The sequence below is a fragment of the Schistocerca gregaria genome, chromosome 10 (assembly GCF_023897955.1).
Source record: "Schistocerca gregaria isolate iqSchGreg1 chromosome 10, iqSchGreg1.2, whole genome shotgun sequence".
NCBI classification, from domain to species: domain Eukaryota; kingdom Metazoa; phylum Arthropoda; class Insecta; order Orthoptera; family Acrididae; genus Schistocerca; species Schistocerca gregaria.
This window is the reverse complement of record NC_064929.1, coordinates 11,896,473-12,040,651: the sequence shown is the minus strand read 5'-3', so window position 1 is coordinate 12,040,651 and position 144,179 is coordinate 11,896,473.

The following is a 144,179-nucleotide window of genomic DNA, read 5'->3' as shown; positions in this document are numbered from 1 at the left end:
TCTGTGTTACATCAACACTCTGATAGTCCAAAGATTACATATTGTCTCCAGATGAGCATCGGAAACTACTACTGGTTTCCCTGGGAACGATCAAAGCGTTGACTGTTTGAGACGTTACTCAGATGGAGGAAAGTGCACATGGTGACTGTTGTATTCAATACAGATGCAATTTCTGTGTTTCATGAACAGTCTGATAGTCCACAGATTACAGAATGCCTCCAGATGTGCATCGGAAACTACTACTGGACTTCTAGGGAACGATCAAAGCGTAGAGTGTTTGAGAAATTACTCCCATGGAGGAAAGTGCGCATGGTGCCTGTTGTATTCCATCCCGATGCAATTTCTGTGTTTCATCAACAGTCTGATGGTCCACAGTTTACAGAATGCCTCCAGATGTGCATCGGAAACTACTACTGGTCTTCCATTGAACGATCAAAGCGAGGACTGTTTGAGACATTACTGCCATGGAGACAAGTGCGCATGGTGATTGATGTATTCAATGCCGATGCAATTTCTGTGTTTCATCAACAGTCTGATAGTCCAGAGATAACAGAATGCCTCCAGCCGTGCATCGGGAACTACCACTGGTCTTCAAGCGAACGATCAAAGCGTATACTGTTAGAGACATTACTCCCATGGAGGAAAGTGCGCATGGTGACTGTTGTATTCAGTCCCGATGCAATTTCTGTGTTTCATCAACACTCTGATAGTCCACAGATTACATATTGTCTCCAGATGTGCATCGGAAACTACTACTGGTTTTCCTGGGAACGATCAAAGCGTTGACTGTTTGAGACATTACTCAGATGGAGGAAAGTGCGCATGGTGACTGTTGTATTCAATAACGATGCAATTTCTGTGTTTCATCAACAGTCTGATAGTCCACAGATTACAGAATGCCTCCAGATGTGCATCGGATACTACTACTGGTCTTCCAGGGAACGATCAAAGCGTAGAGTGTTCGAGAATTACTCCCATGGAGGAAAGTGCGCATGGTGACTGTTGTATTCATTCCCGATGCAATTTCTGTGTTTCATCTACGCTCTCATAGTCCACAGATTACAGATTGTCTCCAGATGTGCATCGGAAAATACTACTGGTCTTCCTGGGAAATATCAAAGCGTGACCGTTTGAGACATTACTCCCATGGAGGAAAGTGCGGATGGTGACTGTTGTATTCAATCCCGATGCATTTTCTGGTTTTCATCAACACTCTGGTAGTCCACAGATTACAGAATGCCTCCAGATGTGAATCGGAAACTACTACTTGTCTTCCAGGAAACGATCAAAGCGTAAACTGTTTGAGACATTACTCCCATTAAGAAAAGTGCGCATGGTGACTGTTGTATTCAATTCCAATGCAATTTCTATGTTTCATCAACACTCTGATAGTCCACAGATTACAGAATGCCTCCAGATGTGCATCGGAAACTACTACTGGACCTCTAGGGAACGATCAAAGCGTAGACGGTTTGAGACATTACTCCCATGGAGGAAAGTGCGCATGGTGCCTGTTGTATTCAATCCCGATGCAATTTCTGTGTTTCATCAACAGTCTGATAGTCCACAGATTACAGAATGCCTCCAGATGTGCATCGGAAACTACCACTGGTCTTCAAGGGAGCGATCAAAGCATAGACTGTTTGAGACATTACTCCCATGGAGGAAAGTGCGCATGGTGACTGTTGTATTCAGTCCCGATGCAACTTCTGTGTTTCATCAACCCTCTGATAGTCCACAGATTACATATTGTCTCCAGATGTGCATCGGAAACTACTACTGGTTTTCCTGGGAACGATCAAAGCGTTTACTGTTTGAGACATTACTCAGATGGAGGAAAGTGCGCATGGTGACTGTTGCATTCAATACCGATGCAATTTCTGTGTTTCATCAACAGTCTGATAGTCCACAGATTACAGAATGCCTCCAGATGTGCATCGAAAACTACTACTGGTCTTCCAGGGAACGATCAAAGCGTAGAGTGTTTGAGAATTACTCCCATGGAGGAAAGTGCGCATAGTGACTGTTGTATTCATTCCCGATGCAGTTTCTGTGTTTCATCTACGCTCTCATAGTCCACAGATTACAGAATGCCTCCAGAATTGCATCGGAAGCTACTACTGGTCTTCCAGGGAACGATCAAAACGTAAACTCTTTGAGGCTTTACTCCCATGGAGGAAAGTGCCCATGGAGACTGTTGTATTCAATCCCGATGCATTTTTTACGTTTCATCAACACTGTGATAGTCCACAAATTGCAGAATACCTCCAGATGTGCATCGGAAACTACTTCTGGTCTTCCTGCGAACGATCAAAGCGTTGACTGTTTGAGACATTACTCAGATGGAGGAAAGTGCGCATGGTGACTGTTGTATTCAATACCGATGCAATTTCTGTGTTTCATCAACAGTCTGATAGTCCACAGATTACAGAATGCCTGCAGATGTGCATCGGAAACTACTACTGGTCTTCCAGGGAACGATCAAAGCGTAGAGTGTTTGAGAATTACTCCCATGGAGGAAAGTGCGCATGGTGTCTGTTGTATTCATTCCCGATGCAATTTCTGTGTTTCATCTACGCTCTCATAGTCCACAGATTACAGAATGCCTCCAGAATTGCATCGGAAGCTACTACTGGTCTTCCAGGGAACGATCAAAACGTAAACTCTTTGAGGCATTACTCCCATGGAGGAAAGTGCGCATGGTGACTGTTGTATTCAATCCCGATGCAATTTATGTGTTTCATCAACACTCTGATAGTCCACAGATTACAGATTGTCTCCAGATGTGCATCGGAAAATACTACTGGTCTTCCTGGGAAATATCAAAGCGTGACCGTTTGAGACATTACTCCCATGGAGGAAAGTGCGGATGGTGACTGTTGTATTCAATCCCGATGCATTTTCTGGTTTTCATCAACACTCTGGTAGTAAACAGATTACAGAATGCCTCCAGATGTGAATCGGAAACTACTACTTGTCTTCCAGGGAACGATCAAAGCGTAAACTGTTTGAGACATTACTCCCATTAAGAAAAGTGCGCATGGTGACTGTTGTATTCAATTCCAATGCAATTTCTATGTTTCATCAACAGTCTGATAGTCCACAGATTACAGAATGCCTCCAGATGTGCATCGGAAACTACTACTGGACCTCTAGGGAACGATCAAAGCGTAGACGGTTTGAGACATTACTCCCATGGAGGAAAGTGCGCATGGTGCCTGTTGTATTCAATCCCGATGCAATTTCTGTGTTTCATCAACAGTCTGATAGTCCACAGATTACAGAATGCCTCCAGATGTGCATCGGAAACTACTACTGGTCTTCCAGGGAAAGATCAAAGCGAGGACTGTTTGAGACATTACTTCCATGGAGAAAAGTGCGCATGGTGACTGCTGTATTCAATTCCGATGCAATTTCTGTGTTTCATCAACACTCTGATAGTCCACAGATTACATATTGTCTCCAGATGTGCATCGGAAACTACCACTGGTCTTCAAGGGAGCGATCAAAGCATAGACTGTTTGAGACATTACTCCCATGGAGGAAAGTGCGCATGGTGACTGTTGTATTCAGTCCCGATGCAACTTCTGTGTTTCATCAACCCTCTGATAGTCCACAGATTACATATTGTCTCCAGATGTGCATCGGAAACTACTACTGGTTTTCCTGGGAACGATCAAAGCGTTTACTGTTTGAGACATTACTCAGATGGAGGAAAGTGCGCATGGTGACTGTTGCATTCAATACCGATGCAATTTCTGTGTTTCATCAACAGTCTGATAGTCCACAGATTACAGAATGCCTCCAGATGTGCATCGAAAACTACTACTGGTCTTCCAGGGAACGATCAAAGCGTAGAGTGTTTGAGAATTACTCCCATGGAGGAAAGTGCGCATAGTGACTGTTGTATTCATTCCCGATGCAGTTTCTGTGTTTCATCTACGCTCTCATAGTCCACAGATTACAGAATGCCTCCAGAATTGCATCGGAAGCTACTACTGGTCTTCCAGGGAACGATCAAAACGTAAACTCTTTGAGGCTTTACTCCCATGGAGGAAAGTGCCCATGGAGACTGTTGTATTCAATCCCGATGCATTTTTTACGTTTCATCAACACTGTGATAGTCCACAAATTGCAGAATACCTCCAGATGTGCATCGGAAACTACTTCTGGTCTTCCTGCGAACGATCAAAGCGTTGACTGTTTGAGACATTACTCAGATGGAGGAAAGTGCGCATGGTGACTGTTGTATTCAATACCGATGCAATTTCTGTGTTTCATCAACAGTCTGATAGTCCACAGATTACAGAATGCCTGCAGATGTGCATCGGAAACTACTACTGGTCTTCCAGGGAACGATCAAAGCGTAGAGTGTTTGAGAATTACTCCCATGGAGGAAAGTGCGCATGGTGTCTGTTGTATTCATTCCCGATGCAATTTCTGTGTTTCATCTACGCTCTCATAGTCCACAGATTACAGAATGCCTCCAGAATTGCATCGGAAGCTACTACTGGTCTTCCAGGGAACGATCAAAACGTAAACTCTTTGAGGCATTACTCCCATGGAGGAAAGTGCGCATGGTGACTGTTGTATTCAATCCCGATGCAATTTATGTGTTTCATCAACACTCTGATAGTCCACAGATTACAGATTGTCTCCAGATGTGCATCGGAAAATACTACTGGTCTTCCTGGGAAATATCAAAGCGTGACCGTTTGAGACATTACTCCCATGGAGGAAAGTGCGGATGGTGACTGTTGTATTCAATCCCGATGCATTTTCTGGTTTTCATCAACACTCTGGTAGTAAACAGATTACAGAATGCCTCCAGATGTGAATCGGAAACTACTACTTGTCTTCCAGGGAACGATCAAAGCGTAAACTGTTTGAGACATTACTCCCATTAAGAAAAGTGCGCATGGTGACTGTTGTATTCAATTCCAATGCAATTTCTATGTTTCATCAACAGTCTGATAGTCCACAGATTACAGAATGCCTCCAGATGTGCATCGGAAACTACTACTGGACCTCTAGGGAACGATCAAAGCGTAGACGGTTTGAGACATTACTCCCATGGAGGAAAGTGCGCATGGTGCCTGTTGTATTCAATCCCGATGCAATTTCTGTGTTTCATCAACAGTCTGATAGTCCACAGATTACAGAATGCCTCCAGATGTGCATCGGAAACTACTACTGGTCTTCCAGGGAAAGATCAAAGCGAGGACTGTTTGAGACATTACTTCCATGGAGAAAAGTGCGCATGGTGACTGCTGTATTCAATTCCGATGCAATTTCTGTGTTTCATCAACACTCTGATAGTCCACAGATTACATATTGTCTCCAGATGTGCATCGGAAACTACCACTGGTCTTCAAGGGAGCGATCAAAGCGTAGACTGTTTGAGACATTACTCCCATGGAGGAAAGTGCGCATGGTGACTGTTGTATTCAGTCCCGATGCAACTTCTGTGTTTCATCAACACTCTGATAGTCCACAGATTACATATTGTCTCCAGATGTGCATCGGAAAATACTACTGGTTTTCCTGGGAACGATCAAAGCGTTGACTGTTTGAGACATTACTCAGATGGAGGAAAGTGCGCATGGTGATTGCTGTATTCAATTCGGATGCAATTTCTGTGTCTCATCAACAGTCTGATAGTCCACAGATTACAGAATGCCTCCAGATGTGCATCGGAAACTACTACTGGACCTCTAGGGAACGATCAAATCGTAGACGGTTTGAGACATTACTCCCATGGAGGAAAGTGCGCATGGTGCCTGTTGTATTCAATCCCGATGCAATTTCTGTGTTTCATCAACAGTCTGATAGTCCACAGATTACAGAATGCCTCCAGCCGTGCTTCGGAAACTACCACTGGTCTTCAAGCGAACGATCAAAGCGTATACTGTTAGAGACATTACTCCCATAGAGGAAAGTGCGCATGGTGACTGCTGTATTCAATCCCGATGCAATTTCTGTGTTTCATCAACACTCTGATAGTCCACAGATTAAGAATGCCTCAAGATGTGCATCGGAAACTACAACTGGTCTTCAAGGGAGCGATCAAAGCGTAGACTGTTTCAGACATTACTCCCATGGGGGAAAGTGCGCATGGTGACTGTTGTATTCAGCCCCGATGCAACTTCTGTGTTTCATCAACACTCTGATAGTCCACAGATTACATATTGTCTCCAGATGTGCATCGGAAACTACTACTGGTATTCCTGGGAACTATCAAATTGTAGACTGTTTGAGACGTTACTCAGATGGAGGAAAGTGCACATGGTGACTGTTGTATTCAATACCGATGCAATTTCGCTGTTTCATCAACAGTCTGATAGTCCACAGCTTACAGAATGCCTCCAGATGTGCATCGGAAACTACTACTGGACTTCTAGGGAAAAATCAAAGCGTAGACTGTTTGAGACATTACTCCCATGGAGGAAAGTGCGCATGGTGCCTGTTGTATTCAATCCCGATGCAATTTCTGTGTTTCATCAACAGTATGATAGTCCACAGATTACAGAATGCCTCCAGATGTGCATCGGAAACTACTACTGGTCTTCCATTGAACGATCAAAGCGAGGACTGTTTGAGACATTACTGCCATGGAGAAAAGTGCGCATGGTGATTGTTGTATTCAATTCCGATGCAATTTCTGTGTTTCATCAATAGTCTGATAGTCCACAGATTACAGAATGCCTCCAGCCGTGCATCGGAAACCACCACTGGTCTTCAAGCGAACGATCAAAGCGTATACTGTTAGAGACATTACTCCCATAGAAGAAAGTGCGCATGGTGACTGCTGTATTCAATCCCGATGCAATTTCTGTGTTTCATCAACACTCTGATAGTCCACAGGTTACAGAATGCCTCCAGATGTGCATCGGAAACTACCACTGGCCTTCAAGGGAACGATCAAAGCGTAGACTGTTTGAGACATTACTCCCATGGAGGAAAGTGCGCATGGTGACTGTTGTATTCAGTCCCGATGCAATTTCTGTGTTTCATCAACACTCTGATAGTCCACAGATTACATATTGTCTCCAGATGTGCATCGGAAACTACTACTGGTTTACCTGGGAACGATCAAAGCGTTGACTGTTTGAGACGTTACTCAGATGGAGGAAAGTGCGCATGGTGACTGTTGTAGTCAATACCGATACAATTTCTGTGTTTCATCAACAGTCATATAGTCCACAGATTACAGAATGCCTCCAGATGTGCATCGGTAAGTACTACTGGTCTTCAAGGGAACGATCAAAGCGTAGAGTGTTTGAGAATTACTCCCATGGAGGAAAGTGCGGATGGTGACTGTTGTATTCAATCCCGATGCAATTTCTGTGTTTCATCAACACTTTGAAGGTCCACAGATTACAGAATGCCTCCGGATGTGCATCGGATACTACTACTGGTCTTCCAGCGAACGATCGAAGCGTAGACTGGTTGAGACATTACACCCATGGAGGAAAGTGCGCATGGTGATTGTTGTATACAATCCCGATGCAATTTCTGTGTTTCATCAACACTCTGACAGTCCACAGATTACAGATTGTCTCCAGATGTGCATCGGAAACTACTACTGGTCTTCCAGGGAACGATCATAGCGTAGACTGTTTCAGACATTACTCCCATGGAATAAAGTGCGCATGGTGATTGTTGTATTCAATTCCGATGCAATTTCAGTGTTTCATCAACAGTGTGATAGTCCACAGATTGCAGAATGCCTCCAGCCGTGCATCGGAAACTACCACTGGTCTTCAAGGGAACGATCAAATCGTTGACTGTTAGAGACATTACTCCCATGGCGGAAAGTGCGCATGGTGACTGTTGTATTCAATCCCGATGCAATTTCTGTGTTTCATCAACAGTCTGATAGTCCACAGATTACAGAATGCCTCCAGATGTGCATCGGAATCTACTAGTCGTCTTCCAGGGAACGATCAAAGCGTAGCCTGTTTGAGATTTACTCACATGGAGGAAAGTGCCGATGGTGACTGTTGTATTCACTCCCGATGCAATTTCTGTGTTTCATCAGCACTTTGAGGGTCCACAGATTGCAGTATGCCTCCAGATGTGCATCTAAAACTACAACTGGTATTTCTGGGAACAATCAAATCGTAGACTGTTTCAGACATTACTCCCATGGAGGAAAGTGCGCATGGTGCTGTTGTATTCTATCCCGATGCAATTTCTGTGTTTCATCAACACTCTTATGGTCCACAGATTACAGATTGTCTCCAGATGTGCTTCGGAATCTACTACTGGTCTTCCTGGGTACGATCAAAGCGTAAACTCTTTGGGACATTACTCCCATGGAGGAAAGCGCCCATGGAGACTGTTGTATTCAATCCCGATGCATTTTCTGTGTTTCATCAACACTCTGACAGTCCACAGATTACAGAATACCTCCAGATGTGCATCGGAAACTAGTTCTGGTCTTACTGCCAACGATCAAAGCGTAGACTGTTTGAGACATTACTCCCATGGAGGAAAGTGCGGATGGTGCCTGTTGTATTCAATCCCAATGCAATTTCTGTGTTTAATCAACAGTCTGATAGTCCACAGATTACAGAATGCCTCCAGATGTGCATCGGAAACTACTACTGGTTTTCCAGGGAACGATCAAAGCGTAGACTGTTTGAGACATTACTCCCATGGAGAAAAGTGCGCATGGGGATTGTTGTATTCAGTTCCGATGCAATTTCTGTGTTTCATCAACAGTCTGATAGTCCACAGATTACAGAATGAATCCAGCCGTGTATGGGAAACTGCCACTTTTCTTCAAGCGAACGATCAAAGCGTATACTGTTAGAGACATTACTCCCATGGAGGAGAGTGCGCATGGTGACTGTTGTATTCAATCCCGATGCAATTTCTGTGTTTAATCAACACTCTGATAGTCCACAGATTACAAAATGCCTCCAGATATGCATCGGAAACTACCACTGGTCTTCAAGGGAACGATCAAAGCGTAGACTGTTTGAGACATTACTCCCATGAAGGAAAGTGCGCATGGTGACTGTTGTATTCAGTCCGGATGCCATTTCTGTGTATCATCAACACTCTGATAGTCCACAGATTACATATTGTCTCCAGATGTGCATCGGAAACTACTACTGGTTTTCCTGGGAACGATCAAAGCGTCGACTGTTTGAGACGTTACTCCCATGGAGGAAAGTGCGCATGGTGACTGTTGTATTCAATACCGATGCAATTTCTGTGTTTCATCAACAGTCTGATAGTCCACATATTACAGAATGCCTCCAGATGTGCATCGGAAACTACTACTGGTCTTCCAGGGAACGATCATAGCGTAGACTGTTTCAGACATTACTCCCATGGAGGAAAGTGCGCATGGTGACTGTTGTATTCATTCCCGATGCAATTTCTGTGTTTCATCTACGCTCTGATAGTCCACAGATTACAGAATGCCTCCAGAATTGCATCGGAAGCTACTACTGGTCTTCCAGGGAACGATCAAAGCGTAAACGCTTTGAGACATAGCTCCCATGGAGGAAAGTGCCCATGGAGACTGTTGTATTCAATCCCGATGAATTTTCTATATTTCATCAACACTCTGATAGTCCACAGATTACAGAATACCTGCAGATGGGCATCGGAAACTACTACTGGTTATCCGGGAAACGATCAAAGAGTCGACTGTTTGAGACGTTACTCCCATGGAGGAAAGTGCGCATGGTGACTGTTGTATTCATTCCCGATGCAATTTCTGTGTTTCATCTACGCTCTGATAGTCCACAGATTACAGAATGCCTCCAGAATTGCATCGAAAACTACAACTGGTCTTTCAGGGAACAATCAAATCGTAGACTGTTTCAGACATTACTCCCATGGAGGAAAGTGCGCATGGTGACTGTTGTATTCAATCCCGATACAATTTCTGTAATTCATCAACACTTTGAAGGTCCGCAGATTACAGAATGCCTCCAGATGTGCATCGGAATCTACTACTGGTGTTCCAGGGAACGATCAAAACGTAGCCTGTTTGAGATATACTGCCATGGAGGAAAGTGCCGATGGTGACTGTTGTATTCACTCCCGATGCAATTTCTGTGTTTCATCAACACTTTGAGGGTCCACAGATTACAGTATGCCTCCAGATGTGCATCGAAAACTACAACTGGTATTTCAGGGAACAATCAAATCGTAGACTGTTTCAGACATTACTCCCATGGAAGAAAGTGCGCATGGTGACTGTTGTATTCAATACCGACGCAATTTCTGTGTTTCATCAACACTTTGAAGGTCCACAGATTACAGAATGCCTCAAGATGTGCATCGGAAACTACTACTGGTCTTCCTGCCAACGATCAAAGCGTAGACTGTTAGTGACATTACTCCCATGGTGGAAAGTGCGCATGATGACAGTTGTATTCAATCCCGATGCAATTTCTGTGTTTCATCAACACTTTGAAGGTACACAGATATCAGAATGCCTCCATATGTGCATCGGAAACTACTAAAGGTCTTCCAGGGAACGATCAAAACGTAGACTGTTTGAGAATTACTCCCATGGAGGAAAGTGCGCATGGTGACAGTTGTATTCAATCCCAATGCAATTTATGTATTTAATCAACAGTCTGATAGTCCGCAGATTACAGAATGCCTCCAGATGTGCATCGGAAACTACTACTGGTCTTCCAGGGAACGATCAAAGCGCAGACTGTTTGAGACATTACTCCCATGGAGAAAAGTGCGCATGGGGATTGTTGTATTCAGTTCCGATGCAATTTCTGTGTTTCATCAACAGGCTGGTAGTCCACAGAGTACAGAATGCCTCCAGATGTGAATCGGAAACTACTACTGGTCTTCCAGGGAACGATCATATCGTAGACTGTTTCAGACATTACTCCCATGGAGGAAAGTGCGCATGGTGACTGTTTTATTCAGTCCCGATGCCATTTCTGTGTATCATCAACACTCTGATAGTCCACAGATTACAGATTGTCTCCAGATGTGCTTCGGAATCTACTACTGGTCTTCCTTGGAACGATCAAAGCGTAGAATGTTTGAGACATTACTCCCATGGAGAAAAGTGCGCATGGTGACTGTTGTATTCAATCCCGATGCAATTTCTGTGTTTCATCAACAGTCTGATAGTCCACAGATTACAGAATGCCTCCAGATGTGCATCGGAATCTACAAGTGGTCTTCCAGGGAACGATCAAAGCGTAGCCTGTCTGAGATTTACTCCCATGGAGGAAAGTGCGGATAGTGACTGTTTTATTCACTCCCGATGCAATTTCTGTGTTTCATCAACACTTTGAAGGTCCACAGATTACAGTATACCTCCAGATGTGCATCGAAAACTACCACTGGTCTTTCAGGGAACAATCAAATCGTAGACTGTTTCTGACATTACTCCCATGGAGGAAAGTGCGCAAGGTGACTGTTGTATTCAATACCGAGGCAATTTCTGTGTTTCATCAACACTCTGATAGTCCACAGATTACAGATTGTCTCCAGATGTGCTTCGGAATCTACTACTGGTCTTCCTTGGAACGATCAAAGCGTAGACTGTTCGAGACATCACTCCCATGGAGGAAAGTGCGCGTGGTGATTGTTGTATTCAATCCCGATGCAATTTCTGTGTTTAATCAACAGTCTGATAGTCCACAGATTACAGAATGCCTCCAGATGTGCATCGGAATCTACTAGTGGTCTTCCAGGGAACGATCAAAGCGTAGACTGTTTGAGACATTACTCCCATGGAGAAAAGTGCGCATGGTGACTGTTGTATTCAGTCCCGATTCCATTTCTGTGTATCATCAACACTCTGATAGTCCACAGATTACATATTGTTTCCAGATGTGCATCGGAAACTACTACTGGTTATCCTGGAAACGATCAAAGAGTCGACTGTTTGAGACGTTACTCCCATGGAGGAAAGTGCGCATGGTGACTGTTATATTCAATACCGATGCAATTTCTGTGTTTCATCAACAGTCTGATAGTCCACAGATTACAGAATGCCTCCAGATGTGCATCGGAGACTTCTACTGGTCTTCCAGGGAAAGATCATAGCGTAGACTGTTTCAGACATTACTCCCATGGAGGAAAGTGCGCATGGTGACTGTTGTATTCATTCCCGATGCAATTTCTGTGTTTCATCTACGCTCTGATAGTCCACAGATTACAGAATGCCTCCAGAATTGCATCGAAAACTACAACTGGTCTTTCAGGGAACAATCAAATCGTAGACTGTTTCAGACATTACTCCCATGGAGGAAAGTGCGCATGGTGACTGTTGTATACAATCCCGATACAATTTCTGTGTTTCATCAACACTTTGAAGGTCCGCAGATTACAGAATGCCTCCAGATGTGCATCGGAATCTACTACTGGTCTTCCAGGGAACGATCAAAGCGTAGCCTGTTTGAGATATACTGCCATGGAGGAAAGTGCCGATGGTGACTGTTGTATTCACTCCCGATGCAATTTCTGTGTTTCATCAACACTTTGAGGGTCCACAGATTACAGTATGTCTCCAGATGTGCATCGAAAACTACAACTGGTATTTCAGGGAACAATCAAATCGTAGACTGTTTCAGACATTACTCCCATGGAAGAAATTGCGCATGGTGACTGTTGTATTCAGTACCGACGCAATTTCTGTGTTTCATCAACACTTTGAAGGTCCACAGATTACAGAATGCCTCAAGATGTGCACCGGAAACTACTACTGGTCTTCCTGCCAACGATCAAAGCGTAGACTGTTAGTGACATTACTCCCATGGAGGAAAGTGCGCATGATGACAGTTGTATTCAATCCCGATGCAATTTCTGTGTTTCATCAACACTTTGAAGGTACACAGATATCAGAATGCCTCCATATGTGCATCGGAAACTTCTAAAGGTCTTCCAGGGAACGATCAAAACGTAGACTGTTTGAGAATTACTCCCATGGAGGAAAGTGCGCATGGTGACAGTTGTATTCAATCCCAATGCAATTTCTGTGTTTAATCAACAGTCTGATAGTCCGCAGATTACAGAATGCCTCCAGATGTGCATCGGAAACTACTACTGGTCTTCCAGGGAACGATCATAGCGCAGACTGTTTGAGACATTACTCCCATGGAGAAAAGTGCGCGTGGTGACTGTTGTATTCAATCCCGATGCAATTTCTGTGTTTCATCAACACTCTGATAGTCCACAGATTACAAAATGCCTCCAGATGTGCATCGGAAACTACCACTGGTCTTCAAGGGAACGATCAAAGCGTAGACTGTTTGAGACATTACTCCCATGGAGGAAAGTGCGCATGGTGACTGTTGTATTCAATCCCGATGCAATTTCTGTGTTTCATCAACACTCTGATAGTCCACAGATTACAAAATGCCTCCAGATGTGCATCGGAAACTACCACTGGTCTTCAAGGGAACGATCAAAGCGTAGACTGTTTGAGACATTACTCCCATGGAGGAAAGTGCGCATGGTGACTGTTGTATTCAGTCCCGATGCCATTTCTGTGTATCATCAACACTCTGACAGTCCACAGATTACATATTGTCTCCAGATGTGCATCGGAAACTACTACTGGTTTTCCTGGGAACGATCAAAGCATCGACTGTTTGAGACGTTACTCCCATGGAGGAAAGTGCGCATGGTGACTGTTGTATTCAATACCGATGCAATTTCTGTGTTTCATCAACAGTCTCATAGTCCACAGAGTACAGAATGCCTCCAGATGTGAATCGGAAACTACTACTGGTCTTCCAGGGAACGATCATAGCGTAGACTGTTTCAGACATTACTCCCATGGAGGAAAGTGCGCATGGTGACTGTTGTATTCAGTCCCGATGCCATTTCTGTATATCATCAACACTCTGATAGTCCACAGATTACAGATTGTCTCCAGATGTGCTTCGGAATCTACTACTGGTCTTCCTTGGAACGATCAAAGCGTAGGCTGTTTAAGACATTACTCCCATGGAGAAAAGTGCGCATGGTGACTGTTGTATTCAATCCCGATGCAATTTCTGTGTTTCATCAACAGTCTGATAGTCCACAGATTACAGAATGCCTCCAGATGTGCATCAGAATCTACAAGTGGTCTTCCAGGGAACGATCAAAGCGTAGCCTGTTTGAGATTTACTCCCATGGAGGAAAGTGCGGATGGTGACTGTTGTATTCACTCCCGATGCAATTTCTGTGTTTCATCAACACTTTGAAGGTCCACAGATTACAGTATACCTCCAGATGTGCATCGAAAACTACAACTGGTCTTTCAGGGAACAATCAAATCATAGACTGTTTCAGACATTACTCCCATGGAGGAAAGTGCGCAAGGTGACTGTTGTATTCAATTCCGAGGCAATTTCTGTGTTTCATCAACACTCTGATAGTCCACAGATTACAGATTGTCTCCAGATGTGCTTCGGAATCTACTACTGGTCTTCCTTGGAACGATCAAAGCGTAGACTGCTCGAGACATCACTCCCATGGAGGAAAGTGCGCGTGGTGATTGTTGTATTCAATCCCGATGCAATTTCTGTGTTTCTTCAACAGTCTGATAGTCCACAGATATCAGAATGCCTCCATATGTGCATCGGAAATTACTACTTGTCTTCCAGGGAACGACCAAAGCATAGTCTGTTTGAGACATTACTAACATGGAGGAAAGTTCGGATGGTGACTGTTGTATTCAATCCTGATGCAATTTCTGTGTTTCATCAACACTCTGATAATCCACAGAATACGAAATGCCTCCAGATGTGCATCGGAAGCTACTACTGGTCTTCCAGGGAACGATCAAAGCGTAAACTCTTTGAGACATTACTCATATGGAGGAAAGTGCACATGGAGACTGTTGTATTCAATCCCGATGCATTTTCTGTGTTTCATCAACACTCTGATAGTCCACAGATTATAGAATACCTCCAGATGTGCATCGGAAACTACCACTGGTTTTCCAGGGAACGATCAAAGCGTAGACTGTTTGAGACATTACTCCCATGGAGGAAAGTGCGCATGGTGCCTGTTGTATTCAATCCCAATTCAATTTCTGTGTTTAATCAACAGTCTGATAGTCCACAGATTACAGAATGTATCCAGCCGTGTATGGGAAACTACCACTTTTCTTCAAGCGAACGATCAAAGCGTATACTGTTAGAGACATTACTCCCATAGAGGAAAGTGCGCATGGTGACTGTTGTATTCAATCCCGATACAATTTCTGTGTTTCATCAACACACTGATAGTCCACAGATTACATATTGTCTCCAGATGTGCATCGGAAACTACTACTGGTTTTCCTGGGAACGATCAAAGCGTCAACTGTTTGAGACATTACTCCCATGGAGGAAAGTGCACATGGTGACTGTTGTATTCAGTCCCGATGCCATTTCTGTGTATCATCAACACTCTGATAGTCCACAGATTACATATTGTCTCCAGATGTGCATCGGAAACTACTACTGGTTTTCCTGGGAACGATCAAAGCGTCGACTGTTTGAGACGTTACTCCCATGGAGGAAAGTGCGCATGATGACTGTTGTATTCAATACCGATGCAATTTCTGTGTTTCAGCAACAGTCTGATAGTCCACAGATTACAGAATGCCTCCAGATGTGCATCTGAAACTACTACTGGTCTTCCAGGGAAAGATCATAGCGTAGACTGTTTCAGACATTACTCCCATGGAGGAAAGTGCGCATGGTGACTGTTGTATTCATTCCCGATGCAATTTCTGTGTTTCATCTACGTTCTGCTAGTCCACAGATTACAGAATGCCTCCAGAATTGCATCGAAAACTTCAACTGGTCTTTCAGGGAACAATCAAATCGTAGACTGTTTCAGACATTACTCCTATGGAGGAAAGTGCGCATGGTGACTGTTGTATTCAATCCCGATACAATTTCTGTGTTTCATCAACACTTTGAAGGTCCACAGATTACAGAATGCCTCCAGATGTGCATCGGAATCTACTACTGGTCTTCCAGGGAACGATCAAAGCGTAGCTGTTTGAGATTTACTCCCATGGAGGAAAGTGCCGATGGTGACTGTTGTATTCACTCCCAATGCAATTTCTGTGTTTCATCAACACTTTGAGGGTCCACAGATTACAGTATGTCTCCAGATGTGCATCGAAAACTACAACTGGTATTTCAGGGAACAATCAAGTCGTAGACTGTTTCAGACATTACCCCCATGGAGGAAAGTGCGCATGGTGACTGTTGTATTCAATACCGACGCAATTTCTTTGTTTCATCAACACTTTGAAGGTCCACAGATTACAGAATGCCTCCAGATGTGCATCGGAAACTACTACTGGTCTTCCTGCCAACGATCAAAGCGTAGACGGTTGGAGACATTACTCCCATGGAGGAAAGTTCGCATGATGACTGTTGTATTCAATCCCGAAGCAATTTCTGAGTTTCATCAAAACACTGATAGTCCACAGATTACAGAATGCCTCCAGATGTGCATTGGAAACTACCACTGGTCTTAAAGGGAAGGATCAAAGCGTAGACTGTTTGAGATATTACGCCCATGGAGGAAAGTGCGCATCGTAACTGTTGTATTCAATCCCGATGCAATTTCTGTGTTTCATCAACACTCTGATGGTCCACGGATTATAGATTGTCTCCAGATGTGCTTCGGAATCTACTACTGGCCTTCCTGGGTACCATATAAATGAAGACTGTTTGAGACATTACTCCCATGGAGGAAAGTGCGCATGGTGACTGTCGTAGTCAATCCAGATGCAATTTCTGTGTTTCATCAACAGTCTGATAGTCCACAGATTACAGAATGCCTCCAGATGTGCATCGGAAACTTTTACTGGTCTTCCAGGGAACGATCAAATCGTCGCCTGTTTGAGATTTACTCCCATGGAGGAAAGTGCGTATGGTGACTGTAGTATTCACTCCTGATGCAATTTCTTTGTTTCATCAACACTTTGATGGCCCTCAGATTACAGAATGCCTCCAGATGTGCATCGAAAACCACTACTGGTTTTCCAGGGAACGATCAAAGCGCAGACTGTTTCAGACATTTCTCCCATGGAGGAAAGTGCGCATGGTGACTGTTGTATTCAATACCGAGGCAATTTCTGTGTTTCATCAACACTTTGAAGGTACACAGATATCAGAATGCCTCCATATGTGCATCGGAAACTACTAAAGGCCTTCCAGGGAACGATCAAAACGTCGACTGTTTGAGAATTACTCCCATGGAGGAAAGTGCGCATGGTGACTGTTGAATTCAATCCCGATGTAATTTCTGTGTTTCATCAACACTCTGATAATCCACAGTATACAGAATGCCTCCAGATGTGCATCGGAAGCTACTACTGGTCTTCCAGGGAACGATCAAAGCGTAAACTCTTTGAGACATTACTCATATGGAGGAAAGTGCCCATGGAGACTGTTGTATTCAATCCCGATGCATTTTCTGTGTTTCATCAACACTCTGATAGTCCACAGATTATAGAATACCTCCAGATGTGCATCGGAAACTACTACTGGTCTTCCTGCGAACGATCAAAGCGTAGACTCTTTGAGACATTACTCCCATGGAGGGAAGTGCGCATGGTGACTGTTGTATTCACTCCCGATGCAATTTCTGTGTTTCATCAACACTCTGATATTCCACAGATTACAGAATGACTCCAGATGTGAATCGGAAACTACTACTGGTCTTCCGGGGAACGATCAAATCGTAGACTGTTTGAGACTTCACACCCATGGAGAAAAGTGTGCATGGTGAATGTTGTATTCAATTCCGATGCAATTTCTGTGTTTCATCAACAGTCTGATAGTCCACAGATTACAGAATGCCTCGAGATGTGCATCGGAAACTACTACTGGTCTTACTGGGAACGATCAAAGCGTTGACTGTTTCAGACATTTCTCCCATGGAGGAAAGTGCGCATGGTGACTGTTGTATTCAATACCGAGGCAATTTCTGTGTTTCATCAACACTTTGAAGGTACACAGATATCAGAATTCCTCGATATGTGCATCGGAAACTACTACTTGTCTTCCAGGTAACGATCAAAACGTAGACTGTTTGAGAATTACTCCCATGGAGGAAAGTGCGCATGCCGACTGTTGTATCCAATCCCGATGAATTTCTGTGTTTCATCAACACTCTGATAATCCACAGAATACAGAATGCCTCCAGATGTGCATCGGAAGCTACTACCTTTTCATCAACAGTCTGATAGTCCACAGATATCAGAATGCCTCCGTATGTGCATCGGAAATTACTACTTGTCTTCCAGGGAACGACCAAAGCATAGTCTGTTTGAGACAATACTAACATGGAGGAAAGTTCGGATGGTGACTGTTGTATCCAATCCCGATGCAATTTTTGTGTTTCATCAACACTCTGATAGTCCACAGATTACAGAATGTCTCCAGATGTGCATCGGAAACTACTACTGGTCTTCCACGGAACGATCAAAGGGTAAACTGTTAGAGACATTACTCCCATGGAGGAATGTGCGCATTTTGGCTATTGTATTCAATCCCGATGCACGTTCTGTGTTTCATCAACACTTTGAAGGTCCACAGATTACAGAATGCCTCCAGATGTGCATCGGAAACTTTTTGTGGTCTTCTAGGGTACGATCAAATAATAGACTGTTTGAGACATTACTCCCATGGTGGAAAGTGCGCATGGTGACTGCTGTATTCAATCCCGATGCCATTTCTGTGTTTCAACAACACTCTGATAGTCCACAGATTACAGAATGCCTCCAGATGTGCATCGGAAACAACCACTTGTCTTGAGCGGAACGATCAAAGCGTAGACTGTTTCAGACATTACTCCCATGGAGGAAAGTGCGCATGGTGACAATTGTATTCAGTCCCGAAGCAATTTCTGTGTTTCATCAACACTCTGATAGTCCACAGATTACATATTGTCTCCAGATGTGCATCGGAAACTACTACTGGTCTTCCTGGGAACGATCAAAGCGTAGACTGTTTGAGACATTACTCCCATGGAGGAAAGTGCGCATGGTGACTGTTGTATTCAATCCCGATGCAATTTCTGTGTTTCATCAACAGTCTGATAGTCCACAGATTACAGAATGCCTCCAGATGTGCATCGGAAACTACTACTGGTCTTCCAGGGAACGATCAAAGCGTAGCCTGTTTGAGATTTACTCCCATGGAAGAAAGTCCGGATGGTGACTGTTGTATTCACTCCCGATGCAATTTCTGTGTTCATCAACACTTTGAAGGTCCACAGATTACAGAATGCCTCCAGATGTGCATCGGAAACTACTACTGGTCTTCCAGGGAACGATCAAAGCGTAGACTGTTTGAGAATTACTCCCATAGAGGAAAGTGCGCATGGTGACTGTTGTATTCAATACCGAGGCAATTTCTGTGTTTCATCAACACTCTGATAGTCCACAGATTATAGAATACCTCCAGATGTGCATCGGAAACTACTACTGGTCTTCCTGCGAACGATCAAAGCGTAGACTCTTTGAGACATTACTCCCATGGAGGGAAGTGCGCATGGTGACTGTTGTATTCACTCCCGATGCAATTTCTGTGTTTCATCAACACTCTGATAGTCCACAGATTACAGAATGACTCCAGATGTGAAACGGAAACTACTACTGGTCTTCCAGGGAACTATCAAAGCGTAGAGTGTTTGAGACACTACTCCCATGGAGAAAAGTGCGCATGGTGAATGTTGTATTCAATTCCGATGCAATTTCTGTGTTTCATCAACAGTGTGATAGTCCACAGATTACAGAATGCCTTCAGATGTACATCGGAAACTAACAATGGTCTTCCGGGGAACGATCAAAGCGTAGACTGTTTGGGACATTACTAACATGGAGGAAAGTGCGGATGGAGACTGTTGTATTCAACCCCGATGCACTTTCTGTGTTTCATCAACACTATATGGTCCACAGATTACAGAATGCCTCCAGATGTGCATCGGAAACTTTTTGCGGTCTTCCAGGGTACGATCAAAGAATAGACTGTTTGAGACATTACTCCCATGGAGGAAAGTGCGCATGGTGTCTGCTGTATTCAATCCCGATGCCATTTCTGTGTTTCATCAACACTCTGATAGTCCACAGATAACAGAATGCCTCCAGATGTGCATCGGAAACAACCACTGGTCTTGAAAGGAACGATCAAAGCGTAGAGTGTTTCAGACATTACTCCCATGGAGGAAAGTGCGCATGGTGACAATTGTATTCAGTCCCGAAGCAATTTCTGTGTTTCGTCAACACTATGAAGGTCCACAGATTACAGTATGCCTCCAGATGTGCATCGAAAACTACAACTGGTCTTTCAGGGAACAATCAAATCGTAGACTGTTTCAGACATTACTCCCATGGAGGAAAGTGCGCATGGTGACTGTTGTATTCAATACCGAGGCAATTTCTGTGTTTCATCAACACTCTGATAGTCACAGATTACAGATTGTCTCCAGATGTGCTTCGGAATCTACTACTGGTCTTCCTTGGAACGATCAAAGCGTAGACTGTTTGAGACATCACTCCCATGGAGGAAAGTGCGCGTGGTGACTGTTGTATTCAATCCCGATGCAATTTTTGTGTTTCATCAACAGTCTGATAGTCCACAGATTACAGAATTCCTCCAGATGTGCATCGGAAACTTTTACTCGTCTTCCAGGGAACGATCAAAGCGTCGCCTGTTTGAGATTTACTCCCGTGGAGGAAAGTGCGTATGGTGACTGTTGTATTCACTCCCGATGCAATTTCTGTGTTTCATCAACACTTTGAAGGCGCACAGATTACAGAATGCCTCCAGATGTGCATTCGAAACCACTACTGGTCGTCCAGGAAACGATCAAAGCGTTGACTATTGCAGACATTTCTCCCATGGAGGAGAGTGCGCATGGTGACTGTTGTATTCTATACCGAGGCAATTTCTGTGTTTCATCAACACTTTGAAGGTACACAGATATCAGAATGCCTCGATATGTGCATCGGAAACTACTACTGGTCTTCCAGGGAACGATCAAAGCGTCGCCTGTTTGAGATTTACTCCCATGGAGGAAGTGCGGATGGTGACTGTTGGATTCACTCCCGATGCAATTTCTGTGTTTCATCAATCCTTTGAAGGTCCACAGATTACAGTATGCCTCCAGATGTGCATCGAAAACTACAACTGGTCTTTCAGGGAACAATCAAATCGTAGACTGTTTCAGACATTACTCCCAAGGAGGAAAGTGCGCAAGGTGACTGTTATATTAAATACCGAGGCAATTTCTGTGTTTCATCAACACTTTGAAGGTCCACAGATTACAGAATGCCTCCAGATGTGCATCGGAAACTACTACTGGTCTTCCAGGGAACGATCAAAGCGTAGACTGTTTCAGACAATACTCCCATGGAGGAAAGTGCTCATGGTGACTGTTGTATTCATTCCCGATGCAATTTCTGTGTTTCATCAACACTCTGATAGTCCACAGATTACAGAATGCCTCGAGAATTGCATCGGAAGCTACTACTGGTCTTCCAGGGAACGATCGAAACGTAAACTCTTTGAGACATTACTCCCATTTAGGAAAGTGCCCATGGAGACTGTTGTATTCAATCCCGATGAATTTTCTGTGTTTCATCTACCCTCTGATAGTCCACAGATTACAGAATACCTCCAGATGTGAATCGGAAACTGCTACTGGTCTTCCAGGAAACGATCAAAGCCTAGACTGTTTGTGTCATTACTCCCATGGAGAAATGTGCGCATGGTGATTGTTGTTTTCAATACCGATGCAAATTCTGTGTTTCATCAACAGTCTGATATTCCACAGATTACAGTATGCCTCCAGCCGTGCATCGGAAACTACCACTGGTCTTCAAGGGAACGATCAAAGCATAGACTGTTAGAGACAAAAATCCCATGGGGAAATGCGGATGGTGACTGTTGTATTCAATCCCGATGCAATTTATGTGTTTCATCAACACTCTGATAGTCCACAGATTACAGATTGTCTCCAGGTGAGCATCGGAAACTACTACTGGTCTTCCTGGGAAATATCAAAGCGTAGACTGTTTGAGACATTGCTCCCATGCTGGAAAGTGCGCATGGTGACTGTTGTATTCAATCCCGATGCAATTTCTGTGTTTCATCAACAGTCTGATAGTCCACAGATTACAGAATGCCTCCAGATGTGCATCGGAATCTACTAGTGGTCTTCCAGGGAACGATCAAAGCGTGGACTCTTTGAGACATTACCCCCATGGAGGAAACTGCGCATGGTGACTGAGGCAATTTCTGTTTTTCATCAACACTTTGAAGGTCCATAGATTACAGATTGTCTCCAGATGTGCATCGGAAACTACCACTGGTCTTCCTGGGAACGATCAAAACGTAGACTGTTTGAGAATTACTCCCATGGAGGAAAGTGCGCATGGTAACTGTTGTATTCAATCCCGATGCAATTTCTGTGTTTCATCAACACTCTGACAGTCCACAGATTGCAGAATGCCTCCAGATGTGCATCAGAAACTACTACTGGTCTTCCAGGTAACGATCAAAGCAGAAACTCTTTGAGACGTTACTCCCATGGAGGAATGTGCGTATGGTACCTGTTGTATTCAATCCCGAGGCAATTTCTGTGTTTCATCAACACGTTGAAGGTCCACAGATTACAGAATGCCTCCAGATGTGCATCGGAATCTACTACTGGTCTTCCAGCGAACGATCAAAGCGTAGCCTGTTTGGGAATTACTCCCATGGAGAAAAGTGCGGATGGTGACTGTTGTATTCGCTCCCGAAGCAATTTCTGTCTTTCATCAACAGTCTGATAATCCGCAGATTACAGAATGCCTCCAGATGTGCATCGGAAACTACTACTGGACTTCTACGGAACGATCAAAGCGTAGACTGTTTGAGACATTACTAACATGGAGGAAAGTGCGGATGGTGACCGTTGCATTCAATCCCGATGCAATTTCTGTGTTTCATCGACACTTTGAAGGTCCACAGATTACAGAATGCCTACAGATGTGCATCGGAAACTACTGCTGGTCTTCCAGGGAAGGATCAAAGCGTAGACTGTTTGAGACATTACTCCCATGGAGGAAAGTGCGCATGGTGACTGTTGTATTCAATCAGGAGGCAATTTCTGTGTTTCATCAACACTTTGAAGGTCCACAGATTACAGATTGTCTCCAGATGTGCATCGGAAACTATTACTGGTCTTCCTGGGAACGATCAAAACGTAGACTGTTTGAGAAATACTCCAATGTAGGAAAGTACGCATGGTAACTGTTGTATTCAATCCCGATGCAATTTCTGGGTTTCATCAACACTCTGATAGTCTACAGATTACAGAATGCCTCCAAGTGTGCATCGGAAACTACTACTGGTCTTCCAGGGAACGATCAAAGCGTAGACTGTGTGAGACATTACTCCCATAGAGGAAAGTGCACATGGTGACTGTTGTATTCAATCCCGATGCAATTTCTGTGTTTCATCAACACTCTGATAGTCCACAGATTACAGAATGCCTCCAGATGTGCATCGGAAACTACTACTGGTCTTCCAGGGAATGATCAAAGCGTAGACTGTTAGAGACATTACTCCCATGGAGGAAAGTGCGCATGGCGGCTGTTGTAGTCAATCCCGATGCAATTTCTGTGTTTCATCAACACTCTGATAGTCCACAGATTACAGAATGCCTCCAGATGTGCATCGGAATCTACTAGTGGTCTTCCAGGGAACGATCAAAGCGTGGACTCTTTGAGACATTACCCCCATGGAGGAAACTGCGCATGGTGACTGTTGTATTCAATCCTGAGGCAATTTCTGTTTTTCATCAACACTTTGAAGGTCCATAGATTACAGATTGTCTCCAGATGTGCATCGGAAACTACCACTGGTCTTCCTGGGAACGATCAAAACGTAGACTGTTTGAGAATTACTCCCATGGAGGAAAGTGCGCATGGTAACTGTTGTATTCAATCCCGATGCAATTTCTGTGTTTCATCAACACTCTGACAGTCCAGAGATTGCAGAATGCCTCCAGATGTGCATCAGAAACTACTACTGGTCTTCCAGGTAACGATCAAAGCAGAAACTCTTTGAGACGTTACTCCCATGGAGGAATGTGCGTATGGTACCTGTTGTATTCAATCCCGAGGCAATTTCTGTGTTTCATCAACACTCTGATAGTCCACAGATTATAGAATACCTCCAGATGTGCATCGGAAACTACTACTGGTCTTCCTGCGAACGATCAAAGCGTAGACTCTTTGAGACATTACTCCCATGGAGGGAAGTGCGCATGGTGACTGTTGTATTCACTCCCGATGCAATTTCTGTGTTTCATCAACACTCTGATATTCCACAGATTACAGAATGACTCCAGATGTGAATCGGAAACTACTACTGGTCTTCCGGGGAACGATCAAATCGTAGACTGTTTGAGACTTCACACCCATGGAGAAAAGTGTGCATGGTGAATGTTGTATTCAATTCCGATGCAATTTCTGTGTTTCATCAACAGTCTGATAGTCCACAGATTACAGAATGCCTCGAGATGTGCATCGGAAACTACTACTGGTCTTACTGGGAACGATCAAAGCGTTGACTGTTTCAGACATTTCTCCCATGGAGGAAAGTGCGCATGGTGACTGTTGTATTCAATACCGAGGCAATTTCTGTGTTTCATCAACACTTTGAAGGTACACAGATATCAGAATTCCTCGATATGTGCATCGGAAACTACTACTTGTCTTCCAGGTAACGATCAAAACGTAGACTGTTTGAGAATTACTCCCATGGAGGAAAGTGCGCATGCCGACTGTTGTATCCAATCCCGATGAATTTCTGTGTTTCATCAACACTCTGATAATCCACAGAATACAGAATGCCTCCAGATGTGCATCGGAAGCTACTACCTTTTCATCAACAGTCTGATAGTCCACAGATATCAGAATGCCTCCATATGTGCATCGGAAATTACTACTTGTCTTCCAGGGAACGACCAAAGCATAGTCTGTTTGAGACAATACTAACATGGAGGAAAGTTCGGATGGTGACTGTTGTATCCAATCCCGATGCAATTTTTGTGTTTCATCAACACTGTGATAGTCCACAGATTACAGAATGTCTCCAGATGTGCATCGGAAACTACTACTGGTCTTCCACGGAACGATCAAAGGGTAAACTGTTAGAGACATTACTCCCATGGAGGAATGTGCGCATTTTGGCTATTGTATTCAATCCCGATGCACTTTCTGTGTTTCATCAACACTTTGAAGGTCCACAGATTACAGAATGCCTCCAGATGTGCATCGGAAACTTTTTGTGGTCTTCTAGGGTACGATCAAATAATAGACTGTTTGAGACATTACTCCCATGGTGGAAAGTGCGCATGGTGACTGCTGTATTCAATCCCGATGCCATTTCTGTGTTTCAACAACACTCTGATAGTCCACAGATTACAGAATGCCTCCAGATGTGCATCGGAAACAACCACTTGTCTTGAGCGGAACGATCAAAGCGTAGACTGTTTCAGACATTACTCCCATGGAGGAAAGTGCGCATGGTGACAATTGTATTCAGTCCCGAAGCAATTTCTGTGTTTCATCAACACTCTGATAGTCCACAGATTACATATTGTCTCCAGATGTGCATCGGAAACTACTACTGGTCTTCCTGGGAACGATCAAAGCGTAGACTGTTTGAGACATTACTCCCATGGAGGAAAGTGCGCATGGTGACTGTTGTATTCAATCCCGATGCAATTTCTGTGTTTCATCAACAGTCTGATAGTCCACAGATTACAGAATGCCTCCAGATGTGCATCGGAAACTACTACTGGTCTTCCAGGGAACGATCAAAGCGTAGCCTGTTTGAGATTTACTCCCATGGAAGAAAGTCCGGATGGTGACTGTTGTATTCACTCCCGATGCAATTTCTGTGTTCATCAACACTTTGAAGGTCCACAGATTACAGAATGCCTCCAGATGTGCATCGGAAACTACTACTGGTCTTCCAGGGAACGATCAAAGCGTAGACTGTTTGAGAATTACTCCCATAGAGGAAAGTGCGCATGGTGACTGTTGTATTCAATACCGAGGCAATTTCTGTGTTTCATCAACACTCTGATAGTCCACAGATTATAGAATACCTCCAGATGTGCATCGGAAACTACTACTGGTCTTCCTGCGAACGATCAAAGCGTAGACTCTTTGAGACATTACTCCCATGGAGGGAAGTGCGCATGGTGACTGTTGTATTCACTCCCGATGCAATTTCTGTGTTTCATCAACACTCTGATAGTCCACAGATTACAGAATGACTCCAGATGTGAAACGGAAACTACTACTGGTCTTCCAGGGAACTATCAAAGCGTAGAGTGTTTGAGACATTACTCCCATGGAGAAAAGTGCGCATGGTGAATGTTGTATTCAATTCCGATGCAATTTCTGTGTTTCATCAACAGTGTGATAGTCCACAGATTACAGAATGCCTTCAGATGTACATCGGAAACTAACAATGGTCTTCCGGGGAACGATCAAAGCGTAGACTGTTTGGGACATTACTAACATGGAGGAAAGTGCGGATGGAGACTGTTGTATTCAACCCCGATGCACTTTCTGTGTTTCATCAACACTATATGGTCCACAGATTACAGAATGCCTCCAGATGTGCATCGGAAACTTTTTGCGGTCTTCCAGTGTACGATCAAAGAATAGACTGTTTGAGACATTACTCCCATGGAGGAAAGTGCGCATGGTGTCTGCTGTATTCAATCCCGATGCCATTTCTGTGTTTCATCAACACTCTGATAGTCCACAGATAACAGAATGCCTCCAGATGTGCATCGGAAACAACCACTGGTCTTGAAAGGAACGATCAAAGCGTAGAGTGTTTCAGACATTACTCCCATGGAGGAAAGTGCGCATGGTGACAATTGTATTCAGTCCCGAAGCAATTTCTGTGTTTCGTCAACACTATGAAGGTCCACAGATTACAGTATGCCTCCAGATGTGCATCGAAAACTACAACTGGTCTTTCAGGGAACAATCAAATCGTAGACTGTTTCAGACATTACTCCCATGGAGGAAAGTGCGCATGGTGACTGTTGTATTCAATACCGAGGCAATTTCTGTGTTTCATCAACACTCTGATAGTCACAGATTACAGATTGTCTCCAGATGTGCTTCGGAATCTACTACTGGTCTTCCTTGGAACGATCAAAGCGTAGACTGTTTGAGACATCACTCCCATGGAGGAAAGTGCGCGTGGTGACTGTTGTATTCAATCCCGATGCAATTTTTGTGTTTCATCAACAGTCTGATAGTCCACAGATTACAGAATTCCTCCAGATGTGCATCGGAAACTTTTACTCGTCTTCCAGGGAACGATCAAAGCGTCGCCTGTTTGAGATTTACTCCCGTGGAGGAAAGTGCGTATGGTGACTGTTGTATTCACTCCCGATGCAATTTCTGTGTTTCATCAACACTTTGAAGGCGCACAGATTACAGAATGCCTCCAGATGTGCATTCGAAACCACTACTGGTCGTCCAGGAAACGATCAAAGCGTTGACTATTGCAGACATTTCTCCCATGGAGGAGAGTGCGCATGGTGACTGTTGTATTCTATACCGAGGCAATTTCTGTGTTTCATCAACACTTTGAAGGTACACAGATATCAGAATGCCTCGATATGTGCATCGGAAACTACTACTGGTCTTCCAGGGAACGATCAAAGCGTCGCCTGTTTGAGATTTACTCCCATGGAGGAAGTGCGGATGGTGACTGTTGGATTCACTCCCGATGCAATTTCTGTGTTTCATCAACCCTTTGAAGGTCCACAGATTACAGTATGCCTCCAGATGTGCATCGAAAACTACAACTGGTCTTTCAGGGAACAATCAAATCGTAGACTGTTTCAGACATTACTCCCAAGGAGGAAAGTGCGCAAGGTGACTGTTGTATTAAATACCGAGGCAATTTCTGTGTTTCATCAACACTTTGAAGGTCCACAGATTACAGAATGCCTCCAGATGTGCATCGGAAACTACTACTGGTCTTCCAGGGAACGATCAAAGCGTAGACTGTTTCAGACAATACTCCCATGGAGGAAAGTGCTCATGGTGACTGTTGTATTCATTCCCGATGCAATTTCTGTGTTTCATCAACACTCTGATAGTCCACAGATTACAGAATGCCTCGAGAATTGCATCGGAAGCTACTACTGGTCTTCCAGGGAACGATCGAAACGTAAACTCTTTGAGACATTACTCCCATTTAGGAAAGTGCCCATGGAGACTGTTGTATTCAATCCCGATGAATTTTCTGTGTTTCATCTACCCTCTGATAGTCCACAGATTACAGAATACCTCCAGATGTGAATCGGAAACTGCTACTGGTCTTCCAGGAAACGATCAAAGCCTAGACTGTTTGTGTCATTACTCCCATGGAGAAATGTGCGCATGGTGATTGTTGTTTTCAATACCGATGCAAATTCTGTGTTTCATCAACAGTCTGATATTCCACAGATTACAGTATGCCTCCAGCCGTGCATCGGAAACTACCACTGGTCTTCAAGGGAACGATCAAAGCATAGACTGTTAGAGACAAAAATCCCATGGGGAAATGCGGATGGTGACTGTTGTATTCAATCCCGATGCAATTTATGTGTTTCATCAACACTCTGATAGTCCACAGATTACAGATTGTCTCCAGGTGAGCATCGGAAACTACTACTGGTCTTCCTGGGAAATATCAAAGCGTAGACTGTTTGAGACATTGCTCCCATGCTGGAAAGTGCGCATGGTGACTGTTGTATTCAATCCCGATGCAATTTCTGTGTTTCATCAACAGTCTGATAGTCCACAGATTACAGAATGCCTCCAGATGTGCATCGGAATCTACTAGTGGTCTTCCAGGGAACGATCAAAGCGTGGACTCTTTGAGACATTACCCCCATGGAGGAAACTGCGCATGGTGACTGAGGCAATTTCTGTTTTTCATCAACACTTTGAAGGTCCATAGATTACAGATTGTCTCCAGATGTGCATCGGAAACTACCACTGGTCTTCCTGGGAACGATCAAAACGTAGACTGTTTGAGAATTACTCCCATGGAGGAAAGTGCGCATGGTAACTGTTGTATTCAATCCCGATGCAATTTCTGTGTTTCATCAACACTCTGACAGTCCACAGATTGCAGAATGCCTCCAGATGTGCATCAGAAACTACTACTGGTCTTCCAGGTAACGATCAAAGCAGAAACTCTTTGAGACGTTACTCCCATGGAGGAATGTGCGTATGGTACCTGTTGTATTCAATCCCGAGGCAATTTCTGTGTTTCATCAACACGTTGAAGGTCCACAGATTACAGAATGCCTCCAGATGTGCATCGGAATCTACTACTGGTCTTCCAGCGAACGATCAAAGCGTAGCCTGTTTGGGAATTACTCCCATGGAGAAAAGTGCGGATGGTGACTGTTGTATTCGCTCCCGAAGCAATTTCTGTCTTTCATCAACAGTCTGATAATCCGCAGATTACAGAATGCCTCCAGATGTGCATCGGAAACTACTACTGGACTTCTACGGAACGATCAAAGCGTAGACTGTTTGAGACATTACTAACATGGAGGAAAGTGCGGATGGTGACCGTTGCATTCAATCCCGATGCAATTTCTGTGTTTCATCGACACTTTGAAGGTCCACAGATTACAGAATGCCTACAGATGTGCATCGGAAACTACTGCTGGTCTTCCAGGGAAGGATCAAAGCGTAGACTGTTTGAGACATTACTCCCATGGAGGAAAGTGCGCATGGTGACTGTTGTATTCAATCAGGATGCAATTTCTGTGTTTCATCAACACTTTGAAGGTCCACAGATTACAGATTGTCTCCAGATGTGCATCGGAAACTATTACTGGTCTTCCTGGGAACGATCAAAACGTAGACTGTTTGAGAAATACTCCAATGTAGGAAAGTACGCATGGTAACTGTTGTATTCAATCCCGATGCAATTTCTGGGTTTCATCAACACTCTGATAGTCTACAGATTACAGAATGCCTCCAAGTGTGCATCGGAAACTACTACTGGTCTTCCAGGGAACGATCAAAGCGTAGACTGTGTGAGACATTACTCCCATAGAGGAAAGTGCACATGGTGACTGTTGTATTCAATCCCGATGCAATTTCTGTGTTTCATCAACACTCTGATAGTCCACAGATTACAGAATGCCTCCAGATGTGCATCGGAAACTACTACTGGTCTTCCAGGGAATGATCAAAGCGTAGACTGTTAGAGACATTACTCCCATGGAGGAAAGTGCGCATGGCGGCTGTTGTAGTCAATCCCGATGCAATTTCTGTGTTTCATCAACACTCTGATAGTCCACAGATTACAGAATGCCTCCAGATGTGCATCGGAATCTACTAGTGGTCTTCCAGGGAACGATCAAAGCGTGGACTCTTTGAGACATTACCCCCATGGAGGAAACTGCGCATGGTGACTGTTGTATTCAATCCTGAGGCAATTTCTGTTTTTCATCAACACTTTGAAGGTCCATAGATTACAGATTGTCTCCAGATGTGCATCGGAAACTACCACTGGTCTTCCTGGGAACGATCAAAACGTAGACTGTTTGAGAATTACTCCCATGGAGGAAAGTGCGCATGGTAACTGTTGTATTCAATCCCGATGCAATTTCTGTGTTTCATCAACACTCTGACAGTCCAGAGATTGCAGAATGCCTCCAGATGTGCATCAGAAACTACTACTGGTCTTCCAGGTAACGATCAAAGCAGAAACTCTTTGAGACGTTACTCCCATGGAGGAATGTGCGTATGGTACCTGTTGTATTCAATCCCGAGGCAATTTCTGTGTTTCATCAACACGTTGAAGGTCCACAGATTACAGAATGCCTCCAGATGTGCATCGGAATCTACTACTGGTCTTCCAGCGAACGATCAAAGCGTAGCCTGTTTGGGAATTACTCCCATGGAGAAAAGTGCGGATGGTGACTGTTGTATTCGCTCCCGAAGCAATTTCTGTCTTTCATCAACAGTCTGATAATCCGCAGATTACAGAATGCCTCCAGATGTGCATCGGAAACTACTACAGGACTTCTACGGAACGATCAAAGCGTAGACTGTTTGAGACATTACTAACATGGAGGAAAGTGCGGATGGTGACCGTTGCATTCAATCCCGATGCAATTTCTGTGTTTCATCGACACTTTGAAGGTCCACAGATTACAGAATGCCTACAGATGTGCATCGGAAACTTCTGCTGGTCTTCCAGGGAAGGATCAAAGCGTAGACTGTTTGAGACATTACTCCCATGGAGGAAAGTGCGCATGGTGACTGTTGTATTCAATCAGGAGGCAATTTCTGTGTTTCATCAACACTTTGAAGGTCCACAGATTACAGATTGTCTCCAGATGTGCATCGGAAACTATTACTGGTCTTCCTGGGAACGATCAAAACGTAGACTGTTTGAGAAATACTCCAATGTAGGAAAGTACGCATGGTAACTGTTGTATTCAATCCCGATGCAATTTCTGGGTTTCATCAACACTCTGATAGTCTACAGATTACAGAATGCCTCCAAGTGTGCATCGGAAACTACTACTGGTCTTCCAGGGAACGATCAAAGCGTAGACTGTGTGAGACATTACTCCCATAGAGGAAAGTGCACATGGTGACTGTTGTATTCAATCCCGATGCAATTTCTGTGTTTCATCAACACTCTGATAGTCCACAGATTACAGAATGCCTCCAGATGTGCATCGGAAACTACTACTGGTCTTCCAGGGAATGATCAAAGCGTAGACTGTTAGAGACATTACTCCCTTGGAGGAAAGTGCGCATGGCGGCTGTTGTAGTCAATCCCGATGCAATTTCTGTGTTTCATCAACACTCTGATAGTCCACAGATTACAGAATTCTTCCATATGTGCATCGGAAACTACTACTGGTCTTCGAGGGAACGATCAACGCGTAGACTGTTTGAGACATTACTCCCATGGAGGAAAGTGCGCATGATGACTGTTGTATTCAATCCCGATGCAACTTATGTGTTTCATCAACACTCTGATAGCCCACAGATTACAGAATGCCTCCAGATGTGCATCGAAAACTACTACTGGTCTTCCAGGGAACGATCAAAGCTTAGACTGTTAGAGACATTATTCGCATGGAATAAATTGCGCATGGTGACTGTTGTATTCAATCCCGATGCAATTTCTGTGTTTCATCAACACTCTGATAGTCCATAGATTACAGAATGCCTCCAGATGTGCAACAGAAAGTACCACTGGTCTTCCAGGGAACGATCAAAGCGTAGACTGTTAGAGACATTACTCCCATGGAGGAAAGTGCGCATGGTGACTTTTTTTATTCAAGCCCGATGCAATTACTGTGTTTCATCAACACTCTGATAGCCCACAGATTACAGAATGCCTCCAGATGTGCATCGGTAACTACTACTGGTCTTCCAGGGAACAATCAAAGCGTGGACTTTTTGAGACATTACCCCCATGGAGGAAACTGCGCATGGTGACTGTTGTATTCAATCCTGAGGCAATTTCTGTTTTTCATCAACACTTTGAAGGTCCACAGATTACAGATTGTCTCCAGATGAGCATCGGAAACTACTACTGGTCTTCCTGGGAACGATCAAAACGCAGACTGTTTGAGAATTACTCCCATGGAGGAAAGTGCGCATGGTAACTGTTGTATTCAATCCCGATGCAATTTCTGTGTTTCATCAACACTGTGACAGGCCACAGATTACAGAATGCCTCCAGATGTGCATCGGAAACTACTACTGGACTTCTACGGAACAATCAAAGCGTAGACTGTTTCAGACATTACTAACATGGAGGAAAGTGCGGATGACGACTGTTGTATTCAATCCCGATGCAATTTCTGTGTTTCATCAACACTTTGAAGGTCCACAGATTACAGATTGTCTCCAGATGTGCATCGAAAACTACTACTGGTCTTCCTGGGAACGATCAAAACGTAGACTGCTTCAGACATTACTCCAATGGAGGAAAGTACGCATGGTGACTGCTGTTTTCAATCCCGAGGCAATTTCTGCGTTTCATTAGCAATTTGAAAGTCCACGGATTACAGAATTCCTCCATATGTGCATCGGAAACTACTACTGGTCTTCGAGGGAACGATCAAAGCGTAGACTGTTTGAGACATTCCTCCCATGGAGGAAAGTGCCAATTGTGACTGTTGTATTCAATGCCGATGCAATTTCTGTGTTTCATCACCACTTTGAAGGTCCACAGATTACAGATTGTCTCCAGATGTGCATCGGAATCTACTACTGGTCTTCCTGGGAACGATCAAAACGTAAGACTGTTTGAGACATTTCTCGCATGGAGGAAAGTGCGCTTGGTGAATGTAGTATTAAATCCCGATGCAATTTCTGTATTTCATCAACACTCTGATAGTCTACAGATTACAGAATGCCTCCAGATGTGTATCGGTAACTACTAATGGTCTTCCAGGGAACGATCAAAGCGTAGACTCTTTGAGACATTACTCCCATGAAAGAAACTGCGCATGGTGACTGTTTTATTCAATCCCGAGGCAATTTCTGTGTTTCATCAACACTTTGAAGGTCCGCAGATTACAGATTGTCTCCAGATGTGTATCGTAAACTACTACTGTTCTTCCTGGGAACGATCAAAGCGTAGACTATTTGAGAATGGCTCCCATGGAGGATAGTTCGCATTGTAACTGTTGTATTCAATCCCGATGCAATTTCTGTGTTTCATCAACACTCAGATAGTCCACAGATTACAGAATGCCTCCAGATGTGCATCGGAAATTAGTACTGATCTTACAGTGAACGACGAAAGCGTAGACTGTTTGAGACATTACTCCCATGGAGGAAAGTGCGCATGGTGACTGTTGTATTCAATCCCGATGCAATTTCTGTGTTTCATCAACACTCTGATAGTCCACAGATTACAGAATGCCTCCAGATGTGCATCGGAAACTACTACTGGTCTTCCAGGTAACGATCAAAGCGAAAACTCTTTGAGACATTACTCCCATGGAGGAAAATGCGTATGGTGACTGTTGTATTCATTCTCGATGCATTTTCTGTGTTTCACCAACACTCTGATAGTCCACAGATTACAGATTGTCTCCAGATGTGCATCAGAAACTACTACTGGTCTTCCTGGGAACGATCAAAGCGTAGACTGTTTCAGACATTACTCCCATGGAGGAAAGTGCGCTTAATGACTGTTGTATTCAATCCCGAGGCGATTTCTGTGTTTCATCAACACCTTGAAGGTCCACAGATTACAGATTGTCTCCAAATGTGCATCGCAAACTACTACTGGTCTTCCTGGGAACGATCAAAGCGTAGACTGTTTCAGACATTACTCCCAAGGAGGAAAGTGCGCATGGTGACTGTTGGATTCGCTCCCGATGCAATTTCTGTGTTTCATCAACAGTCTGATAATCCGCAGATTACAGAATGCCTCCAGATGTGCATCGGAAACTACTACTGGACTTCTACGGAACAATCAAAGCGTAGACTGTTTGAGACATTACTAACATGGAGGAAAGTGAAGATGGTGACTGTTGTATTCAATCCCGATGCAATTTCTGTGTTTCATCAACACTTTGAAGGTCCAAAGATTACAGAATGCCTCCAGATGTGCATCGGAAACTACTGCTGGTCTTCCAGGGAAGGATCAAAGCGTAGACTGTTTGAGACATTGCTCCCATGGAGGAAAGTGCGCTTGGTGACTGTTGTATTCAATCCCGAGGCGATTTCTGTGTTTCATCAACACTTTGAAGTTCCACAGATTACAGATTGTCTCCAGATGTGCATCGGAAACAATTACTGGTCTTCCTGGGAACGATCAAAACGTAGACTGTATGAGAAATACTCCAATGTAGGAAAGTACGCATGGTAACTGTTGTATTCAATCCCGATGCTATTTCTGGGTTTCATCAACACTCTGACAGTCTACAGATTACAGAATGCCTCCAAGTGTGCATCGGAAACTACTACTGGTCTTCCAGGGAACGATCAAAGCGTAGACTGTTTGAGACATTACTCCCATAGAGGAAAGTGCACATGGTGACTGTTGTATTCAATCCAGACGCAATTTCTGTGTTTCATCAAAACTCTGATAGTCCACAGATTACAGATTGTCTCCAGATGTGCATCGAAAACTACTACTGGTCTTCCTGGGAACGATCAAAGCGTAGACTGCTTCAGACGTTACTCCAATGGAGGAAAGTACGCATGGTGACTGCTGTTTTCAATCCCGAGGCAATTTCTGCGTTTCATTAGCAATTTGAAAGTCCACGGATTACAGAATTCCTCCATATGTGCATCGGAAACTACTACTGGTCTTCGAGGGAACGATCAAAGCGTAGACTGTTTGAGACATTACTCCCATGGAGGAAAGTGCGCATGGTTACTGTTGTATTCAATCCCGATGCAACCTTTGTGTTTCATCAACATTCTGATAGTACACAGATTACAGAATGCCTCCAGATGTGCATCGGAAACTACTACTTGTCTTCCAGGGAACGATCAAAGCGTAGACTGTTTGAGACATTCCTCCCATGGTGGAAAGTGCCTATTGTGACTGTTGTATTCAATGCCGATGCAATTTCTGTGTTTTATCACCACTTTGAAGGTCCACAGATTACAGATTGTCTCCAGATGTGCATCGGAATCTACTACTGGTCTTCCTGGGAACGATCAAAACGTAGACTGTTTGAGACATTTCTCGCATGGAGGAAAGTGCGCATGGTGAATGTAGTATTAAATTCCGATGCAATTTCTGTATTTCATCAACACTCTGATAGTCCACAGATTACAGAATGCCTCCAGATGTGTATCGGTAACTACTAATGGTCTTCCAGGGAACGATCAAAGCGTAGACTCTTTGAGACATTACTCCCATGGAAGAAACTGCGCATGGTGACTGTTTTATTCAATCCCGATGCAATTTCTGTGTTTCATCAACACTCAGATAGTCCACAGATTACAGAATGCCTCCAGATGTGCATCGGAAATTAGTACTGATCTTACAGTGAACGACCAAAGCGAAGACTGTTTGAGACATTACTCCCATGGAGGAAAGTGCGCATGGTGACTGTTGTATTCAATCCCGATGCAATTTCTGTGTTTCATCAACACTCTGATAGTCCACAGATTACAGAATGCCTCCAGATGTGCATCGGAAACTACTACTGGTCTTCCTGGGAACGATCAAAGCGTAGACTGTTTTAGACATTACTCCCATGGAGGAAAGTGCGCTTGGTGACTGTTGTATTCAATCCCGAGATAATTTTTGTGTTTCATCAACACTTTGATGGTCCTCAGGTTACAGAATGCCTCCAGATGTCCATTGGAAACTACTACTGGTCTTCCAGGGAACCATCAAAGTGTAGCCTGTTTGAGAATTACTCCCATGGAGGAAAGTGCGGATGGTGACTGTTGTATACACTCCCGATGCAATTTCTGTGTTTCGTCAACAGTCCAACAGTCCACAGATTACAGTATGCCTCCAGATGTGCATCGGAAACTAATACTGGACTTCTAGGGAACGATCAAAGCGTAGACTGTTTGAGACATAACTAACATGGAGGAAAGTGCGCATGATGACTGCTGTTTTCATTCCCGAGGCAATTCCTGCGTTTCATCAACAATTTGAAGGTCCACAGACTACAGAATTCCTCCATATATGCATCGGAAACTACTACTGGTCTTCGAGGGACCGATCAAAGCGTAGACTGTTTCAGACATTACTCCCATGGAGGAAAGTGCGTTTGGTGACTGTTGTATTCACTCCCGAGCAATTTCTGTGTTTCATCACCACTTTGAAGGTCCGCAGATTACAGATTATCTCCAGATGTGGATCGGAATCTACTACTGGTCTTCTTGGGAACGATCAAAACGTAGACTGTTTGAGAATTACTCCCATGGAGGAAAGTACGCATGGTAACTGTTGTATTCAATCCCGATGGAATTTCTGTGTTTCATCAACACTCTGATAGTCCACAGATTTCAGAATGCCGCCAGATGTGCATCGGACACCTTTACTGGTCTTCCTGGGAACGATCAAAGCGTAGACTGTTTCAGACATTACTCCCATAGATCAAAGTGCACATGGTGACTGTTGTATTCAATCCCGATTCAATTTCTGTGTTTCATCAACACTCTGATAGTCCACAGATTACAGAATGCCTCCAGATGTGCATCGGATACTACTTATGGCCTTCCAGGGAACAATCAAAGCGTAGACTGTTTCAGACATTACTCCCATTCAGGAAAGTGCGCATGATGACTGTTGTTTTCAATCCCGATGCAAATTCTGTGTTTCATCAACACTCTGATAGTCCACAGATTACAGAATGCCTCCAGATGTGCATCGGAAACAACTGCTAGTCTTCCAGGGAACGATCAAATCGTAGACTCTTTGAGACATTACTCCCATGGAGGAAAGTGCGCATGGTGACTGTTGTATTCAATCCCGATGAAATTTCTGTGTTTCATCAACACTCTGATAGTCCACAGATTACAGAATGCCTCCAGATATGCATCGGAAACTACTACTGGTCTTCCAGGTAAGGACCAAAGCGAAAACTCTTTGAGACATTACTCCCATGGAGAAAAAGTGAGCATGGTGACTGTTGTATTCAATCCCGATGCAATTTCTGTGTTTCATCAACACTTTGAAGGTCCACAGATTACAGAATGCCTCCAGATGTGCATCGGTAACTACTACTGGTCTTCCAGGTAACGATCAAAGCGAAAACTCTTTGAGACATTACTCCAATGGAGGAATGTGCGCATGGTGACTGTTGTATTCAATCCCGAGATAATTTCTATGTTTCATCAACACTTTGAAGGTCCACAGATTACAGAATGCCTCCAGATGTCCATCGGAAACTACTGCTGGTCTTCCAGGGAACGATCAAGGCATAGCCTGTTTGAGAATTTCTCCCATGGAGGAAAGTGCGGATGGTGACTGTTGTATTCACTCCCGATGCAATTTCTGTGTTTCGTCAAAAGCCTGATAGTCCACAGATTACAGAATGCCTCCAGATGTGCATCGGAAACTACTACTGGACTTCTAGGGAACGATCAAAGCGTAGACGGTTTGAGACATTACTAACATGGAGGAAAGTGCGGATGGTGACTGTTGTATTCAATCCCGATGCAATTTCTGTGTTTCATCAACACTTTGAAGGTCCACAGATTACAGAATGCCTCCAGATGTGCATCGGAAACTACTACTGGTCTTCCAGGAAACGAGTATGTCGTAGACTGTTTGAGACATTGCTCAAATGGAGTAAAGTGCGCATTGTGACTGTTGTATTCAATCCCGATGCAATTTCTTTGTTTCATCAACACTGTGATAGTCCACAGATTACAGAATGCCTCCAGATGTGCATCGGTAACTACTACTGGTCTTCAAGGGCACGATCAAGGCGTAGACTGTTTGAGACATTGCTCAAATGGAGGAAAGTGCCCATGATGACCGTTGTATTCAATCCCGATGCAATTTATGTGTTTCATTAACACTGTGATAGTCCACAGATTACAGAATGCCTCCAGACTTGCATCGGTAACTACTACTGGTCTTCAAGACTACGATCAAACCGTAGACTGCTTGAGACATTCCTCCCATGGAGGAAAGTGCGGATGGTGACTCTTGTAGCCAATCCCGATGCAATTTCTGTGTTTCATCAACACTTTGAAGGTCCACTGATTACAGAATGCCTCCAGATGTCCATCGGAAACTACTACTGGTCTTCCAGGGAACGATCAATGCGTAGCCTGTTTGAGAATTACTCCCATGGAGGAAAGTGCGGATGGCGACTGTTGTATTCACTCCCGATGCAATTTCTGTGTTTCGTCAAAAGTCTTATAGACCACAGATTACAGAATGCCTCCAGATGTGCATCGGAAACTACTACTGGACTTCTAGGGAACGATCAAAGCGTAGACTGTTTGAGACATTACTAACATGGAGGAAAGTGCGGATGGTGACTGTTGTATTTAATCCCGATGCAATTTCTGTATTTCATCAACACTTTGAAGGTCACCAGATTACAGAATGCCTCCAGAAGTGCATCGGAAACTACCACTGGTCTTCCAGGAAACGATCAAGGCGTAGACAGTTTGAGACATTGCTCAAATGGAGGAAAGTGCGCATGATGACCGTTGTATTCAATCCCGATGCAATTTATGTGTTTTATTAACACTGTGATAGTCCACAGATTACAGAATGCCTCCAGACGTCCATCGGTAACTACTACTGGTCTTCAAGACAACGATCAAACCGTAGACTGCTTGAGACATTCCTCCCATGGAGGAAAGTGCGGATGGTGACTCTTGTAGCCAATCCCGATGCAATTTCTGTGTTTCATCAACACTCAGATAGTCCACAGATTACAGAATCCCTCCAGATGAGCATCGGAAACTACTACTGGTCCTCCAGGGAATGATCAAAGCGTGGACTGTTAGAGACATTACTTCCATGGAGGAAAGTGTGCATGGTGACTGTTGTATTCAAACCCGATGCAATTTCTGTGTTTCATCAACACTCTGATAGTCCACTGATTACAGATTGTCTCCAGATGTGCATCGGAATCTACTACTGGTCTTCCTGGGAACGATCAAAGTGTAGACTGTTTGAGAATTACTCTCATGGAGGAAAGTACGCACGGTAACTGTTGTATTCAATCCCGATGCAATATCTGCGTTTTATCAACAATCTGATAGTCCTCAGATTACAGAATGCTTCCAGATGTGCATCGGAAACTACTACTGGTCTTCCTGGGAACGATCAAAGCTTAGACTGTTTCAGACATTACTCCCATGGAGGAAAGTGCGCTTGCTGACTCTTGTATTCAATCCCGATGCAATTTCTGTGTTTCATCAACACTGTGATAGACCACAGATTACAGAATGCCTCCAGATGTGGATCGGTAACTACTACTGGTCTGCAAGGGAACGATCAAATCGTAGACTGTTTGAGACTTTCCTCCCATGGAGGAAAGTGCGCATGGTGACTGTTGTATTCAATCCCGATGCAATTTCTGTGTTTCATCAACACTCTGATAGTCCACAGATTACAGAATGCCTCCAGATGTGCATCGGAAACTACGACTGGTCTTTCAGGTGACGATCAAAGCGAAAACTCTTTGAGACATTACTCCCATGGAGGAATGTGCGCATGGTGACTGTTGTATTCAATCCCGAGATAATTTCTAAGTTTCATCAACACTTTGAAGGTCCACAGATTACAGAATGCCTCCAGATGTCCATCGGAAACTACTGCTGGTCTTCCAGGAAACGAGTATGTCGTAGACTGTTTGAGACATTGCTCAAATGGAGTAAAGTGCGCATTGTGACTGTTGTATTCAATCCCGATGCAATTCCTGTGTATCATCAACACTGTGATAGTCCACAGATTACAGAATGCCTCCAGATGTGCATCGGTAACTACTACTGGTCTTCAAGGGCACGATCAAACCGTAGACTGTTTGAGACATTCCTCCCATGGAGGAAAGTACGCATGGTGACTCTTGTAGTCAATCCCGATGCAATTTCTGTGTTTCATCAACAATCAGATAGTCCACAGATTACAAAATGCCTCCAGATGTGCATCGGAAACTACTACTGGTCTTCCAGGGAATGATCAAAGCGTAGACTGTTAGAGACATTACTCCAATGGAGGAAAGTGCACATGTTGACTGTTGTATTCAAACCCGATGCAATTTTATGTGTTTCATCAACACTCTGATAGTCCACAGATTACAGAATGCCTCCAGATGTGCATCGGTAACTACTGCTGGTCTTACCAGGGAACGATCAAAGCGTCGACTGTTTGAGACATTACTCTCATAGGGGAAAGTGTGCATGCTGACTGTTGTATTCAATCCCGAGTAATTTCTGTGTTTCATCAACACTTTGAAGGTCCACAGATTACAGATTGTCTCCAGATGTGCATCGGAATCTACTATTGGTCTTCCTGGGAAAAATAAAAGCGTAGACTGTTTGAGAATTAGTCCCACGGAGGAAAGTAAGCATGGTAAGTGTTGTATTCAATCCCGATGCAATCTCTGTGTTTCATCAACACTCTGATAGTCCACAGATTACAGAATGCCTCCAGATGTGCATCGGAAACTACTACTGGTCTTCCAGGGAACGAAAAATGCGTAGACTGTTGAGACATTACTCCCATGGAGGAAAGTGCGGATGGTGGCTGTGGTATTCAATCCCGATGCAATTTTTGTGTTTCATCAACACTTTGAAGGTCCACAGATTACAGAATGCTTCCAGATGTTAGCGGAAACTACTACTGGTCTTCCAGGAAACGATCAAGTCGTAGACTGTTTGAGACATTGCTCCCATGGAGGAAAGTGAAGATGGTGACTGTTGTATTCAATACCGAGGCAATTTCTGTGTTTCATCAACACTTTGAAGGTCCACAGATTACAGATTGTCTCCAGATGTGCATCGGAATCTACTACTGGTCTTCCTGGGAACGATCAAAGTGTAGACTGTTTGAGAATTACTCTCATGGAGGAAAGTACGCACGGTAACTGTTGTATTCAATCCCGATGCAATATCTGTGTTTCATCAACACTCTGATAGTCCTCAGATTACAGAATGCCTACAGATGTGCATCGGAAACTACTACTGGTCTTCCTGGGAACGATCAAAGCGTAGACTGTTTCAGACATTACTCCCATGGAGGAAAGTGCGCTTGCTGACTCTTGTATTCAATCGCGATGCAATTTCTGTGTTTCATCAACACTCAAATAGTCCACAGATTACAGTATGCCGCCAGATGTGCATCGGAAACTACTACTGGTCTTCCAGGGAATGATCAAAAACGTAGACGTTACTCCCATGGAGGAAAGTGCGCATGGTGACTGTTGTATTCAATCCAGATGCAATTTCTGTGTTTCATCAACACTCTGATAGTCCACAGATTACAGAATGCCTCCAGATGTGCATCGGAAACTACTACTGGCCTTTTAGGGAAAGATCAAAGCGTAGACTGTTTGAGACATTTCTCCAATGGTGGAAAGTGCGCATGGTGATTGTTGTATTCAATCCCGATGCAATTTCTGTGTTTCATCAACACTCTGATAGTCCACAGATTACATAACGCCTCCAGATGTGCATCGGAAACTACTACTAGTCTTCCAGGTAACGATCAAATCGAAAACTCTTTGTGACATTACTCCCATGGAGAAAATGCGCATGGTGACTTTTGTATTCATTCCCGATGCATTTTCTGTGTTTCATCAACACTCTGATAGCCCACAGATTACAGATTGTCTCCAGATGTGCATCGGAAACTACTACTGGTCTTCCAGGGAACGATCAAAATGTCGACTGTTTGAGACATTACTCCCATAGAGGAAAGTGTGCATGCTGACTGTTGTATTCAATCCCGAGCAATTTCTGTGTTTCATCAACACTTTGAAGGTCCACAGATTACAGATTGTCTCCAGATGTGCATCGGAATCTACTACTGGTTTTCCTGGGAACGATCAAAGCGTAGACTGTTTGAGAATTACTCCCATGGAGGAAAGTACGCATGGTAACTGTTGTATTCAATCCCGATGCAATCTCTGTGTTTCATCAACACTCTGATAGTCCACAGATTGCAGAATGCCTCCACATGTGCATCGGAAACTACTACTTGTCTTCCTGGGATCGATCAAAGCGTAGACTGTTTCAGACATTACTCCCATGGGGGAAAGTGCGCTTGGTGACTGTTGTATTCAATCCCGAGATTATTTCTGTGTTTCATCAACACTTTGAAGGTCCACAGGTTACAGAATGCCACCAGACGTCCATCGGAAACTACTACTGGTCTTCCAGGGAACCATCAAAGCGTAGCCTGTTTGAGAATTACTCCCATGGAGGAAAGTGCGGATGGTGACTGTTGTATTCAATCCCAATGCAATTTTTGTGTTTCATCAACACTTTGAAGGTCCACAGATTACAGAATGCCTCCACATGTGCATCGGAAACTACTACTGGCCTTCCAGGAAACGATCAAGTCGTAGACTGTTTGAGACATTGCTCAAATGTAGTAAAGTGAGCATGGTGACTGTTGTATTCCATCCCGATGCAATTTCTGTGTTTCATCAACACTGTGATAGTCCACAGATTACAGAATGCCTCCAGATGTGCATCGGTAACTACTACTGGTCTTCAAGGGAACGATCAAAGCGTAGACTATTTCAGACATTCCTCCCATGGAGGAAAGTGCGCATGGTGACTCTTGTAGTCAATCCCGATGCAATCTCTGTGTTTCATCAACACTCAGATAGTCCACAGATTACAGAATGCCTCCAGATGTGCATCGGAAACTACTACTGGTCTTCCAGGGAAAGATCAAAGCGTAGACTGTTAGAGACATTACTCCCATGGAGGAAAGTTCGCATGTTGACTGTTGTGTTCAAACCCGATGCAATTTCTGTGTTTCATCAACACTCTGATAGTCCACAGATTACAGAATGCCTCCAGATGTGCATCGGAAACTACTACTGGTCTTCCAGGTAACGATCAAAGCGAAAACTCTTCGAGACATTTCTCCCATGGAGGAAAGTGCGCATGGTGACACTTGTATTCATTCCCGATGCACTTTCTGTGTTTCATCAACACTCTGATAGTCCACAGATTACAGAATGCATCCAGATGTGCATCGGAAACTACTACTGGTCTTCCAGGTAACGATCAAAGCGAAAACTTTTTGAGACATTACTCCCATGGAGGAAAGTGCGGATGGTGACTGTTGTATTCACTCCCGATGCAATTTCTGTGTTTCGTCGACAGTCTGATAGTCCACAGATTACAGAATGCCTCCAGATGTGCATCGGAAATTACTACTGGACTTCTAGGGAACGATCAAAGCGTAGACTGTTTGAGAACTTACTAACATGGAGGAAAGTGCGGATGGTGACTGTTGTATTCAATCCGGATGCAATTTCTGTGTTTCATCAACAGTCTGATAGTCCACAAATTACAGAATGCCTCCAGATGTGCATCGGAAAGTACTACTAACCTTCTAGGGAACGATCAAAGCGTACACTGTTTGAGACATTACTAACATGGAGGAAAGTGCGGATGGTGACTGTTGTATTAAATCCCGAAGCAATTTTTGTGTTTCATCAACACATTGAAGGTCCACAGATTACAGAATGCTCCCAGATGTGCATCGGAAACTACTACTGGTCTTCCAGGAAACGATCAAAGCGTAGACTGTTTGAGACATTCCTCCCATGGAGGAAAGTGCGCAAGGTGACTCTTGTATTTAATCCCAATGCAATTTCTGTGTTTCATCAACACTCAGATAGTTCACAGATTACAGAATGCCTCCAGATGTGCATCGGAAACTAGTACTGGTCTCCCAGGGAATGATCAAAGCGCAGACTGTTTGAGACATTACTCCCATGGAGGAAAGTGCCCATGGTGACTGTTGTATTCAATCCCGATGCAATTTCTGTGTTTCATCAACACTCTGATACTTCAGAGATTACAGAATGCCTCCAGATGCGCTTCGGAAACTACTACTGGTCTTCCAGGTAACGATCAAAGCGAAAACTCTTTGAGACATTACTCCCTCGGAGAAAGTGCGCATGGTGACTGTTGTATTGATTCCCGATGCATTTTCTGTGTTTCATCAACACTCTGATAGTCCACAGAATAGAGATTGTATCCAGATGTGCATCGGAAACTACTACTGGTCTTCCTGGGAACGATCAAAGCGTAGCCTGTTTGAGAATTACTCCCATGGAGGAAAGTGCGGATGGTGACTGTTGTATTCACTCTCGATGCAATTTCTGTGTTTCGTCAACACTCTGATAGTCCACAGATTACAGATTGTCTCGAAATGTGCATCGGAAACCTTTACTGGTCTTCCTGGGAACGATCAAAGCGTAGACTGTTTCAGACATTACTCCCATGGTGGAAAGTGCGAATGGTGACTGTTGTATTCAATCCCGATGCAATTTCTGTGTTTCATCAACACTCTTATAGTCCACAGATAACAGAATGCCTCCAGACGTGCATCGGAAAATACTACTGTTCTTCCAGGGAACGACCAAAGCGTAGAATGTTTGAGACATTACTCCCATGGAGGAAAGTGCGCATGGTGACTGTTGTATTCAATCCCGAAGCAATTTCTGTGTTTCATGAACAGTCTGATAATCCGCAGATTACAGAATGCCTCCAGATGTGCATCGGAAACTACTACTGGTCTTCTAGGGAACGATCAAAGCGTAGACTATTTGAGACATTACTAACATGGAGGAAAGAGCGGATGGTGACTGTTGTATTCAATCCCGAGGCAATTTCTGTGTTTCATCAACACTGTGATAGTCCACAGATTACAGAATGCTTCCAGATGTGCATCGGTAACTACTACTGGTCTTCAAGGGAACGATCAAAGCGTAGACTGTTTGAGACATTCCTCATAAGGAGGAATGTGCCCATGGTGACTCTTGTATTCAATCCCGATGCAATTTCTGTGTTTCATCAACACTCTGATAGTCCACAGATTACAGAATGCCTCCAGATGTGCATCGGAAACTACTACTGATCTTCCAAGGAACGGTCAAAGCGTAAACTCTTTGAGACATTACTCCCATGGAGGAAAGTGCGCATGGTGACTGTTGTATTAAATCCCGATGCAATTTCTGTGTTTCATAAACAGTCTGATAATCCACAGATTACAGAATGCCTTCAGATGTTCATCGGAAACTACTACTGGCCTTCCAAGGAACGATCAAAGCGTAGACTGTTTGAGACATTACTCCCATGGAGGAAAGTGCGCATGGTGACTGTTGTAGTCAATCCCGAGGCAATTTCTGTGTTTCATCAACACTTTGAAGGTCCACAGATTACAGATTGTCTCCAGATGTGCATCGGAAACTACTACTGGTCTTCCAGGGAACGACCAAAGCGTAGACTGTCTGAGACATTACTCCCATGGAGGAAAGTGCGCATGGTGACTGTTGTATTCAATCCCGATGCAATTTCTGTGTTTCATCAACACTCTGATAGTCCACAGATTACAGAATGCCTCCAGATGTGCATCGGAAACTACTACTGGTCTTCCAGGTAACGATCAAAACGAAAACTCTTTGAGACATTACTCCCATGGAGGAAAGTGCGCATGGAGACTGTTGTATTCATTCCCGATGCATTTTCTGTGTTTCATCTACACTCTGATAGTCCACAGATAACAGATTGTTTCCAGATGTGCATCGGAAACTACTACTGGTCTTCCTGGGAACGATCAAAACGTAGACTGTTTCAGACATTACTCCCATGGAGGAAAGTGCGCATGGTGACTGTATATTCAATCCCGAGATAATTTCTGTGTTTCATCAACACTTTGAAGGTCCACAGATTACAGAATGCCTCCAGATGTCCATCGTAAACTACTACTGGTCTTCCAGGGAACGATCAAAGCGTAGCCTGTTTGAGAATTACTCCCATGGAGGAAAGTGCGGATGGTGACTGTTGTATTCACTCCCGATGCAATTTCTGTGTTTCGTCAACACTCTGATAGTCCACAGATTACAGAATGTCTCCACATTTGCATCGGAAACTACTACTGGTCTTCCTGGGAACGATCAAAGCGTAGACTGTTTCAGACATTACTCCCATGGAGGAAAGTGCGCATGGTGACTGTTGTATTCAATCCCGAGACAATTTCTGTGTTTCATCAACACTTTGAAGGTCAACAGGTTACAGAATGCCTCCAGATGTCCATCGGAAACTACTACTGGTCTTCCAGGGAACCATCAAAGCGTAGCCTGTTTGAGAATTACTCCCATGGAGGAAAGTGCGCATGGTGACTGTTGTATTCATCCCGATGCAATTTCTGTGTTTCGTCGACAGTCTGATAATCCACAGATTACAGAATGCCCCCAGATTTGCATCGGAAACTACTACTGAACTTCTAGGGGACGATCAAAGCGTAGACTGTTTGAGACATTACTAAAATGGAGGAAAGTGCGGATGGTGACTGTTGTATTCACTCCCGATGCAATTTCTGTGTTTCATCAACACTTTGAAGGTCCACAGATTACATAACGCTTCCAGATGTGCATCGGAAACTACTACTGGTCTTCCAGGAAACGATCAAGGCGTAGACTGTTTGAGACATTGCTCCCATGGAGGAAAGTACGCATGGTAACTGTTGTATTCAATCCTGATGCAATTTCTGTGTTTCATCAACACTGTGATAGTCCACAGATTACAGAATGCCGCCAGATGTGCATCGGAAACTACTACTGGCTTCCAGGTAAGGATCAAAGCGTTAACTCTTTGAGACATTACTCCCATGGAGGAAAGTGCGCATGGTGACTGTTGTATTGAATCCCGATGCAATATCTGTGTTTCATAAACAGTCTGATAATCCACAGATTACAGAATGCCTTCAGATGTCCATCGGAAACTACTACTGGCCTTCCAAGGAACGATCAAAGCGTAGACTGTTTGAGACATTACTCCCATGGAGGAAAGTGCGCATGGTCACTGTTGTAGTCAATCCCGAGGCAATTTCTGTGTTTCATCAACACTTTGAAGGTCCACAGATTACAGATTGTCTCCAGATGTGCATCGGAAACTACTACTGGTCTTCCAGGGAACGACCAAAACGTAGACTGTCTGAGACATTACTCCCATGGAGGAAAGTGCGCATGGTGACTGTTGTATTAATTCCCGATGCATTTTCTGTGTTTCATCAACACTCTGATAGTCCACAAATTACAGATTGTCTCGAAATGTGCATCGGAAACCTTTACTGGTCTTCCTGTGAACGATCAAAGCGTAGACTGTTTCAGACATTACTCCCAATGGTGGAAAGTGCGCATGGTGACTGTTGTATTCAATCCCGATGCAATTTCTGTGTTTCATCAACACTCTTATAGTCCACAGATAACAGAATGCCTCCAGACGTGCATCGGAAAATACTACTGGTCTTCCAGGGAACGGCCAAAGCGTAGAATGTTTGAGACATTACTCCCATGGAGGAAAGTGCGCATGGTGACTGTTGTATTCAATCCCGAAGCAATTTCTGTGTTTCATGAACAGTCTGATAATCCGCAGATTACAGAATGCCTCCAGATGTGCATCGGAAACTACTACTGGTCTTCTAGGGAACGATCAAAGCGTAGACTATTTGAGACATTACTAACATGGAGGAAAGTGCGGATGGTGACTGCTGTATTCAATCCCGAGGCAATTTCTGTGTTTCATCAACACTCTGATAGTCCACAGATTACAGAATGCCTCCAGATGTGCATCGGAAACTACTACTGATCTTCCAAGGAACGATCAAAGCGTAAACTCTTTGAGACATTACTCCCATGGAGGAAAGTGCGCATGGTGACTGTTGTATTGAATCCCGATGCAATATCTGTGTTTCATAAACAGTCTGATAATCCACAGATTACAGAATGCCTTCAGATGTCCATCGGAAACTACTACTGGCCTTCCAAGGAACGATCAAAGCGTAGAATGTTTGAGACATTACTCCCATGGAGGAAAGTGCGCATGGTGACTGTTGTATTCAATCCCGAAGCAATTTCTGTGTTTCATGAACAGTCTGATAATCCGCAGATTACAGAATGCCTCCAGATGTGCATCGGAAACTACTACTGGTCTTCTAGGGAACGATCAAAGCGTAGACTATTTGAGACATTACTAACATGGAGGAAAGTGCGGATGGTGACTGTTGTATTCAATCCCGAGGCAATTTCTGTGTTTCATCAACACTCTGATAGTCCACAGATTACAGAATGCCTCCAGATGTGCATCGGAAACTACTACTGATCTTCCAAGGAACGATCAAAGCGTAAACTCTTTGAGACATTACTCCCATGGAGGAAAGTGCGCATGGTGACTGTTGTATTGAATCCCGATGCAATATCTGTGTTTCATAAACAGTCTGATAATCCACAGATTACAGAATGCCTTCAGATGTCCATCGGAAACTACTACTGGTCTTCCAGGGAACGATCAAAGCGTAGCCTGTTTGAGAATTACTCCCATGGAGGAAAGTGCGGATGGTGACTGTTGTATTCACTCCCGATGCAATTTCTGTGTTTCGTCAACACTCTGATAGTCCACAGATTACAGAATGTCTCCACATTTGCATCGGAAACTACTACTGGTCTTCCTGGGAACGATCAAAGCGTAGACTGTTTCAGACATTACTCCCATGGAGGAAAGTGCGCATGGTGACTGTTGTATTCAATCCCGAGACAATTTCTGTGTTTCATCAACACTTTGAAGGTCAACAGGTTACAGAATGCCTCCAGATGTCCATCGGAAACTACTACTGGTCTTCCAGGGAACCATCAAAGCGTAGCCTGTTTGAGAATTACTCCCATGGAGGAAAGTGCGCATGGTGACTGTTGTATTCATCCCGATGCAATTTCTGTGTTTCGTCGACAGTCTGATAATCCACAGATTACAGAATGCCCCCAGATGTGCATCGGAAACTACTACTGAACTTCTAGGGGACGATCAAAGCGTAGACTGTTTGAGACATTACTAACATGGAGGAAAGTGCGGATGGTGACTGCTGTATTCTATCCCGATGTAATTTCTGTGTTTCATCAACACTTTGAAGGTCCACAGATTACATAACGCTTCCAGATGTGCATCGGAAACTACTACTGGTCTTCCAGGAAACGATCAAGGCGTAGACTGTTTGAGACATTGCTCCCATGGAGGAAAGTACGCATGGTAACTGTTGTATTCAATCCTGATGCAATTTCTGTGTTTCATCAACACTGTGATAGTCCACAGATTACAGAATGCCGCCAGATGTGCATCGGAAACTACTACTGGCTTCCAGGTAAGGATCAAAGCGTTAACTCTTTGAGACATTACTCCCATGGAGGAAAGTGCGCATGGTGACTGTTGTATTAATTCCCGATGCATTTTCTGTGTTTCATCAACACTCTGATAGTCCACAGATTACAGATTGTCTCGAAATGTGCATCGGAAACCTTTACTGGTCTTCCTGTGAACGATCAAAGCGTAGACTGTTTCAGACATTACTCCCATGGTGGAAAGTGCGCATGGTGACTGTTGTATTCAATCCCGATGCAATTTCTGTGTTTCATCAACACTCTTATAGTCCACAGATAACAGAATGCCTCCAGACGTGCATCGGAAAATACTACTGGTCTTCCAGGGAACAACCAAAACGTAGAATGTTTGAGAGATTACTCCCATGGAGGAGAGTGCGCATGGTGACTGTTGTATTCAATCCCGAAGCAATTTCTGTGTTTCATGAACAGTCTGATAATCCGCAGATTACAGAATGCCTCCAGATGTGCATCGGAAACTACTACTGGTCTTCTAGGGAACGATCAAAGCGTAGACTATTTGAGACATTACTAACATGGAGGAAAGTGCGGATGGTGACTGTTGTATTCAATCCCGAGGCAATTTCTGTGTTACATCAACACTCTGATAGTCCACAGATTACAGAATGCCTCCAGATGTGCATCGGAAACTACTACTGATCTTCCAAGGAACGATCAAAGCGTAAACTCTTTGAGACATTACTCCCATGGAGGAAAGTGCGCATGGTGACTGTTGTATTGAATCCCGATGCAATATCTGTGTTTCATAAACAGTCTGATAATCCACAGATTACAGAATGCCTTCAGATGTCCATCGGAAACTACTACTGGCCTTCCAAGGAACGATCAAAGCGTAGACTGTTTGAGACATTACTCCCATGGAGGAAAGTGCGCATGGTCACTGTTGTAGTCAATCCCGAGGCAATTTCTGTGTTTCATCAACACTTTGAAGGTCCACAGATTACAGATTGTCTCCAGATGTGCATCGGAAACTACTACTGGTCTTCCAGGGAACGACCAAAACGTAGCCTGTCTGAGACATTACTCCCATGGAGGAAAGTGCGCATGGTGACTGTTGTATTAACTCCCGATGCATTTTCTGTGTTTCAGCAACACTCTGATAGTCCACAAATTACAGATTGTCTCGAAATGTGCATCGGAGACCTTTACTGGTCTTCCTGTGAACGATCAAAGCGTAGACTGTTTCAGACATTACTCCCAATGGTGGAAAGTGCGCATGGTGACTGTTGTATTCAATCCCGATGCAATTTCTGTGTTTCATCAACACTCTTATAGTCCACAGATAACAGAATGCCTCCAGACGTGCATCGGAAAATACTACTGGTCTTCCAGGGAACGGCCAAAGCGTAGAATGTTTGAGACATTACTCCCATGGAGGAAAGTGCGCATGGTGACTGTTGTATTCAATCCCGAAGCAATTTCTGTGTTTCATGAACAGTCTGATAATCCGCAGATTACAGAATGCCTCCAGATGTGCATCGGAAACTACTACTGGTCTTCTAGGGAACGATCAAAGCGTAGACTATTTGAGACATTACTAACATGGAGGAAAGTGCGGATGGTGACTGTTGTATTCAATCCCGAGGCAATTTCTGTGTTTCATCAACACTCTGATAGTCCACAGATTACAGAATGCCTCCAGATGTGCATCGGAAACTACTACTGATCTTCCAAGGAACGATCAAAGCGTAAACTCTTTGAGACATTACTCCCATGGAGGAAAGTGCGCATGGTGACTGTTGTATTGAATCCCGATGCAATATCTGTGTTTCATAAACAGTCTGATAATCCACAGATTACAGAATGCCTTCAGATGTCCATCGGAAACTACTACTGGCCTTCCAAGGAACGATCAAAGCGTAGACTGTTTGAGACATTACTCCCATGGAGGAAAGTGCGCATGGTGACTGTTGTAGTCAATCCCGAGGCAATTTCTGTGTTTCATCAACACTTTGAAGGTCCACAGATTACAGATTGTCTCCAGATGTGCATCGGAAACTACTACTGGTCTTCCAGGGAACGACCAAAACGTAGACTGTCTGAGACATTACTCCCATGGAGGAAAGTGCGCATGGTGACTGTTGTATTCAATCCCGATGCAATTTCTGTGTTTCATCAACACTCTGATAGTCCACAGATTACAGAATGCCTCCAGATGTGCATCGGAAACTACTACTGGTCTTCCAGGTAACGATCAAAGCGAAAACTCTTTGAGACATTACTCCCATGGAGGAAAGTGCGCATGGAGACTGTTGTATTCATTCCCGATGCATTTTCTGTGTTTCATCTACACTCTGATAGTCCACAGATAACAGATTGTTTCCAGATGTGCATCGGAAACTACTACTGGTATTCCTGGGAACGATCAAAGCGTAGACTGTTTCAGACATTACTCCCATGGAGGAAAGTGCGCATGGTGACTGTATATTCAATCCCGAGATAATTTCTTTGTTTCATCAACACTTCGAAGGTCCACAGATTACAGAATGCCTCCAGATGTCCATCGGAAACTACTACTGGTCTTCCAGGGAACGATCAAAGCGTAGCCTGCTTGAGAATTACTCCCATGGAGGAAAGTGCGGATGGTGACTGTTGTATTCACTCCCGATGCAATTTCTGTGTTGCGTCAAAAGTCTGATAGTCCACAGATTACAGAATGCCTCCAGATATGCATCGGAAACTACTACTGGACATCTAGGGAACGATCAAGGAGTAGACTGTTTGAGACATTGCTCAAATGGAGGAAAGTGTGCATGGTGACTGTTGTATTCAATCCCGATGCAATTTCTGTGTTTCATCAACACTGTGATAGTCCACAGATTACATAATGCCTCCAGATGTGCATCGGTAACTACTACTGGTCTTCCTGGGATGGATCAAAACGTAGACTGTTTGAGAATTACTCCTATGGAGGAAAGTGCGCATGGTGACGGTTGTACTCAATCCCGATGCAATTTCTGTGTTTCATAAACAGTCTGATAATCCACAGATTACAGAATGCCTTCAGATGTGCATCGGGAACTACTACTGGCCTTCCAGGGAACGATCAAAGCGTGGACTGTTTGAGACATTACTCCCATGGAAGAAAGTGCGCATGGTGACTGTTGTATTCAATCTTGAGGCAATTTCTGTGTTTCATCAACACTTTGAAGGTCCACAGATTACAGAATGCCTCCAGATGTGCATCGGAAACTACTGCTGGTCTTCCAGGGAACGATCAAAGCTTAGACTGTTTGAGACATTGCTCCCATGGAGGAAAGTGCGCATGATGACTGTTGTATTCAATCCCGATGCAATTTCTGTGTTTCATCAACACTGTGATAGTCTACAGACTACAGAATGCTTCCAGATGTGCATCGGAAACTACTACTGGTCTTCCAGGGAACGATCAAAGCGTAGACTGTTTGAGAATTAATCCCATGGAGGAATGTGCGCATGGTAACTGTTGTATTCAATCCCGATGCAATTTCTGTGTTTCATCAACAGTCTGATAGTCCACAGACAACAGAATGCCTCCAGATGTGCATCGCAAATTACTACTGGTCTTCCAGGGAACGGCCAAAGCGTAGAATGTTTGAGACATTACTCCCATAGAGGAAAGTGCGCATGGTGACTGTTGTATTCAATCCCGAAGCAATTTCTGTGTTTCATGAACAGTCTGATAATCTGCAGATTACAGAATGCCTCCAGATGTGCATCGGAAACTACTACTGGTCTTCTAGGGAACGATCAAAGCGTAGACTCTTTGAGACATTACTAACATGGAGGAAAGTGCGAATGGTGACTGTTGTATTCAATCCCGAGGCAATTTCTGTGTTTCATCAACACTGTGATAGTCCACAGATTACAGAATGCTTCCAGATGTGCATCGGTAACTACTACTGGTCTTCAAGGGAACGATCAAAGCGTAGACTGTTTGAGACATTGTTCCCATGGAGGAAAGTGCGCATGATGACTGTTGTATTCAATCCCGATGCAATATCTGTGTTTCATCAACACTTTGTAGGTCCACAGATTACAGATTGTCTCCAGATGTACATCGGAAACTACTACTGGTCTTCCAGGTAACGATCAAAGCGAAAACTCTTTGAGACATTACTCCCATGGAATAAAGTGCGCATGGTGACTGTTGTATTCATTCCCGATGCATTTTTTGTGTTTCATCTACACTCTGATTGTTCACAGATAACAGATTGTCTCCAGATGTGCATCGGAAACTACTACTGGTCTTCCTGGGAACGATCAAAGCGTAGACTGTTTGAGACATTACTCCCATGGAGGAAAGTGCGCATGGTGACTGTTTATTCAATCCCGAGATAATTTCTGTGTTTCATCAACACTTTGAAGGTCCACAGATTACAGAATGCCTCCAGATGTCCATCGGAAACTACTACTGGTCTTCCAGGGAACGATCAAAGCGTAGCCTGCTTGAGAATTACTCCCATGGACGAAAGTGCGGATGGTGACTGTTGTATTCACTCCCGATGCAATTTCTGTGTTTCGTCAAAAGTCTGATAGTCCACAGATTACAGAATGCCTCCAGATGTGCATCGGAAACTACTACTGGACTTCTAGGGAACGATCAAGGAGTAGACTGTTTGAGACATAGCTCAAATGGAGGAAAGTGTCCATGGTGACTGTTGTATTCAATCCCGATGCAATTTCTGTGTTTCATCAACACTGTGATAGTCCACATGTTACAGAATGCCTCCAGATGTGCATCGGTAACTACTACTGGTCTTCAAGGGAACGATCAAAGCGTAGACTGTTTGGGACATTCCTCCCATGGAGGAAAGTGCACATGGTGACTCTTGTAGTCAATCCCGATGCAATTTCTGTGTTTCATCAACACTCAGATAGTCCACAGATTACAGAATGCCTCCATATGTGCATCGGAAACTACTGCTGGTCTTCCAGGAAACGATCAAAACGTAGACCGTTTGAGAATTACTCAAATGGAGGAAAGTGCCTAAGGTGACTGTTGTATTCAATCCCGATGAAATTTCTGTGTTTCATAAACACTCTGATAGTCCACAGATTACAGAATGCCTCCAGATGTGCATCGGAAACTACTACTGTTCTTCCAAGGAACGATTAAACCGTAAACGCTTTGAGACATTACTCCCATGGAGGAAAGTGCGCATGGTGACGGTTGTATTCAATCCCGATGCAATTTCTGTGTTTCCTAAACAGTCTGATAATCCACAGATTACAGAATGCCTTCAGATGTGCATCGGAAAATACTACTGGCCTTCCAGGGAACGATCAAAGCGTAGCCAGTTTGAGAATTACACCCATGGAGGAAAGTGCGGATGGTGACTATTCTATTCACTCCCGATGCAATTTCTGTGTTTCGTCAAAAGTATGATAGTCCACAGATAACAGAATGCCTCCAGATGTGCATCGGTACCTACTACTGGACTTCTAGGGAACGATCAAGGCGTAGACTGTTTGAGACATTGCTCAAATGGAGGAAAGTGCTCATGGTGACTGTTGTATTCAATCCCGATGCAATTTCTGTGTTTCATCAACACTCTGATAGTCCACAGATTACAGAGTTCCTCCAGATGTGCATCGGTAACTACTACTGGTCTTCCAGGGAACGATCAAAGCGTCGACTGTTTGAGACATTACTCCCAAAGAGGAAAGTGCGCATGCTGACTGTTGTATTCAATCCCGAGCAATTTCTGTGTTTCATCAACATCTAGAAGGTCCACAGATTACAGATTGTCTCCAGATGTGCATCGGAAACTACTACTGGTCTTCCAGGTAACGATCAATGCGTAAACTCTTTGAGACATTACTCCCATGGAGGAAAGTGCGCATGGTGACTGTTGTATTCAAACCCGAGGCAATTTCTGTGTTTCATCAACACTTTGAAGGTCCACGGATTACAGATTGTCTCCAGATGTCCATCGGAAACTACTACTGGTCTCCCTGGGAACGATCAAAACGTAGACTGTTTGAGAATTACTCCTATGGAGGAAAGTGCGCATGGTAACTGTTGTATTCAATCCCGATGCAATTTCTATGTTTAATCAACACTCTGATATTCCACAGATAATAGAATGCCTCCAGATGTGCATCGGAAATTACTACTGGTCCTCCAGGGAACGACCACAGCATAGTCTGTTTGAGACATTACTAACATGGAGGAAAGTTTGGATGGTGACTGTTGTATTCAATCCCGAGGCAATTTCTGTGTTTCATCAACACTATGAAGGTCCACAGATTACAGAATGCCTCCAGATGTGCATCGGAAACTACTACTGGTCTTCCAGGGAACGATCAAAGCGTAGACTGTTTGAGAATTACTCCCATGGAGGAAAGTGCGCATGGTAACTGTTGTATTCTATCCCGATGCAATTTCTGTGATTCATTAACAGTCTCATAGTCCACAGATAAAAGAATGCCCCAGATGTCCATTGGGAACTACTACTGGTCTCCCAGGAAACGATCAAAGCGTAGCCAGTTTGAGAATTACCCCCATGGAGGAAAGTGCGGATGGTGACTGATGTATTCACTCCCGATGCAATTTCTGTGTTTCGTCAAAAGTCTAATAGTCCACAGATTACAGAATGCCTCCAGATGTGCATCGTTAACTATTACTGGACTTCTAGGGAACGATGAAGGCGTAGACTGTTTGAGACATGGCTCAAATGGAGGAAAGTGCGCATGGTGACTGTTGTATTCAATCCCGATGCAATTTCTGTGTTTCATGAACAGTCTGATAATCCACAGATTACAGAATGCCTCCAGATGTGCATCGGAAACTACCTCTGGTCATCTAGGGAACGATCAAAGCGTAGACTGTTTGAGACATTACTAACATGGAGGAAGGTGCGAATGGTGACTGTTGTATTCAATCCCGAGGCAATTTCTGTGTTTCATCAACACTCAGATAGTCCACAGATTACAGAATGCCTCCAGATATGCATCGGTAACTACTACTGGTATCCAAGGGAACGAACAAAGCGTAGACTGTTTGAGACATTCCTCCCATGGAGGAAAGTCTGCATGGTGTCTCTTGTATTCAATCCCAATGTAATTTCTGTGTTTCATCAACACTCTGATAGTCCACAGATTACAGAGTGCCTCCAGATGTGTATCGGAAACTACTACTGGTCTTCCAGGTAACGATCAAAGCGAAAACTCTTTGAGACATTACTCCCATGGAGGAAAGTGCGCATGGTGACTGTTGTTTTCATTCCCGATGCATTATCTGTGTTTCATCTACACTCTGATAGTCCACAGATTACAGATTGTCTCCAGATGTGCATCGGAATCTACTACTGGTCTTCCTGGGAACAATCAAAGCGTAGACTGTTTGAGAATTACTCCCATGGAGGACAGTACGCATGGTAACAGTTGTATTCAATGGCGATTCAATCTCTGTTTTTCATCAACACTCTGATAGTCCACAGATATCAGAATGACTAAAGATGTGCATCGGTAAGTACTGCTGGTCTTCCAGGGAACGATCAAAGCGTAGACTCTTTGAGACATTACTCCCATGGAGTTAAGTGCGCATGATGACTGTTGTATTCAAACCCGAGGCAATTTCTGTGTTTCATCAACACTTTGAGGGTCCACAGATAACAGATTGTCTCCAGATGTGCATCGGAAACTACTACTGGTCTTCCTGGGAACGATCAAATCGTAGACTGTTTGAGAATTACTCCTATGGAGGAAAGTGTGCATGGTAACTGTTGTATTCAATCCCGATGCAATTCCTATGTTTCATCTACACTCTGATATTCCACAGATAATAGAATGCCTCCAGATGTGCATCGGAAATTACTACTGGTCTTCCAGGGAACGACCAAAGCGTAGTCTGTTCGAGACATTACTAACATGGAGGAAAGTTCGGATGGTGACTGTTGTATTATATCCCGAGGCAATTTCTGTGTTTCATCAACACTTTGAAGGTCCACAGATTACAGAATGTCTCCAGATGTGCATCGGAAACTACAGCTGGTCTTCCAGGGAACGATCAAAGCTTAGACTGTTTGAGACATTGCTCCCATGGAGGAAAGTGCGCATGATGACTGTTGTATTCAATCCCGATGCAATTTCTGAGTTTCATCAACACTGTGATAGTCCACAGATTACAGAATGCCTCCAGATGTGCATCGGAAACTTTTACTGGTCTTCCCGGGAACTATCAAAGCGTAGAATGTTTGAGAATTACTCCCATGGAGGAAAGTGCGCATGGTAAATGTTGTATTCAATCCCGATGCAATTTCTGTGTTTCATCAACACTCTGGTAGTATGCAGATAACAGAATGCCTCCAGATGTGCATCGGAAAGTACTACTGCTCTTCCTGGGAACGATCAAAGCGTAGACTGTTTCAGACATTACAACAATGGAGGAAAGTGCGCATGGTGACTGTTGTATTCAATCCCTAGGCAATTTCTGTGTTTCATCAACATTTTGAAGGTCCACAGATTACAGAATGCCTCCATATGTGCATCGGAAACTACTACTGGTCTTCCAGGAAACGATCAAAACGTAGACAGTTTGAGAATTACTCCCATGGAGGAAAGTGACCAAGGTGACTGTTGTATTCAATCCCTATGAAATTTCTGTGTTTCATCAACACTCTGATAGTCTACAGATTACAGAATGCCTCCAGATGTGCATCGTAAACTACTACTGTTCTTCAAAGGAACGATCAAAGCGTAAACTCTTTGAGACATTACTCCCATGGAGGAAAGTGCGCATGGTGACTGTTGTATTCAATGCCTATGCAATTTCTGTGTTTCATCAACATTCTGATAGTCCACAGATTACAGAATGCCTCCAGATGTGCATCGGATACTACTTCTGGTCTTCCAGCGAACGAGCTAAGCGTAGACTGTTTGAGACATTACTCCCATGGAGGAAAGTGCGCATGGTGTCTGTTGTATTCAATCCTGATGCAATTTCTTTGTTTCATCAACACTCTGATAGTCCACAGATTACAGAATGCCTCCAGATGTGCATCGGAAACTACTACTGGTCTTCCAGGGAACGATCAAAGCGTAGACTGTTTGAGACATTACTAACATGGAGGAAAGTGCGGATGGTGACTTTTGTATTCAATCCCGATGCAATTTCTGTGTTTCATCAACACTTTGAAGGTCCACAGATTACAGAATGCCTCCAGATGTGCATCGGAAACTACTACTGGTCTTCCCGGTACCGATCAAAGCGAAAACTCTTTGAGACATTACTCCCATGGAGGAAAGTGCGCATGGTGACTGTTGTATTCATACCCGATGCATTTTCTGTGTTTCATCTACACTCTGATAGTCCACAGATTACAGATTGTCTCCAGATGTGCATCGGAAACTACTACTGGTCTTCCTGGGAACGATCAAAGTGTAGACTGTGTCAGACATTACTCCCATGGAGGAAAGTGCGCATGGTGACTGTTGTATTCAATCCCGAGATAATTTCTGTGTTTCATCAACACTTTGAAGGTCCACAGATTACAGAATGCCTCCAGATGTCCATCGGAAACTACTACTGGTCTTCCAGGGAACGATCAAAGCGTAGCCTGCTTGAGAATTACTCCCATGGAGGAAAGTGCGGATGGTGACTGTTCTATTCACTCCCGATGCAATTTCTGTGATTTGTCAAAAGTCTGATAGTCCACAGATTACAGAATGCCTCCAGATGTGCAACGGAAACTGCTACTGGACTTCTAGGGAACGATCAAGGAGTAGACTGTTTGAGAGATTGCTCAAATGGAGGAAAGTGTGCATGGTGACTGTTGTATTCAATCCCGATGCAATTTCTGTGTTTTATCAACAATTTTAAAGTCCACAGATTACAGATTGTCTCCAGATGTGCATCGGAATCTACTACTGGTCTTCCTGGGAACAATCAAAGCGTGGAATGTTTGAGAATTACTCCCATGGAGGACAGTACGCATGGTAACAGTTGTATTCAATGGCGATTCAATCTGTGTTTCATCAACACTCTGATGGTCCATAGATATCAGAATGACTAAAGATGTGCATCGGTAAGTACTGCTGGTCTTCCAGGGAACGATCAAAGCGTAGACTCTTTGAGACATTACTCCCATGGAGGAAAGTGCCCATGATGACTGTTGTATTCAAACCCGAGGCAATTTCTGTATTTCATCAACACTTTGAAGGTCCACAGATTACAGATTGTCTCCAGATGTGCATCGGAAACTACTACTGGTCTTCCTGGGAACGATCAAAACGTAGACTGTTTGAGAATTACTCCTATGGAGGAAAGTGTGCATGGTAACTGTTGTATTCAATCCCGATGCAATTTCTATATCTCATCTACACTCTGATATTCCACAGATAATAGAATGCCTCCAGATGTGCATCGGAAATTACTACTGGTCTTCCAGGGAACGACCAAAGCGTAGTCTGTTCGAGACATTACTAACATGGAGGAAAGTTCGGATGGTGACTGTTGTATTATATCCCGAGGCAATTTCTGTGTTTCATCAACACTTTGAAGGTCCACAGATTACAGAATGTCTCCAGATGTGCATCGGAAACTACAGCTGGTCTTCCAGGGAACGATCAAAGCTTAGACTGTTTGAGACATTGCTCCCATGGAGGAAAGTGCGCATGATGACTGTTGTATTCAATCCCGATGCAATTTCTGAGTTTCATCAACACTGTGATAGTCCACAGATTACAGAATGCCTCCAGATGTGCATCGGAAACTACAACTGGTCTTCCCGGGAACTATCAAACCGTAGACTGTTTGAGAATTACTCCCATGGAGGAAAGTGCGCATGGTAAATGTTGTATTCAATCCCGATGAAATTTCTGTGTTTCATCAACACTCTGATAGTATACAGATAACAGAATGCCTCCATATGTGCATCGGAAACTACTACTGGTCTTCCAGGAAACGATCAAAACGTAGACAGTTTGAGAATTACTCCCATGGAGGAAATTGACCAAGGTGACTGTTGTATTCAATCCCGATGAAATTTCTGTGTTTCATCAACACTCTGATAGTCCACAGATTACAGAATGCCTCCAGATGTGCATCGTAAACTACTACTGTTCTTCCGAGGAACGATCAAAGCGTAAACTCTTTGAGACATTACTCCATGGAGGAAAGTGCGCATGGTGACTGTTGTATTCAATGCCTATGCAATTTCTGTGTTTCATCAACATTCTGATAGTCCACAGATTACAGAATGCCTCCAGATGTGCATCGGATACTACTTCTGGTCTTCCAGCGAACGAGCTAAGCGTAGACTGTTTGAGACATTACTCCCATGGAGGAAAGTGCGCATGGTGACTGTTGTATTCAATCCTGATGCAATTTCTTTGTTTCATCAACACTCTGATAGTCCACAGATTACAGAATGCCTCCAGATGTGCATCGGAAACTACTACTGGTCTTCCAGGGAACGATCAAAGCGTAGACTGTTTGAGACATTACTAACATGGAGGAAAGTGCGGATGGTGACTGTTGTATTCAATCCCGATGCAATTTCTGTGTTTCATCAACACTTTGAAGGTCCACAGATTACAGAATGCCTCCAGATGTGCATCGGAAACTACTACTGGTCTTCCAGGAAACGATCAAGGCGTAGACTGTTTGAGACATTGCTCAAATGGAGGAAAGTGCGCATGGTGACTGTTCTATTCAATCCCGATGCAATTTCTGTGTTTCTACAACACTGTGATAGTCCATGGATTACAGAATGCCTCCAGATATGCATCGGTAACTACTACTGGTCTTCAAGGGAATGATCAAAGCTTAGACTGTTTGAGACATTCCTCCCATGGAGGAAAGTCTGCATGGTGACTCTTGTATTCAATCCCGATGCAATTTCTGTGTTTCGTCAACACTCTGATAGTCCACAGATTACAGAATGCCTCCAGATGTGCATCGGAAACGACTACTGGTCTTCCAGGGAACGATCAAAGCGTAGACTGTTTCAGACATTACTCCAATGGAGGAAACTGCGCGTGGTGACTGTTGTATTCAATCCCGAGGCAATTTCTATGTTTCATCAACAATTTGAAGGTTCACAGATTACAGAATGCCTCCATATGTGCATCGGAAACTACTACTGGTCTTCCAGGGAACGATCAAAGCGTAAACTCTTTGAGACATTAATCCCATGGAGGAAAGCTCGCATGGTGACTGTTGTATTCATTCCCGATGAATTTTCTGTGTTTCGTCAACACTTTGATAGTCCACAGATTACAGACTGCCTACAGATGTGCATCGGAAACTACTACTGGTCTTCCTGGGAAAGATCAAATGGTACACTGGTTGAGACATTACTCCCATAGAGGAAAGTGCACATGGTGACTGTTGTATTCAATCCCGATGCAATTTCTGTGTTTCATCAACACTGAGATAGTCCACAGATTACAGAATGCCTCCAGATGTGCATCGGATACTACTTCTGGTCTTCCAGCGAACGAGCAAAGCGTAGACTGTTTGAGACATTACTCCCATGGAGGAAAGTGCGCATGGTGACTGTTGTATTCAATCCCGATGCAATGTCTGTGTTTCATCAACACTCTGATAGTCCACAGATTACAGATTGTCTCCAGATGTGCATCGGAAACTACTACTGGTCTTCCAGGGAACGACCAAAGCGTAGACTGTTTGAGACATTACTCCCATGGAGGTAAGTGCACATGGTGACTGTTGTATTCAACCCGATGCAATTTCTGTGTTTCATCAACACTCTGATAGTACACAGATTACAGAACGCCTCCAGATGTGCATGGGTAACTACTACTGGTATTCCAGGGAACGATCAAAGCGTCGACTGTTTGAGACATTACTCCCATAGAGGAAAGTAAGCATGCTGACTGTTGTATTCAATCCCGAGCAATTTCTGTGTTTCATCAACACTTTGAAGGTCCACAGATTACAGATTGTCTCCAGATGTGCATCGGAAACTACTACTGGTCTTCCTGGGAAAGATCAAATGGTACACTGGTTGAGACATTACTCCCATAGAGGAAAGTGCACATGGTGACTGTTGTATTCAATCCCGATGCAATTTCTGTGTTTCATCAACACTGAGATAGTCCACAGATTACAGAATGCCTCCAGATGTGCATCGGATACTACTTCTGGTCTTCCAGCGAACGAGCAAAGCGTAGACTGTTTGAGACATTACTCCCATGGAGGAAAGTGCGCATGGTGACTGTTGTATTCAATCCCGATGCAATGTCTGTGTTTCATCAACACTCTGATAGTCCACAGATTACAGATTGTCTCCAAATGTGCAACGGAAACTACTACTAGTCTTCCTGGGAACGATCAAAGCGTAGACTGTTTCAGACATTACTCCAATGGAGGAAAGTGCGCATGGTGTCTGTTGTATTCAATCTCGAGGCAATTTCTGTGTTTCATCAACACTCTGATAGTCCACAGATTACAGAATGCCTCCAGATGTGCATCGGTAACTACTACTGGTCTTTCAGGAAACGATCAAAACGTAGACAGTTTGAGAATTACTCCTATGGAGGAAAGTGACCAAGGTGACTGTTGTATTCAATACCGATGCAATTTCTGTGTTTCATCAACAGTCTGATAGTCCACAGATTACAGAATGCCTCCAGACGTGCATCGGAAACTACTACTGGTCTTCCAGGGAAAGATCATAGCGTAAACTCATTGAGACATTACTCCCATGGAGGAAAGTGCGCATGGTGACTGTTGTATTCAAGCCCGATGCAATTTCTGTGTTTCATAAACAGTCTGATAATCCACAGATTACAGAATGACTTCAGATGTGCATCGGAAACTACTACTGGTCTTCAAGGGGACGATCAAAGCGTAGACTGTGTGAGACATTACTCCCACGGAGAAAAGTGCGCATGGTTACTTTTGTATTCAATCCCGAAGCAATTTCTGTGTTTCATCAACACTTTGAAGGTCCACAGATTACAGATTGTCTCCGGATGTGCATCGGAAACTACTACTGGTCTTCCAGGGAACGATCAAAGCGCAGACTGTTTGAGACATTACTCGCATGGAGGAAAGTGCGCATGGTGACAGTTGTATTCAATCCCTATGCAATTTCTGTGTTCATCAACACTCTGATAGTCCACAGATTACAGAATGCCTCCAGATGTGCATCGGAAACTACTACTGGTCTTCCAGGTAACGATCAAAGCGAAAACTCTTTGAAACATTACTCCCATTTAGGAAGGTGCGCATGGTGACTGTTGTATTCATTCCCGATGCATTTTCTGTGTTTCATCAACACTCTGATAGTCCACAGATTACAGATTGTCTCCAGATGTGCATTGGAAACTACTACTGGTCTTCCTGGGAACGATCAAAGCGTAGACTGTTTCACACATTACTCCCATGGAGGAAAGTGCGCATGGTGACTGTTGTATTCAGTCCCGAGATAATTTCTGTGTTTCATCAACACTTTGAAGGTCCACAGATTACAGAATGCCTCCAGATGTCCATCGGAAACTACTAATGGTCTTCCAGGGAACGAACAAAACGTAGCCTGCTTGAGAATTACTCCCATGGAGGAAAGTGCGGATGGTGACTGTTGTATTCACTCCCGATGCAATATCTGTGTTTCGTCAAAACTCTGATAGTCCACAGATTACAGAATGCCTCCAGATGTGCATCGGTAACTACTACTGGTCTTCAAGGGAAAGATCAAAGCGTAGACTGTTTGAGACATTCCTCCCATGGAGGAAAGTGCGCATGGTGACTCTTGTAGTCAATCCCGATGCAATTTCTGTGTTTCATCAACACTCAGATAGTCCACAGATTACAGAATGCCTCCATATATGCATCGGAAACTACTACTGGTCTTCCAGGAAACGATGAAAACGTAGACCGTTAGAGAATTACTCCCATGGAAGAAAGTGCCCAAGGTGACTGTTGAATTCAATCCCGATGAAATTTCTGTGTTTCATAAACACTCTGATAGTCCGCAGATTACAGAATGCCTCCAGATGTGCATCGGAAACTACTAGTGTTCTTCCAAGGAACGATCAAAGCGTAAACTCTTTGAGAGATTACTCCCATGGAGGAAAGTGCGCATGAAGACGGTTGTATTCAATCCTGATGCAATTTCTGTTTTTCATAAATAGTCTGATAATCAACAAATTACAGAGTGAATTCAGATGAGCATCGGAAACTACTACTGGCCTTCCAGGGAACGATCAAAGCGTAGACTGTTTGAGACATTACTCCCATGGAAGAAAGTGCGCATGGTGACTGTTGTATTCAATCCCGAGGAAATTTCTGTGTTTCATCAACACTTTGAAGGTCCACAGATTACAGATTGTCTCCAGATGTGCATCGGTAACTACTACTGGTCTTCCACGGAACGATCAAAGCGTCGACTGTTTGAGACATTACTCCCAAAGAGGAAAGTGCGCATGCTGACTGTTGTATTCAATCCCGAGCAATATTTATGTTTCATCAAAACTTTGAAGGTCCACAGATTACAGATTGTCTCCAGATGTGCATCGGAATCTACTACTGAACTTCCTTTGAACAATCAAAGCGTAGACTGTTTGAGAATTACTCCCATGGAGGAAAGTACGCATGGTAACAGTTGTATTCAATCCCAATTCAATCTCTGTGTTTCATCAACACTCTGATAGTCCACAGATAACAGAATGCCTAAAGATGTGCATCGGTAAGTACTGCTGGTCTTCCAGAGAACGATCAAAGCGTAGACTCTTTGAGGCATTACTCCCATGGAGGAAAGTGCGCATGGTGACTGTTGTATTCAAGCCCGATGCAATATCTGTGTTTCATAAACAGTCTGATAATCCACAGATTACAGAATGACTTCAGATGTGCATCGGAAACTACTACTGGCCTTCCAGGGAACGATCAAAGCGTAGACTGTTTGAGACATTACTCCCACGGAGGAAAGTGCGCATGGTGACTGTTGTATTCAATTCCGAGGCAATTTCTGTGTTTCATCAACACTTTTAAGGTCCACAGATTACAGATTGTCTCCAGATGTGCATCGGAAACTACTACTGGTCTTCCAGGGAACGATCAAATCGCAGACTGTTTGAGACATTACTCCCATGGAGGAAAGTGCGCATGGTGACTGTTGTATTCAATCCCTATGCAATTTCTGTGTTTCATCAACACTCTGATAGTCCACAGATTACAGAATGCCTCTAGATGTGCATCGGTAACTACTACTGGTCTTAAAGGGAATGATCAAAGCTTGAACTCTTTGAGACATTAATCCAATGGAGGAAAGCTCGCATGGTGACTGTTGTATTCATTCCCGATGCATTTTCTGTTTTTCGTCAACACTTTGATAGTCCACAGATTACAGACTGCCTCCAGATGTGCATCGGAAACGACTACTGGTCTTCCAGGGAACGATCAAAGAGTAAACTCTTTGAGACATTAATCCCATGGAGGAAAGCTCGCATGGTGACTGTTGTATTCAATCCCGATGCAATTTCTGTGTTTCATCAACACTCTGATAGTCCACAGATTACAGAATGCCTCCGGATGTGCATCGTAAACTACTACTGTTCTTCCAAGGAACGATGAAAGCGTAAACTCTTTGAGACATTACTCCCATGGAGGAAAGTGCGCATGGTGACTGTTGTATTTAATCCCGATGCAATTTCTGAGTTTCATCAACATTCTGATAGTGCACAGATTACAGATTGTCTCCAGATGTGCATCGGAAACTACTACTGTTCCTCCAAGGAACGATCAAAGCGTAAACTCTTTGAGACATTACTCCCATGGAGGAAAGTGCGCATGGTGACTGTTGTATTCAAGCCCGATGCAATTTCTGTGTTTCATAAACAGTCTGATAATCCACAGATTACAGAATGACTTCAGATGTGCATCGGAAACTACTACTGGCCTTCAAGGGAACGATCAAAGCGAAAACTCTTTGAGACATTACTCCCATGGAGGAAGGAGCGCATGGTGACTGTTGTATTCAATCCCGAGATAATTTCTGTGTTTCATCAACACTTTGAAGGTCCTCAGGTTACAGAATGCCTCCAGATGTCCATCGGAAACTACTACTGGTCTTCCAGGGAACCATCATAGCGTAGCCTGATTGAGAATTAATCCCATAAAGGAAAGTGCGGATGGTGACTGTTGTATTCACTCCCGATGCAATTTCTATGTTTCGTCAACAGTCTAATAGTCCACAGATTACAGAGTGCCTACGGATATGCATCGGAAACTAGTACTGGACTTCAAGGGAACGATCAAACCGAAAACTCTTTGAGACATTACTCCCATGGAGGAAGGTGCGCATGGTGACTGTTGTATTCAATCCCGAGATAATTTCTGTGTTTCATCAACACTTTGAAGGTCCACAGATTACAGAATGCCTCCAGATGTGCATCGGAAACTACTACTGGTCTTCCAGGAAACGATCAAGGCGTAGACTGTTTGAGACATTGCTCAAATGGAGGAAAGTGCGCATGGTGACTGTTCTATTCAATCCCGATGCAATTTCTGTGTTTCTACAACACTGTGATAGTCCATGGATTACAGAATGCCTCCAGATATGCATCGGTAACTACTACTGGTCTTCAAGGGAATGATCAAAGCTTAGACTGTTTGAGACATTCCTCCCATGGAGGAAAGTCTGCATGGTGACTCTTGTATTCAATCCCGATGCAATTTCTGTGTTTCGTCAACACTCTGATAGTCCACAGATTACAGAATGCCTCCAGATGTGCATCGGAAACGACTACTGGTCTTCCAGGGAACGATCAAAGCGTAAACTCTTTGAGACATTAATCCCATGGAGGAAAGCTCGCATGGTGACTGTTGTATTCAATCCCGATGCAATTTCTGTGTTTCATCAACACTCTGATAGTCCACAGATTACAGATTGTCTCCATATGAGCATCGGAAACTACTACTAGTCTTCCTGGGAACGATCAAAGCGTAGACTGTTTCAGACATTACTCCAATGGAGGAAACTGCGCGTGGTGACTGTTGTATTCAATCCCGAGGCAATTTCTATGTTTCATCAACAATTTGAAGGTTCACAGATTACAGAATGCCTCCATATGTGCATCGGAAACTACTACTGGTCTTCCAGGGAACGATCAAAGCGTAAACTCTTTGAGACATTAATCCCATGGAGGAAAGCTCGCATGGTGACTGTTGTATTCATTCCCGATGCATTTTCTGTGTTTCGTCAACACTTTGATAGTCCACAGATTACAGACTGCCTCCAGATGTGCATCGGAAACTACTACTGGTCTTCCTGGGAAAGATCAAATGGTACACTGGTTGAGACATTACTCCCATAGAGGAAAGTGCACATGGTGACTGTTGTATTCAATCCCGATGCAATTTCTGTGTTTCATCAACACTGAGATAGTCCACAGATTACAGAACGCCTCCAGATGTGCATCGGATACTACTTCTGGTCTTCCAGCGAACGAGCAAAGCGTAGACTGTTTGAGACATTACTCCCATGGAGGAAAGTGCGCATGGTGACTGTTGTATTCAATCCCGATGCAATGTCTGTGTTTCATCAACACTCTGATAGTCCACAGATTACAGATTGTCTCCAGATGTGCATCGGAAACTACTACTGGTCTTCCAGGGAACGACCAAAGCGTAGACTGTTTGAGACATTACTCCCATGGAGGTAAGTGCACATGGTGACTGTTGTATTCAACCCGATGCAATTTCTGTGTTTCATCAACACTCTGATAGTACACAGATTACAGAACGCCTCCAGATGTGCATGGGTAACTACTACTGGTATTCCAGGGAACGATCAAAGCGTCGACTGTTTGAGACATTACTCCCATAGAGGAAAGTAAGCATGCTGACTGTTGTATTCAATCCCGAGCAATTTCTGTGTTTCATCAACACTTTGAAGGTCCACAGATTACAGATTGTCTCCAGATGTGCATCGGAAACTACTACTGGTCTTCCTGGGAAAGATCAAATGGTACACTGGTTGAGACATTACTCCCATAGAGGAAAGTGCACATGGTGACTGTTGTATTCAATCCCGATGCAATTTCTGTGTTTCATCAACACTGAGATAGTCCACAGATTACAGAATGCCTCCAGATGTGCATCGGATACTACTTCTGGTCTTCCAGCGAACGAGCAAAGCGTAGACTGTTTGAGACATTACTCCCATGGAGGAAAGTGCGCATGGTGACTGTTGTATTCAATCCCGATGCAATGTCTGTGTTTCATCAACACTCTGATAGTCCACAGATTACAGATTGTCTCCAAATGTGCAACGGAAACTACTACTAGTCTTCCTGGGAACGATCAAAGCGTAGACTGTTTCAGACATTACTCCAATGGAGGAAAGTGCGCATGGTGTCTGTTGTATTCAATCTCGAGGCAATTTCTGTGTTTCATCAATACTCTGATAGTCCACAGATTACAGAATGCCTCCAGATGTGCATCGGTAACTACTACTGGTCTTTCAGGAAACGATCAAAACGTAGACAGTTTGAGAATTACTCCTATGGAGGAAAGTGACCAAGGTGACTGTTGTATTCAATACCGATGCAATTTCTGTGTTTCATCAACAGTCTGATAGTCCACAGATTACAGAATGCCTCCAGACGTGCATCGGAAACTACTACTGGTCTTCCAGGGAAAGATCATAGCGTAAACTCATTGAGACATTACTCCCATGGAGGAAAGTGCGCATGGTGACTGTTGTATTCAAGCCCGATGCAATTTCTGTGTTTCATAAACAGTCTGATAATCCACAGATTACAGAATGACTTCAGATGTGCATCGGAAACTACTACTGGTCTTCAAGGGAACGATCAAAGCGTAGACTGTGTGAGACATTACTCCCACGGAGAAAAGTGCGCATGGTTACTTTTGTATTCAATCCCGAAGCAATTTCTGTGTTTCATCAACACTTTGAAGGTCCACAGATTACAGATTGTCTCCGGATGTGCATCGGAAACTACTACTGGTCTTCCAGGGAACGATCAAAGCGCAGACTGTTTGAGACATTACTCGCATGGAGGAAAGTGCGCATGGTGACAGTTGTATTCAATCCCTATGCAATTTCTGTGTTCATCAACACTCTGATAGTCCACAGATTACAGAATGCCTCCAGATGTGCATCGGAAACTACTACTGGTCTTCCAGGTAACGATCAAAGCGAAAACTCTTTGAAACATTACTCCCATTTAGGAAGGTGCGCATGGTGACTGTTGTATTCATTCCCGATGCATTTTCTGTGTTTCATCAACACTCTGATAGTCCACAGATTACAGATTGTCTCCAGATGTGCATTGGAAACTACTACTGGTCTTCCTGGGAACGATCAAAGCGTAGACTGTTTCACACATTACTCCCATGGAGGAAAGTGCGCATGGTGACTGTTGTATTCAGTCCCGAGATAATTTCTGTGTTTCATCAACACTTTGAAGGTCCACAGATTACAGAATGCCTCCAGATGTCCATCGGAAACTACTAATGGTCTTCCAGGGAACGAACAAAACGTAGCCTGCTTGAGAATTACTCCAATGGAGGAAAGTGCGGATGGTGACTGTTGTTTTCACTCCCGATGCAATATCTGTGTTTCGTCAAAACTCTGATAGTCCACAGATTACAGAATGCCTCCAGATGTGCATCGGTAACTACTACTGGTCTTCAAGGGAAAGATCAAAGCGTAGACTGTTTGAGACATTCCTCCCATGGAGGAAAGTGCGCATGGTGACTCTTGTAGTCAATCCCGATGCAATTTCTGTGTTTCATCAACACTCAGATAGTCCACAGATTACAGAATGCCTCCTTATATGCATCGGAAACTACTACTGGTCTTCCAGGAAACGATGAAAACGTAGACCGTTAGAGAATTACTCCCATGGAAGAAAGTGCCCAAGGTGACTGTTGAATTCAATCCCGATGAAATTTCTGTGTTTCATAAACACTCTGATAGTCCGCAGATTACAGAATGCCTCCAGATGTGCATCGGAAACTACTAGTGTTCTTCCAAGGAACGATCAAAGCGTAAACTCTTTGAGAGATTACTCCCATGGAGGAAAGTGCGCATGAAGACGGTTGTATTCAATCCTGATGCAATTTCTGTTTTTCATAAATAGTCTGATAATCAACAAATTACAGAGTGAATTCAGATGAGCATCGGAAACTACTACTGGCCTTCCAGGGAACGATCAAAGCGTAGACTGTTTGAGACATTACTCCCATGGAAGAAAGTGCGCATGGTGACTGTTGTATTCAATCCCGAGGAAATTTCTGTGTTTCATCAACACTTTGAAGGTCCACAGATTACAGATTGTCTCCAGATGTGCATCGGTAACTACTACTGGTCTTCCACGGAACGATCAAAGCGTCGACTGTTTGAGACATTACTCCCAAAGAGGAAAGTGCGCATGCTGACTGTTGTATTCAATCCCGAGCAATATTTGTGTTTCATCAAAACTTTGAAGGTCCACAGATTACAGATTGTCTCCAGATGTGCATCGGAATCTACTACTGAACTTCCTTTGAACAATCAAAGCGTAGACTGTTTGAGAATTACTCCCATGGAGGAAAGTACGCATGGTAACAGTTGTATTCAATCCCAATTCAATCTCTGTGTTTCATCAACACTCTGATAGTCCACAGATAACAGAATGCCTAAAGATGTGCATCGGTAAGTACTGCTGGTCTTCCAGAGAACGATCAAAGCGTAGACTCTTTGAGGCACTACTCCCATGGAGGAAAGTGCGCATGGTGACTGTTGTATTCAAGCCCGATGCAATATCTGTGTTTCATAAACAGTCTGATAATCCACAGATTACAGAATGACTTCAGATGTGCATCGGAAACTACTACTGGCCTTCCAGGGAACGATCAAAGCGTAGACTGTTTGAGACATTACTCCCACGGAGGAAAGTGCGCATGGTGACTGTTGTATTCAATTCCGAGGCAATTTCTGTGTTTCATCAACACTTTTAAGGTCCACAGATTACAGATTGTCTCCAGATGTGCATCGAAAACTACTACTGGTCTTCCAGGGAACGATCAAATCGCAGACTGTTTGAGACATTACTCCCATGGAGGAAAGTGCGCATGGTGACTGTTGTATTCAATCCCTATGCAATTTCTGTGTTTCATCAACACTCTGATAGTCCACAGATTACAGAATGCCTCTAGATGTGCATCGGTAACTACTACTGGTCTTAAAGGGAATGATCAAAGCTTGAACTCTTTGAGACATTAATCCAATGGAGGAAAGCTCGCATGGTGACTGTTGTATTCATTCCCGATGCATTTTCTGTTTTTCGTCAACACTTTGATAGTCCACAGATTACAGACTGCCTCCAGATGTGCATCGGACACGACTACTGGTCTTCCAGGGAACGATCAAAGAGTAAACTCTTTGAGACATTAATCCCATGGAGGAAAGCTCGCATGGTGACTGTTGTATTCAATCCCGATGCAATTTCTGTGTTTCATCAACACTCTGATAGTCCACAGATTACAGAATGCCTCCGGATGTGCATCGTAAACTACTACTGTTCTTCCAAGGAACGATGAAAGCGTAAACTCTTTGAGACATTACTCCCATGGAGGAAAGTGCGCATGGTGACTGTTGTATTCAATCCCGATGCAATTTCTGTGTTTCATCAACATTCTGATAGTGCACAGATTACAGATTGTCTCCAGATGTGCATCGGAAACTACTACTGTTCCTCCAAGGAACGATCAAAGCGTAAACTCTTTGAGACATTACTCCCATGGAGGAAAGTGCGCATGGTGACTGTTGTATTCAAGCCCGATGCAATTTCTGTGTTTCATAAACAGTCTGATAATCCACAGATTACAGAATGACTTCAGATGTGCATCGGAAACTACTACTGGCCTTCAAGGGAACGATCAAAGCGAAAACTCTTTGAGACATTACTCCCATGGAGGAAGGAGCGCATGGTGACTGTTGTATTCAATCCCGAGATAATTTCTGTGTTTCATCAACACTTTGAAGGTCCACAGGTTACAGAATGCCTCCAGATGTCCATCGGAAACTACTACTGGTCTTCCAGGGAACCATCAAAGCGTAGCCTGATTGAGAATTAATCCCATAAAGGAAAGTGCGGATGGTGACTGTTGTATTCACTCCCGATGCAATTTCTATGTTTCGTCAACAGTCTAATAGTCCACAGATTACAGAGTGCCTGCGGATATGCATCGGAAACTAGTACTGGACTTCAAGGGAACGATCAAACCGAAAACTCTTTGAGACATTACTCCCATGGAGGAAGGTGCGCATGGTGACTGTTGTATTCAATCCCGAGATAATTTCTGTGTTTCATCAACACTTTGAAGGTCCACAGGTTACAGAATGCTTCCAGATGTGCATCGGAAACTACTACTGGTCTTCCAGGAAACGATCAAGGCGTAGACTGTTTGAGACATTGCTCCCATGGAGGAAAGTGCGCATGGTGACTGTTGTATTCAATCCCGATGCAATTTCTGTGTTTTATCAACACTGTGATAGTCCACAGATTACAGATTGCCTCAAGATGTGCATCGGTAACTACTACTGGTCTTCAAGGGAACGATGAAAACGTAGACTGATTGAGACATTACTCCCATGGAGGAAAGTGCGCATGGTGACTGTTGTATTCAATCCCGATGCAATTTCTGTGTTTCATTAACACTCTGATAGTCCACAGATTACAGATTGTCTCCAGATGTGCATCGGAAACTACTACTAGTCTTCGTTGGAACGATCAAAGCGTGGACTGTTTCAGACATTACTCCCATGGAGGAAAGTGCGCATGGTGACTGTTGCATTCAATCCCGAGGCAATTTCTGTGTTTCATCAACAATTTGACGGTCCCCAGATTACAGAATACCTTTACATGCGCATCGGAAACTACTACTGGTCTTCCAGGAAACGATCAAAACGTAGACCGTTTGAGAATTACTCCCATGGAGGTATGTGCGCATGGTGACTGTTGTATTCAATCCCGATAAAATTTCTGTGTTTCATCAACACTCTAATAGTCCACAGATTACAGAATGCCTCCAGATGTGCAACGGAAACTACTACTGGTCTTCCAGGTAACGATCAAAGCGAAAACTCTTTGAGACATTACTCCCATGGAGGGAATTGCGCATGGTGAATGTTGTATTCATTCACGAGATAATTTCTGTGTTTCATCAACACTTTGAAGGTCCACAGATTACAGAATGCCTCCAGATGTCCATCGGAAACTACTACTGGTCTTCCAGGGAACGATCAAAGCTTAGCCTGTTTGAGAATTGCTCCCATGGAGGAAAGTGCCCAAGGTGACGTATGTAATCAATCCCGATAAAATTTCTGTGTTTCATCAACACTCTGATAGTCCACAGATTACAGAATGCCTCCAGATGTGCATCGGAAACTACTACTGGTCTTCCAGGTAACGATCAAAGCGAAAACTCTTTGAGACATTAATCCCATGGAGGAAATTGCGCATGGTGACTGTTGTATTCATTCCCGATGCATTTTCTGTGTTTCATCAACACTCTGATAGTCCACAGATTACAGATTGTCTCCAGATGTGCATTGGAAACTACTACTGGTCTTCCTGGGAACGATCAAAGCGTAGACTGTTTCAGACATTACTCCCGCTGAGGAACGTGCGGATGGTGAGTGTTGTATTCACTCCCGATGCAATTTCTCTGTTTCGTCAAAAGTCTGATAGTCCACAGATTACAGAATGCCTCCAGATGTGCATCGGAAACTACTACTGGACTTCTAGGGAACGATCAATGCGTAGACTGTTTGAGACATTACTAACATGGAGGAAAGTGCGGATGGTGACTGTTGTATTCAATCCCGATGCAATTTCTGTGTTTCATCAACACTCAGATAGTCCACAGATTTCAGATTGTCTCCAGATGTGCATCGGAAACTACTACTAGTCTTCGTGGGAACGATCAAAGCGTAGACTTTTTCAGACATTACTCCAATGGAGGAAAGTGCGCATGGTGACTGTTGTATTCAATGCCGAGGCAATTTCTGTGTTTCATCAACAATTTGACGGTCCCCAGATTACAGAATGCCTTTATATGTACATCGGAAACTTACTACTGGTCTTCCAGGAAACGATCAAAACGTAGACCGTTTGAGAATTACTCCCATGGAGGAAAGTGCCCAAGGTGACTTATGTATTCAATCTCAATAAAATTTCTGTGTTTCATCAACACTCTGATAGTCCACAGATTACAGAATGCCTCCAGATGTGCATCGGAAACTACTACTGGTCTTCCAGGTAACGACCAAAGCGAAAACTCTTTGAGACATTACTCCCATGGAGGAAATTGCGCATGGTGAGTGTTGTATTCATTCCCGATGCATTTTCTGTGTTTCATCAACACTCTGATAGTCCACGGATTACAGATTGTATCCCGATGTGCATTGGAAACTACTACTGGTCTTCCTGGGAACGATCAAAGCGTAGACTGTTTCAGACATTACTCCCATGGAGGAAAGTGCGCATGGTGACAGTTGTATTCAATCCCAAGATAATTTCTGTGTTTCATCAACACATTGAAGGTCCACAGATTACAGAATGCCTCCAGATGTCCATCGGATACTACTACTGGTCTTCCAGGGAACGATCAAAGCGTAGCCTGTTTGAGAATTACTCCCATGGAGGGACGTGCGGATGGTGACTGTTGTATTCACTCCCGATGCAATTTCTGTGTTTCGTCAAAAGTCTGATAGTCCACAGATTACAGAATGCCTCCAGATGTGCATCGGAAACTACTACTGGATGTCTAGGGAACGATCAAAGCGTAGACTGTTTGAGACATTACTAACATGGAGTAAAGTGCGGGTGGTGAGTGTTGTATTCAATCCCGATGCAATTTCTGTGTTTCATCAACACTTTGAAGGTCCACAGATTACAGAATGCCTCCAGATGCGCATCGGAAACTACTACTGGTGTTCCAGGAAACGATCAAGGCGTAGACTGTTTGAGACATTGCTCAAATGGAGGAAAGTGCGCATGGTGACTGTTGTATTCAATCCCGATGCAATTTCTGTGTTTCATCAACACTCTGATAGTCCACAGATTACAGAATGCCTCCAGATGTGCATCGGTAACTACTACTGGTCTTAAAGGGAATGATCAAAGCTTAAACTCTTTGAGACATTAATCCCATGGAGGAAAGCTCGCATGGTGACTGTTGTATTCATTCCCGATGCATTTTCTGTTTTTCGTCAACACTTTGATAGTCCACAGATTACAGACTGCCTCCAGATGTGCATCGGAAACGACTACTGGTCTTCCAGGGAACGATCAAAGAGTAAACTCTTTGAGACATTAATCCCATGGAGGAAAGCTCGCATGGTGACTGTTGTATTCAATCCCGATGCAATTTCTGTGTTTCATCAACACTCTGATAGTCCACAGATTACAGAATGCCTCCGGATGTGCATCGTAAACTACTACTGTTCTTCCAAGGAACGATCAAAGCGTAAACTCTTTGAGACATTACTCCCATGGAGGAAAGTGCGCATGGTGACTGTTGTATTCAAGCCCGATGCAATTTCTGTGTTTCATAAACAGTCTGATAATCCACAGATTACAGAATGACTTCAGATATGCATCGGAAACTACTACTGGCCTTCCAGGGAACGATCAAAGCGTAGACTGTTTGAGACATTCCTCCCATGGAGGAAAGTCTACATGGTGACTCTTCTATTCAATCCCGATGCAATTCCTGTGTTTCATCAACACTATGATAGTCCACAGATTACAGAATGCCTAGAGATGTGCATCGGAAACTACTACTGGTCTTCCTGGGAACGATCAAATGGTAGACTGGTTCAGACATTACTCCCATAGAGGAAAGTGCACATGGTGACTGTTGTATTCAATCCCGATGCAATTTCTGTCATTCATCAACACTGTGATAGTCCACAGATTACAGAATGCCTCCAGATGTGCATCGGATACTACTTCTGGTCTTCCAGCGAACGAGGAAAGCGTAGACTGTTTGAGACATTACACCCATGGAGGAAAGTGCGCATGGTGACTGTTGTATTCAATCCCGATGCAATTTCTGTGTTTCATCAACACTCTGATAGTGCACAGATTACAGATTGTCTCCAGATGTGCATCGGAAACTACTACTGTTCTTCCAAGGAACGATCAAAGCGTAAACTCTTTGAGACATTACTCCCATGGAGGAAAGTGCGCATGGTGACTGTTGTATTCAAGCCCGATGCAATTTCTGTGTTTCATAAACAGTCTGATAATCCACAGATTACAGAATGACTTCAGATGTGCATCGGAAACTACTACTGGCCTTCAAGGGAACGATCAAAGCGAAAACTCTTTGAGACATTACTCCCATGGAGGAAGGAGCGCATGGTGACTGTTGTATTCAATCCCGAGATAATTTCTGTGTTTCATCAACACTTTGAAGGTCCACAGGTTACAGAATGCCTCCAGATGTCCATCGGAAACTACTACTGGTCTTCCAGGGAACCATCAAAGCGTAGCCTGATTGAGAATTAATCCCATAAAGGAAAGTGCGGATGGTGACTGTTGTATTCACTCCCGATGCAATTTCTATGTTTCGTCAACAGTCTAATAGTCCACAGATTACAGAGTGCCTACGGATATGCATCGGAAACTAGTACTGGACTTCAAGGGAACGATCAAACCGAAAACGCTTTGAGACATTACTCCCATGGAGGAAGGTGCGCATGGTGACTGTTGTATTCAATCCCGAGATAATTTCTGTGTTTCATCACCACTTTGAAGGTTCACAGGTTACAGAATGCTTCCAGATGTGCATCGGAAACTACTACTGGTCTTCCAGGAAACGATCAAGGCGTAGACTGTTTGAGACATTGCTCCCATGGAGGAAAGTGCGCATGGTGACTGTTGTATTCAATCCCGATGCAATTTCTGTGTTTTATCAACACTGTGATAGTCCACAGATTACAGAATGCCTCCAGATGTGCATCGGTAACTACTACTGGTCTTCAAGGGAACGATGAAAACGTAGACTGATTGAGACATTACTCCCATGGAGGAAAGTGCGCATGGTGACTGTTGTTTTCAATCCCGATGCAATTTCTGTGTTTCATTAACACTCTGATAGTCCACAGATTACAGATTGTCTCCAGATGTGCATTGGAAACTACTACTAGTCTTCGTTGGAACGATCAAAGCGTGGACTGTTTCAGACATTACTCCCATGGAGGAAAGTGCGCATGGTGACTGTTGCATTCAATCCCGAGGCAATTTCTGTGTTTCATCAACAATTTGACGGTCCCCAGATTACAGAATACCTTTACATGCGCATCGGAAACTACTACTGGTCTTCCAGGAAACGATCAAAACGTAGACCGTTTGAGAATTACTCCCATGGAGGTATGTGCGCATGGTGACTTGTTGTATTCAATCCCGATAAAATTTCTGTGTTTCATCAACACTCTAATAGTCCACAGATTACAGAATGCCTCCAGATGTGCAACGGAAACTACTACTGGTCTTCCAGGTAACGATCAAAGCGAAAACTCTTTGAGACATTACTCCCATGGAGGGAATTGCGCATGGTGACTGTTGTATTCATTCCCGAGATAATTTCTGTGTTTCATCAACACTTTGAAGGTCCACAGATTACAGAATGCCTCCAGATGTCCATCGGAAACTACTACTGGTCTTCCAGGGAACGATAAAAGCTTAGCCTGTTTGAGAATTACTCCCATGGAGGAAAGTGCCCAAGGTGACGTATGTATTCAATCCCGATAAAATTTCTGTGTTTCATCAACACTCTGATAGTCCACAGATTACAGAATGCCTCCAGATGTGCATCGGAAACTACTACTGGTCTTCCAGGTAACGATCAAAGCGAAAACTCTTTGAGACATTAATCCCATGGAGGAAATTGCGCATGGTGACTGTTGTATTCATTCCCGATGCATTTTCTGTGTTTCATCAACACTCTGATAGTCCACAGATTACAGATTGTCTCCAGATGTGCATTGGAAACTACTACTGGTCTTCCTGGGAACGATCAAAGCGTAGACTGTTTCAGACATTACTCCCATGGAGGAACGTGCGGATGGTGAGTGTTGTATTCACTCCCGATGCAATTTCTCTGTTTCGTCAAAAGTCTGATAGTCCACAGATTACAGAATGCCTCCAGATGTGCATCGGAAACTACTACTGGACTTCTAGGGAACGATCAATGCGTAGACTGTTTGAGACATTACTAACATGGAGGAAAGTGCGGATGGTGACTGTTGTATTCAATCCCGATGCAATTTCTGTGTTTCATCAACACTCAGATAGTCCACAGATTTCAGATTGTCTCCAGATGTGCATCGGAAACTACTACTAGTCTTCGTGGGAACGATCAAAGCGTAGACTTTTTCAGACATTACTCCAATGGAGGAAAATGCGCATGGTGACTGTTGTATTCAATGCCGAGGCAATTTCTGTGTTTCATCAACAATTTGACGGTCCCCAGATTACAGAATGCCTTTATATGTACATCGGAAACTTACTACTGGTCTTCCAGGAAACGATCAAAACGTAGACCGTTTGAGAATTACTCCCATGGAGGAAAGTGCCCAAGGTGACTTATGTATTCAATCCCAATAAAATTTCTGTGTTTCATCAACACTCTGATAGTCCACAGATTACAGAATGCCTCCAGATGTGCATCGGAAACTACTACTGGTCTTCCAGGTAACGATCAAAGCGAAAACTCTTTGAGACATTACTCCCATGGAGGAAATTGCGCATGGTGAGTGTTGTATTCATTCCCGATGCATTTTCTGTGTTTCATCAACACTCTGATAGTCCACGGATTACAGATTGTATCCAGATGTGCATTGGAAACTACTACTGGTCTTCCTGGGAACGATCAAAGCGTAGACTGTTTCAGACATTACTCCCATGGAGGAAAGTGCGCATGGTGACAGTTGTATTCAATCCCAAGATAATTTCTGTGTTTCATCAACACATTGAAGGTCCACAGATTACAGAATGCCTCCAGATGTCCATCGGATACTACTACTGGTCTTCCAGGGAACGATCAAAGCGTAGCCTGTTTGAGAATTACTCCCATGGAGGGACGTGCGGATGGTGACTGTTGTATTCACTCCCGATGCAATTTCTGTGTTTCGTCAAAAGTCTGATAGTCCACAGATTACAGAATGCCTCCAGATGTGCATCGGAAACTACTACTGGACGTCTAGGGAACGATCAAAGCGTAGACTGTTTGAGACATTACTAACATGGAGTAAAGTGCGATTGGTGAGTGTTGTATTCAATCCCGATGCAATTTCTGTGTTTCATCAACACTTTGAAGGTCCACAGATTACAGAATGCCTCCAGATGCGCATCGGAAACTACTACTGGTCTTCCAGGAAACGATCAAGGCGTAGACTGTTTGAGACATTGCTCAAATGGAGGAAAGTGCGCATGGTGACTGTTGTATTCAATCCCGATGCAATTTCTGTGTTTCTACAACACTGTGATAGTCCACAGATTACAGAATGCCTCCAGATGTGCATCGGTAACTACTACTGGTCTTCAAGGGAACGATCAAAGCGTAGACTGTTTGAGACATTCCTCCCATGGAGGAAAGTGCGCATGGTGACTGTTGTATTCAAACCCGATGCAATTTCTGTGTTTCATCAACACTCTGATAGTCCACAGATTACAGAACGCCTCCAGATGTGCATCGGTAACTACTACTGGTCTTCCAGGGAACGATCAAAGCGTCGACTCTTTGAAACATTACTCCCATAGAGGAAAGTGCGCATGCTGACTGTTGTATTCAATCCCGAGCAATTTCTGTGTTTCATCAACACTTTGAAGGTCCACAGATTACAGATTGTCTCCAGATGTGCATCGGAATCTACTACTGATCATCCTGGGAACGGTCAAAGCGTAGACTGTTTGGGAATTACTCCCATGGAGGAAAGTACGCATGGTAACTGTTGTATTCAATCCCAATGCAATCTCTGTGTATCATCAACACTCTGATAGTCCACAGATTACAGAATGCCTCCAGATGTGCATAGGAAACTACTACTGGTCTTCCTGGGAACGATCAAGGCGTAGACTGTTTCAGACATTACTCCCATGGAGGAAAGTGCGCTTGGTGACTGTTGTATTCAATCCCGAGATAATTTCTGTGTTTCATTATCACTTTGAAGGTCCACAGGTTACAGAATGCCTCCAGATGTCAATCGGAAACTACTACTGGTCTTCCAGGGAACCACCAAAGCGTAGCCTGTTTGAGAATAACTCCCATGGAGGAAAGTGCGGTTGGTGACTGTTGTATTCACTCCCGATGCAATTTCTGTGTTTCGTCAACAGTCTGATAGTCCACAGATTACTGAATGCCTCCAGATATGCATCGGAAACTACTACTGGACTTCTAAAGAACGATCAAAGCGTAGACTGTTTGAGACATTACTAACACGGAGGAAAGTGCGGATGGTGACTGTTGTATTCAATCCCGATGCAATTTCTGTGTTTCATCAACACTTTGAAGGTCCACAGATTACAGATTGCTTCCAGATGTGCATCGGAAACTACTACTGGTCTTCCAGGAAACGATCAAGACGTAGACTGTTTGAGACATTGCTCCCATGGAGGAAAGTGCACATGGTGACTGTTGTATTCAATCCCGATGCAATTTGTGTGTTTCATCAACACTGTGATAGTCCACAGATTACAGAATGCCTCCAGATGTGCATCGGTAACTACTACTGGTCTTCACGGGAACGATCAAAACGTAGACTGTTTGAGACATTACTCCCATGGAGGAAAGTGTGCATGGTGACTGTTGTATTCAATCCCGATGCAATTTCTGTGTTTCATTAACACTCTGATAGTCCACAGATTACAGATTGTCTCCAGATGTGCATCGGAAACTACTACTAGTCTTCGTGGGAACGATCAAAGCGTAGACTGTTTGAGACATTCCACCCATGGAGGAAAGTGCGAATGGTGACTCTTGCTGTCAATCCTAATGCAATTTCTGTGTTTCATCAACAATTTGACGGTCCCCAGATTACAGAATACCTTTATTTGTGCATCGGAAACTACTACTGGTCTTCCAGGAAACGATCAAAACGTAGACCGTTTGAGAATTACTCCCATGGAGGAAAGTGCGGATGGTGACTGTTGTATTCACTCCCGATGCAATTTCTGTGTTTCGTCAAAAGCCTGATAGTCCACAGATTACAGAATGCCTCCAGATGTGCATCGGAAACTACTACTGGACTTCTAGGGAACGGTCAAATCGTAGACTGTTTGAGACATTACTAACATGGAGGAAAGAGCGGATGGTGACTGTTGTATTCAATCCCGATGCAATTTCTGTGTTTCATCAACACTTTGAAGGTCCACAGATTACAGAATGTCTCCAGATGTGCATCGGATACTACTTCTGGTCTTCCAGGGAACGGTCAAAACGTAGACTGTTTGAGACATTACTCCCATGGACGAAAGTGCGCATGGTGACTGTTGTATTCATTCCCGATGCAATTTCTGTGTTTCATCAACACTCTGATAGTCCACAGATTACAGAATGCCTCCAGATGTGCATCGGTAACTACTACTGGTCTTCAAGGGAACGATCAAAGCGTAGACTGTTTGAGACATTCCACCCATGGAGGAAAGTGCGAATGGTGACTCTTGTTGTCAATCCTAATGCAATTTCTGTGTTTCATCAACACTGTGATAGTCCACAGATTACAGAATGCCTCCAGATGTGCATCGGAAACTACTACTGGTCTTCCAGATAATGATCAAAGCGTAGAATGTTAGAGACATTACTCCCATGGAGGAAAGTGCGCATGGTGACTGTTGTATTCAAACCCGATGCAATTTCTGTGTTCATCAACACTCTGATAGTCCACAGATTACAGAATGCCTCTCAGATGTGCATCGGTAACTACTACTGGTCTTCCAGGGAACGATCAAAGCGTCGACTGTTTGAGACATTACTCCCATGGAGGCAAGTGCGCATGCTGACTGTTGTATTCATTCCCGAGCAATTTCTGTGTTTCATCAACACTTTGAAGGTCCACAGATTACAGATTGTCTCCAGATGTGAATCGGAATCTACTACTGGTCTTCCTGGGAACGATCAAAGCGTAGACTGTTTCAGACATTACTCCCATGGAGGAAAGTGCGCTTGGTGCCTGTTGATTTATCCCGAGATAATTTCTGTGTTTCATCATCACTTTGAAGGTCCGCAGATTACAGAATGCCTCCAGATGTGCATCGGAAACTACTACTGGACTTCTAGGGAACGATCAAAGCGTAGACTGTTTGAGACATTACTAGCATGGAGGAAAGTGAGGATGGTGACTGTTGTTTTCAATCCCGATGCAATTTCTGTGTTTCATCAACACTTTGAAGGTCCACAGATTTCAGAATGCCTCCAGATGTCCATCGGAAACTACTACTGGTCTTCCAGGAAACGATCAAGGCGTAGACTGTTTGAGGAGTTGCTCAAATGGAGGAAAGTGCGCATGGTGACTGTTGTATTCAATCCCGATGCAATTTCTGTGTTTCATCAACACTGTGATAGTCCACAGATTACAGTATGCCTCCAGATGTGCATCGGTAACTACTACTGGTCTTCAAGGGAACGATCAGAGCGTACACTGTTTGAGACATTACTCCCACGGAGGAAAGTGCGGATGGTGACTGTTGTATTCACTCACGATGCAATTTCTGTGTTTCATCAACACTCTGATAGTCCACAGATTACAGATTGTCTCCAGATGTGCATCGGAAACTACTACTAGTCTTCGTGGGATCGATCAAAGCGTAGACGGTTTCAGACATTACTCCAATGGAGGAAAGTGCGCATGGTGACTGTTGTATTCAATCCCGAGTCAATTTCTTTGTTTCAACAACAACTTGACGGTCCCCAGATTACAGAATGCCTTTATATGTGCATCGGAAACTACTACTGGTCTTCCAGGAAACGATCAAACCGTAGACCGTTTGAGAATTACTCCCATGGAGGAAAGTGACCAAGGTGACTTTCGTATACAATCCCGATAAAATTTCTGTGTTTCATCAACACTCTGATAGTCCACAGATTACAGAATGCCTCCAGATGTGCATCGGAAACTACTACTGTTCTTCCAAGGAACGATCAAAGCGTAAACTCTTTGAGACATTACTCCCATGGAGGAAAGTGCGCATGGTGACTGTTGTATTCATTCCCTATGCATTTTCTGTGTTTCATCAACACTCTGATAGTCCACAGATTACAGATTGTCTCCAAATGTGCATCGGAAACTACTACTGGTCTTCCAGGGAACGATCAAAGCGTAGACTGTTTCAGACATTACTCCCATGGAGGAAAGTGCGCATAGTGACTGTTGTATTCAATCCCGAGATAATTTCTGTGTTTCATCAACACTTTGAAGGTCCACGGATTAGAGAATGCCCCCAGATGCCCATCGGAAACTACTACTGGTCTTCTAGGGAACGATCAAAGCGTAGTCTGTTTGAGAATTACTCCCATGAAGAAAGTGCGGATGGTGACTGTTGTATTCACAACCGATGCAATTTCTGTGTTTCGTCAAAAGTCTGATAGTCCACAGATTACAGAATGCCTACAGATGTGCATCGGAAACTACTACTGGTCTTCCAGATAATGATCAAAGCGTAGAATGTTAGAGACATTACTCCCATGGAGGAAAGTGCGCATGGTGACTGTTGTATTCAAACCCGATGCAATTTCTGTGTTCATCAACACTCTGATAGTCCACAGATTACAGAATGCCTCTCAGATGTGCATCGGTAACTACTACTGGTCTTCCAGGGAACGATCAAAGCGTCGACTGTTTGAGACATTACTCCCATGGAGGCAAGTGCGCATGCTGACTGTTGTATTCATTCCCGAGCAATTTCTGTGTTTCATCAACACTTTGAAGGTCCACAGATTACAGATTGTCTCCAGATGTGAATCGGAATCTACTACTGGTCTTCCTGGGAACGATCAAAGCGTAGACTGTTTCAGACATTACTCCCATGGAGGAAAGTGCGCTTGGTGCCTGTTGATTTATCCCGAGATAATTTCTGTGTTTCATCATCACTTTGAAGGTCCGCAGATTACAGAATGCCTCCAGATGTGCATCGGAAACTACTACTGGACTTCCAGGAAACGATCAAGGCGTAGACTGTTTGAGGAGTTGCTCAAATGGAGGAAAGTGCGCATGGTGACTGTTGTATTCAATCCCGATGCAATTTCTGTGTTTCATCAACACTGTGATAGTCCACAGATTACAGTATGCCTCCAGATGTGCATCGGTAACTACTACTGGTCTTCAAGGGAACGATCAGAGCGTACACTGTTTGAGACATTACTCCCACGGAGGAAAGTGCGGATGGTGACTGTTGTATTCACTCCCGATGCAATTTCTGTGTTTCATCAACACTCTGATAGTCCACAGATTACAGATTGTCTCCAGATGTGCATCGGAAACTACTACTAGTCTTCGTGGGATCGATCAAAGCGTAGACTGTTTCAGACATTACTCCAATGGAGGAAAGTGCGCATGGTGACTGTTGTATTCAATCCCGAGTCAATTTCTTTGTTTCAACAACAACTTGACGGTCCCCAGATTACAGAATGCCTTTATATGTGCATCGGAAACTACTACTGGTCTTCCAGGAAACGATCAAACCGTAGACCGTTTGAGAATTACTCCCATGGAGGAAAGTGACCAAGGTGACTTTCGTATACAATCCCGATAAAATTTCTGTGTTTCATCAACACTCTGATAGTCCACAGATTACAGAATGCCTCCAGATGTGCATCGGAAACTACTACTGTTCTTCCAAGGAACGATCAAAGCGTAAACTCTTTGAGACATTACTCCCATGGAGTAAAGTGCGCATGGTGACTGTTGTATTCATTCCCTATGCATTTTCTGTGTTTCATCAACACTCTGATAGTCCACAGATTACAGATTGTCTCCAAATGTGCATCGGAAACTACTACTGGTCTTCCAGGGAACGATCAAAGCGTAGACTGTTTCAGACATTACTCCCATGGAGGAAAGTGCGCATAGTGACTGTTGTATTCAATCCCGAGATAATTTCTGTGTTTCATCAACACTTTGAAGGTCCACGGATTAGAGAATGCCCCCAGATGCCCATCGGAAACTACTACTGGTCTTCTAGGGAACGATCAAAGCGTAGTCTGTTTGAGAATTACTCCCATGAAGAAAGTGCGGATGGTGACTGTTGTATTCACAACCGATGCAATTTCTGTGTTTCGTCAAAAGTCTGATAGTCCACAGATTACAGAATGCCTACAGATGTGCATCGGAAACTACTACTGGACTTCTAGGGATCGATCAAAGCGTAGACTGTTTGAGACATTACTAACATGGAGGAAAGTGCGGATGGTGACTTGTATTCAATCCCGATGCAATTTATGTGTTTCATCAACACTTTGAAGGTCCACAGATTACAGAATGCCTCCATATGTGCATCATATACTACTTCTGGTCTTCCAGGGAACGATCAAAACGTAGACTGTTTGAGACATTACTCCGATGGACGAAAGTGCGCATGGTGACTGTTGTATTCAATCCCGATGCAATTTCTGTGTTTCATCAACACCCTGATAGTCCACAGATTACAGAATGCCTCCAGATGTGCATCGGTAACTACTACTGGTCTTCAAGGGAACGATCAAAGCGTAGACTGTTTGAGACATTACTCCCATGGAGGAAAGTGCGCATGGTGACTCTTGTAGTCAATCCCGATGCAATTTCTGTGTTTCATCAACACTCAGATAGTCCACAGATTACAGAATGCCTCCAGATGTGCATCGGAAACTACTACTGGTCTTCCAGATAATGATCAAAGCGTAAACTGTTAGAGACATTACTCCCATGGAGGAAAATGCGCATGGTGACTGTTGTATTCAAACCCGATGCAATTTCTGTGTTCATCAACACTCTGATAGTCCACAGATTACAGATTGTCTCCAGATGTGCATCGGAAACTACTACTAGTCTTCGTGGGATCGATCAAAGCGTAGACTGTTTCAGACATTACTCCAATGGAGGAAAGTGCGCATGGTGACTGCTGTATTCAATCCCGAGGCAATTTCTGTGTTTCAACAACAATTAGACAGTCCCCAGATTACAGAATGCCTTTATATGTGCATCGGAAACTACTACTGGTCTTCCAGGAAACGATCAAACCGTAGACCGTTTGAGAATTACTCTCATGGATGAAAGTGACCAAGGTGACTGTTGTATTCAATCCCGACAAAATTTCTGTGTTTCATCAACACTCTGATAGTCCACAGTTTACAGAATGCCTCCAGATGTGTATCGGAAACTACTACTGTTCTTCCAAGAAACGATCAAAGCGTAAACTCTTTGAGACATTACTCCCATGGAGGAAAGTGCGCATGGTGACTGTTGTATTCAAACCCGATGCAATTTCTGTGTTCATCAACACTCTGATAGTCCACAGATTACAGAATGCCTCCAGATGTGCATCGGTAACTACTACTGGTCTTCCAGGGAACGATCAAAGCGTCGACTGTTTGAGACATTACTCCCATGGAGGAAAGTGCGCATGCTGACTGTTGTATTCATTCCTGAGCAATTTCTGTGTTTCATCATCACTTTGAAGGTCCACAGATTACAGAATGCCTCCAGATGTGCATCGGAAACTACTACTGGACTTCTAGGGAACGATCAAAGCGTAGACTGTTTGAGACATTACTAACATCGAGGAAAGTGCGGATGGTGACTGTTGTATTCAATCCCGATGCAATTTCTGTGTTTCATCAACACTTTGAAGGTCCACAGATTACAGAATGCCTCCAGATGTGCATCGGAAACTACTACTGGTCTTCCAGGAAACGATCAAGGCGTAGACTGTTTGAGGTGTTGCTCAAATGGAGGAAAGTGGGCATTGAGACTGTTGTATTCACCCCGATGCAATTTCTGTGTTTCATCAACACTGTGATAGTCCACAGATTACAGTATGCCTCAAGATGTGCATCGGTAACTACTACTGGTCTTCAAGGGAACGATCAGAGCGTAGACTGTTTGAGACATTACTCCCTTACAGGAAAGTGCGGATGGTGACTGTTGTATTCACTCCCGATGCAATTTCTGTGTTTCATCAACACTCTGATAGTCCACAGATTACAGATTGTCTCCAGATGTGCATCGGAAACTACTACTAGTCTTCGTGGGATCGATCAAAGCGTAGACTGTTTCAGACATTACTCCAATGGAGGAAAGTGCGCATGGTGACTGCTGTATTCAATCCCGAGGCAATTTCTGTGTTTCAACAACAATTTGACGGTCCCCAGATTACAGAATGCCTTTATATGTGCATCGGAAACTACTACTGGTCTTCCAGGAAACGATCAAACCGTAGACCGTTTGAGAATTACTCTCATGGATGAAAGTGACCAAGGTGACTGTTGTATTCAATCCCGACAAAATTTCTGTGTTTCATCAACACTCTGATAGTCCACAGTTTACAGAATGCCTCCAGATGTGTATCGGAAACTACTACTGTTCTTCCAAGAAACGATCAAAGCGTAAACTCTTTGAGACATTACTCCCATGGAGGAAAGTGCGCATGGTGACTGTTGTATTCAAACCCGATGCAATTTCTGTGTTCATCAACACTCTGATAGTCCACAGATTACAGAATGCCTCCAGATGTGCATCGGTAACTACTACTGGTCTTCCAGCGAACGATCAAAGCGTCGACTGTTTGAGACATTACTCCCATGGAGGAAAGTGCGCATGCTGACTGTTGTATTCATTCCTGAGCAATTTCTGTGTTTCATCATCACTTTGAAGGTCCACAGATTACAGAATGCCTCCAGATGTGCATCGGAAACTACTACTGGACTTCTAGGGAACGATCAAAGCGTAGACTGTTTAAGACATTACTAACATCGAGGAAAGTGCGGATGGTGACTGTTGTATTCAATCCCGATGCAATTTCTGTGTTTCATCAACACTTTGAAGGTCCACAGATTACAGAATGCCTCCAGATGTGCATCGGAAACTACTACTGGTCTTCCAGGAAACGATCAAGGCGTAGACTGTTTGAGGAGTTGCTCAAATGGAGGAAAGTGCGCATGGAGACTGTTGTATTCAATCCCGATGCAATTTCTGTGTTTCATCAACACTGTGATAGTCCACAGATTACAGTATGCCTCCAGATGTGCATCGGTAACTACTACAGGTCTTCAAGGGAACGATCAGAGCGTAGACTGTTTGAGACATTACTCCCATACAGGAAAGTGCGGATGGTGACTGTTGTATTCACTCCCGATGCAATTTCTGTGTTTCATCTACACTCTGATAGTCCACAGGTTACAGATTGTCTCCAGATGTGCATCGGAAACTACAACTAGTCTTCGTGGGATCGATCAAAGCGTAGACTGTTTCAGACATTACTCCAATGGAGAAAAGTGGGCATGGTGACTGTTGTATTCAATCCCGAGGCAATTTCTGTGTTTCAACAACAATTTGACGGTCCCCAGATTACAGAATGCCTTTATATGTGCATCGGAAACTACTACTGGTCTTCCAGGAAACGATCAAACCGTAGACCGTTTGAGTATTACTCCCATGGAGGGAAGTGACCAAGGTGACTGTTGTATTCAATCCCGCTAAAATTTCTGTGTTTCATCAACACTCTGATAGTCCACAGATTACAGAATGCCTCCAGATGTGTATCGGAAACTACTACTGTTCTTCCAAGGAACGATCAAAGCGTAAACTCTTTGAGACATTACTCCCATGGAGGAAAGTGCGCATGGTGACTGTTGTATTCAATCCGGATGTAATTTCTGTGTTTCATCAACACTCTGTTAGTCCACAGATTACAGAATGCCTCCAGATGTGCATCGGAAACTACTATTGTTCTTCCAAGGAACGATCAAAGCGTAAACTCTTTGAGACATTACTCCCATGGAGGAAAGTGCGCATGGTGACTGTTGTATTCATTCCCTATGCATTTTCTGTGTTTCATCAACACTCTGATAGTCCACAGATTACAGATTGTCTCCAAATGTGCATCGGAAACTACTACTGGTCTTCCAGGGAACGATCAAAGGGTAGACTGTTTCAGACATTACTCCCATGGAGGAAAGTGCGCATAGTGACTGTTGTATTCAATCCCGAGATAATTTCTGTGTTTCATCAACACTTTGAAGGTCCACGGATTAGAGAATGCCCCCAGATGCCCATCGGAAACTACTACTGGTCTTCTAGGGAACGATCAAAGCGTAGTCTGTTTGAGAATTACTCCCATGAAGAAAGTGCGGATGGTGACTGTTGTATTCACAACCGATGCAATTTCTGTGTTTCGTCAAAAGTCTGATAGTCCACAGATTACAGAATGCCTACAGATGTGCATCGGAAACTACTACTGGTCTTCCAGATAATGATCAAAGCGTAGAATGTTAGAGACATTATTACTCCCATGGAGGAAAGTGCGCATGGTGACTGTTGTATTCAAACCCGATGCAATTTCTGTGTTCATCAACACTCTGATAGTCCACAGATTACAGAATGCCTCTCAGATGTGCATCGGTAACTACTACTGGTCTTCCAGGGAACGATCAAAGCGTCGACTGTTTGAGACATTACTCCCATGGAGGCAAGTGCGCATGCTGACTGTTGTATTCATTCCCGAGCAATTTCTGTGTTTCATCAACACTTTGAAGGTCCACAGATTACAGATTGTCTCCAGATGTGAATCGGAATCTACTACTGGTCTTCCTGGGAACGATCAAAGCGTAGACTGTTTCAGACATTACTCCCATGGAGGAAAGTGCGCTTGGTGCCTGTTGATTTATCCCGAGATAATTTCTGTGTTTCATCATCACTTTGAAGGTCCGCAGATTACAGAATGCCTCCAGATGTGCATCGGAAACTACTACTGGACTTCTAGGGAACGATCAAAGCGTAGACTGTTTGAGACATTACTAGCATGGAGGAAAGTGAGGATGGTGACTGTTGTATTCAATCCCGATGCAATTTCTGTGTTTCATCAACACTTTGAAGGTCCACAGATTTCAGAATGCCTCCAGATGTCCATCGGAAACTACTACTGGTCTTCCAGGAAACGATCAAGGCGTAGACTGTTTGAGGAGTTGCTCAAATGGAGGAAAGTGCGCATGGTGACTGTTGTATTCAATCCCGATGCAATTTCTGTGTTTCATCAACACTGTGATAGTCCACAGATTACAGTATGCCTCCAGATGTGCATCGGTAACTACTACTGGTCTTCAAGGGAACGATCAGAGCGTACACTGTTTGAGACATTACTCCCACGGAGGAAAGTGCGGATGGTGACTGTTGTATTCACTCCCGATGCAATTTCTGTGTTTCATCAACACTCTGATAGTCCACAGATTACAGATTGTCTCCAGATGTGCATCGGAAACTACTACTAGTCTTCGTGGGATCGATCAAAGCGTAGACTGTTTCAGACATTACTCCAATGGAGGAAAGTGCGCATGGTGACTGTTGTATTCAATCCCGAGTCAATTTCTTTGTTTCAACAACAACTTGACGGTCCCCAGATTACAGAATGCCTTTATATGTGCATCGGAAACTACTACTGGTCTTCCAGGAAACGATCAAACCGTAGACCGTTTGAGAATTACTCCCATGGAGGAAAGTGACCAAGGTGACTTTCGTATACAATCCCGATAAAATTTCTGTGTTTCATCAACACTCTGATAGTCCACAGATTACAGAATGCCTCCAGATGTGCATCGGAAACTACTACTGTTCTTCCAAGGAACGATCAAAGCGTAAACTCTTTGAGACATTACTCCCATGGAGGAAAGTGCGCATGGTGACTGTTGTATTCATTCCCTATGCATTTTCTGTGTTTCATCAACACTCTGATAGTCCACAGATTACAGATTGTCTCCAAATGTGCATCGGAAACTACTACTGGTCTTCCAGGGAACGATCAAAGCGTAGACTGTTTCAGACATTACTCCCATGGAGGAAAGTGCGCATAGTGACTGTTGTATTCAATCCCGAGATAATTTCTGTGTTTCATCAACACTTTGAAGGTCCACGGATTAGAGAATGCCCCCAGATGCCCATCGGAAACTACTACTGGTCTTCTAGGGAACGATCAAAGCGTAGTCTGTTTGAGAATTACTCCCATGAAGAAAGTGCGGATGGTGACTGTTGTATTCACAACCGATGCAATTTCTGTGTTTCGTCAAAAGTCTGATAGTCCACAGATTACAGAATGCCTACAGATGTGCATCGGAAACTACTACTGGACTTCTAGGGATCGATCAAAGCGTAGACTGTTTGAGACATTACTAACATGGAGGAAAGTGCGGATGGTGACTTGTATTCAATCCCGATGCAATTTATGTGTTTCATCAACACTTTGAAGGTCCACAGATTACAGAATGCCTCCATATGTGCATCATATACTACTTCTGGTCTTCCAGGGAACGATCAAAACGTAGACTGTTTGAGACATTACTCCGATGGACGAAAGTGCGCATGGTGACTGTTGTATTCAATCCCGATGCAATTTCTGTGTTTCATCAACACCCTGATAGTCCACAGATTACAGAATGCCTCCAGATGTGCATCGGTAACTACTACTGGTCTTCAAGGGAACGATCAAAGCGTAGACTGTTTGAGACATTACTCCCATGGAGGAAAGTGCGCATGGTGACTCTTGTAGTCAATCCCGATGCAATTTCTGTGTTTCATCAACACTCAGATAGTCCACAGATTACAGAATGCCTCCAGATGTGCATCGGAAACTACTACTGGTCTTCCAGATAATGATCAAAGCGTAAACTGTTAGAGACATTACTCCCATGGAGGAAAATGCGCATGGTGACTGTTGTATTCAAACCCGATGCAATTTCTGTGTTCATCAACACTCTGATAGTCCACAGACTACAGAATGCCTCCAGATGTGCATCGGTAACTACTACTGGTCTTCCAGGGAACGATCAAAGCGTCGACTGTTTGAGACATTACTCCCATGGAGGAAAGTGCGCATGCTGACTGTTGTATTCATTCCAGAGCAATTTCTGTGTTTAATCATCACTTTGAAGGTCCACAGATTACAGAATGCCTCCAGATGTGCATCGGAAACTACTACTGGACTTCTAGGGAACGATCAAAGCGTAGACTGTTTGAGACATTACTAACATGGAGGAAAGTGCGGATGGTGACTGTTGTATTCAATCCCGATGCAATTTCTGTGTTTCATCAACACTTTGAAGGTCCACAGATTACAGAATGCCTCCAGATGTGCATCGGAAACTACTACTGGTCTTCCAGGAAACGATCAAGGCGTAGAATGTTTGAGGAGTTGCTCAAATGGAGGAAAGTGGGCATTGAGACTGTTGTATTCACCCCGAAGCAATTTCTGTGTTTCATCAACACTGTGATAGTCCACAGATTACAGTATGCCTCAAGATGTGCATCGGTAACTACTACTGGTCTTCAAGGGAACGATCAGAGCGTAGACTGTTTGAGACATTACTCCCATACAGGAAAGTGCGGATGGTGACTGTTGTATTCACTCCCGATGCAATTTCTGTGTTTCATCAACACTCTGATAGTCCACAGATTACAGATTGTCTCCAGATGTGCATCGGAAACTACTACTAGTCTTCGTGGGATCGATCAAAGCGTAGACTGTTTCAGACATTACTCCAATGGAGGAAAGTGCGCATGGTGACTGCTGTATTCAATCCCGAGGCAATTTCTGTGTTTCAACAACAATTAGACGGTCCCCAGATTACAGAATGCCTTTATATGTGCATCGGAAGCTACTACTGGTCTTCCAGGAAACGATCAAACCGTAGACCGTTTGAGAATTACTCTCATGGATGAAAGTGACCAAGGTGACTGTTGTATTCAATCCCGACAAAATTTCTGTGTTTCATCAACACTCTGATAGTCCACAGTTTACAGAATGCCTCCAGATGTGTATCGGAAACTACTACTGTTCTTCCAAGAAACGATCAAAGCGTAAACTCTTTGAGACATTACTCCCATGGAGGAAAGTGCGCATGGTGACTGTTGTATTCAAACCCGATGCAATTTCTGTGTTCATCAACACTCTGATAGTCCACAGATTACAGAATGCCTCCAGATGTGCATCGGTAACTACTACTGGTCTTCCAGGGAACGATCAAAGCGTCGACTGTTTGAGACATTACTCCCATGGAGGAAAGTGCGCATGCTGACTGTTGTATTCATTCCTGAGCAATTTCTGTGTTTCATCATCACTTTGAAGGTCCACAGATTACAGAATGCCCCCAGATGTGCATCGGAAACTACTACTGGACTTCTAGGGAACGATCAAAGCGTAGACTGTTTGAGACATTACTAACATCGAGGAAAGTGCGGATGGTGACTGTTGTATTCAATCCCGATGCAATTTCTGTGTTTCATCAACACTTTGAAGGTCCACAGATTACAGAATGCCTCCAGATGTGCATCGGAAACTACTACTGGTCTTCCAGGAAACGATCAAGGCGTAGACTGTTTGAGGTGTTGCTCAAATGGAGGAAAGTGGGCATTGAGACTGTTGTATTCACCCCGATGCAATTTCTGTGTTTCATCAACACTGTGATAGTCCACAGATTACAGTATGCCTCCAGATGTGCATCGGTAACTACTACTGGTCTTCAAGGGAACGATCAGAGCGTAGACTGTTTGAGACATTACTCCCATACAGGAAAGTGCGGATGGTGACTGTTGTATTCACTCCCGATGCAATTTCTGTGTTTCATCAACACTCTGATAGTCCACAGATTACAGATTGTCTCCAGATGTGCATCGGAAACTACTACTAGTCTTCGTGGGATCGATCAAAGCGTAGACTGTTTCAGACATTACTCCAATGGAGGAAAGTGCGCATGGTGACTGCTGTATTCAATCCCGAGGCAATTTCTGTGTTTCAACAACAATTTGACGGTCCCCAGATTACAGAATGCCTTTATATGTGCATCGGAAACTACTACTGGTCTTCCAGGAAACGATCAAACCGTAGACCGTTTGAGAATTACTCTCATGGATGAAAGTGACCAAGGTGACTGTTGTATTCAATCCCGACAAAATTTCTGTGTTTCATCAACACTCTGATAGTCCACAGTTTACAGAATGCCTCCAGATGTGTATCGGAAACTACTACTGTTCTTCCAAGAAACGATCAAAGCGTAAACTCTTTGAGACATTACTCCCATGGAGGAAAGTGCGCATGGTGACTGTTGTATTCAAACCCGATGCAATTTCTGTGTTCATCAACACTCTGATAGTCCACAGATTACAGAATGCCTCCAGATGTGCATCGGTAACTACTACTGGTCTTCCAGGGAACGATCAAAGCGTCGACTGTTTGAGACATTACTCCCATGGAGGAAAGTGCGCATGCTGACTGTTGTATTCATTCCTGAGCAATTTCTGTGTTTCATCATCACTTTGAAGGTCCACAGATTACAGAATGCCTCCAGATGTGCATCGGAAACTACTACTGGACTTCTAGGGAACGATCAAAGCGTAGACTGTTTGAGACATTACTAACATCGAGGAAAGTGCGGATGGTGACTGTTGTATTCAATCCCGATGCAATTTCTGTGTTTCATCAACACTTTGAAGGTCCACAGATTACAGAATGCCTCCAGATGTGCATCGGAAACTACTACTGGTCTTCCAGGAAACGATCAAGGCGTAGACTGTTTGAGGAGTTGCTCAAATGGAGGAAAGTGCGCATGGAGACTGTTGTATTCAATCCCGATGCAATTTCTGTGTTTCATCAACACTGTGATAGTCCACAGATTACAGTATGCCTCCAGATGTGCATCGGTAACTACTACAGGTCTTCAAGGGAACGATCAGAGCGTAGACTGTTTGAGACATTACTCCCATACAGGAAAGTGCGGATGGTGACTGTTGTATTCACTCCCGATGCAATTTCTGTGTTTCATCTACACTCTGATAGTCCACAGGTTACAGATTGTCTCCAGATGTGCATCGGAAACTACAACTAGTCTTCGTGGGATCGATCAAAGCGTAGACTGTTTCAGACATTACTCCAATGGAGAAAAGTGGGCATGGTGACTGTTGTATTCAATCCCGAGGCAATTTCTGTGTTTCAACAACAATTTGACGGTCCCCAGATTACAGAATGCCTTTATATGTGCATCGGAAACTACTACTGGTCTTCCAGGAAACGATCAAACCGTAGACCGTTTGAGTATTACTCCCATGGAGGAAAGTGACCAAGGTGACTGTTGTATTCAATCCCGCTAAAATATCTGTGTTTCATCAACACTCTGATAGTCCACAGATTACAGAATGCCTCCAGATGTGTATCGGAAACTACTACTGTTCTTCCAAGGAACGATCAAAGCGTAAACTCTTTGAGACATTACTCCCATGGAGGAAAGTGCGCATGGTGACTGTTGTATTCAATCCGGATGTAATTTCTGTGTTTCATCAACACTCTGTTAGTCCACAGATTACAGAATGCCTCCAGATGTGCATCGGAAACTACTACTGGTCTTCCAGGTAACGATCAAAGCGATAACTCTTTGAGACATTACTCCCATGGAGGAAAGTGCGCATGGTGACTGTTGTATTCAATCCCGAGATAATTTCTGTGTTTCATCAACACTTTGAAGGTCCACGGATTACAGAACCCCTCCAGATGTCCATCGGAAACTACTACTGGTCTTCTAGGGAACGATCAAAGCGTAGTCTGTTTGAGAATTACTCCCATGGAGGAAAGTGCGGATGGTGACTGTTGTATTCACAACCGATGCAATTTCTGTGTTTCGTCAAAAGTCTGATAGTCCACAGATTACAGTATGCCTCAAGATGTGCATCGGTAACTACTACTGGTCTTCAAGGGAACGATCAGAGCGTAGACTGTTTGAGACATTACTCCCATACAGGAAAGTGCGGATGGAGACTGTTGTATTCACTCCCGATGCAATTTCTGTGTTTCATCAACACTCTGATAGTCCACAGATTACAGAATGCCTCCAGATGTGCATCGGAAACTACTAGTAGTCTTCGTGGGATCGATCAAAGCGTAGACTGTTTCAGATATTACTCCAATGGAGGAAAGTGCGCATGGTGACTGTTGTATTCAATACCGATGCAATTTCTGTGTTTCATCAACAGTCTGATAGTCCACAGATTACAGAATGCCTCCAGATGTGTATCGGAAACTACTACTGTTCTTCCAAGAAACGATCAAAGCGTAAACTCTTTGAGACATTACTCCCATGGAGGAAAGTGCGCATGGTGACTGTTGTATTCAAACCCGATGCAATTTCTGTGTTCATCAACACTCTGATAGTCCACAGATTACAGAATGCCTCCAGATGTGCATCGGTAACTACTACTGGTCTTCCAGGGAACGATCAAAGCGTCGACTGTTTGAGACATTACTCCCATGGAGGAAAGTGCGCATGCTGACTGTTGTATTCATTCCTGAGCAATTTCTGTGTTTCATCATCACTTTGAAGGTCCACAGATTACAGAATGCCTCCAGATGTGCATCGGAAACTACTACTGGACTTCTAGGGAACGATCAAAGCGTAGACTGTTTGAGACATTACTAACATGGAGGAAAGTGCGGATGGTGACTGTTGTATTCAATCTCGATGCAATTTCTGTGTTTCATCAACACTTTGAAGGTCCACAGATTACAGAATGCCTCCAGATGTGCATCGGAAACTACTACTGGTCTTCCAGGGAACGATCAAAGCGTAGACTGTTTCAGACATTACTCCCATGGAGGAAAGTGCGCATGGTGACTGTTGTATTCAATCCCGAGATAATTTCTGTGTTTCATCAACACTTTGAAGGTCCACGGATTACAGAACGCCTCCAGATGTCCATCGGAAACTACTACTGGTCTTCTAGGGAACGATCAAAGCGTAGTCTGTTTGAGAATTACTCCCATGGAGGAAAGTGCGGATGGTGACTGTTGTATTCACAACCGATGCAATTTCTGTGTTTTGTCAAAAGTCTGGTAGTCCACAGATTACAGAATGCCTCCAGATGTGCATCGGAAACTACTACTGGTCTTCGTGGGATCGATCAAAGCGTAGACTGTTTGAGACATTACTAACATGGAGGAAAGTGCGGATGGTGACTGTTGTATTCAATCCCGATGCAATTTCTGTGTTTCATCAACACTTTGAAGGTCCACAGATTACAGAATGCCTCCAGATGTGCATCGGATACTACTTCTGGTCTTCCAGGGAACGATCAAACGTAGACTGTTTGAGACATTACTCCCATGGAGGAAAGTGCGCATGCTGACTGTTGAATTCATTCCTGAGCAATTTCTGTGTTTCATCAACACTTTGAAGGTCCACAGATTACAGATTGTCTCCAGATGTGCATCGGAATCTACTACTGGTCTTCCTGGGATCGATCAAAGCGTAGACTTTTTCAGACATTACTCCCATGGAGGAAAGTGCGCTTGGTGACTGTTGATTTATCCCGAGATAATTTCTGTGTTTCATCAACACTTTGAAGTTCCACAGATTACAGAATGCCTCCAGATGTGCATCCGAAACTACTACTGGACTTCTAGGGAACGATCAAAGCGTAGACTGTTTGAGACATTACTAACATGGAGGAAAGTGCGGATGGTGACTGTTTTATTCAATCCCGATACAATTTCTGTGTTTCATCAACACTTTGAAGGTCCACAGATTACAGAATGCCTCCAGGTGTGCATTGGAAACTACTACTGGTCTTCCAGGAAACGATCAAGGCGTAGACTGTTTGAGGAGTTACTCAAATGGAGGAAAGTGCGCATGGTGACTGTTGTATTCACTCCCGATGCAATTTCTGTGTTTCATCAAAGGTCTGATAGTCCACAGATTACAGAATGCCTCCAGATGTGCATCGGAAACTACTACTGGTCTTCCAGGGAACCATCAAAGGTAAGCCTGTTTGAGAATTACTCCCATGGAGGAAAGTGCGGATGGTGATTGTTGTATTCAATCCCGATGCAATTTCTGTGTTTCGTCGACAGTATGATAGTCCACAGATTACAGAATGGCTCCAGATGTGCATCGGAAACTACTACTGGTCTTCTAGGGAACGATGAAAGCGTAAACTGTTCGAGACATTACTCCCATGGAGGAAAGTGCGCATGGTGACTGTGGTATTCAATCCGGATGTAATTTCTGTGTTTCATTAACACTCTGTTAGTCCACAGATTACAGAATGCCTCCAGATGTGCATCGGAAACTACTACTGGTCTTCCAGGTAACGATCAAAGCGAAAACTCTTTGAGACATTACTCCCAAGAAGGAAAGTGCCCATGGTGACTGTTGTATTCATTCCCGATGCATTTTCTGTGTTTCATCAACACTCCGATAGTCCACAGATTACAGATTGTCTCCAGATGTGCATCGGAAACTACTACTGGTCTTCCTGGGAACGATCAAAGCGTAGACTGTTTCAGACATTACTCCGATGGAGGAAAGTGCGCATGGTGGCTGTTGTATTCAATCCCGAGATAATTTCTGTGTTTCATCAACACTTTGAAGGTCCACAGATTACAGAATGCATCCAGATGTCCATCGGAAACTACTACTGGTCTTCCAGGGACCGATCAAAGCGTAGCCTGTTTGAGAATTACTCCCATGGAGGAAAGTGCGGATGGTGACTGTTGTATTCAATCCCGATGCAATTTGTGTGTTTCATCAACACTTTGAAGTTGCACAGATTACAGAATGCCTCCAGATGTGCATCGGAAACTACTACTGGTTTTCCAGGAAACGATCAAGGCGTAGACTGTTTGAGACATTGCACAAATGGAGGAAAGTGCGCATGGTGACTGTTGTATTCAATCCCGATGCAATTTCTGTGTTTCATCAACACTGTGATAGTTAACAGATTACAGAACGCCTCCAGATGTGCATCGGTAACTACTACTGGTATTCCAGGGAACCATCAAAGCTAAGCCTGTTTGAGAATTACTCTCATGGAGGAAAGTGACCAAGGTGACTGTTGTATTCAATCCCGATAAAATTTCTGTGTTTCATCAACACTCTGATAGTCCACAGATTACAGAATGCCTCCAGATGTGTATCGGAAACTACTACTGTTCTTCCAAGAAACGATCAAAGCGTAAACTCTTTGAGACATTACTCCCATGGAGGAAAGTGCGCATGGTGACTGTTGTATTCATTCCTGAGCAATTTCTGTGTTTCATCATCACTTTGAAGGTCCACAGATTACAGAATGCCTCCAGATGTGCATCGGAAACTACTACTGGACTTCTAGGGAACGATCAAAGCGTAGACTGTTTGAGACATTACTAACATCGAGGAAAGTGCGGATGGTGACTGTTGTATTCAATCCCGATGCAATTTCTGTGTTTCATCAACACTTTGAAGGTCCACAGATTACAGAATGCCTCCAGATGTGCATCGGAAACTACTACTGGTCTTCCAGGAAACGATCAAGGCGTAGACTGTTTGAGGAGTTGCTCAAATGGAGGAAAGTGCGCATGGAGACTGTTGTATTCAATCCCGATGCAATTTCTGTGTTTCATCAACACTGTGATAGTCCACAGATTACAGTATGCCTCCAGATGTGCATCGGTAACTACTACAGGTCTTCAAGGAAACGATCAAACCGTAGACCGTTTGAGTATTACTCCCATGGAGGAAAGTGCGATTGGTGACTGTTGTATTCACAACCGATGCAATTTCTGTGTTTTGTCAAAAGTCTGGTAGTCCACAGATTACAGAATGCCTCCAGATGTGCATCGGAAACTACTACTGGTCTTCGTGGGATCGATCAAAGCGTAGACTGTTTGAGACATTACTAACATGGAGGAAAGTGCGGATGGTGACTGTTGTATTCAATCCCGATGCAATTTCTGTGTTTCATCAACATTTTGAAGGTCCACAGATTACAGAATGCCTCCAGATGTGCATCGGATACTACTTCTGGTCTTCCAGGGAACGATCAAACGTAGACTGTTTGAGACATTACTCCCATGGAGGAAAGTGCGCATGGTGACTGTTGTATTCAATCCCGATGCAATTTCTGTGTTTCATCAACACTCTGATAGTCCACACATTACAGAATGCCTCCAGATGTCCATCGGGAACTACTACTGGTCTCCCAGGAAACGATCAAAACGTAGCCAGTTTGAGAATTACTCCCATGGAGGAAAGTGCGGATGGTGACTGTTGTATTCACTCCCGATGCAATTTCTGTGTTTCGTCAAAAGTCTGATAGTCCACAGATTACAGAATGCCTCCAGATGTGCATCGGTAACTACTACTGGTCTTCCAGTTAACGATCAAAGCGTCGACTGTTTGAGACATTACTCCCATGGAGGAAAGTGCGCATGCTGACTGTTGTATTCATTCCTGAGCAATTTCTGTGTTTCATCAACACTTTGAAGGTCCACAGATTACAGATTGTCTCCAGATGTGCATCGGAATCTACTACTGGTCTTCCTGGGATCGATCAAAGCGTAGACTTTTTCAGACATTACTCCCATGGAGGAAAGTGCGCTTGGTGATTGTTGATTTATCCCGAGATAATTTCTGTGTTTCATCAACACTTTGAAGTTCCACAGATTACAGAATGCCTCTAGATGTGCATCCGAAACTACTACTGGACTTCTAGGGAACGATCAAAGCGTAGACTGTTTGAGACATTACTAAAATGGAGGAAAGTGCGAATGGTGACTGTTTTATTCAATCCCGATACAATTTCTGTGTTTCATCAACACTTTGAAGGTCCACAGATTACAGAATTCCTCCAGATGTGCATCGGAAACTACTACTGGTCTTCCAGGAAATGATCAAGGCGTAGACTGTTTGAGGAGTTACTCAAATGGAGGAAAGTGCGCATTGTGACTGTTGTATTCACTCCCGATGCTATTTCTGTGTTTCATCAAAGGTCTGATAGTCCACAGATTACAGAATGCCTCCAGATGTGCATCGGAAACTACTACTGGTCTTCCAGGGAACCATCAAAGCTAAGCCTGTTTGAGAATTACTCCCATGGAGGAAAGTGCGGATGGTGATTGTTGTATTCAATCCCGATGCAATTTCTGTGTTTCGTCAACAGTATGATAGTCCACAGATTACAGAATGGCTCCAGATGTGCATCGGAAACTACTACTGGTCTTCTAGGGAACGATGAAAGCGTAGACTGTTCGAGACATTACTCCCATGGAGGAAAGTGCGCATGGTGACTGTTGTATTCAATCCGGATGTAATTTCTGTGTTTCATCAACACTCTGTTAGTCCACAGATTACAGAATGCCTCCAGATGTGCATCGGAAACTACTACTGGTCTTCCAGGTAACGATCAAAGCGAAAACTCTTTGAGACATTACTCCCAAGAAGGAAAGTGCCCATGGTGACTGTTGTATTCATTCCCGATGCATTTTCTGTGTTTCATCAACACTCCGATAGTCCACAGATTACAGAATGTCTCCAGATGTGCATCGGAAACTACTACTGGTCTTCCTGGGAACGATCAAAGCGTAGACTGTTAGAGACATTACTCCCATGGAGGAAAGTGCGCATGGCGGCTGTTGTAGTCAATCCCGATGCAATTTCTGTGTTTCATCAACACTGTGATAGTTAACAGATTACAGAACGCCTCCAGGTGTGCATCAGTAACTACTACTGGTATTCCACGGAACCATCAAAGCTAAGCCTGTTTGAGAATTACTCCCATGGAGGAAAGTGCAGATGGTGACTGTTGTTTTCTCTCCCGATGCAATTTCTGTGTTTCGTCAACAGTCTGATAGTCCACAGATTACAGAATGGCTCCAGATGTGCATCGGAAACTACTACTGGTCTTCTAGGGAACGATCAAAGCGTAGACTGTTTGAGATATTACTAACACGGAGGAAAGTGCGGATGGTGACTGTTGTATTCTATCCCGATGCAATTACTGTGTTTCATCAACACTGTGATAGTCCACAGATTACAGAATGCCTCCAGATGTGCATCGGTAACTACTACTGGTCTTCAAGGGAACGACCAAAGCGTAGACTGTTTGAGACATTACTCCCATGGAGGTAAGTGCACATGGTGACTGTTGTATTCAACCCGATGCAATTTCTGTGTTTCATCAACACTCTGATAGTCCACAGATTACAGAACGCCTCCAGATGTGCATCGGTAACTACTACTGGTATTCCAGGGAACGATCAAAGCGTCGACTGTTTGAGACATTACTCCCATAGAGGAAAGTGCGCATGCTGACTATTGTATTCAATCCCGAGCAATTTCTGTATTTCAACAACACTTTGAGGGTCCACAGATTACAGATTGTCTCCAGATGTGCATCGGAATCTACCACTGGTCTTCCTGGGTACGATCAAAGCGTAGACTGTGTGAGAATTACTCCCATGGAGGAAAGTACGCATGGTAACTGTTGTATTCAATCCAGATGCAATATCTGTGTTTCATCAACACTCTGATACTCCACAGATTACAGAATGCCACCAGATGTGCATCGGAAACTACTACTGGTCTTCCTGGGAACGATCAAAGCGTAGACTGTTTCAGACATTACTCCCATGGAGGAAAGTGCGCTTGGTGACTGTTATATTCAATCCCGAGATAATTTCTGTGTTTCATCAACACTTTGAAGGTCCACAGGTTACAGAATGCCTCCAGATGTCCATCGGAAACTACTACTGGTCTTCCAGGGAACCATCAAAGCGTAGCCTGTTTGAGAATTACTCCCATGGAGAAAAGTGCGGATGGTGACTGTTGTATTCACTCCCGATGCAATTTCTGTGTTTCGTCAACAGTTTGATAGTCCACAGATTACAGAATGCCTCCAGATGTGCATCGGTAACTACTACTGGTCTTCCAGGGAACGAACAAAGCGTAGACTGTTTGAGACATTACTAACATGGAGGAAAGTGTTGATGGTGACTGTTGTACTCAATCCCGATGCAATTTCTGTGTTTCATCAATGGTCTGATATTCCACAGTTTACAGAATGCCTCCAGATGTGCATCGGTAACTAGTACTAATCTTCCAGGGAACGATCAAAGCGTAAACTCTTTGAGATATTACTCGCATGGAGGAAAGTGCGCAGGGTGAATGATGTATTCAATCCCGAGGCAATTTCTGTGTTTCATCAACACTTTGAAGGTCCTCAGATTGCACAATGCCTCCAGATGTCCATCGGAAACTACTACTGGTCTTCCAGGGAACGATAAAATCGTAGCATGTTTGAGAATTACTCAGATTGAGGGAAGTGCGGATGGTGACTTTTGTATTAACTCCCGATGCAATTTCTGTCTATTGTCAAAAGTCTGATATTCCACAGATTACAGAATGCCTCCAGATGTGCATGGGAATCTACTACTGGACTTCTAGGGAACGATCAAAGCATAGACTGTTTGAGACATTACTAACATGGAGGAAAGTGCGGATGGTGACTGTTGTATTCAATCCCGATGCAATTTCTGTGTTTCATCAACACTTTCAAGGTCCACAGATTACATGATGCTTCCAGATGTGCATCGGAAACTACTACTGGACTTCTAGGGAACGATCAAAGCATAGACTGTTTGAGACATTACTAACATGTAGGAAAGTGCGGATGGTGACTGTTGTATTCAATCCCGATGCAATTTCTGTGTTTCATCAACACTTTGAAGGTCCACAGATTACAGAATGCCTCCAGATGTGCATCGGAAACTACTACTGGTCTTCCAGGAAACGATCAAGTCGTAGACTGTTTGAGACATTGCTCAAATGGAGGAAAGTGCTCATGGTGACTGTTGTATTCAATCCCAATGCAATTTCTGTGTTTCATCAACACTGTGATAGTCCACAGATTACTTAGTGCCTCCAGATGTGCATCGGTAACTACTATTGGTCTTCAAGGGAACGATCAAAGCGTAGACTTTTTGAGACATTACTCCCATGGAGGAAAGTGCGCATGGTGACTCTTGTATTCACTCCCGATGCGATTTCTGTGTTTCATCAAAGGTCTGATAGTCCAGAGATTACAGAATGCCTCCAGATGTGCATCGGAAACTACTACTGGTCTTCCAGGGAACCATCAAAGCTAAGCCTGTTTGAGAATTACTCCCATGGAGGAAAGTGCGGATGGTGACTGTTGTATTCAATCCCGATGCAATTTCCTTGTTTCGTCAACAGTCTGATAGTCCACAGATTACAGAATGGCTCCAGATGTGCATCGGAAACTACTACTGGTCTTCTAGGAAACGATGAAATCGTAGACTGTTTCAGACATTACAAACATGGAGGAAAGTGCGGATGGTGACTGTTGTATTCAATCCCGATGCAATCTCTGTGTTTCATCAACACTGTGATAGTCCACAGATTACAGAATGCCTCCAGATGTGCATCGGTAACTACTACTGGTCTTCAAGAGAACGATCAAAGCGTAGACTGTTTGAGACATTCCTCCCATGGAGGAAAGTGCGCATGGTAACCCTTGTATTCAATCCCGATGCTTTTTCTGTGTTTCATCAACACTCTGATAGCCCACAGATTACAGAATTCCTCCAGATGTGCATCGGAAACTACTACTGGTCTTCCAGGTAACGATCAACGCGAAAACTGTTTGAGACATTACTCCCAAGAAGGAAAGTGCCCATGGTGACTGTTGTATTCATTCCCGATGCATTTTCTGTGTTTCATCAAAACTCTGACAGTCCACAGATTACAGATTGTCTCCAGATGTGCATCGGAAACTGCTACTGGTCTTCCTGGGAACGATCAAAGCGTAGACTGTTTCAGACATTACTCCGATGGAGGAAAGTGCGCATGGTGGTTGTTGTATTCAATTAGGAGATAATTTCTGTGTTTCATCAACACTTTGAAGGTCCACAGATTACAGAATGCATCCAGATGTCCATCGGAAACTACTACTGGTCTTCCAGGGAACAATCAAAGCGTAGCCTGTTTGAGAATTACTCCCATGGAGGAAAGTGCGGATGGTGACTGTTGTATTCACTCCCGATGCAATTTCTGTGTTTCGTCAAAAGTCTGATGGTCCACAGATTACAGAATGCCTTCAGATGTGCATCGGAAACTACTACTGGATTTCTAGGGAACGATCAAAGCGTAGACTGTTTGAGACATTACTAACATGGAGGAAAGTGCGGATGGTGACTGTTGTATTCAATCCCGATGCAATTTGTATGTTTCATTAACACTTTGAAGTTGCACAGATTACAGAATGCCTCCAGATGTGCATCGGAAACTACTACTGGTTTTCCAGGAAACGATCAAGGCGTAGACTGTTTGAGACATTGCTCAAATGGAGGAAATTGCGCATGGTGACTGTTGTATTCAATCCCGATGCAATTTCTGTGTTTCATCAACACTTTGACGGTATACAGATAACAGAATGCTTCCAGATGTCCATCGGAAACTACTACTGGACTTCTAGGGAACGATCAAAGCGTAGACTGTTTGAGATATTACTAACATGGAGGAAAGTGCGGATGGTGACTGTTGTATTCTATCCCGATGCAATTACTGTGTTTCATCAACACTGTGATAGTCCACAGATTACAGAATGCCTCCAGATGTGCATCGGTAACTACTACTGGTCTTCAAGGGAACGATCAAAGCGTAGACTGTTTGAGACATCCCTCCCATGGAGGAAAGTGCGCATGGTGGCTCTTGTATTCAATCCCGATGCAGTTTCTGTGTTTCATCAACACTCAGTTAGTCCACAGATTACAGAATGCCTCCAGATGTGCATCGGAAACTACTACTGGTCTTCCAGGGAACGACCAAAGCGTAGACTGTTTGAGACATTACTCCCATGGAGGTAAGTGCACATGGTGACTGTTGTATTCAACCCGATGCAATTTCTGTGTTTCATCAACACTCTGATAGTACACAGATTACAGAACGCCTCCAGATGTGCATGGGTAACTACTACTGGTATTCCAGGGAACGATCAAAGCGTCGACTGTTTGAGACATTACTCCCATAGAGGAAAGTAAGCATGCTGACTGTTGTATTCAATCCCGAGCAATTTCTGTGTTTCATCAACACTTTGAAGGTCCACAGATTACAGATTGTCTCCAGATGTGCATCGGAATCTACCACTGGTCTTCCTGGGTACGATCAAAGCGTAGACTGTTTGAGAATTACTCCGATGGAGGAAAGTACGCATGGTAAGTGTTGTATTCAATCCCGATGCAATATCTGTGTTTCATCAACACTCTGATAGTCCACAGATTACAGAATGCCACCAGATGTGAATCGGAAACTACTACTGGTCTTCCTGGGAACGATCAAAGCGTAGACAGTTTCAGACACTACTCCCATGGAGGAAAGTGCGCTTGGTGACTGTTGTATTCAATCCCGAGATAATTTCTGTGTTTCATCAACTCTTTGAAGGTCCACAGGTTACAGAATGCCTCCAGATGACCATCGGAAACTACTACTGGTATTCCAGGGAACCATCAAAGCGTAGCCTGTTTGAGAATTACTCCGACGGAGAAAAGTGCGGATGGTGACTGTTGTATTCACTCCCGATGCAATTTCTGTGTTTCGCAAACAGTTTGATAGTCCACAGATTACAGAATGCCTCCAGATGTGCATCGGTAACTACTACTGGTCTTCCAGGGAACGATCAAAGCGTAGACTGTTTGAGACATTACTAACATGGAGGAAAGTGTGGATGGTGACTGTTGTACTCAATCCCGATGCAATTTCTGTGTTTCATCAACACTGTGATAGTCCACAGTTTACAGAATGCCTCCAGATGTGCATCGGTAACTACTACTGGTCTTCCAGGGAACGATCAAAGCGTAAACTCTTTGAGATATTACTCCCATGGAGGAAAGTGCGCAGGGTGACTGTTGTATGCAACCCCGAGGCAATTTCTGTGTTTCATCAACACTCTGATAGTCCACAGATTACAGAATGCCTCCAGATGTGCATCGGAAACTGCTACTGGTCTTCCAGGGAACGACCAAAGCGTAGACTGTTTGAGACATTACTCCCATGGAGGAAAGTGCGCATGGTGACTGTTGTATTCATTCCCGATCCATTTTCTGTGTTTCATCAACACTCTGATAGTCCACAGATTACAGATTGTCTCCAGATGTGCATCGGAAACTACTACTGGTCTTCCTATGAACGATCAAAGCGTAGACTGTTTCAGACATTACTCCCATGGAAGAAAGTGCGCATGGTGACTGTTGTATTCAATCCCGAGCAATTTCTGTGTTTCATCAACACTTTGAAGGTCACACATTACAGATTGTCTCCAGATGTGCATCGGAATCTACCACTGGTCTTCCTGGGTACGATCAAAGCGTAGACTGTTTGAGAATTACTCCCATGGAGGAAAGTACGCATGGTAACTGTTGTATTCAATCCCGATGCAATATCTGTGTATCATCAACACTCTGATAGTCCACAGATTACAGAATGCCACCAGATGTGAATCGGAAACTACTACTTGTCTTCCTGGGAACGATCAAAGCGTAGACTGTTTCAGACATTACTCCCATGGAGGAAAGTGCGCTTGGTGACCGTTGTATTCAATCCCGAGATAATTTCTGTGTTTCATCAACACTTTGAAGGTCCACAGGTTACAGAATGCCTCCAGTTGACCATCGGAAACTACTACTGGTATTCCAGGGAACCATCAAAGCGTAGCCTGTTTGAGAATAACTCTCATTGAGGAAAGTGCCGATGGTGACTGTTGTATTAACTCCCGATGCAATTTCTGTCTTCTGTCAAAAGTCTGATAGTCCACAGATTACAGAATGCCTGCAGATGTGCATCGGAAACTACTACTGGTCTTCCAGGGAATGATCGAAGCGTAGACTGTTAGAGACATTACTCCCATGGAGGAAAGTCCGATTGGTGACTGTTGTATTCAATCCCGAGCAATTTCTGTGTTACATCAACACTTTGAAGGTCCACAGATTACAGATTGTCTCCAGATGTGCATCGGAATCTACTACTGGTCTTCCTGGGAACGATCAAAGCGTAGACTGTTTGAGAATTACTCCCATGGAGGAAAGTACGCATGGTAACTGTTGTATTCAATCCCGATGAAATCTCTGTGTTTCATCAACACTCTGATAGTCCACAGATTACAGAATGCCTCCAAGTATGCATCGGAAACTACTACTGGTTTTCCTGGGAACGATCAAAGCGTAGACTGTTTCAGACATTACTCCCATGGAGGAAAGTGCGATTGGTGACTGTTGTATTCAATCCCGATGCAATATCTGTGTTTCATCAACACTCTGATAGTCCACAGATTACAGAATGCCGCCAGATGTGCATCGGAAACTACTACTGGTCTTCCAGGTAACGATCAAAGCGTAAACTCTTTGAGACATTATTCCCATGGAGGAATGTGCGTATTGTGACTGTTGTATTCATTCCCGATGCATTTTCTGTGTTTCTTCAACACTCTGATAGTAAACAGATTACAGATTGTCTCCAGATGTGCATCGGAAACCTTTACTGGTCTTCCTGGGAACGATCAAAGCGTAGACTCTTTCAGACATTACTCCCATGGAGGAAAATGCGCATAGTGACTGTTGGATTCAATCCCGAGATATATTTCTGTGTTCATCAACACTTTGAAGTTGCACAGATTACAGAATGCCTGGAGATGTGCATCGGAAACTACTACTGGTCTTCCAGGTAACGATCAAAGCGAAAACTCTTTGAGCCATTACTCCCATGGAGGAAAGTGCGGATGGTGACTGTTGTATTCATTCCCGATGCATTTTCTGTGTTTCATCAACACTCTGATAGTCCACAGATTACAGATTGTCTCCAGATGTGCATCGGAAACTACTACTGGTCTTCTAGGGAACGATCAAAGCGTAGACTGTTTGAGACGTTACTAACATGGAGGAAAGTGCGGATGGTGACTGTTCTATTCAATCCCGATGCAATTTCTGTGTTTCATCAACACTTTGAAGGTATACAGATAACAGAATGCTTCCAGATGTGCATCGGAAACTACTACTGGACTTCTACGGAACGATCAAAGCGTAGACTGTTTGAGATATTACTAACATGGAGGAAAGTGCGGATGGTGACTGTTGTATTCTATACCGATGCAATTACTGTGTTCCATCAACACTGTGATAGTCCACAGAATACAGAATGCCTCTAGATGTGCATCGGTAACTACTACTGGTCTTCAAGGGAACGATCAAAGCGTAGACTGTTTGAGACATTCCTCCCATGGAGGAAAGGGCGCATGGTGACTGTTGTATTCAAAGCCCATGCAATTTCTGTGTTTCATCAACTCTGATAGTCCACAGATTACAGAATGCCTCCAGATGTGCATCGGAAACTACTACTGGTCTTCTAGGGAACGATCAAAGCGTAGACTGTTTGAGACATTACTAACATGGAGGAAAGTGCTGATGGTGACTGTTGTATACAATGCCAAGGCAATTTCTGTGTTTCATCAACACTGCGATAGTCCACAGATTACAGAATGCCTCCAGATGTGCATTGGTAACTACTACTGGTCTTCTAGGGAACGATCAAAGCGTAGACTCTTTGAGACATTACTCCCATGGAGGAAAGTGAGCATGGTGACTGTTGTATTCAATGCCGATGCAATTTCTGTGTTTCATGAACAATCTGATAATCCGCAGATTACAGAATGCCTCCAGATGTGCATCGGAAACTAATACTGGTCTTCTAGGGAACGATCAAAGCGTAGACTGTTTGAGACATTACTAACATGAAGGAAAGTGCGGATGGTGACTGTTGTATTCAATCCCGAAACAATTTCTGTGTTTCATGAACAATCTGGTAATCCGCAGATTACAGAATGCCTCCAGATGTGCATCGGAAACTACTACTGGTCTTCTAGGGAACGATCAAAGCGTAGACTGTTTGAGACATTACTAACATGGAGGAAAGTGCGGATGGTGAATGTTGTATTCAATACCGAGGCAATTTCTGTGTTTCATCAACACTGTGATAGTCCACAGATTACAGAATGCCTCCAGATGTGCATCGGTATCTACTACTGGTCTTCAAGGGAACGATCAAAGCGTAGACTGATTGAGACATTCCACCCATGGAGAAAAGTGCGCATGGTGATTGTTGTATTCAATCCCGAGGCAATTTCTGTGTTTCATCAACACTTTGAAGGTCCACAGATTACAGATTGTCTCCAGATGTGCATCGGAAACTACTACTGTTCTTCCTGGGAACGATCAAAATCGTTGACTGTTGCAGACATTACTCCCATGGAGGAAAGTGCGCATGGTGACTGATGTATTCAATCCCGAGATAATTTCTGTGTTTCATCAACACTTTGAAGGTCCACTGATTACAGAATGCCTCCAGATGTGCATCGGAAACTACTACTGGTCTTCCTGGGAACGATCAAAGCGTAGACTGTTTCAGACATTACTCCCATGGAGGAAAGTGCGCTTGCTGACTCTTGTATTCAATCCCGATGCAATTTCTGTGTTTCATCAACACTGTGATAGACCACAGATTACAGAATGCCTCCAGATGTGCATCGGTAACTACTACTGGTCTTCAAGGGAACGATCAAAGCGTAGACTGTTTGAGACATTCCTCCCATGGAGGAAAGTGCGCAGGGTGACTCTTGTATTCAATCTTGATGCAATTTCTGTGTTTCATCAACACTCAAATAGTCCACAGATTACAGTATGCCGCCAGATGTGCATCGGAAACTACTACTGGTCTTCCAGGGAATGATCAAAGCGTAGACTGTTAGAGACATGACTTCCATGGAGGAAAGTGCGCATGGTGACTGTTGTATTCAATCCCGAGGCAATTTCTGTGTTTCATCAGCACTTTGAAGGTCCACAGATTACAGATTGTCTCCAGATGTGCATCGGAAACTAATACTGCTCCTCCTGGGAACGACCAAAGCGTAGACTGTTTGAGTCATTACTCCCATGGAGGAAAGTGCGCATGGTGACTGTTGTATTCAATCCCGATGCAATTTCTGTGTTTCATCAACACTCTGATAGTCCACAGATTACAGAATGCCTCCAGATGTGCATCGGAAACTACTACTGGTCTTTCAGGTGACGATCAAAGCGAAGCCTGTTTGAGAATTACTCCCATGGAGGAAAGTGCAGATGGTGACTGTTGTATTCACTCCCGATGCAATTTCTGTGTTTTGTCAAAAGTCTGATAGTCCACAGATTACTGAATGCCTCCAGATGTGCATCGGTAACTACTACTGGACTTCTAGGTAACGATCAAAGCGTGGACAGTTTGAGACATTACTAACATGGAGGAAAGTGCGGATGGTGACTGTTGTATTCAATCCCGATGCAATTTCTGTGTTTCATCAACACTTTGAAGGTCCACAGACTACAGAATGCCTCCAGATGTGCATCGGAAACTACTACTGGTCTTCCAGGAAACGAGTATGTCGTAGACTGTTTGAGACATTGCTCAAATGGAGTAAAGTGCGCATTGTGACTGTTGTATTCAATCCCGATGCAATTTCTGTGTTTCATCAACACTGTGATATTCCACAGATTACAGAATGCCTCCAGATGTGCATCGGTAACTACTACTGGTCTTCAAGGGCACGATCAAACCGTAGACTGTTTAAGACATTCCTCCCATGGAGGAAAGTACGCATGGTGACTGTTGTATTCAATCCCGATGCAATTTCTGTGTTTCATCAACAATCAGATAGTCCACAGATTACAGAATGCCTCCAGATGTGCATCGGAAACTACTACTGGTCTTCCAGGGAATGATCAAAGTGTAGACTGTTAGAGACATTACTCCAATGGTGGAAAGTGCACATGTTGACTGTTGTATTCAATCCCGATGCAATTTCTGTGTTTCATCAACACTCTGATAGTCCACAGATTACAGAATGACTCCAGATGTGCATCGGTAACTACTACTGGTCTTACCAGGGAACGATCAAAGCGTCGACTCTTTGAGACATTACTCTCATAGGGGAAAGTGTGCATGCTGACTGTTGTATTCAATCCCGAGTAATTTCTGTGTTTCATCAACACTTTGAAGGTCCACAGATTACAGATTGTCTCCAGATGTGCATCGGAATCTACTATTGATCTTCCTGGGAAAAATCAAAGCGTAGACTGTTTGAGAATTAGTCCCACGGAGGAAAGTACGCATGGTAAGTGTTGTATTCAATCCCGATGCAATCTCTGTGTTTCATCAACACTCTGATAGTCCACAGATTACAGAATGCCTCCAGATGTGCATCGGAAACTACTACTGGTCTTCCAGGGAACGAAAAATGCGTAGACTGTTGAGACATTACTCCCATGGAGGAAAGTGCGCATGGTGACTGTTGTATTCACACCCGATGCAATTTCTGTGTTTCGTCAACAATCTGATAGTCCACAGATTACAGAATGCCTCCAGATGTGCATCGGAAACTACTACTGGCCTTTTAGGGAAAGATCAAAGCGTAGACTGTTAGAGACATTACTAACATGGAGGAAAGTGCGGATGGTGGCTTTTGTATTCAATCCCGATGCAATATTTGTGTTTCATCAACACTATGAAGGTCCACAGATTACAGAATGCTTCCAGATGTGCAGCGGAAACTACTACTGGTCTTCCAGGGAACGACCAAAGCGTAGACTGTTTGAGACACATCTCCCATGGAGGAAAGTGCCCATGGTGATTGTTGTATTCAATCCCGATGCAATTTCTGTGTTTCATCAACACTCTGATAGTCCACAGATTACAGAACGCCTCCAGATGTGCATCGGAAACAACTACTAGTCTTCCAGGTAACGATCAAATCGAAAACTCTCTGAGACATTACTCCCATGGAGAAAGTGCGCATGGTGACTTTTGTATTCATTCCCGATGCATTTTCTGTGTTTCATCAACACTCTGATAGTCCACAGATTACAGATTGTCTCCAGATGTGCATCGGAAACTACTACTGGTCTTCCAGGGAACGATCAAAGTGTCGACTGTTTGAGTCATTACTCCCATAGGGGAAAGTGCGCATGCTGACTGTTGTATTCAATCCCGTGCACTTTCTGTGTTTCATCAACACTTTGAAGGTCCACAGATTACAGATTGTCTCCAGATGTGCATCGGAATCTACTACTGGTTTTCCTGTTAACGATCAAAGCGTAGACTGTTTGAGAATTACTCCCATGGAGGAAAGTACGCATGGTAACTGTTGTATTCAATCCCGATGCAATCTCTGTGTTTCATCAACACTCTGATAGTCCACAGATTACAGAATTCCTCCACATGTGCATCGGAAACTACTACTGGTCTTCCTGGGATCGATCAAAGCGTAGACTGTTTCAGACATTACTCCCATGTTGGAAAGTGCGCTTGGTGACTGTTGTATTCAATCCCGAGATAATTTCTGTGTTTCATCAACCCTTTGAAGGTCCACAGGTTACAGAATGCCACCAGATGTCCATCGGAAACTACTACTGGTCTTCCAGGGAACCATCAAAGCGTAGCCTGTTTGAGAATTACTCCCATGGAGGAAAGTGCGCATGGTGACTGTTGTATTCAATCCCGATGCAATTTCTGTGTTTCATCAATACTGTGATAGTCCACAGATTACAGAATGCCTCCAGATGTGCATCGGTAACTACTACTGGTCTTCCAGGGAACGACCAAAGCGTAGACTCTTTGAGACATTTCTCCCATGGAGGAAAGTGCGCATGGTGACTGTTGTATTCAATCCCGATGCAATTTCTGTGTTTCATCAACACTCTGATAGTCCACAGATTACAGAACGCCTCCAGATGTGCATCGGAAACTACTACTAGTCTTCCAGGTAACGATCAAATCGAAAACTCTTTGAGACATTACTCCCATGGAGAAAGTGCGCATGGTGACTGTTGTATTCATTCCCGATGCATTTTCTTTGTTTCATGAACATTCTGATAGTCCACAGATTACAGAATGCCTCCAGATGTGCATCGGAAACTACTATTGGTCTTCCAGGTAACGATCAAAGCGAAAACTCTTTGAGACATTACTCCCATGGAGGAGAGTGCGGATGGTGACTGTTGTATTCACTTCCGATGCAATTTCTGTGTTTCGTCGACAGTCTGATAGTCCACAGATTACAGAATGCCTCCAGATGTGCATCGGAAATTACTACTGGACTTCTAGGGAACGATCAAAGCGTAGACTGTTTGAGAACTTACTAACATGGAGGAAAGTGCGGATGGTGACTGTTGTATTCAATCCCGATGCAATTTCTGTGTTTCATCAACACTCTGATAGTCCACACATTACAGAATACCTCCAGATGTGCATCGGTAACTACTACTGGTCTTCCAGGGAACGACCAAAGCGTAGACTCTTTGAGACATTTCTCCCATGGAGGAAAGTGCGCATGGTGATTATTGTATTCAATCCCGATGCAATTTCTGTGTTTCATCAACACTCTGATAGTCCACAGATTACAGAACGCCTCCAGATGTGCATCGGAAACTACTACTAGTCTTCCAGGTAACGATCAAATCGAAAACTCTTTGAGACATTACTCCTATGGAGAAAGTGCGCATGGTGACTGTTGTATTCATTCCCGATGATTTTTCTTTGTTTCATGAACACACTGATAGTCCACAGATTACAGAATGCCTCCAGATGTGCATCGGAAACTGTTACTGGTCTTCCAGGTGACGATCAAAGCGAAAACTCTTTGAGACATTACTCCCATGGAGTAAAGTGCGCATTGTGACTGTTGTATTCAATCCCGATGCAATTTCTGTGTTTCATCAACACTGAGATATTCCACAGATTACAGAATGCCTCCAGATGTCCATCGGTAACTACTACTGGTCTTCAAGGGCACGATCAAACCGTAGACTGTTTGAGACATTCCTCCCATGGAGGAAAGTAGGCATGGTGACTCTTGTAGTCAATCCCGATGCAATTTCTGTGTTTCATCAACAATCAGATAGTCCACTGATTACAGAATGCCTCCAGATGTGCATCGGAAACTACTACTGGTCTTCCAGGGAATGATCAAAGCGTAGACTGTTAGAGACATTACTCCAATGGAGGAAAGTGCACATGTTGACTGTTGTATTCAAACCCGATGCAATTTCTGTGTTTCATCAACACTTTGATAGTCCACAGATTACAGAATGCCTCCAGATGTGCATCGGTAACTACTACTGGTCTTACCAGGGAACGATCAAAGCGTCGACTGTTTGAGACATTACTCTCATAGGGAAAAGTGTGCATGCTGACTGTTGTATTCAATCCCGAGTAATTTCTGTGTTTCATCAACACTTTGATGGTCCACAGATTACCGATTGTCTCCAGATGTGCATCGGAATCTTTTATTGGTCTTCCTGTAAAAAATCAAAGCGTAGACTGTTTGAGAATTAGTCCCACGGAGGAAAGTACGCATGGTAAATGTTGTATTCAATCCCGATGCAATCTCTGTGTTTCATCAACACTCTGATAGTCCACAGATTACAGAATGCCTCCAGATGTGCATCGGAAACTACTACTGGCCTTTTAGGGAAAGATCAAAGCGTAGACTGTTAGAGACATTACTAACATGGAGGAAAGTGCGGATGGTGGCTGTTGTATTCAATCCCGATGCAATTTTTGTGTTTCATCAACACTTTGAAGTTCCACAGATTACAGAATGCTTCCAGATGTGCAGCGGAAACTACTACTGGTCTTCCAGGAAACGATCAAGTCGTAGACTGTTTGAGACATTGCTCCCATGGAGGAAAGTGCGCATCGTGACTGTTGTATTCAATCCCGATGCAATTTCTGTGTTTCATCAATACTGTGATAGTCCACAGATTACAGAATGCCTCCAGATGTGCATCGGTAACTACTACTGGTCTTCCAGGGAACGACCAAAGCTTAGACTGTTTGAGACATTTCTCCCATGGAGGAAAGTGCGCATGGTGATGGTTGTATTCAATCCCGATGCAATTTCTGTGTTTCATCAACACTCTGATAGTCCACAGATTACAGAACGCCTCCAGATGTGCATCGGAAACTACTACTAGTCTTCCAGGTAACGATCAAATCGAAAACTCTTTGAGACATTACTCCCATGGAGAAAGTGCGCATGGTGACTTTTGTATTCATTCCCGATGCATTTTCTGTGTTTCATCAACACTCTGATAGTCCACAGATTACAGATTGTCTCCAGATGTGCATCGGATACTACTACTGGTCTTCCAGGGAACGATCAAAGTGTCGACTGTTTGAGACATTACTCCCATACAGGAAAGTGCGCATGCTGACTGTTGTATTCAATCCCGAGCAATTTCTGTGTTTCATCAACACTTTGAAGGTCCACAGATTACAGATTGTCTCCAGACGTGCATCGGAATCTACTACTAGTCTTCCAGGTAACGATCAAATCGAAAACTCTTTGAGACATTGCTCCCATGGAGAAAGTGCGCATGGTGACTGTTGTATTCATTCCCAATGCATTTTCTTTGTTTCATCAACACTCTGATAGTCCACAGATTACAGAATGCCGATAGATGTGCATCGGAAACTACTACTGGTCTTCCAGGTAACGATCAAAGCGTAAACTCTTTGAGACATAAATCCCATGGAGGAAAGTGCGCATGGTGACTGTTGTATTCATTCCCGATGCATTTTCTGTGTTTCATCAACACTCTGATAGTCCACAGATAACAGATTGTCTCCAAATGTGCATCGGAAACATTTACTGGTCTTCCTGGGAACGATCAAAACGTAGACTGTTTGAGTCATTACTCCCATGGAATAAAGTGCGCATTGTGACTGTTGTATTCAATCCCGAGGCAATTTCTGTGTTTCATCAACACTTTGAAGGTACACAGATTACAGATTGTCTGCAGATGTGCATCGGAAACTACTACTGGTCTTCCTGGGAACGATCAAAACGTAGACTGTTTGTGTCATTACTCCCATGGAATAATGTGCGCATGGTGACTGTTGTATTCAATCCCGATGCAATTTCTGTGTTTCATCAACACTGTGATAGTCCACAGATTACAGAATGCCTCCAGATGTGCATCTGTAACTACTACTGGTCTTCCAGGGAACGATCAAAACGTAGACTCATTGAGACATGACTCCCATGGAGGAAAGTGCGCATGGTGACTGTTGTATTCAATCCCGAGGCAATTTCTTTGTTTCATCCACACTTTGAAGGTACACAGATTACATAAGGCTCCAGATGTGCATCGGAAACTACTACTGGTCTTCCTGGGAACGATCAAAACGTAGACTGTTTGAGAATTGCTCCCATGGAGGAAAGTGCGCATGGTAACTGTTGTATTCAATCCCGATGCAATTTCTGTTGTTCATCAACACTCTGATAGTCCACAGATAACAGAATGCCTCCAGATGTGCATCGGAAATTACTACTGGTCTTCCAAGGAACGACCAAAGCGTAGAATGTTTGAAACATTTCTCCCATGGAGGAAAGTGCGCATGGTGACTGTTGTATTCACTAGCGATGCAAATTCTGTGTTTCGTCGACAGTCTGATAGTCCACAAATTACAGAATGTCTCCAGATGTGCATCGGAAAGTACTACTAACCTTCTAGGGAACGATCAAAGCGTACACTGTTTGAGACATTACTAACATGGAGGAAAGTGCGGATCGTGACTGTGTATTAAATCCCGAAGCAATCTCTGTGTTTCTTCAACACTCTGATAGTCCACAGATTACAGAATGTCTCCACATGTGCATCGGAAACTACTACTGGTCTTCCTGGGAACGATCAAAGCGTAGACTGTTTCAGACATTACTCCCATGGAGGAAAGTGCGCATGGTGACTGTTGTATTCAATCCCGAGATAATTTCTGTGTTTCATCAACACTTTGAAGGTCCACAGGTTACAGAATGCCTCCAGATGTCCATCGGAAACTACTACTGATCTTCCAGGGAACGATCAAAGCGTAAACTGTTTGAGAATTACTCCCATGGAGGAAAGTGCGGATGGTGACCGTTGTATTCACTCCCTATGCAATTTCTGTGTTTCGTCGACAGTCTGATAATCCACAGATTACACAATGCCGCCAGATGTGCATCGGAAACTACTACTGGCTTCCAGGTAAGGATCAATGCGTAAACTCTTTGAGACATTACTCCCATGGAGGAAAGTGCGCATGGTGACTGTTGTATTAATTCCCGATCCATTTTCTGTGTTTCATCAACACTCTGATAGTCCACAGATTACAGATTGTCTCGAAATGTGCATCGGAAAACTTTACTGGTCTTCCTGGGAACGATCAAAGCGTAGACTGTTTCAGACATTACTCCCATGGAGGAAAGTGCGCATGGTGACTGTTGTATTCAATCCCGATGCAATTTCTGTGTTTCATCAACACTCTTATAGTCCACAGATAACAGAATGCCTCCAGACGTGCATCGGAAAATACTACTGGTCTTCCGGGGAACGACCAAAGCGTAGAATGTTTGAGACATTACTCCCATGGAGGAAAGTGCGCATGGTGACTGTTGTATTCAATCCCGAAGCAATTTCTGTGTTTCATGAACAGTCTGATAATCCGCAGATTACAGAATGCCTCCAGATGTGCAGCGGAAACTACTACTGGTCTTCTAGGGAACGATCAAAGCGTAGACTATTTGAGACATTACTAACATGGAGGAAAGTGCGGATGGTGACTGTTGTATTAAATCCCGAGGCAATTTCTGTGTTTCATCAACACTGTGATAGTCCACAGATTACAGAATGCTTAAAGATGTGCATCGGTAACTACTACTGGTCTTCAAGGGAACGATCAAAGCGTAGACTGATTGAGACATTCCTCATATGGAGGAAAGTGCGCATGGTGACTCTTGTATTCAATCCCGATGCAATTTCTGTGTTTCATCAACACTCTGATAGTCCACAGATTAAAGAATGCTTCCAGATGTGCATCGGAAACTACTACTGGTCTTCCAGGGAACGATCAAATCGTAAACTCTATGAGACATTACTCCCAAGGAGGAAAGCTCGCATGGTGACTGTTGTATTCATTCCCGATGCAATTTCTGTGTTTCGTCAACACTTTGATAGTCCACAGATTACAGACTGCCTCCAGATGGGCATCGGAAACTACTACTGGTCTTCCTGGGAACGATCAAAGGGTAGACTGTTTGAGACATTACTCCCATGGAGGAAAGTGCGCAAGGTGACTGTTGTATTCAATCCCGCTGAAATTTCTGTGTTTCATAAACACTCTGATAGTCCACAGATTACAGAATGCCTCCAGATGTGCATCGGAAACTACTACTGATCTTCCAAGGAACGATCAAAGCGTAAATTCTTTGAGACATTACTCCCATGGAGGAAAGTGCGCATGGTGACTGTTGTATTCAATCCCGAGGCAATTTCTGTGTTTCATCAACACTTTGAAGGTCCACAGATTACAGATTGTCTCCAGATGTGGATCGGAAACTACTACTGGTCTTCCAGGGAACGATTAAAGCGTAGACTGTCTGAGACATTACTCCCATGGAGGAAAGTGCGCATGGTGACTGTTGTATTCAATCCCGATGCAATTTCTGTGTTTCATCAACACTCTGATAGTCCACAGATTACAGAATGCCTCCAGATGTGCATCGGAAACTACTACTGGTCTTCCAGGTAACGATCAAAGCGAAAACTCTTTGAGACATTACTCCCATGGAGGAAAGTGCGCATGGAGACTGTTGTATTCATTTCCGATGCATTTTCTGTGTTTCATCTACACTCTGATAGTCCACAGATAACAGATTGTCTCCAGATGTGCATCGGAAACTACTACTGGTCTTCCTGGGAACGATCAAAGCGTAGACTGTTTCAGACATTACTCCCATGGAGGAAAGTGCCCATGGTGACTGTATATTCAATCCCGAGATAATTTCTGTGTTTCATCAACACTTTGAAGGTCCACAGATAACAGATTGTCTCCAGATGTGCATCGGAAACTACTACTGGTCTTCCTGGGAACGATCAAAGCGTAGACTGTTTCAGACATTACTCCCATGGAGGAAAGTGCGCATGGTAACTGTTGTATTCAATCCCGAAGCAATTTCTATGTTTCATCAACACTCTGATATTCCGCAGATAATAGAATGCCTCCAGATGTGCATCGGAAATTACTACTGGTCTTCCAGGGAGTGACCAAAGCATAGTCTGTTTAGGACATTACTAACATGGAGGAAAGTTCGGATGGTGACTGTTGTATTCAATCCCGAGGCAATTTCTGTGTTTCATCAACACTTTGAAGGTCCACAAATGACAGAATGCCTCCAGATGTGCATCGGAAACTACTGCTGGTCTTCCAGGGAACGATCAAAGCTTAGACTGTTTGAGACATTGCTCCCATGGAGGAAAGTGCGCATGATGACTGTTGTATTCAATCCCGAGGCAATTTCTGTGTTTCATCAACACTGTGATAGTCCACAGATTACAGAATGCTTCCAGATGTGTATCGGTAACTACTACTGGTCTTCAAGGGAACGATCAAAGCGTAGACTGTTTGAGACATTACTCCCATGGAGGAAAGTGCGCATAGTGACTGTTGTATTCAATCCCGATGCAATTTCTGTGTTTCATCAACACTCTGATAGTCCACAGATTACAGAATTTCTCCAGATGGGCATCGGAAACTACTACTGGTCTTCCAATTAACGATCAAAGCGAAATCTCTTATGAGACATTACTCCCATGGAGGAAAGTGCGCATGGTGACTGTTGTATTCATTCCTGATGCATTTTTTGTGTTTCATCTACACTCTGATTGTCCACAGATAACAGATTGTCTCCAGATGTGCATCGGAAACTACTACTGGTCTTCCTGGGAACGATCAAAGCGTAGACTGTTTGAGACATTACTCCCTTGGAGGAAAGTGCGCATGGTGACTGTTTATTCAATCCCGAGATAATTTCTGTGTTTCATCAATACTTTGAAGGTCCACAGATTACAGAATGCCTCCACATGTGAATCGGAAACTACTACTGGTCTTCCAGGGAACGATCAAAGCGTAGCCTGCTTGAGAATTACTCCCATGGAGGAAATTGCGTATGGTGACTGTTGTATTCACTCCCGATGCAATTTCTGTGTTTCGTCAAAAGTATGATAGTCCACAGATTACAGAATGCCTCCAAATGTGCATCGGAAACTACTACTGGACTTCTAGGGAACGATCAAAGAGTAGACTGTTTGAGACATAGCTCAAATGGAGGGAAGTGTGCATGGTGACTGTTGTATTCAATCCCGATGCAATTTCTGTGTTTCATCAACACTGTGATAGTCCACAGGTTACAGAATGCCTCCAGATATACATCGGTAACTACTACTGGTCTTCAAGGGAACGATCAAAGCGTAGACTGTTTGGCACATTCCTCCCATGGAGGAAAGTGCACATGGTGACTCTTGTAGTCAATCCCGATGCAATTTCTGTGTTTCATCAACACTCAGATAGTCCAACGATTACAGAATGCCTCCATATGTGCATCGGAAACTACTACTGGTCTTCCAGGAAACGATCAAAACGTAGACCGTTTGAGAATTACTCAAATGGAGGAAAGTGCCTAAGGTGACTGTTGTATTCAATCCCGATGAAATTTCTGTGTTTCATAAACACTCTGATAGTCCACAGATTACAGAATGCCTCCAGATGTGCATCGGAAACTACTACTGTTCTTCCAAGGAACGATCAAAGCGTAAACTCTTTGAGACATTACTCCCATGGAGGAAAGTGCGCATGGTGACGGTTGTATTCAATCCCGATGCAATTTCTGTGTTTCCTATACAGTCTGATAATCCACAGATTACAGAATGCCTTCAGATGTGCATCGGAAACTACTACCGGCCTGCCAGGGAACGATCAAAGCGTAGACTGTTTGAGACATTACTCCCATGTAAGAAAGTGCGCATGGTGACTGTTGTATTCAATCCCGAGGCAATTTCTGTGTTTCATCAACACTTTGAAGGTCCACAGATTACAGATTGTCTCAGGATGTGCATCGGTAACTACTACTGGTCTTCCAGGGAACGACGAAAGCGAAGACTGTCTGAGACATTACTGCCATGGAGGAAAGTGCGCATGTTGACTGTTGTATTCAATAACGATGCAATTTCTGTGTTTCATCAACACTCTGATAGTCCACAGATTACAGAATGCCTCCAGATGTCCATCGGGATCTACTACTGGTCTCCCAGGAATCGATCAAAGCGTAGCCAGTTTGAGGATTACTCCCATGGAGGAAAGTGCGGATGGTGACTATTCTATTCACTCCCGATGCAAATTCTGTGTTTCGTCAAAAGTATGATAGTCCACAGATAACAGAATGCCTCCAGATGTGCATCGGTACCTACTACTGGACTTCTAGGGAACGATCAAGGCGTAGACTGTTTGAGACATTGCTCAAATGGAGGAAAGTGCGCATGGTGACTGTTGTATTCAATCCCGATGCAATTTCTGTGTTTCATCAACACTCTGATAGTCCACAGATTACAGAGTTCCTCCAGATGTGCATCGGTAACTACTACTGGTCTTCCAGGGGACGATCAAAGCGTCGACTGTTTGAGACATTACTCCCAAAGAGGAAAGTGCGCATGCTGACAGTTGTATTCAATCCCGAGCAATTTCTGTGTTTCATCAACATCTAGAAGGTCCACAGATTACAGATTGTCTCCAGATGTACATCGGAATCTACTACAGGTCTTCCTCGGAACAATCAAAGCGTAGACTGTTTGAGAATTACTCCCATGGAGGAAAGTACGCATGGTAACAGTTGTATTCAATCCCGATGCAATCTCTGTGTTTCATCAACACTCTGATAGTCCACAGATTACAGAATACCCCCAGATGTCCATCGGAAACTACTACTGGTCTCCCTGGGAACGATCAAAACGTAGACTGTTTGAGAATTACTCCTATGGAGGAAAGTGCGCATGGTAACTGTTGTATTCAATCCCGATGCAATTTCTATGTTTAATCAACACTCTGATATTCCACAGATAATAGAATGCCTCCAGATGTGCATCGGAAATTACTACTGGTCCTCCAGGGAACGACCAAAGCATAGTCTGTTTGAGACATTACTAACATGGAGGAAAGTTTGGATGTTGACTGTTGTATTCAATCCCGAGGCAATTTCTGTGTTTCATCAACACTTTGAAGGTCCACAGATTACAGAATGCCTCCAGATGAGCATCGGAAACTACTACTGGTCTTCCAGGGAACGATCAAAGCGTAGACTGTTTGAAAATTACTCCCATGGAGGAATGTGCGCATGGTAACTGTTGTATTCAATCACGATGCAATTTCTGTGTTTCATCAACAGTCTGATAGTCCACAAATAACAGAATGCCTCCAGATGTTCATCGGAAATTACTACTGGCCTTCCAGGGAACGGCCAAATCGTAGATTGTTTGAGACATTACTCCCATAGAGGAAAGTGCGCATGGTGACTGTTGTATTCAATCCCGAAGCAATTTCTGTGTTTCATGAACAGTCTGATAATCCGCAGATTACAGAATGCCTCCAGATGTGCATCGGAAACTACTACTGGTCTTCTAGGGAACGATCAAACCGTAGACTCTTTGAGACATTACTAACATGGAGGGAAGTGTGGATGGTGACTGTTGTATTCAATTCCGAGGCAATTTCTGTGTTTCATCAACACTGTGATAGTCCACAGATTACAGAATGCTTCCAGATGTGCATCGGTAACTACTACTGGTCTTCAAGGGGACGATCAAAGCGTAGACTGATTGAGACATTCATCATATGGAGGAAAGTGCGCATGGTGACTCTTGTATTCAACCCCCATGCAATTTCTGTGTTTCATCAACACTCTGATAGTCCACAGATTAAAGAATGCCTCCAGATGTGCATCGGAAACTACTACTGGTCTTCCTGGGAAGGATCAAAACGTAGACTGTTTGAGAATTACTCCTATGGAGGAAAGTGCGCATGGTAACTGTTGTATTCAATCCCAATGCAATTTCTATGTTTCATCAACACTCTGATATTCCACAGATAATAGAATGCCTCCAGATGTGCATCGGAAATTACTACTTGTCTTCCAGGGAACGACCAAAGCATAGTCTGTTTGAGACATTACTAACATGGAGGAAAGTTCTTATGGTGACTGTTGTATTCAATCCCGAGGCAATTTCTGTGTTTCATCAACACTTTGAAGGTCCACAGATAACAGAATGCCTCCAGATGTGCATCGGAAACTACTGCTGGTCTTCCAGGGAACGATCAAAGCTTAGACTGTTTGAGACATTGCTCCCATGGAGGAAAGTGCGCATGATGACTGTTGTATTCAATCCCGATGCAATTTCAGTGTTTCATCAACACTTTGATAATCCACAGACTACAGAATGCCTCCAGATGTGCATCGGAAACTACTACTGGTCTTCCAGGGAACGATCAAAGCGTAGACTGTTTGAGACATTAGTCCCATAGAGGAAGTGCGCATGGTGACTGTTGTATTCAATCCCGAAGCAATTTCTGTGTTTCATGAACAGTCTGATAATCCGCAGATTACAGAATGCCTCCAGATGTGCATCGGAAACTACTTATGGTCTTCTAGGGAACGATCAAAGCGTAGACTCTTTTAGACATTACTAACATGGAGGGAAGTGCGGAAGGTGACTCTTGTATTCAACCCCCATGCAATTTCTGTGTTTCATCAACACTCTGATAGTCCACAGATTAAAGAATGCCTCCAGATGTGCATCGGAAACTACTACTGGTCTTCCTGGGAAGGATCAAAACGTAGACTGTTTGAGAATTACTCCTATGGAGGAAAGTGGGCATGGTAACTGTTGTATTCAATCCCGATGCAATTTCTATGTTTCATCAACACTCTGATATTCCACAGATAATAGAATGCCTCCAGATGTGCATCCAAAATTACTACTACTAGTCTTCCAGGGAACGACCAAAGCATAGTCTGTTTGAGACATTACTAACATGGGGAAAGTTCGGATGGTGACTGTTGTATTCAATCCCGAGGCAATTTCTGTGTTTCATCAACACTTTGAAGGTCCACAGATTACAGAATGCCTCCAGATGTGCATCGGAAACTACTGCTGGTCTTACAGGGAACGATCAAAGCTTAGACTGTTTGAGACATTGTTCCCATGGAGGAAAGTGCGCATGATGACTGTTGTATTCAATCCCGATGCAATTTCTGTGTTTCATCAACACTTTGAAGGTCCACAGATTACAGATTGTCTCCAGATGTACATCGGAAACTACTACTGGTCTTCCAGGGAACGACCAAAGCGGGACTGTCTGAGACATTACTCCCATGGAGGAAAGTGCGCATGGTGACTGTTGTATTCAATCCCGATGCAATTTCTGTGTTTCATCAACACTCTGATACTCCACAGATTACAGAATGCCTCCATATGTGCATCGGAAACTACTACTGGTCTTCCAGGTAACGATCAAAGGGAAATCTCTTATGAGACATTACTCCCATGGAGGAAAGTGCGCATGGTGACTGTTGTATTCATTCCCGATGCATTTTTTTGTTTCATCTACACTCTGATTGTCCACAGATAACAGATTGGCTCCAGATGTGCATCGGAAACTACTACTGGTCTTCCTGGGAACGATCAAAGCGTAGACTGTTTGAGACATTACTCCCATGGAGGAAAGTGCGCATGGTGACTGTTTATTCAATCCCGAGATAATTTCTGTGTTTCATCAACACTTTGAAGGTCCACAGATTACAGAATGACTCCAGATGTCCATCGGAAACTACTACTGGTCTTCCAGGGAACGATCAAAGCGTAGCCTGCTTGAGAATTACTCCCATGGAGGAAATTGCGTATGGTGACTGTTGTATTCACTCCCGATGCAACTTCTGTGTTTCGTCAAAAGTATGATAGTCCACAGATTACAGAATGCCTCCAAATGTGCATCGGAAACTACTACTGGACTTCTAGGGAACGATCAAGGAGTAGACTGTTTGAGACATAGCTCAAATGGAGGAAAGTGTGCATGGTGACTGTTGTATTCAATCCCGATGCAATTTCTGTGTTTCATCAACACTCAGATAGTCCACAGATTACAGAATGCCTTCAGATGTGCATCGGAAACTACTACTGGCCTCCAGGGAACGATCAAAGCGTAGACTGTTTGAGACATTACTCCCATGTAAGAAAGTGCGCATGGTGACTGTTGTATTCAATCCCGATGCAATTTCTGTGTTTCATCAACACTTTGAAGGTCCACAGTTTACAGATTGTCTCAGGATGTGCATCGGTAACTACTACTGGTCTTCCCGGGAACTATCAAAGCGTAGACTGTTTGAGAATTACTCCCATGGAGGAAAGTGCGGATGGTGACTATTCTATTCACTCCCGATGCAATTTCTGTGTTTCGTCAAAAATATGATAGTCCACAGATAACAGAATGCCTCCAGATGTGCATCGGTACCTACTACTGGACTTCTAGGGAACGATCAAGGCGTAGACTGTTTGAGACATTGCTCAAATGGAGGAAAGTGCGTATGGTGACTGTTGTATTCACTCCCGATGCAATTTCTGTGTTTCATCAACACTCTGATAGTCAACAGATTACAGAGTTCCTCCAGATGTGCATCGGTAACTACTACTGGTCTTCCAGGGGACGATCAAAGCGTCGACTGTTTGAGACATTACTCCCAAAAAGGAATGTGCGCATGATGACTGTTGTATTCAATCCCGATGCAATTTCTGAGTTTCATCAACACTGTGATAGTCCACAGATTACAGAATGCCTCCAGATGTGCATCGGAAACTACTACTGGTCTTCCCGGGAACTATCAAAGCGTAGACTGTTTGAGAATTACTCCCATGGAGGAAAGTGCGCATGGTAAATGTTGTATTCAATCCCGATGCAATTTCTGTGTTTCATCAACACTCTGTAGTATACAGATAACAGAATGCCTCCAGATGTGCATCGGAAAGTACTACTGGTCTTCCTGGGAACGATCAAAGCCTAGACTGTTTCAGACATTACTCCAATGGAGGAAAGTGCGCATGGTGACTGTTCTATTCAATCACGACTCAATTTCTGTGTTTCATCAACAATTTGAAGGTCCACAGGTTACAGAATGCCTCCACATGTGCGTCGGAAACTACTACTGGTCTTCCAGGAAACGATCAAAACGTAGACAGTTTGAGAATTACTCCCATGGAGGAAAGTGACCAAGGTGACTGTTGTATTCAATCCCGATGAAATTTCTGTGTTTCATCAACACACTGATAGTCCACAGATTACAGAATGCCTCCAGATGTGCATCGTAAACTGCTACTGTTCTTCCAAGGAACGACCAAAGCGTAAACTCTTTGAGACATTACTCCCATGGAGGAAAGTGCGCATGGTGACTGTTGTATTCAAGCCCGATGCAATTTCTGTGTTTCATAAACAGTCTGATAATCCACAGATTACAGAATGACTTCAGATGTGCATCGGAAACTACTACTGGCCTTCCAGGGAACGATCAAAGCGTAGACTGTTTGAGACATTACTCCCACGGAGGAAAGTGCGCATGGTGACTGTTGTATTCAATCCCGAGGCAATTTCTGTGTTTCATCAACACTTTGAAGGTCCACAGATTACAGATTGTCTACAGATGTGCATCGGAAACTACTACTAGTCTTCCAGGGAACGATCAAAGCGCAGACTGTTTGAGACATTACTCCCATGGAGGAAAGTGCGCATGGTGACTGTTGTATTCAATCCCTACGCAATTTCTGTGTTTCATCAACACTCTGATAGTCCACAGATTACAGAATGCCTCCAGATGTGCATCGGAAACTACTACTAGTCTTCCTGGGAACGATCAAAGCGTAGACTGTTTCAGACAATTCTCCAATGGAGGAAAGTGCGCATGGTGACTGTTGTATTCAATCCCGAGATAATTTCTGTGTTTCATCAACACTTTGAAGGTCCACAGATTACACAATGCCTCCAGATGTGCATCGGAAACTACTACTGGTCTTCCAGGAAACGATCAAGGCGTAGACTGTTTGAGACATTGCTCAAATGGAGGAAAGTGCGCATGGTGACTGTTGTATTCAATCCCGATGCAATTTCTGTGTTTCTACAACACTGTGATAGTCCACAGATTACAGAATGCCTCCAGATGTGCATCGGTAACTACTACTGGTCCTCCACGGAACGATCAAAGCGTCGACTGTTTGAGACAGTACTCCCAAAGAGGAAAGTGCGCATGCTGACTGTTGTATTCAATCCCGAGCAATTTTTGTGTTTCATCAAAACTTTGAAGGTCCACAGATTACAGATTGTCTCCAGATGTGCATCGGAATCTACTACTGAACTTCCTGGGAACAATCAAAGCGTAGACCGTTTGTGAATTACTCCCATGGAGGAAAGTACGCATGGTAACAGTTGTATTCAATCCCGATTCAATCTCTGTGTTTCATCAACACTCTGATAGTCCACAGATAACAGAATGCCTAAAGATGTGGATCGGTAAGTACTGCTGGTCTTCCAGAGAACGATCAAAGCGTAGACTCTTTGAGACATTACTCCCATGGAGGAAAGTGGGCTTGGTGACTATTGTACTCAAACCCGAGGCAATATCTGTGTTTCATCAACACTTTGAAGGTCCTCAGATTACAGAATGCCTCCAGATGTCCATCGGAAACTACTACTGGTCTTCCAGGGAACGATCAAAGCGTAGCCTGCTTGAGAATTACTCCCATGGAGGAAAGTGCGGATGGTGACTGTTGTATTCACTCCCGATCTAATTTCTGTGTTTCGTCAAAAGTCTGATGGTCCACAGATTACAGAATGCCATCAGATGTGCATCGGAAACTGCTACTGGACTTCTAGGGAACGATCAAGGAGTAGACTGTTTGAGAGATTGCTCAAATGGAAGAAAGTGTGCATGGTGACTGTTGTATTCAATCCCGATGCAATTTCTGTGTTTCATCAACACTTTGAAGGTCCACAGTTTACAGATTGTCTCAGGATGTGCATCGGTAACTACTACTGGTCTTCCGGGGAACGACGAAAGCGAAGACTGTCTGAGACATTACTGCCATGGAGGAAAGTGCGCATGTTGACTGTTGTATTCAATCCCGATGCAATTTCTGTGTTTCATCAACACTCTGATAGTCCACAGATTACAGCATGCCTCCAGATGTCCATCGGGATCTACTACTGGTCTCCCAGGAATCGATCAATGCGTAGCCAGTTTGAGAATTACTCCCATGGAGGAAAGTGCGGATGGTGACTATTCTATTCACTCCCGATGCAATTTCTGTGTTTCGTCAAAAGTATGATAGCCCACAGATAACAGAATGCCTCCAGATGTGCATCGGTACCTACTACTGGACTTCTAGGGAACGATCAAGGCGTAGACTGTTTGAGACATTGCTTAAATGGAGGAAAGTGCGCATGGTGACTGTTGTATTCAATCCCGATGCAATTTCTGTGTTTCATCAACACTCTGATAGTCCACAGATTACAGAGTTCCTCCAGATGTGCATCGCAAACTACTACTGGTCTTCCAGGGGACGATCAAAGCGTCGACTGTTTGAGACATTACTCCCAAACAGGAAAGTGCGCATGATGACTGTTGTATTCAATCCCGATGCAATTTCTGAGTTTCATCAACACTGTGATAGTCCACAGATTACAGAATGCCTCCAGAGGTGCATCGGAAACTACTACTGGTCTTCCCGGGAACTATCAAAGCGTAGACTGTTTGAGAATTACTCCCATGGAGGAAAGTGCGCATGGTAAATGTTGTATTCAATCCCGATGCAATTTCTGTGTTTCATCAACACTCTGATAGTATACAGATAACAGAATGCCCCCAGATGTGCATCGGAAAGTACTACTGGTCTTCCTGGGAACGATCAAAGCGTAGACTGTTTCAGACATTACTCCAATGGAGGAAAGTGCGCATGGTGACTGTTCTATTCAATCCCGAGGCAATTTCTGTGTTTCATCAACACTTTGAAGGTCCACAGATTACAGATTGTCTCCAGATGTGCATCGGAAACTACTACTAGTCTTCCAGGGAACGATCAAAGCGCAGACTGTTTGAGACATTACTCCCATGGAGGAAAGTGCGCATGGTGACTGTTGTATTCAATCCCTATGCAATTTCTGTGTTTCATCAACACTCTGATAGTCCACAGATTACAGAATGCCTCCAAATGTGCATCCGAAACTACTACTAGTCTTCCTGGGAACGATCAAAGCGTAGACTGTTTCAGACATTACACCAATGGAGGAAAGTGAGCATGGTGACTGTTGTATTCAATCCCGAGATAATTTCTGTGTTTCATCAACACTTTGAAGGTCCACAGATTACAGAATGCCTCCAGATGTGCATCGGAAACTACTACTGGTCTTCCAGGAAACGATCAAGGCGTAGACTGTTTGAGACATTGCTCAAATGGAGGAAAGTGCGCATGGTGACTGTTGTATTCAATCCCGATGCAATTTCTGGGTTTCTACAACACTGTGATAGTCCACAGATTACAGAATGCCTCCAGATGTGCATCGGTAACTACTACTGGTCTTCCAGGGAACGATCAAAGCGTAGCCTGCTTGAGAAATACTCCCATGGAGGAAAGTGCGGATGGTGACTGTTGTATTCACTCCCGATCTAATTTCTGTGTTTCGTCAAAAGTCTGATAGTCCACAGATTACAGAATGCCTCCAGATGTGCATCGGAAACTGCTACTGGACTTCCAGGGAACGACCAAAGCGTAGTCTGTTTGAGACATTACTAACGTGGAGGAAAGTTCGGATGGTGACTATTGTATTATATCCCGAGGCAATTTCTGTGTTTCATCAACACTTTGAAGGTCCACAGATTACAGAATGCCTCCAGATGTGCATCGGAAACTACTACTAGTCGTCGTGGGAACGATCAAAGCGTTGACTGTTTCAGACATTACTCCAATGGAGGAAAGTGCGCATGGTGACTGTTGTATTCAATCCCGAGATAATTTCTGTGTTTCATCAACACTTTGAAGGTCCACAGATTACAGAATGCCTCCAGATGTCCGTCGGAAACTACTACTGGACTTCTAGGGAACGATCAAAGCGTAGACTGTTTGAGACATTGCTCAAATGGAGGAAAGTGCACATGGTGACTGTTGTATTCAATCCCGATACAATTTCTGTGTTTCTACAACACTGTGATAGTCCACAGATTACAGAATGCCTCCAGATGTGCATCGGTAACTACTACTGGTCCTCCACGAAACGATCAAAGCGTCGACTGTTTGAGACATTACTCCCAAAGAGGAAAGTGCGCATGCTGACTGTTGTATTCAATCCCGAGCAATTTTTGTGTTTCATCAAAACTTTGAAGGTCCACAGATTACAGATTGTCTCCAGATGTGCATCGGAATCTACTACTGAACTTCCTGGGAACAATCAAAGCGTAGACCGTTTGTGAATTACTCCCATGGAGGAAAGTACGCATGGTAACAGTTGTATTCAATCCCGATTCTATCTCTGTGTTTCATCAACACTCTGATAGTCCACAGATAACAGAATGCCTAAAGATGTGGATCGGTAAGTACTGCTGGTCTTCTAGAGAACGATCAAAGCGTAGACTCTTTGAGACATTACTAACATGGAGGAAAGTGCGCATGGTGACTATTGTACTCAAACCCGAGGCAATTTCTGTGTTTCATCAACACTTTGAAGGTCCACAGATTACAGAATGCCTCCAGATGTCCATCGGAAACTACTACTGGTCTTCCAGGGAACGATCAAAGCGTAGCCTGCTTGAGAATTACTCCCATGGAGGAAAGTGCGGATGGTGACTGTTGTATTCACTCCCGATCTAATTTCTGTGTTTCGTCAAAAGTCTGATGGTCCACAGATTACAGAATGCCTCCAGATGTGCATCGGAAACTGCTCCTGGACTTCTAGGGAACGATCAAGGAGTAGACTGTTTGAGAGATTGCTCAAATGGGAGAAAGTGTGCATGGTGACTGTTGTATTCAATCCCAAGGCAATTTCTGTGTTTCATCAACACTTTGAAGGTCCACAGATTACAGATTGTCTCCAGATGTGCATCGGAAACTACTACTGGTCTTCCAGGGAACGATCATAGCGCAGACTGTTTGAGACATTACTCCCATGGAGGAAAGTGCGCATGGTGACTGTTGTATTTAATCCCTATGCAATTTCTGTGTTTCATCAACACTCTGATAGTCCACAGATTACAGAATGCCTCCAGATGTGCTTCGGATACTACTTCTGGTCTTCCAGCGAACGAGCAAAGCGAAGATTATTTGAGACATTACTCCCATGGAGGAAAGTGCGCATGATGACTGTTGTATTCAATCCTGATGCAATTTCTGTGTTTCATCAACACTCTGATAGTCCACAGATTACAGATTGTCTCCAGATGTGCATCGGAAACTACTACTAGTCTTCCTGGGAACGATCAAAGCGTAGACTGTTTCAGACATTACTCCAATGGAAGAAAGTGCGCATAGTGACTGTTGTATTCAATCCCGAGATAATTTCTGTGTTTCATCAACACTTTGAAGGTCCACAGATTACAGAATTCCTGCAGATGTCCATCGGAAACTACTACTGGTCTTCCACGGAAAGATCAAAGCGTAGCCTGTTTGAGAATTACTCCCTTGGAGGAACGTGCGGATGGTGACTGTTGTATTCACTCCCGATGCAATTTCTGTGTTTCGTCAAAAGTCTGATAGTCCACAGATTACAGAATGCCTCCAGATGTGCATCGGAAACTACTACTGGACTTCTAGGGAACGATCAAAGAGTAGACTGTTTGAGACATTACTAACATGGAGGAAAGTGTGGATGGTGACTGTTGTATTCAATCCCGATGCAATTTCTGTGTTTCATCAACGCTGTGATAGTCCACAGATTACAGAATGCCTCCAGATGTGCATCGGTTACTACTTCTGGTCTTCCAGCGAACGAGCAAAGCGTAGACTGTTTGAGACATTACTCCCATGGAGGAAAGTGCGCATGATGACTGTTGTATTCAAACCCGAGTCAATTTCTGTGTTTCATCAATACTTTGAAGGTCCACAGATTACGGATTGTCTCCAGATGTGCATCGGAAACTACTACTGGTCTTCCTGGGAACGATCAAAACGTAGACTGTTTGAGAATTACTCCTATGGAGGAAAGTGTGAACGGTAACTGTTGTACTCAATCCCGATGCAATTTCAATGTTTCATCTACACTCTGATATTCGACAGATAATAGAATGCCTCCAGATGTGCATCGGAATTTACTACTGGTCTTCCAGGGAACGACCAAAGCGTAGTCTGTTCGAGACATTACTAACATGGAGGAAAGTTCGGATGGTGACTGTTGTACTATATCCCGAGGCAATTTCTGTGTTTCATCAACACTTTGAAGGTCCACAGATTACAGAATGTCTCCAGATGTGCATCGGAAACTACAGCTGGTCTTCCAGGGAACGATCAAAGCTTAGACTGTTTGAGACATTGCTCCCATGGAGGAAAGTGCGCATGATGACTGTTGTATTCAATCCCGATGCAATTTCTGAGTTTCATCAACACTGTGATAGTCCACAGATTACAGAATGCCTCCAGATGTGCATCGGAAACTACTACTGGTCTTCCCGGGAACTATCAAAGCGTAGACTGTTTGAGAAATACTCCCATGGAGGAAAGTGCGCATGGTGACTGTTCTATTCAATCACGACTCAATTTCTGTGTTTCATCAACAATTTGAAGGTCCACAGATTACAGAATGCCTCCATATGTGCATCGGAAACTACTACTGGTCTTCCAGGGAACGATCAAAGCGTAAACTCTTTGAGACATTAATCCCATGGAGGAAAGCTCGCATGGTGACTGTTGTATTCATTCCCGATGAATTTTCTGTGTTTCGTCAACACTTTGATAGTCCACAGATTACAGACGGCCTCCAGATGTGCATCGGAAACTACTACTGGTCTTCCTGGGAAAGATCAAATGGTAGACTGGTTGAGACAATACTCCCATAGAGGAAAGTGCACATGGTGAATGTTGTATTCAATCCCGATGCAATTTCTGTGTTTCATCAACGCTGTGATAGTCCACAGATTACAGAATGCCTCCAGATGTGCATCGGTTACTACTTCTGGTCTTCCAGCGAACGAGCAAAGCGTAGACTGTTTGAGACATTACTCCCATGGAGGAAAGTGCGCATGATGACTGTTGTATTCAAACCCGAGGCAATTTCTGTGTTTCATCAACACTTTGAAGGTCCACAGATTACGGATGGTCTCCAGATGTGCATCGGAAACTACTACTGGTCTTCCTGGGAACGATCAGAACGTAGACTGTTTGAGAATTACTCCTATGGAGGAAAGTGTGAACGGTAACTGTTGTATTCAATCCCGATGCAATTTCTATGTTTCATCTACACTCTGATATTCCACAGATAATAGAATGCCTCCAGATGTGCATCGGAATTTACTACTGGTCTTCCAGGGAACGACCAAAGCGTAGTCTGTTCGAGACATTACTAACATGGAGGAAAGTTCGGATGGTGACTGTTGTACTATATCCCGAGGCAATTTCTGTGTTTCATCAACACTTTGAAGGTCCACAGATTACAGAATGTCTCCAGATGTGCATCGGAAACGACAGCTGGTCTTCCAGGGAACGATCAAAGCTTAGAGTGTTTGAGACATTGCTCCCATGGAGGAAAGTGCGCATGATGACTGTTGTATTCAATCCCGATGCAATTTCTGAGTTTCATCAACACTGTGATAGTCCACAGATTACAGAATGCCTCCAGATGTGCATCGGAAACTACTACTGGTCTTCCCGGGAACTATCAAAGCGTAGACTGTTTGAGAATTACTCCCATGGAGGAAAGTGCGCATGGTGACTGTTCTATTCAATCACGACTCAATTTCTGTGTTTCATCAACAATTTGAAGGTCCACAGATTACAGAATGCCTCCATATGTGCATCGGAAACTACTACTGGTCTTCCAGGAAACGATCAAAACGTAGACAGTTTGAGAAATTTCTGTGTTTCATCAACACTCTGATAGTCCACAGATTACAGAATGCCTCCAGATGTGCATCGTAAACTGCTACTGTTCTTCCAAGGAACGATCAAAGCGTAAACTCTTTGAGACATTACTCCCATGGAGGAAGGTGCGCATGGTGACTGTTGTATTCAAGCCCGATGCAATTTCTGTGTTTCATAAACAGTCTGATAATCCACAGATTACAGAATGACTTCAGATGTGCATCGGAAACTACTACTGACCTTCCAGGGAACGATCAAAGCGTAGACTGTTTGAGACATTACTCCCACGGAGGAAAGTGCGCATGGTGACTGTTGTATTCAATCCCGAGGCAATTTCTGTGTTTCATCAACACTTTGAAGGTCCACAGATTACAGATTGTCGCCAGATGTGCATCGGAAACTACTACTGGTCTTCCAGGGAACGATCATAGCGCAGACTGTTTGAGACATTACTCCCATGGAGGAAAGTGCGCATGGTGACTGTTGTATTTAATCCCTATGCAATTTCTGTGTTTCATCAACACTTTGAAGGTCCACAGATTACAGAATTCCTGCAGATGTCCATCGGAAACTACTACTGGTCTTCCACGGAAAGATCAAAGCGTAGCCTGTTTGATAATTACTCCCTTGGAGGAACGTGCGGATGGTGACTGTTGTATTCACTCCCGATGCAATTTCTGTGTTTCGTCAAAAGTCTGATAGTCCACAGATTACAGAATGCCTCCAGATGTGCGTCGGAAACTACTACTGGACTTCTAGGGAACGATCAAAGCGTAGACTGTTTGAGACATTACTAACATGGAGGAAAGTGTGGATGGTGACTGTTGTATTCAATCCCGACGCAATATCTGTGTTTCATCAACACTTTGAAGGTCCACAGATTACAGAATGCCTCCAGATGTGCATCGGAAGCTACTACTGGTCTTCTAGGAAACGATCAAGGCGTAGACTGTTTGAGACATTGCTCAAATGGAGGAAAGTGCGCATGGTGACTGTTGTATTCAATCCCGATGCAATTTCTGGGTTTCTACAACACTATGATAGTCCACAGATTACAGAATGCCTCCAGATGTGCATCGGTAACTACTACTGGTCTTCAAGGGAATGATCAAAGCGTAGAATGTTTGAGACATTACTTCCATGGAGGAAAGTCTGCATGGTGACTCTTGTATTCAATCCCGATGCAATTTCTGTGTTTCATCAACACTCTGATAGTCCACAGATTACAGAATGCCTCCAGATGTGCATCGGAAGCTACTACTGGTCTTCCAGGGAACGATCAAAGCGTAAACTCTTTGAGACATTAATCCCATGGAGGAAAGCTCGCATGGTGACTGTTGTATTCATTCCCGATGCATTTTCTGTGTTTCTCAACACTTTGATAGTCCACAGATTACAGACTGCCTCCAGATGTGCATCGGAAACGACTACTGGTCTTCCAGGGAACGTTCATTGCGTAAACTCTTTGAGACATTAATCCCATGGAGGAAAGCTCGCATGGTGACTGTTGTATTCAATCCCGATGCAATTTCTGTGTTTAATCAACACTCTGATAGTCCACAGATTACATATTGTCTCCATATGTGCATCGGAAACTACTACTAGTCTTCCTGGGAACGATCAAAGCGTAGACTGTTTCAGACATTACTCCAATGGAGGAAACTGCGCATGGTGACTGTTGTATTCAATCCCGAGGCAATTTCTATGTTTCATCAACAATTTGAAGGTTCACAGATTACAGAAATCCTCCATATGTGCATCGGAAACTACTACTGGTCTTCCAGGGAACGATCAAAGCGTAAACTCTTTGAGACATTAATCCCATGGAGGAAAGCTCGCATGGTGACTGTTGTATTCATTCCCGATGAATTTTCTGTGTTTCGTCAACACTTTGATAGTCCACAGATTACAGACTGCCTCCAGATGTGCATCGGAAACTACTACTGGTCTTCCTGGGAAAGATCAAATGGTAGACTGGTTGAGACAATACTCCCATAGAGGAAAGTGCACATGGTGAATGTTGTATTCAATCCCGATGCAATTTCAGTGTTTCATCAACGCTGTGATAGTCCACAGATTACAGAATGCCTCCAGATGTGCATCGGTTACTACTTCTGGTCTTCCAGCGAACGAGCAAAGCGTAGACTGTTTGAGACATTACTCCCATGGAGGAAAGTGCGCATGGTGACTGTTGTATTCAATCCCGATGGTCTGTGTTTCATCAACACTCTGATAGTCCACAGATTACAGATTGTCTCCAAATGTGCATCGGAAACTACTACTTGTCTTCCTGGGAACGATCAAAGCGTAGACTGTTTCAGACATTACTCCCATGGAGGAATGTGCGCATGGTGACTGTTGTATTCAATCTCGAGGCAATTTCTGTGTTTCGTCAACAATTTGAAGTTCCACAGATTACAGAATGCCTCCATATGTGCATCCGAAACTACTACTGGTCTTCCAGGAAACGATCAAAACGTAGACAGTTTGGGAATTACTCCCATGGAGGAAAGTGACCAAGGTGACTGTTGTATTCAATCCCGATGAAATTTCTGTGTTTCATCAACACTCTGATATTCCACAGATTACAGATTGTCTCCAGATGTGCATTGGAAACTACTACTGGTCTTCCTGGGAACGATCAAAGCGTAGATTGTTTCAGACATTACTCCCATGGAGGAATGTGCGCATGGTGTCTGTTGTATTCAATCCCGAGATAATTACTGTGTTTCATCAACACTTTGAAAGTCCACAGATTACAGAATGCCTCCAGATGTCCATCGGAAACTACTAATGGTCTTCCAGGGAACGATCAAAACGTAGCCTGCTTGAGAATTACTCCCATGGAGGAAAGTGCGGATGGTGACTGTTGTATTCACTCCCGATGCAATTTCTGTGTTTCGTCAAAAGTCTGATAGTCCACAGATTACAGTATGCCTCCAGATGTGCATCGGAAACTGCTACTGGACTTCTAGGGAACGATCAAGGAGTAGACTGTTTGAGAGATTGCAAAATGGAGGAAAGTGTCATGGTGACTGTTGTATTCAATCCCGATGCAATTTCTGTGTTTCATCAACACTGTGATAGTCCACAGATTACAGAATGCCTCCAGATGTGCATCGGTAACTACTACTGGTCTTCAAGGGAAAGATCAAAGCGTAGACTGTTTGAGACATTCCTCCCATGGAGGAAAGTGCGCATGGTGACTCTTGTAGTCAATCCCGATGCAATTTCTGTGTTTCATCAACACTCAGATAGTCCACAGATTACAGAATGCCTCCATATGTGCATCGGAAACTACTACTGGTCTTCCAGGAAACGATGAAAACGTAGACCGTTTGAGAATTACTCCCATGGAGGAAAGTGCCCGAGGTGACTGCTGTATTCAATCCCGATGAAATTTCTGTGTTTCATAAACACTCTGATAGTCCGCAGATTACAGAATGCCTCCAGATGTGCATCGGAAACTACTAGTGTTCTTCCAAGGAACGCTCAAAGCGTAAACTCTTTGAGACATTACTCCCATGGAGGAAAGTGCGCATGGTGACGGTTGTATTCAATCCTGATGCAATTTCTGTGTTTCATAAACAGTCTGATAATACACAAATTACAGAGTGAATTCAGATGTGCATCGGAAACTACTACTGGCCTTCCAGGAACGATCAAAGCCTAGACTGTTTGAGACATTACTCCCATGGAAGAAAGTGCGCATGGTGACTGTTGTATTCAATCCCGAGGAAATTTCTGTGTTTCATCAACACTTTGAAGGTCCACAGATTACAGATTGTCTCCAGATGTGCATCGGAAACTACTACTGGTCTTCCAGGAAACGAACAAAGCGTAGACTGTCTGAGACATTACTCCCATGGAGGAAATTGCGCATGGTGACTGTTGTATTCAATCCCGATGCAATTTCTGTGTTTCATCAACACTCTGATAGTCCACAGATTACAGAATGCCTCCAGATGTGCATCGGTAACTACTACTGGTCCTCCACGGAACGATCAAAGCGTCGACTGTTTGAGACATTACTCCCAAAGAGGAAAGTGCGCATGCTGACTGTTGTATTCAATCCCGAGCAATTTTTGTGTTTCATCAAAACTTTGAAGGTCCACAGATTACAGATTGTCTCCAGATGTGCATCGGATTCTACTACTGAACTTCCTGGGAACAATCAAAGCGTAGACTGTGTGTGAATTACTCCCATGGAGGAAAGTACGCATGGTAACAGTTGTATTCAATCCCGATTCAATCTCTGTGTTTCATCAACACTCTGATAGTCCACAGATAACAGAATGCCTAAAGATGTGCATCGGTAAGTACTGCTGGTCTTCCAGAGAACGATCAAAGCGTAGACTCTTTGAGACATTACTCCCATGGAGGAAAGTGCGCATGGTGACTATTGTACTCAAACCCGAGGCAATCTCTGTGTTTCATCAACACTTTGAAGGTCCACAGATTACAGATTGTCTCCAGATGTGCATCGGAAACTACTACTGGTCTTCCTGGCAACGATCAAAACGTAGACTGTTTGAGAATTACTCCTATGGAGGAAAGTGTGCATGGTAACTGTTGTATTCAATCCCGATGCAATTTCTATGTCTCATCTACACTCTGATATTCCACAGATAATAGAATGCCTAAAGATGTGCATCGGAAATTACTACTGGTCTTCCAGGGAACGACCAAAGCGTAGTCTGTTCGAGACATTACTAACATGGAGGAAAGTTCGGATGGTGACTGTTGTATTATATCCCGAGGCAATTTCTGTGTTTCATCAACACTTTGAAGGTCCACAGATTACAGAATGCCTCCAGATGTGCATCGGAAACTACTACTAGTCTTCCTGGGAACGATCAAAGCGTAGACTGTTTCAGACATTACTCCAATGGAGGAAAGTGCGCATGGTGACTGTTGTATTCAATCCCGAGATAATTTCTGTGTTTCATCAACACTTTGAAGGTCCACAGATTACAGAATGCCTCCAGATGTCCATCGGAAACTACTACTGGACTTCTAGGGAACAATCAAAGCGTAGACTGTTTGAGACATTGCTCAAATGGAGGAAAGTGCACATGGTCACTGTTGTATTCAATCCCGATGCAATTTCTGTGTTTCTACAACACTGTGATAGTCCACAGATTACAGAATGCCTCCAGATGTGCATCTGTAACTACTACTGGTCTTCAAGGGAATGATTAAAGCGTAGACTGTTTGAGACATTCCTCCCATTGAGGAAAGTCTGCATGGTGACTCTTGTATTCAATCCCGATGCAATTTCTGTGTTTCATCAACACTCTGATAGTCCAAAGATTACAGAATGCCTCCAGATGTGCATCGGAAACTACTACTGGTCTTCCAGGGAACGATCAAAGCGTAAACTCTTTGAGACATTAATCCCATGGAGGAAAGCTCGCATGGTGACTGTTGTATTCATTCCCGATGCATTTTCTGTGTTTCGTCAACACTTTGATAGTCCACAGATTACAGACTGCCTCCAGATGTGCATCGGAAACGACTACTGGTCTTCCAGGGAACGATCAAAGCGTAAACTCTTTGAGACATTAATCCCATGGAGGAAAGCTCGCATGGTGACTGTTGTATTCAATCCCGATGCAATTTCTGTGTTTCATCAACACTCTGATAGTCCACAGATTACAGATTTCTCCATATGTGCATCGGAAACTACTACTAGTCTTCCTGGGAACGATCAAAGCGTAGACTGTTTCAGACATTACTCCAATGGAGGAAACTGCGCATGGTGACTGTTGTATTCAATCCCGAGGCAATTTCTGTGTTTCATCAACAATTTGAAGGTTCACAGATTACAGAATGCCTCCATATGTGCATCGGAAACTACTACTGGTCTTCCAGGGAACGATCAAAGCGTAAACTCTTTGAGACATTAATCCCATGGAGGAAAGCTAGCATGGTGACTGTTGTATTCAATCTCGAGGCAATTTCTGTGTTTCATAAACAATTTGAAGTTCCACAGATTACAGAATGCCTGCATATGTGGATCGGAAACTACTACTGGTCTTCCAGGAAACGATCAAAACGTAGACAGTTTGAGAATTACTCCCATGTAGGAAAGTGACCAAGGTGACTGTTGTATTCAATCCCGATGAAATTTCTGTGTTTCATCAACACTCTGATAGTCCACAGATTACAGAATGCCTCCAGATGTGCATCGTAAACTACTACTGTTCTTCCAAGGAACGATCAAAGCGTAAACTCTTTGAGACATTACTCCCATGGAGGAAAGTGCGCATGGTGACTGTTGTATTCAAGCCCGATGCAATTTCTGTGTTTCATAAACAGTCTGATAATCCACAGATTACAGAATGACTTCAGATGTGCATCGGAAACTACTACTGGTCTTCAAGGGAACGATCAAAGCGTAGACTGTTTGAGACATTACTCCCACGGAGAGAAGTGCGCATGGTGACTGTCGTATTCAATCCCGAAGCAATTTCTGTGTTTCGTCAACACTTTGAAGGTCCACAGATTACAGATTGTCTCCAGATGTGCATCGGAAACTACTACTGGTCTTCCAGGGAACGATCAAAGCGCAGACTGTTTGAGACATTACTCGCATGGAGGAAAGTGCGCATGGTGACTGTTGTATTCAATCCCTATGCAATTTCTGTGTTCATCAACACTCTGATAGTCCACAGATTACAGAATGCCTCCAGATGTGCATCGGAAACTACTACTGGTCTTCCAGGTAACGATTAAAGCGAAAACTCTTTGAGACATTACTCCCATTAAGGAAGGTGCGCATGGTGACTGTTGTATTCATTCCCGATGCATTTTCTGTGTTTCATCAACACTCTGATAGTCCACAGATTACAGATTGTCTCCAGATGTGCATTGGAAACTACTACTGGTCTTCCTGGGAACGATCAAAGCGTAGACTGTTTCAGACATTACTCTCATATAGGAAAGTGCGCATGGTGACTGTTGTATTCAATCCCGAGATTATTTCTGTGTTTCATCAAGACTTTGAAGGTCCACAGATTACAGAATGCCTCCAGATGTCCATCGGAAACTACTAATGGTCTTCCAGGGAACGATCAAAACGTAGCCTGCTTGAGAATTACTCCCATGGAGGAAAGTGCGGATGGTGACTGTTGTATTCACTCCCGATGCAATTTCTGTGTTTCGTCAAAAGTCTGATAGTCCACAGATTACAGAATGCCTCCAGATGTGCATCGGAAACTGCTACTGGACTTCTGGGGAACGATCAAGGAGTAGACTGTTTGAGAGATTGCTCAAATGGAGGAAAGTGTCATGGTGACTGTTGTATTCAATCCCGATGCAATTTCTGTGTTTCATCAACACTCTGATAGTCCACAGATTACAGATTGTCTCCAGATGTGCATCGGAAACTACTACTGGTCTTCCAGGAAACGACCAAAGCGTAGATTGTCTGAGACATTACTCCCATGGAGGAAAGTACGCATTGTGACTGTTGTATTCAATCCCGATGCAATTTCTGTGTTTCATCAACACCCTGATAGTCCACAGATTACAGAATGCCTCCAGATGTGCATCGGTAAGTACTACTGGTCTTCCACGGAACGATCAAAGCGTCGACTGTTTGAGACATTACTCCCAAAGAGGAAAGTGCGCATGCTGACTGTTGTATTCAATCCTGAGCAATTTTTGTGTTTCATCAAAACTTTGAAGGTCCACAGATTACAGATTGTCTCCAGATGTGCATCGGAATCTACTGCTGAACTTCCTGGGAACAATCAAAGCGTAGACTGTTTCAGAATTACTCCCATGGAGGTAAGTACGCATGGTAACAGTTGTATTCAATCCCGATTCAATCTCTTTGTTTCATCAACACACTGATAGTCCACAGATAACAGAATGCCTAAAGATGTGCATCGGAAACTACAGCTGGTCTTCCAGGGAACGATCAAAGCTTAGACTGTTTGAGACATTGCTCCCATGGAGGAAAGTGCTCATGATGACTGTTGTATTCAATCCCGATGCAATTTCTGTGTTTCATCAACACTGTGATAGTCCACAGATTACAGAATGCCTCCAGATGTGCATCGGATACTACTGGTCTTCCAGGGAACTATCAAAGCGTAGACTGTTTGAGAATTACTCCCATGGAGGAAAGTGCGCATGGTAAATGTTGTATTCAATTACGATGCAATTTCTGTGTTTCATCAACACTCTGATAGTCCACAGATAACAGAATGCCTCCAGATGTGCATCGGAAAGTACTACTGGTCTTCCTGGGAACGATCAAAGCG